At 47.7% G+C, this 140,937-nt stretch overlaps 3 protein-coding genes across 4 annotated transcripts in view; 1 reads left to right on the forward strand and 2 right to left on the reverse strand.

The window, feature by feature from the left end:
* Positions 1-2,658: 2,658 nt before the first annotated feature.
* Positions 2,659-16,423, reverse strand: SASH3 (SAM and SH3 domain containing 3). Of its 2 annotated transcripts, none has more exons than XM_077890398.1 (8): positions 16,153-16,423; positions 9,217-9,312; positions 8,401-8,547; positions 6,633-6,774; positions 5,347-5,495; positions 4,987-5,196; positions 4,682-4,832; positions 2,659-4,142 (listed from the first exon to the last, which is right to left on the reverse strand). In XM_077890398.1, the coding sequence occupies exons 1-8, from the start codon at positions 16,207-16,209 to the stop codon at positions 3,952-3,954; spliced, it is 1,143 nt and encodes a 380-aa protein (XP_077746524.1). In that variant the 5' UTR covers positions 16,210-16,423; the 3' UTR covers positions 2,659-3,951. The 2 variants fall into 2 exon arrangements, with proteins under 2 accessions (XP_077746524.1, XP_077746523.1); XM_077890397.1 differs by having other exon boundaries at positions 2,659-4,145; positions 16,153-16,422.
* Positions 16,424-26,075: 9,652 nt separating this feature from the next.
* Positions 26,076-53,904, reverse strand: XPNPEP2 (X-prolyl aminopeptidase 2). The gene is made up of 21 exons (XM_077887416.1): positions 53,616-53,904; positions 51,061-51,137; positions 49,450-49,560; positions 48,238-48,301; positions 47,193-47,297; positions 46,858-46,944; positions 45,786-45,932; positions 42,864-42,965; positions 42,082-42,163; positions 41,586-41,781; positions 40,768-40,857; positions 38,794-38,903; positions 37,958-38,035; positions 36,750-36,821; positions 34,475-34,535; positions 33,133-33,202; positions 32,528-32,632; positions 32,030-32,089; positions 31,475-31,551; positions 28,104-28,193; positions 26,076-27,491 (listed from the first exon to the last, which is right to left on the reverse strand). Exons 1-21 carry the CDS (start codon positions 53,662-53,664, stop codon positions 27,297-27,299), a joined length of 2,028 nt encoding a protein of 675 aa, XP_077743542.1. The 5' UTR covers positions 53,665-53,904; the 3' UTR covers positions 26,076-27,296.
* Positions 53,905-131,448: 77,544 nt separating this feature from the next.
* Positions 131,449-140,937, forward strand: part of APLN (apelin) — a 9,772-nt gene continuing 283 nt past the window's right edge. The window contains exons 1-3 of the mRNA XM_077887413.1: positions 131,449-131,836; positions 137,832-138,003; positions 138,665-140,937. The exon at positions 138,665-140,937 is cut by the window's right edge and continues 283 nt beyond it. Of these exons, the coding sequence (XP_077743539.1) occupies positions 131,770-131,836; positions 137,832-137,998 (234 nt within the window). The 5' untranslated portion in view covers positions 131,449-131,769 and the 3' untranslated portion in view covers positions 137,999-138,003; positions 138,665-140,937. The remainder of the gene's footprint in view (positions 131,837-137,831; positions 138,004-138,664) is intronic.

The following is a 140,937-nucleotide window of genomic DNA, read 5'->3' on the forward strand; positions in this document are numbered from 1 at the left end:
TGAAGTCATGTAATTACTAAGTGGAGGAGCCAGAATTTGAAGACATTTTAGTTTAACTCCAAAGCCTTTGCCCTTGGTCACTACACGAAGTAGGGATTCAAGCTGAGATGGGCCTTGAAGGGAATGAAACAGAGGGAGGAAGGTGTTGTGGATTTAGGGGTTCTGACACGTTATCATTCATTATGCATTGATTTTGTGCTGGACACTCTGCTAAGCATTTTATGTACACTAGTTCACTCAATCTTTGTAACAACAGCATGGGGCTAGTACTACTGTCTCCACCTTATTGATTTGGAAAGTGAGGATCGAGGAGGTTAAGTGACTTGTCCAGGGTGACCCAGCTAAGGGACCAAGCCAGGACTTGAACTCGGGTTAGCCCTGACTCTTAACTTCTAGGCTTTGCCTGTCCACTTGCTATCCCCAGGCCCTAGAGGGGCCTAAGGTCAGAGGAAGAGCCCAATGCCCTCTTGGACTAGCCCACTTCCACCCTTCCAAGGGGAGCTAGAGGCTATAGCCACCTGGGCCTCTGACATAGACTAGGAGTGGGGATAGAGGGTCTCCAGCTGGGAAGACTCAGCCTCTTGAACTGCAGGCCTCGATTTGCGGGGCCTAATGGATAATACGATGAGGTCCCTATTGGCATCTTCTAGAAGTCTATGGGCTGGAGAAAAGGTTCCAGCAGCCCTGCCTGGAGGAGGAGCTTCAGGCCACGGGCTAAAGCCCTACCTGACACTACACTTCTCATCCCTCAGGCCCTGGCCTATAGAGTATATTTCCTTGTTGCCTCTCCTCACCTGCCCCTCCCAAAATCCTGTGGTCATTGGAGTCTTTGCACGACTACCTACTTCCAGCCTATATCCAGCCTATAAACCCAAATGGGGCCAATAGCCCTGAGACACTTCCCACTCTCCTCCCTAGGATGGGTGGGTGGGAGTTCAAATCATTTCTCAGTCTGATTTTGCTTTTTCTGGTATTTCCCTTTTCTCAGCTTAGACCTAATAGATAGATATTACCCAGGGATTTTGAATGGGTTGGGAATCTCCTCTGATGAGGTCCCCTTGCTGTGTGTGGGTTTTAAGTACCATGGGCATTATTCATCCCCCACTCCCCACCTTCCCAGAAGCCTGTGCCAAAAGACAGCAGGATAATGACTTGGCTACTGCCTCAAGTTGGAGGCCAGAGGTCTGGGTTTTTATTTTTTCAAAAGTTAAAATGTTGTTCTTTTTAAAATAGACATAAAAATAATAGATACTTTTGAAATTCAAACAAAAGAAAAGAAGAATATAGAAGGTGAACACCTCTCCCTCACTCCTCCACCCCACCCTACTTGTCTCACTGGTAACCATTTGGTGCAGATCTTTCCAGTCTTTATTCTTTTGTATGTTTGCCTTTTCTTAGATAAAAATGGAATCACCCTATAAATAATGTTTTAGTATTTGTTTTTCCCCCATGATATAGCACAGACTTCTTTTACAGTAAGAATGTTTGTACATTATTTGTATAATTTTAAACTTTTTAATTAAACAATAAAAAACCATGAAGATCTTCCCTGTATCATTAAATATTTTTCTACATCATGATTAATGATGCACAGTATTGTGTGAATGAAATATAATGTATCTAACTAACTCCCCATTTGTGTTGTTTCCAATTTCTTACTCTCAGAGACAAAGCTGTTGTGAGAATCCTTGTCCATATATCTGATATATCTGCATGCACTTATGAGACTCTTTCTGGGGATCAAATCCAAGGAGGGGAATGGCTGGGTCAAAGGGTGTCAAAGGTGCATTACGGGGGGTCAGATTGCCCTCCAAAGGGCAGGGGCTTCTGAAAGCTTGTTGGGCTCCCTGCACAACTTCTTCAACCTGACTGAGCTGCAGGTTCCTCCTCTGTAAAATGGGAAGATGATGGTATGTACCTTGGGGCTGGGGGTACTGTGAAGATGATCTGAGAGAATAAATGCAAAATGCTTGGTTTTGGGCAGTAAGTGATATCATTGGAGTCGTGAGGCTGTTTGGGCCTCTCCTCATTTCTTTGGTTAGGATACTGCTTGCCATTTAGTGGCTGTGGGTAGCAGGAGCAAAGCCTGAAAGCAGAGTGGCCCTGTCCTCACTCTGGGGGCAGCTCTCAATCCAGTTTGCCCTCCCTAATGCCGTTAATGGCAGCAGAAACAAAGGAAGCCCGGGGTCTCCATCTCTGTCCTACCTTCCTGGAGATAGTGCAGCTTCAGTGGGCACAGGTGGGGCCTGAGAAGAGGTGGCCCCAGAGGGAAGGCCCTGCGAAATCCAAACCTCTCCTATTTGGACCTGGACGGCTCCTAGTTCCGGCCCTTCCTCACTGAGGGGTCCTCAAGGCTCTTGATAAATAATCATTCTAGGAAGACGGACATAGTTACCCCCCCCCCCCACTCTCAGACCCCAGCAAGGCCTATGGCCCAGGAGCCTGTACTCTGAGGAGAGCTGGTTAGTGGGAAGAGCAGAGATAGCGCTTCTTACTGGAGCTTTCAGTCCGCAGGATCAAGGGCAGTGAGCATCTTCAGGGAAGGGACAGATGGCCCTGAAAGGACAATGGAGGTCATTTTGCCAAGTCCAGCTTCGAAGGATACTGGTCTGAACCTTCTCCAACCCTCTCCCTATAGGAAAGACAACTGGAGACTAATTAGTTCCACCTATGTTTATTGCTGCCAACTTAGCCCCCTCCAACCCGTCATATTTACACCAAGCCCTTCCCCTAAGCTAGCTTTTACCAAATTTCCTCAGAGTAGGTCCAAGGCTGTGTTCACTAAGCAGGCAGTCCTAGATGTAGTGGGCACTGTTCCTGGGTTACTCTGTGAATTCAGGGCACAGTCTGGGTACTGAGGTCACCAGAGGCCCCCACTGACAGGTATACTTCCCCCTCCTTCTGGAGTTCAGGGTACATCAAAACCTTTTGCAAAGCAAAGTTGGGGTAGTGGACTCCCCAGTGTCAAGCTTTGTGCTTTCTTTGCTTGTAAGAAGCCGTATAGGTGGCCAAGTCTGAGTTCAGACTTGCGTGTGACTTCCGGGGTGCAGTTCTGTCCTTGGAAGTCAGGTCTGGCGATCTGCCATCAGCCTTCAGAGGAAGTGTCATTGGCCAGGGCTGGGAGTGGAAGGAGAGGGTGCATGTTGTATGAGGTCTGGGCATTGTTTTCAGCCAGGGGAAGTTGCAGCTTGGCTTGAGTTATGTGGGGAGGTACAGAATGAATAAGCGGGAGGAGCCATTTCATTTGGGAGCCCAAAGCCCCTTCAGCTCCCCCAGTAAACCCCACTGGCGTCCTGGGCTACAGGTAACAGAAGAGCAGACACTTAATGTCACAGAATGTCTAAGCTGGCCACACCATCGGCAATATCCATTCTAATTCTCACCAGTTAGTGGCCAAGCCTTTCAGAAAGTTAAGGAGAAGGAATGAGGGAAAGGTACATGCATGTGGCTTTTTCCAAGCCTTGGTTGGGGAAGTCGGTATCTACCCTATCTACCCGTGATCAGTTTGGGGCCTCTAAAAGGGCCAGCTTCCCCAGGGTTCTGAAATCGACCTGAAACACTGGGCCCCTGTTTCAGCAGCGGTGTGACAAGGGAAAGTGGTGTGGGGGTGAGGGGGGCTTGGGGGCCTGGGTGGTGAGGGACATGGGTAGGGTGGCCCCTCAGTGTCCCACTCGCTGTGGCTGGGAGCAGGTGGTGCTTGGACGTTCTGTGCTATCCGTAACTGGTGGAGGGAGGGTGCTGGGCAGGTGGGATGTGCCCTTGGGTGACTCCTCATCCACTACGGCTGAGCCTACAGGGCCCTGGCCGGCCCCTGCAGCCCTGGGCACTCCCAGAGGAGCAGGGCTGGGCTCGGCACCAGTCCACCAGGGTCTGGGCCACCGTGGGAGGCCGGGCCCGTCCCTGCAGTCTCTGCTTCTGGGGCCCAGCCTCGGCCATGCCACCACCTCCGCCTCAAGGCGCCCCGGCCAGGGAGAGGCCGTGCAGCTGCTCCTCAGCGCCCGCCAGCTCCGCCTCATCACGTCCGCTCTCTGAGCCCTCGAAGCAGCCAGAGTCTCGAGGAATGTCCACCTTGGGTTCAGACACGGTGTTTGCCAGCGGCTCCTGGCTGCTTTCGGTGCCCTCTTCCGCTTCCTCGCTGCCGGCTGCTGGGGGAAAGGAAGGAGATGGAATATTGGGGTGGGGAGGCTTGGGCCTTAGCTAAGAGGGGGTTCAGAAGCCCAGGGAGCCCCTGTGGGAGGATGGGGGGGACCCTGGGAAGTCCCCTGTGGGCAGTCTCTCCCTCTGGGCTCCCTCCTTCCCTGCCCTTCTCACTCTTTCTGGCTTAGAACAGAGTGGGAGTGGTTTCCAAGCGGCAACCCAGGCAGGAGCTCAGCCTTTTTCAGCCCCTAGCTGGGAGCCCAGAAACCTGCGCTTGATTCCTGGCCATGCTATAGCTCCAACTTTGAGGCCTTGAGGACATGCCTTACCTTTTCTGGCCTTAAGTCTCCCCCTTTGATCCCAAAGGGAGTTGGACCTGATCATCCCTTAAGGCCCCTCTGTGGGTAAACTGCCTGAGACTGGAGTTCAAGCGCGGAAGTGCCTTCCCGCTGCAGAGGGGTGCTGGGGCTGAGAGTGGTCAGGGGGCAGGCCTCCCCCCCAGTACCTGCAGGCACCCCCACATCCTCCTCCTGAGCCCACTCACTGTCGTAGTCCAACAGCAGCTCGGCGGCCGTGAGCAGCTTGGCTCGATGCTGTGGGTCTGTGATGTTCAGCTCATTGAGGTGCGTTTCTCGAAGCTCTTTGAAGTCCTCTAGAGTCTGGTAGCCATTGAGCAGCAGGGTGGACGTGTGCTCCTGCGGGCAGAGGTGGACCACCAGGGTGTGGCCACTCGCCAGCCACCCCTGCATTGGGATCCCTCCCTTCCCACACAGCTGACCATGCCCCGGCCTCTAGCCCCAGGCCAAATGCGCCTCCCTTGCTGAGACGGGCCCAGGTCCCAGCTCAAACCTCCAGGCCTATGCGCTCCAGCAGCTCGTGCAGAGTCTTTGGCTTGGGCCTCTTGCCCTTGCTTTGTCGGCGGCTGGGGCGGGCGGGCCCCGCGGCCTCCTCTGGCAGCACATCCACATAGATGAACTTGAAAGATCCCAGCCTGCCATTGAGCAGGCCCAGCCACGTGCCCACGGGTGGCTTTTCAATGATCTGGATCACATCTCCTTTCTGTGGGAGGACAGGAACACAGAGTGGAGGAGGGTAGAGGAGAAGTGTATTTCCTTGGCTTCTGCCGACATCGTCCTACTCTGGTGCAATACAGCCTCCTCTGTGGGCACAGCCTGCCATGCTCGGGAGAGGCCTAGATGCCAACCTTACCTGCAGTTTCAGCGAGTCATGGTCATAGGGGCTGGGAGTGAAGTCGGTGTGGACTCGTGCCCTGCCACAGAAGGGTCCTGTGTACTGGGGGGCAGGTGGTTCCTCTCCGAAGCTGCCAGAGCCTGGGCTGGGGCTGCAAAGCTCACTGCCTGCAGGAGATGGGGCAGAGAGGAGGGTCACCTTTGTCCCAAGACAGCTGGGGCAGTACCCAGGAGGTACCTTCCAAGGGCTGTGGCTAGAAATCCCAAGGCCACCCTGCAGGAGCACAGCTTCATCTGTGGAGCCTCAGACATGAAAATTGTTGACCACAGCAGGAGGAATGGGACTAAAGAATGAGCACATTGGGAAAACCTCTAGAGACTGGTTCAACATCCCAATGAACAGATAAGGAAAACAGAAGCCAGCCAGGCCAACTGAGAGCCCAAGACCTCTCACCTTATAATTGGTCTCAACTCCAGGTCTTCTGACTCCCACTCCAGTGCTCCTAGAAGCCACCTTCCACCCGGGAAAATACACCCTAAACTAATATTTTACTTTCTGTACTTACTAAGACTCAGTGTCTAGTTACAACATCATATGGAAATTCAGATGGTCTCTTTCTCTCTGGGAAGGGCGGGATGAAGGGTCTTGTAAGTGGCTTTCAGGAGGGAGGGGCTGGGAGGTGTATGTGGAGCCAGTGAAAGAGCACAGAAGTTATAACTAGCCTGAAGAGTGAGAAGGGCAGTTCCTCCGTGGGTCTGTAGCTCAGAGCCTGCAGCCCCTCCTGCCCAACCCCACAGACACCTAGAAGATGCCAAATCATGCCCCAAGACCAGTGAACCAAAGGATGCAGTCTAAGAGACTGTCTTCCCAGCTGGAGACCCTCTATCCCCATCCCCAGCCTGGGATGTCAGAGGCCTAGGTGGCTGTAGCCTCTAGCTCCCCTTGGAAGGGTGGGGATGGGCTAGTCCAAGAAGGCAATGGGGCTCTTCCTCTCCCTTGGGCCCCTCCAGGGCCTGGGGACAGCAAGTGGCAGCTCCTGTAGGGTAGACCTATGTTCAAGACTGAGTCATCTTGGGCAAGTGAAAACCTCCCTGAGCCTCAGTTTTCACCTCAATAAAGTGGGGATAGTAGCGTTGGTACCATGCAGTTGTAAAAATGTAACATGACAAGGGCTGGGCAAGTTCCCAGAAGGCAAACTGTAAAGGTTCATTTCTCTTACCTCCCTCCCAGACCGCCACATGCATGGCCTTAACCCAGTCCTCTTCTCCCGACTTAGCAGATGTCCCCTTCTGTCTCCTACTCACCTGTGGATGCCTGACGGCTAAGTGCTGGGAGCTCATGCTCCTCCTGCTCAGAAAAGGCCAGTGCCATCTTCTCAGGGCTGGGGCTGTCCAGGCTGCAGTCTGGAGATGTCGGGGAGGCGGAGCCCTCCTCCAGAGTGTCTCCCTGCAGGGGAGGGGAGGCAAGGAGCCCTGAGCAGCCCTGGCTGGGATGCCCATGGGGCAGCGCCGGGCACAGAAGAAATGGACCTGAGCTCTCCAGAGGACTGGGGTCTGGCTTGAGCACTCCCCCATCCCGCTCTGCCACTTAGAGGCTGCACCACACTCTCTGAGCCCATGTTCCTGCTTCTGTGAAGTGGGAATGACCGTCCTCACCCCACTGACCTCATGCAATGGGGATGCTGGTGAATGTGCTCTGTCAGCATAAGGTGGTGATGTCCACACATTGGACTTAGGCTGGACTGGGGCAGAGTCCCACACACAGGGGGCACTGGCCAGGAACTACTTTCTGCCCTGCTTCTCTGGGCCAGCCAGGCATGCTTGCCCACTCATTTCATCCTCACGGCCATACTTGAAAGTAAGTGCTGCGATAATTCCAAGTTTAAAGAGGAGAAGTCATGGAGAAACGTTCCCAAGGCTGCACAGGAACCCACTACTGAGCTGGCCTGACTCCAGAGCTCCTCCGCCTCACCAGCCCTCAGGGCGGTGGCAACCCTTTCACAAGTGGCTCTCTAGGAATCAAAGCCCGGATGCCAATTCCTGTGTTGTAAATACTCCCCACCGCTGCTGACATCCAGCTACCGCGGTGAGGTCACTGACCCACCAGCACCCCTCTGTGGGCTGATTCTACCACACAGAGGCCGTAGATGCTAATAACCACAAGAGCACAGAGATCAGTGAACCATAGTCTAAGAATTGGGAAATCATGAGTTTGGAAGATGGACCGTAGTCTCTTTATTTTTAACATAATTTCTTTCATTCTAAGTTTATAGAATTTAATTTTCAGTAATGGTGGTTTCATGTAATGAAACCCTGTAATGGCAGGGTTTCACACCTGCCTCACAAAATTCCTGAAAATTTGACCAATTGCTGTCCTGAGCTGGTATGGCACACCACCACCTGGGAACCTTCTGGAAGAGCCCCGAGCACAGGCCACTCACTGTGTGTTCCACCCTTTCTCCTTGGGCCCCAGCCAACCTTCTCTATTTTTTCTCACAGGGGCCACTCTTCCAATCCAGTCTTCCCAATCCCAGAGGCTAGTTCCAAGCAAAACTTTGAGGTGAATGAATTCGCATCAGGCAATCCCATATCCTTTTCAGTGACTCCCCTTTCAGGCCTGTCTTCTTAGGAAGCTTCTGCTATGTAGACTTTCATCCCCCTTCAGACCCCCTCGTGCTCCCTTGGGAAGTGCCTCACTGCCAGTCCGTGGCTGAGTGAGCTCTCTTCCCATAGGACCTTCCTTGTCTCTCTTTTTAAAAAGATTTTATTTATTTATTCATGAGAGACACAGAGAGAGGAGAGAAGCAGAGAGACAGGCCGAGGGATAAGCAGGCTCTCCATGGGGAGCCTGATGTGGGACTCCATCCCAGGACCCTGGGATCATTCCCTGAGCCAAAGGCAGATGTTCAACCACTGAGCCACCCAGTTGTCCTGGGATCTTCCTTCTCATATGGAATCAGGCCCTCAAGCACAGTACCTGAGGTATGGCCAGCAAGGTGGCTGTGCTCACACCCTGCCAGAGCACTGTCTGTCCCCTCCCATTCCCTCCCCTCCCCTGCACTGCAAGCCTCACCATCTCTTCTGACAGGGCCTTCACCATCATCTTGCCCATCTTCCTGTTCATGGTTCGGGAGATCACGGCCCTCCACTTTTTCCCCAGCTTTTTGCCACTCTTCCCAGCATCTTCTGTGGTAGGGACACTTGAGTCGTCTTCTGGAATCTGTGACAACAAAGGAGGAGGTCCAGGATTTAGGGGCAGAAGGAGGCCTTCAGGTCCTGGTAGAGAATGTAGGGTGGGAATGAGAGGCCCTCCCATCCCTTCCCTCCTAGCCCCCACCCTGTCCCATACTCAGCCCTATTAATTTATAATTATTTTGACAATTACAGTTGACCCTCAAACGACTTGGGGTTGAAGGTGCCAACTCTCCCCGCTGCTGTGCACAGATGAAAATCCATGTATAACATTTGACTCCCCGAAAACTAAACTATTAATAGCCTACTGTTGACCAGAAGGCTTACCAATGACATAAACAGTGGATTAACACGTATTTTGTATGTATGTGTACTATATACTGTATTCTTATAATAAAGTAAGCAAGAGAAAAGGAAACATTATTAAGAAAATTGTAAAGAGGACAAAATACATCTATGGTCCTGCACTGTATTTATTGAAAAAAAAATCCAACTGTAAGTGGACCCATGCTGTTCAAACCCGGATTGTTCAAGGGGTCAACTGTAACTTGTAATTGCAAAGAATGTGGAGGAGTTCTTGGGGCCCAAATTTGGGAGGGTTGGCCTTCTGTAAGCAGGCTTTCCTGAATCCACAAATCTCCTCTTCCCCCCACCCAGGGCCAGCAGCCAGATCCCCCTGGGAGGCTCTGCAACTCACATTATCATCCAGATTAAACTCCTTCTCGCTCACCACGGGGGAGCTGGGTTTGGATTTGGCAAAATCCTTGAAGCTGCTGGAGCGCTGAAGTGAGAGCTGGAAGAAGCAGATGTGCTGCCGTCAGTGATGCTCGGTGGAATAAAGAGCAGGGACAATGTCACTCAGCGCCACAGGTGCCCTGAGGACCCAGGGCTAATGAGGTGAAGCATCAAAGTTGTGCTTGGAGCCACCTGGCTTCCTGCTCTTCTTCAGCCAAGAGTAGACTCTGATGTGGGCCCCAGAGCAAGCCCGACTCAGGAGCCTCCAAGCCCAGCCAGGCCTCAGACAAAGCCCACATTTCCACCAGCACCTGCAATCTGCTCCCCAGAATTCTGGAGGCAGTGAGTCAGAGCAAAAGCATAGCTCCCACTAGAGGTGTCCCCTCATCGCGACAATAGCATCACCTTTATTTACATAACAGAGCAAACCTTCCCCAACACCACAGCCTCCTCTTTGCCCTGGATCTGTGGCAAGCATGGTGTCCCTGTCACCGTAAGGGTGGTGAATGCATCGAGGTCTCCAGCTTGGTGAACCTGTGTCTCCAGAAGAACAAGGCAATCCCCCCCCCGCCAGGAGTCAGTAAGACCTGGCATTATGCTTTCTGGAAACTTTCAGTCAAGGCTTATTAAGGGAAGATGCCAACAGATTTGGGACGTGACCGATTGGGGCTAATTTAGTAAAAGAAAGTTGCTGTTGGGATCTCTGGGTGGCGCAGCGGTTTGGCGCCTGCCTTTGGCCCGGGGCGCGATCCTGGAGACCCGGGATCGAATCCCACGTCAGGCTCCCGGTACATGGAGCCTGCTTCTCCCTCTGCCTGTGTCTCTGCCTCTCTCTCTCTCTCTCTGTGACTATCATAAATAAAAAAATAAAAAAAAAAAAAAAGAAAGTTGCTGTTTTTTCTTCCTTCACTTCGGCTTTTAACCTTAGCCACTAACACGATGAGCTGACTTACTGTTGCTGTGCTGCGCCAGTGTTTGGACTTTTAAAGCCAGCTGATTGTTTGCACTGAAGAGACTATTTTCAAGAAATGAGCTTTCTTAACTGTATATGCGTGCAAATGGCAAGATAGCAGCCAGAAGCCAGGGCTGAGCAGGTAAGGAGTCAGGCTTTACATACAAGAAGTGAAGGCTGAGCCTGAATCAAGATCAACAGTCAAGACCAGAGATACATACAGGAACCAGGGTTCACAGATGGCCAGACAGATAGAGCGGGATAGACTGCAGACACCAGAGATAAGGGCTTGAGGAACCGAAGCCCCAAACCCACACAAAGCTGAAAGTTTCACATCCTCTTTCCTATGAAAGGGGGGGGTCCACTGACAACCCCCCAGGGCAGGGGCAATATCACCTGCCCCCCCCCACAACTGGCCCAAATTCCTGGGGCCTCCGGTGGTAGGGGGAGACTCTTGGGGACTTTTGTTCTCTTGGTGGGTCTTGACCAAAGCAAGCCAGCTCTCAGGGTCAGGGGCCACACCTCCCTAGAGGTGGCGGCAAGTTAGGGGACCAGAAACTGGGTCAGCGGTCAGGCCAAGCAGACACTACCACCAGGAGGGCCTCCTGGATGAGGCACCTACAGCCTCAGTCAGAAAGCCTCTTCTGGGCTATGCTGGGGAGTTGGGTAAGGGGGGCGTGAGTGGACATGGCGGGGGAGCATGACCGTGGGGCGACTGCTCTGGTTCCCATGCATCTCCTCCATCGTCTTTCCTTGGCTTTCCCCACCCACTATTCTTTCCTCTTTTTCTCCCTTTCTTTCCTCTTCTCTCCTCCACCTTTTGTTTATTTCCTCTTCTTGAATGGCTAGGATGCAGCTGCCTGGATAACTTCCTCCTCTTATTGCCTGGAAAAGAGGGAACAGAGAGAGGGTGGGCACCAGGCTGGCCAGAGCCCAGGGACGGCAGGCCGGGCTGCTATTTATAGACCGATGGGACCTATTATGGCCTTCCTTGCACCACCCCCTCCACTTGGTCTGCAGACGAGGAGGCTGAGAGTCGCCCCAGAAGCCCCAGGGACTGGCAAGCATGCAAGAGGGCAGGCCCAGGGCCAGAAGTGGACTTTGTTGGGGAGAGTAAACTCACCACCAGACTGCAGTTCTTTCCTCTTCCTGTCATTAATCTGCAGGCTGGGGGTCCAGAGGAGGACCTTTGGCCCCCCGGGGACCTGACGTCCGGGCCCTTGTGTCCCAGCTTCAGCTCAAAGCGGGAGGAGACAACCCCAAAGGGCCATAGGTGGTGCTGGGACTTGGACCCTGCTGGCCTCTCCTTAGCGGGATGTGGAAAGGACTAGATATGTGCTTCAGGTGGCCAAGGGAGGGGTTGGCCAGGGTGGCCTTTTGCCCCGCCTACCTCCAACCTCAGGGGCAATCACAAATATCCTAAATGCTTTTTGGTGGTCTTGAAATGATCCCCAACCCATCTTCGAGTTGAAATCCTTGAGACTCCTTGGATTTTCCACCTGGCTTCCCTTTGGGGTGAGGCCTTCTTGGGGGTCCAGGGCAGGAGGTAGTACCATACACTGTTGGCCCCTCTTCCATATCCAAGGGGAGTACGTGGGCCTCTCAGAAACAGCTACTTTCCTGGCATCAGACATTGGTGAGTTCAACTCTGGGATGTGTGACAAATCATTTAACCTCCCTGACCCTCAGAGTCTGTCAGCTGGCAGTCACATCTTGATTCTGCCATTGACCAGCTGTTTAAAGTGGAGAGAGTTCCTCAACTTCTCTGGGCTTCCATTTCCTCATGGGTAAAATGAAGACAAGAACGCCTACTTCACTGATTGCTGTGAGGATAGAAGGCTCTACTGCAACCCCGTAGCGAATGTCTGTGTGTGCTCAGCCTTTTTTCCGACCCCCTCCAGACTCTTGCCCAGGGTGTGCCCTACCTGGAACACTCCATCCTTCTCTGTCACCCCTAGTTTCTCCCTTCCTTCAAAATCCAATGGAACTGGAAGCAGCCCACATGCCCATCAATGGTAGAATGGATACAGGAGTTGTAGAGTCATCGAAGGGAGTAGTGGCTAGCAGTGAGCTTAGTACAGCTCTCACTAATGATATGGATGAATCTCAAAGATACACTGTTGAGCAGAAGGAGCCAGCCACCAGAGTACATTATACAGTTACTCATATAAAAAGTTCAAAACCTGGCAAAACTAAGCTATGCCTTTGGAAGTTAGGATAGTGGTTACTCTTAGGGAAAGGGAGTATGTAGTGACCGATAGGAGCATGAGAGAAGCTTCTGGAGTGTCAGAAGTGCTTTTTTTTTTTAAGTAAGCTCTATGCCCAACATGGGGCTTGAACTCACAACCTGAGATCAAGAGCTGCATCCTCTACTGACTGAGCCAGCCAGGCAGCCCGAAAGTGCTTTGTTGCTTGATTTGGGTGCTGCCTATGAAGGAATGTTCACCTTACAGAAATTCATTGAGTGGAACACTTATAATTTATGCACTTCTTTGGATGGATATTATACATCAATAGAAAGGCTTTTCAAATCCAGTTTCGAGGGTGCTGCCCTCTGTAGGAAGCCTCCCCTGATTACCCCCTCAGAGCCTCACACTGCCCCCATTAGCATCTTCGTCCCCTGCTTCCTAAGCAAACTTGGCTCTCACCAGGTGTCTCTGCAACTAGCCTCTCTGTTCCTTCAGCATACCACTCACCCAGCACCCTCTAGGCTCCAGGCACTGGCCTGTGCATGTGTGGGTGGGAATCCAGTAAGAAAGGAGTGAAGCACCTCCCATGTGCCCTGCACCCTGCCAACCACTTTGCGTGTGCTGGCTTACCTCAGCTTCACCACAGCCCCAACTTATATCCTTGCTGCCCAGCTGAGGAGACCAAGACTCAGAAATGAAGTGTCCTAGGCAGAGTTACACAGCGGGCAGGAGCAAGAGCAGGGCTTTGAACCCAGATCTGGGACTCTGAAACCCTGTGTGTGTGTTGCTGTGCTCAGAGCTCATCAAAGTGCCTCCTGGTAAAGAAATGGATTGAGCATAATGGAAACTGTGGGTGGTGTTTGAAGAGAGGCTCCAGGGGAGCAAGTGAGAGCGTGGAGGAGGAAGGGCTCCAGAAGGCTTCATGGAGGAGGCATGTTTAAGCTGGGCCATGCAGGGGAGCCAGGATTTCTCCAGGAGGAGCTGGGAATGTTTAAACAAGAATGAGTTAGAAACACTCTGAGCATAGTCGGCATGGTGGGAGGTGGAGCAGAAAAAGCCATGGAAGATTCCTTGCCAGCCATGCCAAGAAACTTGGGCACTAGCCTGCGGGCAACGAGAAGCCACTGGAAATACAACGCATTTGCGGGTGGGGGTGTCATGTAGAGGTGTGCTTTCCTACTGATGCTCATCAGATTCTCCTAGTACTTCTGGGATCAGTGGGGTGACAGGAGGGTAGAGGGAGAAGGGGTCAAGCCTCTGGAGACTGACAAAGCTTGGCTTGGATTCCTGCTCTGCCACCTACTAGCTGTGTGAACTTGGGTAAGTCACTTCACCTCTCTGGGACTTGGGCATAAACCAGACATAACGACAATACCTGCCCCCGCTTTACAAGGTCCTCCTGAGGAGTCAACGAGCTAAGATATGCGTAGAGTGCATGGCACCTGGCGCCCGATGAGTCCTCCCTTAGTGCAGGCTCTCGGTGCTTTTAAGTCTGGTTTCCTCCACTTTAGGGCCAGGACTGAGACTTGGCCTTTGCAGTGTGCTCCCCGCGCCCGCCCTTGCCTACAGCACCCTCTCATATGCAGATGCCCACACGTGACAGCGTGCTCTCACATTGATTGTTCCAGGCCATCTACACAACCTCCTGAGCCCAGCCAGTCAAGAGCTATCCTCCTTTTCCAAGATGAAGGAGGAACCAAGGCCCAAAGGAGGTCAATGAACTGTCCAAGGTCCTACAGCTAGAACCTGTGGGATTTGAACACCCCCCTACACACACCCGCTTCATGCCCCCTGCCCAGCACATTGTCTTCTGGCGGGCTTGGGAGGAGGAGGAGGGGCAGGAGACAGAAAGAGGCCTCACTTGCCTTTGTGCTTTCCCCTCCACCACATCCCCTCAGCCACTGAGAAGAAGGGACGTGCCTGAGGTCACAGTGCTGGAGCTGGGCTGCTGTCCTTGGGCCTGGGGAAGATGCTCTCTCTACTTCTGGAAGCTTGGCTTTTCTTAGCACCTTTCCACAGTATTGGGGCTCGGAGAGTGGCTCTTAAGGCTGGTCAGGCTGATAGGGGTGGGGCAGGGCTTGCCTGGATGATTTTCCCTAGAGGGACATGGACCTCTGAGTGCCACACTGGCCTTGCTTCTCCTGGGGGGAACCTGAGGGGAGAATTCCAGAAGCCTCACCACCAAATACAGAATCTGGATAATGAGAGTCAGGGAAGGAAATGGGGACCTCCAGCTTCTGGGTGCCCTTGGGCATCTCCGTCCTAGGTGGCACAGGGTCCCCTTGTCAAAGTGTCAGCTCTTTCTCAAGCTCTTTCCTCCAGCTCAGCTCCCCTGTGGTTTGGGGCTCAGCACTGTCTATAGCAGCCTCTGTTTCCCACCCCCATCATGCCAGAGAGCAAGGGGAAGTGGGGCCTGCTCACCGAGGAGTGGCAGCCAGTGGCAAGTCTGTTGGGACTAGCGCCAAGTGGCGCTTGGATGCGGATGACGGAGCCTGTGTGAAGATTCATGAATGTTTACCCTCCTCTGCCCACCTCCACTGCAACTTTAGAGAAGCATCTGGGGTGGGGAGAGTACAGCCGGAAGTGACAGCCACCCCAGGACCTGAGAGGGCGCAGGATGCACACACCAGTGCCCTGCGGCTCAGCCTTTGAGCTGGCTCGATCTCCACTTGGGAGCTGCTCCCCTGACAAGGGGGCTCCCCCATAGGGCACCTGGGCTGAGCTCCAGGGAAAACAGCAGGACATAGTGAGGGACTGGAAAGACCCCGAGTGTGGGCCTGGGGCTAGGCCTGGGTTTCCTGGACTTGGTTCAAGCCTGCCTGGGGATGGTCCTAGGATCCTGTTGGATGTGTGGAATGTATTTTTTGATTGCCTGGGAGAGACCCATAATCAAATAAAAGAATAAGTCTAGAAATCCTCAAATCCAACTAGAGAAACCTAGATCTGGCAGTCTTCAATAAATCTTCTGGTTTGGCCTCTGCCCTCTGCTCCAGGACAGCTGCTTTTCCTCTTGGCCTTTAGAATCCCTCCACTGAATCTGTCCTCCTCAGCCCTCACTCTTCCTTTCCATCTCACCAGCTTTATTTCTCATTTTTCACAAGTAACTTCTCCTTGCCTGGACAGAACCTGCATGCCCCCTGCATCCCACTGTTTTTTCGGAGACCCGTTTCTTGAGTCTAGAAATCACAAGGGGCCCCCTCTCCAGGTTGTCCACCTCTCCCATGGGCCTGGGGTGCTGCAACAGAGCGGAAGCAAGTGGGCAGAGTCTGGCCGTGGCCAGAGGGCTGGGGCCCCAGGAGCATCATGGCGCCTATCTGGGTGGCCTAGCAGGGCCCCTTGAGCGAGATGGCTCCTGAGAGGCGGTGCTTGAGCAGAAGCAGTGGCAGGACCAGCGCAAGGGAGACAGAATGAAATAGTCCTATGATGCAACTTGAGAAGTGTATTTTGTGATTCTTGAATTCTAGTCTAGGATTCTAGCTCCTGATTTTAGGTCTCTGTACCATCATTGTAGGGTTGAATTCTGTAACTCTAGACTTCTAAGTGTCTATAACCCTGATTCTCTAGATTTTGAAAGTCTCTTCTATACTTTTGTTACTATGGTAACCTTGGGGACCCTAACCCATTGCCCTTGGGAGAATGCCCTTGCCTACAGACTCAACACTCCCCCTTTGGCTCTTCCCACTTCTGAGAGTCCTGGAGGGAATGGGTTGAGAGAGCAGAGGGAAGGGGAAAGTGAGTTTCCCGAGATGCTCCTCACCTTTCTCTTCTGAGTGGGCTCCTTCTCACTGGCGTTGGAGGGTTTGCGGCGCAACATGGTCCTTTACTCTGGTGACACTCCGTCCTTGCAATCCTAAATGTTGAGATGCCAAGTCCTCTTGCTCAGCCTCGCAAGCACCGTCCAGGGGGCACGGCATGGACCGAGCCTCTGGCTGCCACTCTGAGTGCTGCAGAGGCAGCCTCAGGGGTACAGGCCATGGACACCCAGCGGCAGCAAGCATACAGGAAGCCCTGCCACGTGACGTGCTCTTACGGCAATCGCAGCCCCTGCCGGCCCCTAGGGAGGAAGGAAGTCCTAGCTTCAGTCTCCAGAGATTCTGATACAGATGGCTCTTAGGTTGAACAAGCAGAGAAAAGTCCCTACCCTGATGTCTCATGTCAATCAGCACCAGTCCTTCTCATCTCCCTGGAGGTGACCAATCCACTTGACATAATATGGCCTATTCAAGCCTCTTATCTTGCTGACCAGAATCCAGAAGCCAGAAGTTGGGCTATCTCTCTCTGCCTGTTGGACCAATGCTCCTGGTCACCTGACATTGCTAAGTTGTCACTACCACCACTACCACCCCTATAGCCATGACCCTACAGTCATCCCCATTGTCACCAGCATACCTACAGTGAACACCCTTGGCCGTCACCCCCACAGTCATCTCCATTGCAACTAGCACCCTCACCATCGTCAGCCTCATGGCTGTCACCCTCATGGGCATTCCAGCCAGTCACAATGATCTGACCCCCACAATGATCTGACCCCTCCAACCATCATCCTTACAATCATTACTCTTGTAGCCACCACGATACGTCCGTAGGGGTCACTGTGGCAGTCATCCCCACTTCTATCACCACCACTTGCTAGAGCAGCCACTCCTGCAGCCAACACCCCTCAGCCATCCGCCTCTATATACCCCCTCTGCTGTCACTGTCATGGCCATCTCCCTACAGGTACCATCCCCACTTACACCACCTATAGCCATCCTGGCCAGACAGTCAAGCCTGGGGTCAAAACCCCTTGGCTCTCCCCTCCCCGTATATTTATCATCACAACAGCCATCGCCATGAAAAAGACATTCTTTCACAAGCAGTTTCATACCATCAGCAATGTCCCAGGCAAGAGGCATTTCTTCAATGTGTGTGTGGTTTAGAATGTTCACTCCATGGGTTACCTGTGGCAGATATTTTAATAACTTCAATGATTTTCTTCTTATTACAGAAGCTATTCATGTTCTTCACATGTAATTGAGTGAATACAAATACACAAAAAGAAGAAAACTTTAAAATTCTCCATAATGATCTTCCATACTATTTGGATAAATATATTTTTCTGTTTTTGAGCATTTAACTACCTCTCTGTCTCTGTCTCTATTTTACAGATATCATACTGCACAGAAAGCAGATCTGTTGTTTGAAGGGATGGGAAGCAGAGGGAGAGTTCAGAAAGGGCACAAGGATCCTTTTGGGGGTGATAGGTTCACTATCTTGGTTGTGGTGATGGTTTCATGCGTGTATACATACGCCAAAACAAATCACACATTTAAAAAATGTGCAGTTTATTGCAGGTTGATTATACCCAAACAGAGCCATTTGTAAAGTTTTAAAAATGAAAAAATTAAACACCCAAACTGTGTTGGTATCTGCTTGTCATACTGAACACAGTATCACTGAGATTTTCTCACCCTATAAAATATTCAATTATGCCATTCATAATGGGTGCCCAGCAGCCCATGGTCTGAACCTACCATGATTATTTCAGTAGGCCCCCACCCATGAGCTCCGCTTGGCTTCATTTTTCTTTTTAACTCTTCGTGGTATATGCTTAAGGTAAATATTCACAGCCACAATTTTTTCCTTTGGATAGACTTCTGCAGGGGGACACTGGGGTATAAGGTGTGCATCTTTTTAAGGCTTTCCATGGTGCGGGGCTTGTGAAATCCTGGGCTGGCCCTCCCCTGTTCCCAAGATGTTCTTGTGACTTCCTCCCCGCTGTGCCCCAGCCTGCCCCACGCCCTTTGACCATCCAGCCATCGAGGGTGAGCTCAGGGAAGCCACAGTCCTTCTCCCCCAAGCTGAAACCATACTTCCTTGGCTCCGTCCTCAGCCTGCCAGGCCGACTCTCAACTAGATCCTGCAGTCCAGCTCGCCCCCCGCCCCCCCCCACGGGCGGCCCAGGAAGGAGCCCCCCCTGCGGGGTAGAGGGAATAGGTGGGGGCAGGGGCGGTGATCCCGCGGGGCGCGGGGCGGGCTAGGGCCGCAGGGGCTCAGGGAGGGCACCCCGGGGCTTGGGCGGCGGGAGCGGTCAGAGCCGGAGGCCCCCCCCAGAACCTTCCGGGCCTGCACCACGACGGCGGCGGCTTGTCCCCCAACCGGCGTGCAGGATGTGCCCCGCTTCCTGTTTGCTCAGCACGGCCGCTAGCCGAGCTCACACACTAACCGCAGAGCCTTCAAAGGCAGCCAGCTAACAGGGTGCTGGGTGGCTGCCTCCCTGGGCCTGGGAAAAGGCGGCAGGGGTGGAGAGGAACCTCTAGCGAAGCAGAGAGGTGACGAACTCCCCAGGACAGAAGGGAGCAAGTGTGTTCAGCGCTGACCTTTTCAGATGTGCCTCCTCTGGCAGCAGCTACCCCCACCCCCTCTAGGGGCCCAGGGCTCCTCCATCTGGACTCCCCTTCCCACAACTTATCCCCCAGTAGATTGCCCTGGCCCCAGTCCCCTGAGGTCAGTCTCCAGCTGGTTAATGGGCCCTAAACACCTTTTAAACAGGTTTCCCTTCTGGGCAATACATTAACATTTTATAGATTACTTTCCAGGTACACAGAGCCCTCAGCTAAAGAAGTGATCCAGATCAGTAGTGCAGTGAACAAGGCAGCCTCAAACTCGATAATGGGCTGGCAGAAAGGACAGGCACTTTGAAGACATGCAAAATAAATAGTTGTCAAAATCCCTTGCACCTGGGAGCTTAGGGCTAGGTGGGGGGGCAAGCTTACATTTGCTCAGCACTTGTTCTTTGCCAAGCACTACGTTAATCCCAATACAACCCTCTGAGGTTAGCAGTTTAAATTGGGATTATTGTTGCAAAGATGTGCTCAGTATAAGTATGGGGCAGGAAAGCCTTGATTTGGCAGCAATATTAAAGGATGTGTGTGTTTTGGGGTGGGAGGGTCCACAGAGAGTGCGATCCATCTGAACCCTCAGAGAGTAGGTAACAGGATTGCTAAAGACACAAAGGTTATTGTAGGCTGCATTCACATAGAGCAGCTCCCTACCTGCACCCCTGAACAGATTCTGATTTGGTAGAAGATCATGGGTGGCGTGTTTGATGCATTTGGCACCCAGATATGTGTGTAAATGTCCCTTACTCTCTGAATGGGTACAATTCTAGTTTGACAGAATAAGAGTTTGGGTATTGAAGGATATCTATATTTGGATAAACCTCCCAAATGATTCTTATTCTCACCTCTCCCAACCACACACACACACACACACACACACACAAACACACACACCTAGTGGAAAATAATACTCTGTGTCAGGCAGTAGGAGTGAAGAGAAAGTGGAAGGCATCGGGAAGTCTGATTCCATGCATAAAAGCTGAATAGCTAATGCCGTTTAAGTGTGTTTGTGAGATCTATAGGAAGCCCCGTCAACCTGGGGAGTACCCAACCCCTGTAATATTTGGCTTAGAGGGTTGGGGTGGGGAAGCAAGTTGATTTTTAACAGCTGTCATGTAGAGGAAGGGTTGTATTCTGGGTGGCCAGGAATGATGGGAAACAGAGAAATGGAAGGTTTGGGTTCCTTCTGAGGAAGACATTTTCAATACTTATTGATATGTTTTGAGAGAGAGCAGAGAGCAGAGAGCGAATGGGAGAGGAAGAGGGAGGGGGAGAGGCAGAGCGACAGAGAGAGAGAATGTTAGGCAGGCTCTACCCCCAGTGTGGAGCCACACACCGGCTCGACTTCACAACCCCCAGATCATGACCTGAGCCAATATCAAGAGTTGGAGGCTTAACAGACTGAGCCACCCAGGTGCCCAGACATTCTCAATATTTAGATGGTACTAGTTCAGCCCTGGGTAGGTAGTAGAGCTTCTTGTCTCTGGATATGTTCAAGCAGAGACCACACAGTCGCTTGGAAATACTCGGGCATTTCCAAGACCTTGGAAAGGCCAGCCCACGAGCAGAGTTCATGATAGTAATCTTAGGCAGGGAGGGTGAGAAGAGTAAAAGCACAGGTAGGGGAAGGGCAGAGGAGGGGATGAGCCTGGGCAGGAAGCATCCATTCCTCAGGCACACGGACATACATGCAGAGCTTGCAGCTCTAGGAGCATTGAGGAGTCCCTGGCAGCAGGGGCTGATGGGAGAGAAAGTCATCTCTGAATCTCTGAACTCCTGATAAGGTCTCGGTTTAAAAACAAAGAACACCTGCAGGCAGCTGTGGCAATGACCGCAAAGAAGAGGCTGGGCTTTGGTGCTCAGATAAAAACACAGGCACTACTCACTGCAGGGCCTTTCTATGGGATACTAGGAGGGACCAGACTGTTCTGCCTAGGACTGTGTCCAAAGTTTACAAGGACTAAGGTCGCTGAGCAGTCTAGGGGACAATTGTCTAGGGAAGAGGAAGGAGCAGAAGTCACCGCTCAGAAGTGGGGTCAGGTAGAACTGGATTCAAATCACAATATATCACTTACAGGCTGCGTGACCTTGGGCGAGTGACCTTGGGCAAGGCGCTCTTATGGAGACAGTGATAAGGTGGGCCTTGTTTGGGGAGTGTGTGTGTGTGTGTGTGTGTGTGCATGTGTGTATGTGTAACCAGAGTTACCCAGATGACGGGTATAGGGAGAATACTGTCAGTTCAGTGCACAGTTCATGCAAAATGCTCGGTACCTGGTGGGGGACTGTATCACTTCACTTCAGGCCCCACCCACAGTTTCTCCTCTTGCCATGGCACCTGCTTTGACACTTCATCTGGACCCCACCTGAATCTCTGCTAGGTGACTCTGGCCCCTATTCCATGTGCCTCTACCTTGTCAAGGGCAGGGTCCCTCAGGCCAAGCCACTGTAGAACACAGAAGGTATGACAAGCGAGGGAATCCAGAACTCCTTGGGACCCCTGGGAGGGAAATGAGCTTTCCAGCTTCATGGCCTTGCCAAGGACCACTGGGGTTTTCTCAACCAGCCATCCTTCCGACTCGAGCTGCTCACTCAGTTCCTGTTTCACAAAGAAACGAGGAAGTGAGGAGGTGGGCCGGCCAGGGGCAAGGGCTGGCAGGGCATGGTCCGGAGCGCCTCCCACTCCTAGCTCCCAGTGCCTAGGACTGACGGAGGGCCCAGAATGGACTCGGGGAAGGCAGTTGCTATTGATTCTTTCAAATTTCCATATGTTTTTGGGAACCAGAAGCACTCAACCACTGATTTGAGGAAGTGCACAGTGAGTTGGTAAAATTCACTGCTGACGTGGTTTAGCTGGGTGAAGGCGGCCAGCTCCACCCCTTCCGTGGTCCCAGCTCAGGAACTCGAGCCAGCTGGCTGGCAAATGAGGTGAAGTGACTGGCTTAGTTATTATTTTAAAAGTGAACCACTGAGACTGTGTATATATATAAGTATGTATGTATGTATGACCTCACCGAGGCTCTTTCCTATTCCAAAAAGGATTTATAGCATCACAAAATGTAGCTCAAACCATCATCACCACTGTTATCACCGCTGTGTGACCTGAAACAGGTCTCTTTTGGCTTCAGTTTTCTCCTTAGAGGCAGTAGGGAGTGACAGAAGAACATACTGAAAGCAAGAGATGAGCCAGCAGAATTGAGTCAGGATGCTGGGAATTTCATCCCTGCTGTGGCCACAGTTGGCTGTGTGACCTTGGGCAAGTCCTTCTCTCTCTGGGCTGCTGTTGCATTTCCCTATCTGTACATCAAAGGGATGAAACCCGCCTTTTCTTTTCTTTTTTTTTTCCAAGACTTTATTTATTTATTTATGAGAGACACGGAGAGAGAGAGGCAGAGACACAGGCAGAGGGAGAAGCAGGCTTCCTGTGGGGAGCTCGATGAGGGACTGGATCCCAGAATCCTGGATCACGCCCTGAGCCAAAGACAAACACTCAACCACTGAACCACTCAGGCATCCCAAAACACGCTTTTTCTTAGTCTTTGTTTTCTTTTTCCCCCCCACAAGAAAATGTAAAGTTTATTTCAAGAGTACTTATTATATTTCACTTACTTAAAGGCTAGGGGGATAAGTACCCTTTTCTCATAAAATCACACATCATGGGATTTCTACTGTTAAAAGTTACAAAACTCACCGGCCACACACCATTTGAGGACATGGTGATCTCTTATTATTTATAAGGCATAACTATAACAATAATTATGGTTTTTTACACTAATATGCCAAATCCATCTTACTCTTCTGCCATTTTGCTTGAGATAAAGGAACCCAAATACTTCTTTTTTTATATATATTTTTATTGGAGTTCAATTTGCCAACATATAGCATAACACCCAGTGCTTATCCCATCAAGTGCCTCCTCAGTGCCCGTTACCCGGTCACCCCCATCCTGCCGCCTGCTCCCCCCTTCCACTACCCCTTGTTCGTTTCCCAGAGTTAGGAGTCTTTCTAACTAGGAGTTTTGTCACCCTCTCTAACTTTTCCCACTCATTTTCCCTCCTTTTCCCCTATAATCCCTTTCACTATTTCTTATATTCTCCATATGAGTGAAACCATATAATGATTGTCCTCCGATTGACTGCTTCACTCAGCATAATACCCTCCAGTTCTATCCACATTAAGGCAAATGGTGGGTATTCGTCCTTTCTAATGGCTGAATAATATTCCATTGTGTATGTGTAAATGTATGTGTGTGTGTATATATATATAAAACATCTTCTTTATCCATTCGTCTTTCGATGGACACCGAGGCTCCTTCCACAGTTGGGCTATTGTGGACATTGCTGCTAGAAACATCGGGGTGCAGGTGTCCTGGCGTTTCACTGCATCTGTATCTTTGGGGCAAATCCCCAGCAGTGCAATTGCTGGGTTGTAGGGCAGGTCTATTTTTAACTCTTTGAGGAACCTCCACACAGTTTTCCAGAGTGGCTGCACCAGTTCACATTCCCACCAACAGTGCAAGAGGGTTCCCCTATCTCCACATCCTCTCCAACATTTGTTGTTTCTGGTCTTGTTAATTTTCCCCATTCTCACTGGTGTGAGGTGGCATCTCATTGTGGTTTTGATTTGTATTTCCCTGATGGCAGGTGATGCAGAGCATTTTCTCATGTGCGTGTTGGCCATGTCTATGTTTTCTTTGGTGAAATGTCTGTTCATGTCTTCTGCCCATTTCATGATTGGATTGTTTGCTTGTGCTGAGTTTAATATGTTCTTTATAGATCTTGGAAACTAGCCCTTTATCTGATACGTCATTTGCAAATATCTTCTCCCATTCTGTAGGTTGTTTCTTAGTTTTGTTGACTGTTGCTTTTGCTGTGTAGAAGCTTTTTATCTTGATTAAGTCCCAATAGTTCAGTTTTGCTTTTGTTTCCCTTGCCTTCACAGATGTATCTTGCAGGAAGTTGCTTTGGTCATGGAGCTCCTAGTCCAGACTGGCTATGGAATTTGTAGGACCTGGTACAAGGTGAAAACGCAGGACGTCTTGTTCAAAAATTCAAAAGAAATTTCAAGATGGTGATAGCGGAAAACAGGGCTCTTCCGTTTTCTTTTAAGATTTTATTTATTTATTTATTTATTTATTTATTTATTTATTTGAGACAGCAAGTGAGCACGAGTTGGGGGAGGAGCGGTGTTGGGGGCAGAGGGGGAGGGAGAAGCAGACTCCCTGATGAGCAGGGAGCCTGAGGATGTGGGACTCAATCCCTGGGCCCTGAGATCATGACCTGAGCCAAAGGCAGCCCCCCCAGGTGCCCCTGGACAGGGCTCTTCTAAGCACAAGGCCTTAAGTGACTACACAGGTCAATCCCCCAGAAGTTGGCTTTGCAACAATTTCCAACACAATTTTATAGGAAGCCCACGCAGGCTGCTTTTGGCTGGGGCTCTGTTTTCTGTGGCTGTCCTTGTAGCATGTCTAAGGCACTTTAGGCTCTCAGAAGCTGGAAAAACACAAATTAGATACTTGGTCAAAAGCCTGTCTGGTTTTGATGATTTATGTATAAAATTTGGATCCTGTTTTTTTTTCCTTACCTACCTCCAAAGGTGAGGCAAGAGTTGAACTCATGCTGAGCAAAGAATATCATTATCATCTCCTGTCTGCGTGGCTTCCTGTCTCAGAGTGCTGTCATATCCGGATCTTATAAGCCTCTCTCACCTCTACCATAACCTCATATGGAAGGTGGTATAGGTAGTTTACAGAAGAGATGACTGAAGACCAGAGAGGTGAAGGGGCTTTTCTGAGGGGGGCATTTATTTATCTTCAATTCCCAATGATGTCTCAAGTGCTCCTGTGGGCATTAGCCTTGCTGTATGCGTCCTGAATGTGTCCCTGCCTGGTGCCGAGGGAAGCCCTCCCAGCAGGCTGCTCAGTGTGCTGGCCATCTGGGGTCCAGGGAGGGAGGAGCTGGGGTGGCAGCAGCCCCCTCTGCCGTCGTGCTTCTGATGCCAGGGCTCCTAACCTCATGACGGTGAATTGGAAGGGGTGGTTAAGGGGAGAGATGTCACAGAATGCTGAGTTTTGCACTGAAGGGAGGAAAGGGGAGTACGTGAGCTACCCTGGGCTGAGAGCATGTGAGTGGGTCCCTGGGCCACCTGCTGTCTATGGCCCGCCTGAAGCCCAGGAGCGGGTATCAGGGATCAAAGGGAAAGATCTGGGTGGGCAGGCCCTGGGGAGGCAGGATGGTATGCAGAACAACAGTTGGGTCTGAATCCCAACTCACCGGCTGTGTGGTCCTGGCTGAGCCTCAGTTTTCTGAGGCATGTGAATGCCATATCACCTGGCCTTTTCTGAGAGAGTGGGTTCTGGAGTCATTTGACTGGTGTGAGTCCTGCTTTTATCATTTTCTTGCAGAGTGACCTGGAACGAGTTGGTTAATCTCTATGAGCCTTACTCATTTTCTTCACTTGTAAAATGGGAACAGTAAAAGTACCTTCTCAGAGGTTGTGGAGATTGAGTGGGAAAATACAATAATGTATTGGACACTTAACGATGTATTAAGAGGATAGATCTCATGTTTACTGTTCTTATCACAATAAAATTTAAAAAGAATTTAAAGTGCGTATACAGCACTGTGTCTCGTATAAACGAAACACTCAGTGAATGGTAGCATTGATGATGATCATGATCATGGTGGTGATAACTTTAATTTTTATTATTAGTAACTGTCTTTGTGTGGTGACCAGTGGGAGAGTAAATGAATCAGCAAGTTGAGGCCCACTGTTGGGTGCTGTAGGGTCTCAGTGAGGATGGCTCCCAGATGGGACCTTTGGATATAAGCATCCATGGTGATAACAGTCACAGGTCACCCTCACTCAGCAAACTAGGCCTAGTGGCCCCAGGTGGGGGCCTCCTCTGCCTGGCACCTTTACCCGGCACTCAGCCCTGGATACTTGATTCTCTCCTCCCCCTGATGGTGCCCAGTGGAGCATGGGTGCTGCATCCAACTTTCCTGGACTACATCTGACAAGTCTCACAGCATGAGGCCCCCTTCCAGCCTCTCCAGAAGGCTGAGACTTTTAGCATGGGAGGTGGTTGGCTGGGCGTGGCATGCATGCTAATGAGTGTTCACACACGTATGTGCACGCATGCTCACACACACATTCTCAAGCACATGCTCTCCAGCTGAGCTTCTTGGAGCCTCACATCCCTCCCCCAACCTCATCCCCCCCCCTTCCTCCCCCACCACAAAAGCCACAGGTAACAGCAGTCCCCAGCAATACAGAAGACGCAATGCAAAACCCAGAGGCAGGCTTCGTTGCCATGCTGTTTTAAGCATCTAGCAGGATGTGAGCCCAGGTGGCTAACGGCAGGGCTGACCAAAGAAAACTCTCCCTCCCTCCCCTCTGCCCTGCCCCCAACAGCAGGCTCAGTGACTTTGGGAAGGGCTGGGAGGTATGCTAAAGGATTTTACATGGTGCTCCACCAGGTCCCAACCAAATACTGTGTGTCCTTGGAGACGTCCCACCCATCTGGAGCTCAGTCTTCCTGGAAAATGGGGAAAGTCTTTCTGGAAAATGGGGAAAGCAGACTCACACAGGTTCAGCCAGCCCACACAGGTTCAAGACCATCCAAGGATGCTGGAGGATTTGACAGCCTTGTCACTGTTAGCTGCATTTTGGATACTTAAAAGAGTTCCGCATGTGCTGGCAAGTCAGGGATAGTGACTGGGCCCTGCTGCTGAGGTTGTTATCAACTTTGGGTAGGGTCATGTTCCAGAATCCTCCCCATACTCCCTCCTACCCCATGGCCAAATTGTTATGGTTTCACTCCCTGTCCTGTCAATTGGCATGGAGCCCACCCAGGGTTTAGAAGTGATGAGCTCACATGTAGGGCAGGTTGCTGTCCATGCCCCTTGTCTGGCTGGCCTTCCTGGTGGCAGTATGCAACTAGAAGACTCAGCCACCTTCCCTTCCTCTCCCTCTCCAGTCACAGCAAGGAGCCTAAAGGCAGCCCTTGCTCTTTCAGCCTGTGGACTGCAGCCAGGAGGGCACTGGAGGGCCAAGGGCAGGTTGGGATGGTCAGAAGCAGCTTCAAGGGTGTGGAAAGACCAGCAAGTCGGGAGCCGGTAGGGGTAGGAATAGCTCTGACTATATCCAGCAGGTGGCGATAGGGTGGGGCTCTTCAAGGCCATGGAGTCCCTGAGAGTAGGGTACTGCCTTAGATTGGTTTTGCGTGGGGGTGGTGGTAAGACCCTCTGCTAGGTTATAGGTTGGGCTTACTGGGCTCACAGGAGGAAAGCAACTAGCCGGCTCTCCTATCCCAGGGCTGGGGGTCGGGAGCCCAGGGTGAGGTGTACAAGCCTGGAGGGGGCTTGCCTGGGGCCAAGAAGCCCTGTGTCCCTGGGGCTTAGTTCCGGAAAAGGAGGCTGAAGGCAGTGGTTTCCTGGGCAATGGGCTGGTGGGGGCTCTTGGGGCGTGAGTGGTGCTGGCTGAGGGTTGCTGAGCTAGAGGTTTGGCCAGCCAGTCTGAGCCTCTAGACACTCCAGCCGAGGATGATAAGAGAGGAGACCACCAACAGAGGAGCCAAAGAGGTAGTGCGCAGGGCCCTGGCAGACAGGGGCTCCGTGTGTCGCTGCAACCACTGGAACTCCTCCTGCAGCTGGCGCCGCTGCAGCTCTGGGCCCACCTTCTCGCGGATGGTCTGGTAATAGTGGTTCAGGTACTGGAGCTGCAAAGGGAAGGAGGGGTGAGGGCCTCCCCAGGCCGAGCTGCCAAGAGATGAGGTCTTGGTGCCAGCCAGTCCTGCCCTATGGTTCTTCGGCTGCCCACCCTGGCCCAGGTGCCCACAGGGAGTGCACAGATCACCATGGGTCACCAGCCGTCGTCAGGTCACAGGCATTCTCTGGGGCTTTTCAGAGGCAATTCACCACAGTGGCTGTTTAGTGTCACAGTGACCCTCGTGGTGTGGGTGTGGGTGGGAGTGACTTTCAGGCCCAGGAATGAAAGTTGGGCAAGCATTATTAATTCCATTTTACAGAAGAAGGGACCAAGGCTTATTTTAGGACTTGAGGAGGCAGAGTCCAGAGATTCAGTCTCAGATTCCCCAGGAGTTCACCACCTGGCAGGTTGGTATGACCAGAGAGTTCTAGAAGCTTTGGGGTCTCTGGTGGGTAGAGGAGGGATGACTCAGTGTGTGCCAACAGTGTGGATCCTCCCAGGGGAGGAGAAGTGGCAGAAAGTCTTGGGGTAGAGGGAGCAGAGGCAAGAGAGGTGCAGGGTTGGGAAGAAGGCAGTCAGGAGCTTATGGGCTGAAAGACGGCCAGTGCTGAATGTCACTTACGTGCTCGGGAGACAGCAGGCTGATATCAATGAGGTTCCGGTCATAGGGCACCAAAGACACCACTTCAAAGGTCAGGTAGGACCCTGGATACTGGGGTGCCACAGGGGAGGTGGCAAAGCAGGAGACTGAGTGAGTAGAACATGCTTGGCTGAAGGGAAGGAGGGAGTGCTCCACTCAGAAGCCATGGGCACAGGGAACTGACCCTTGTCAAGCCTGAGACTCCAGGTAGGTCTGAACCTACCATCCCCTCATCCACCTCCCCCCACCCGGGTCTGCCACTCAGCACCTCACCTCTGGTGCTTTTTAGGCTTGTCTATCTCTAAGTGTGTGCGTGTATAGCACCACAGGGGTTTGTTAAATACAGAGATTACAGGGTCCACCCCCCCAGACCACTGGAATGACAACCTTCTAGTACAGGCCTGGGGACCTACATTTAAAAGATAAGTTATTAGGTTTTCATATCCATTTAACCTATGTCCTTATCTATTTCTCTCTCTCTATCCAAACTGCTTTGTGTCTGTCAACTGATGTATCTATAGAGAGAAGTATAAAGAAGAATAGGCCATAATTCCCATTTCCCAGAGATCCCTTGCATGTTTGTGCTTTGAAAGTTCAAACTACAAAAAGATACCCAATAAAAATGGCAAGTCTCCTCCCTGCCCGGTTTCCTTCCTGAAAACATTTAAGACATATGTGGTAATTAACCATTAATTAACTGTTTCAATCCACACAAAACGGATCCTACCACATGCTTTTCTGCACCTTCTCTACACCCTGTTAATAGTAAATGTAGGAGAGCGCTGCATATTAGCACAGGGATAGCTACCTCACTCTTTTTTCTTTAGGATTTTATTTATGTATTCATGAGAGACGCAGAGAGAGAGAGAGGCAGAGACATAGGCAGAAGGAAAAGCAGGTTCCCTGTGGGGAGCCCAATGCGGGACTCGATCCCAGGACTCCAGGATCATACCCTGAGTCGAAGGCAGAGGCTCAACGGCTCAACCGCAGAGCCACCCAGGCGTCCCTACTTCACTCTTTTTTTTTTTTTTTCACTCTTTTTTTTTAAGGGCTGCGTAAGGGCCCATAGTATGCAGATGATGATTTATTTCATCAGTGGTGGATACTTAAGCTGTTTCCACTTCATTTTTTACTATGACCATCGGTGCTACAATCCACATCAATGTATCTTGATGGGACCTTCTGGGACTAGATCCAGAAGACACATATCTGGCAGAGGGATTGTTGGGACGAAAGGTGCAGGCATTTTAAATAGATATTTTGATGGATGTTGTCAAATTGCCCTCTAGAAAGATTGTATCAATTTGTACTTCCTCCAGCAGTACGGTGAGAGGGTGAGAGGGCCCGTTTCCTCATAGATTCACCAGTCTTGGGTATCATCAAAATCTCTCATTGTTTGCCAATCAGGTGAAACATGGTCATCTATTGTTGACTTGATTTGTGTTTCTTTAAGAATAAAGTCGAGCATCTTTGCATGCTTATGGGTCACTTGTATTGATCTTAGTGAGTTGCCTCTTCATGTCCTTTGCCTGTTTCTAATTCTGTTTTCCCTGCTTTTGTCTTACTGATTTGTAAAAAGCTCATGGTAAAAGAAGGAAATGCATGTTTTCCCTGTTGTGCATGCTCTATTTGTCATACATCTTTTGACTTTGTTTGTGGTATAGCTTCCATGTAAACATTTTTTAAAAAAGATTTTACTGGGGATCCCTGGGTGGCTCAGCGGTTTGGCGCCTGCCTTTGGCCCAGGACGCGATCCTGGAGTCCCGGGATCGAGTCCCACATCGGGCTCCCGGCATGGAGCCTGCTTCTCCCTCCTCCTGTGTCTCTGCGCCTCTCTGTCTCTCTCTCTATGTCTATCATAAATAAATAAATAAATCTTTAAAAAAAAAGATTTTACTTTATTTATTTGAGAGAAAGAGAGCCTGCGCACATGAGTGGAGGAGGGAGCAGCAGAGGGAGAGGGAGAAGCAGACTCCCCGCTGAGCAGGGAACCCCACGAAGGACTCCATCTCAGGACCCCGGGATCATGACCTGAGCTGAAGGCAGACGCTTAACTGACTGAGCCACCCAGGCGCCCTTCTATATAGACAGTTTCGCATTTAATTTATTAATCTTTTTCTTCACGGCTTCTGGGGTTTGGATAGAAAGGCCCATTTCCACCCTGCGATTATAAATGAATTAATATAGATTTTCTTCCAGATCTTTGATGGTTTTACCTTTAAATCTTGATCTATTTAGAATTTTATTTTGGGGTACCAGTCAGGTTCTTCACTTTATTTATTTATTTTTCACTTTAGTAACCCCCCCCCCAACGATTGGCCATTTGTTCCCCCTGCCCATTTATTAATCTTTCTTGTCTTCACTGTTTTGAAACACCAACTTTATTATGAATTAAATTCCCATTTTGTTTATAGAAATTGGGGAGGTGCCTGGGTGGCTCAGTTGGCTAAGCATCCAACTCTTGATTTGGGCTCAGGTCACGATCTCAGGGCTGTGGGATCAAGCCCTGCATCAGGCTCCACCTTCAGTGTGGAGCCTGGATAGGATTCTCTTTTTTCCTCTCCCTCTGCCCCTCTGTCACCTCTTAAAAAAAGAAATTAGAGGATGTATTTCTGGATTAGCTATTCTGTTCCACTGTTATATCCGTCTCTCCCATCTCTAGTGCCATACTGTTTTTGTTACAGCAGCTTCAAAGTGTGGGGTGATATCTGAAAAGGCTAGTTTCCCTTATTGATCTTCTTTTGCAGAGTTTTCATAACTACCTAGCTATTTTTGCATGCTTATTTTTGCAAGTAAACTTTGCCATCATTTTGTGAAATTACAAAAGCATCCATTTAGCACTGAAATTGAGGTTGTCTTGAATTTACAGATTAATTTTGGGAGAAATGACATCTCCATAATATTGAGGTGTCTCTTCCAGAGAGCACCATTTACTTAAATCTTCTTTATACCCCTCTGTAGCAATTTTCTCCACATAAGTCTTTTAAAGTTTATATGCAGATATTTTATCCTGTTGGTTGCTAATATAGGGCATCTTTATATCTAACAAGCTCTTCTGGTGATTACTCTGCACCTTGAGAACCAATGACTTAGGGCAGGGATACTGATTCATTTGGTCTAGAGTGGGACCTGGGCATTGGCATTAAAACCAAAAAGCTCTTCCGCTGATGCTGATATTATAATGTACAAACAGGTTTGAAAAACTCTGAGTTATGGGGTTTTTCTGGAGTGGAGGAAACTCCAAATAAATTCATGTCCATCAATAAAATGCCTCTTTCCTTTGACCTTCCAAAGTCACTGCCATGCAGTCACTGCCATGTCTACAGCTCTAGCCTGTCTCAGAAGCACTTTACCTTGGTCTTTGCTTCTACCACGACAGCCACATCTTCAATACGTATCCCAAATTCTCCATCCTGATAGTAGCCAGGTTCTAAGAGACACAGAGATGTTGGTGGTATTAAGCAGGAGGGAGATTCAAGCCCGTGTTTCCTGTACCAATCGAGGAGTGGCTGGAGGACCCAGCTGCCTGGCTGCCCCTGGCTCAGGCAGGCCCACCACGGACCACGCGGAGGTAACTTGCTAGGCCTTGTAGCCCAGCAGGGAAGACTTAAGAGCTTACTTCAATTGTCGAGGCACTCCCATCTCCTGGTGTGCTACTGTCCTGTTACCCCAGCATTTGACTGGAGACTCCAGAGTTTGGACTGCCAGGAACCAACTCCCAAGGGCAAAATAAGGTGTTTGAGCTGAAGGGTTTTAGGGTTTGGGTGGGACAATGTGCTTGGGGCTGGGAGTGCTGGACCCCAGAGGGGTCTATGCTTGGCAAGCTCCCTGAAGGCTGGTGCTCCCTAGACTGCAGTTCTGGGCCAGTCTTAGGGTGGAGAGGGGGTAGAAGAACCCAAGAGCCGTACCAATGGAAGTGAACATGCCCTTGGCCATGGGGATGTTGCCAGACTGGAATCCCACTGGCCCTGGAAAAGGAGATGTAAGCATGGTATCAATTCTCCCATACTCACCAGCTTGGAAACTAGCAGGCTCTGGGGAGGACCAGATAACTGGGGAACCCTAGGGCATCTCTAGCAGCACTTGTCCACCACATCATTGTCTACCTGGGGCTGCTATGGGGACCAGACTGGCTCTGCTTTTTATTTCTCTGCCATCTATGCCAGCTAGCCCCTAGGCCTTGACCTGCCACTCCTATCTGAGGCCCTCCTGGATACCAAGCAGGCAGCAGGAAGGGCCAGTTGCTACCATTTCTCACTTACCCTGTGGAGCATCACCTCCTACCAGCTGGATAACCCTGGGTGAGTCACTGCATCTTTGTGGGTCTTAGTCATTACCATACCTGTGAAATGTTCTACGTCCTTCATGGGGGGGGGGACCCAGAGAAGCGTAGAAGAGACACCTACACTCGTGCACACACAGGAAGTTGCCAATGCCATGGCCTGTTCCATGACCATAATTAAGCCCAACATCCCACAAAGCTCTTCGGGCAAATATCTCCATCATTCGCCCTGGAAGAGAGATGGCCCCAGTCAGTTGGCTGAACCCTAGACTATCTGCTTTGCCCTTTCCTGCTCTCTTGTCCCAGAGCTAACTACCAAGATGGTACTTTTGGAGAATCACTCCTGGGAGGCAGTTTAGCATGTGCTTTTTCCAGCACATCCTACATTGTACCTAATTACCTGGACTGATGACTCTACTAGAGTTTCTCCCCATCTATCAAGAAATCTGCTTCCTCTAAGAATCCTTCCATGACTGTTGTAACCCACAGTGACCTCTCCCTCCCCTCTGAGGAGGCCATATGCCTGGGTTCAAGACGTGGCTCTCCCAACAACAACCCTCTGTGTGACCTTAGACAAGTTACTTTCACTCTCTGGGCTGGATTTTCTCATCTATACAATGGATGCAATGATAATAAAATTCCTGCCATGCTAGCCTTCCCAGGTGGCAGTCTGGGTCCAGTGAAATCAGGGTGTGAGTCTCTGGGTCCAGCCTGGTTTCCAAAACCCACCTGATGTACTAGCAGGAAAGACGAGTCTGGACAGATCGATATTTCCTATCAACACGCGGGTGTATGCCTCCTGATGAGGAGAGAGAGAGGTAACGTGGTGCGTAAGAGGAGAATCCTGGGAGTTTCCAGCTATGTGTGGGCCTAGGCCTACGGGGGGGCTGTGTTGGGGGAGGTGCAGGCTCACGTGTGGTCACCCCGGTTCTGGAAAATAGCCAGAGGCAGCTGAGGGGAACCCATCAAAAAGCTGGAGCTTGGTCCATATGATTCTCTTTGGCTGGTTCCCAAGGGACGCTTATAAATGGTGGTGGACTGAGAGCCAAACTCCCCAAGCTAGAATCCTGACTTGGCCGCTCACAAACTCTGAGACCTTGGGCAAGTTTCCTTATTTGTAACAGAATGATCACAGTACCAGCTCATGAGGTTGTTGAGAGGAGTTAGGTAGACTCATGGCATACAAGGTGCTTCAAATAGAGTAAATGTTCAAATACGGGTCAGAGCTATTATCACTATTATGATTACCCTTTGGTTTGCTTAAGGCCTTATGTTTGGGTTGGGGCTTCATAATCTGGCAGGTCAGCCTTGCTTGGCTGGGCTGGTTTACCTTGTGGATAAGGGGAGGGAAGTGGGCTGCCAGTGACCTCTTTGCTCCTTGGGGCAATGTGATAAATCCCTTTCACCACACACACACACACACACACACACACACACACACACACACAGGCTTGTCATCTTGTGTACAACAGCCTGGGGCAGTGGACGCAACCCACTAAACTGTGAGCTCCTTGAGGCCTGGCCAGCTCTGGTTTTTTTCTCTCTTGCCAGCACCATGTCTGAGCCACAGTCTGCTTGCTGAATGCACGAATGTGGCCCCCTGTTCCCCACCCACCCAAAGGTCCCCGGGGCACATAGAGGATGTCCCAGCCTCTGCTCCAGGTGGGCCAGCCCTCACTGCTTTCTGAAAACCTCCAGCCTCTTTCTACCTCCACCTCTGAGACTGCCTGTGCTATTTCTCAGTGCCTGGAATGCCTTTTCCCCCTCCTTTCTGCTGCGTACAGGGCTAGGCACACAGACAGCACTAAGTAAATATTTGTTCACTGATTTACTGAAATGGAATGATGATGAACTGGGGCTGAGGCCCTGCTGGTGGCTTGAACTATCTATGGGTAAGTAGCTAGGAGCCCTGGGTTTTCTGGTTCTAACTTGCTGTGTGACCCCGGGCAAACTACTTAACCTCTCTGGGCCTCAGTTTCAGCCTCTGTAAAATGAAGGGCTCTTGCTGGAGTGATTGCTTGGATGTCCCTTGGGGAAAGGTGGGTAGGGGAATTCTGGGTCCAATGCTTACCTTTTGGAAAGCCGAGGGGGTCCCCCAGTGGACTGTTCTGGTGATGTCTGTGGTTCCATCCCTGCAGAGAAGGAAAAATCAACATATATAGCTCTGCTGAACACTTGAGGGTAGGGATTGTGGTCCTGTGCTTCCCATGTGTTTTCCACTGCGGTTCAAGTGGCAGGAGTGGAGTTGGGGGGAGGTGAGTTAGGGATAAAGGAAGAACACAGATGCCATTCTCAAGCTCCCATCTTCAGCATCTGTGCATAAAGGGACTCTGCACAGCTATTAAGTTCAAAATTGCTATGTTGTCTGAAAATCCTGATCTGCAACATACATAATCTGCCCCCAAACCTATTTTGGCCATTTTATAAAGCAGAGTTTCTTGGGTCAGTCTGGCTTTATTTATTTATTTTTTTAAAGATTTTGTTTATTCATGAGAGACACAGAGAGAGGCAGAGACATAGGCAGAGGGAGAAGCAGGCTTCATGCAGGGAGCCTGATGTGGGACTCAATCTTGGGACAAGGGATCATGCCCTGAGCCAAAGACAGACCCTCAACTGCTGAGTGTCAGTCTGGCTTTCAAAGGAATCTTTCTTCTAGGCTTTCAGAGAGGCAGGAGGGAGGGGAAGTCCCATTTTTACCAGCGGAGAAACTGAGGTTCAGAGAGATCATTATATTCTTTCTTACACATTCACACGGTTATTTACCATTTCTAGAACACTCCTGCAGCTCCCTGGGAAGGGTAGCAGAGCAGGCCGCGTTATCCTTATTTCCCAGATGAGGCAATCGAGGCCATGAGCCATCTCCTTTCCTGAACCTCAGTGAAGCCAGGCCTGGAACAAATGCTGACTCTCTACACAGTCCTCTCCTTGTAAACATGGATCTGATCCAAGGACTTGCTTAGAGTCCCAGGGAACTGAAGCCAGAAACCAAAAAGTCTGACTTTCAACCACCAGCGGCAGCTGTGCCCTCAGATGGCCCCTGTGGCCACCACCAGGGAAGGGGAGGGGAAATATGGCCCCAGGGCCCTGGGGATTCCTCCTTGGGAGCAGGTCACAAGGCGTGGCAGACTTCTTTAGAAGGAGAGAAGAGGAAGTGAGGTGACCAGTTCCCCAGCCTCACCCTGATCTGAGCATGCCCCAATCCAGCAACGCCCCACAAATCCACTTCCTCTTTGCACGTTGGCCGTCTCAAGTACATAGTACATGCAATGCCAAGCTGGTGACGCTGTGCTCAGAACAAGAGCCATTCTCATTAGCACATTCACCATTTCCACAGGATAGAGAATGGGAATCAGTTTGAAATGACTCCTTGGTCCTCCATCAGTTCAGTACACTCCTTCCTCCCTGCACCAACCCTGTCCAAGCTTTCCATAATCCACTTGCTTCCTAGATGAGAAAGGGGAAAATAATCTATTGGTTCATCTTATCTCAACTTCTGTGTGAATGATTGGTCACACTTTTGGGAAAACTGGGGTTAGTCTATTTTGCATGGTTGTTCTGTCTGGGTGTTCAGGTTGTTCATTGTACAAGGGTGACACATCTAAAGTTGGGTCCCAGGCACTTTATGGTTATATACGAATTTCAATGAGAGCACACAGGTGGATATACAGATTGTGGAATGCTGGAGCAGGGGGACAGGGTCCTCCTACGTAGTTCTGCATGGTCATGTGCACACTCAGAAGAGCACTCACACATATCTACTCGCACACACATACCCATGCTGATAAGTGTGCCCTGTTTCCTGTGCTCCAGGCATTCCCTGAAATTGCTCTTCTTACCTGCCTGCTGCTCTTGGAGGCCTAATCTCACCCCCCCCCCACTCCAGCCAGACATGGTTACCTCATCTGTGCAGTGTGGGGAGAAGTGACTGAGGAGAATGCATGCTGCTGGTGGCATGGGGCCTGTGTCTGGGGTGTGCACAAGTAGGTGAGAATATGGGTGCGGTGTTTGTGCAGCCAGGCAGGGCTGCTAAGCATGGCTGTTCAGACTGTGTCATAATATGCTGGCTTCAAAAACATTTTACTTGAGCAAGGAGAGATGTTTTCTGATTCTCACAGAGGTGCTGCGTGGGCAGCCCCACTGTTTTGGCTTGTGTGTGTTTCCCACTGTGCAGGGGTCCCCAAGTGTGAAGATGGGAATGATGCTCAGGCTCATTCAATCATTCAATCCAGGGCTCTCCTTTTTCTCAGAGGACTCACACTTGGGAAGGGAAAGCTGCAGCCGGCTCTTGGGGGGCCTTGGGTGCCTAAGCTGAGGTAGTTGGCCAGGGCAGTGTGGGGAATACATACCAGTATTGCCCCCCGGAATCCAGCAGGTACATCTCATCTGAAGACAGCTTCCGGTGCTGCTCCTTGGTCGGACTAGGAAAGGGAGAACCACTGAGAAGTGAGCAGCCTAAGCCTGCACTGGGCAGGGTGGGGGTCCTGAGTGGAAGCAGGGGCACCCCCTCACCCCTTACTTCCCCACGGGCCCTGGGGGAGTGTTTGATGGATGCCACTAATGTCCTCAGTGCACATCTGTTGATCTGGTACCTCACCAATTAAGGTCCTGGTCCCCAGGAAAGAGCCCAGAATGCGGGAGCCTAGAGAGCCTCGGAGAGCATCCAGTGCCGCCATCTCCTTCTACACAAGGGACACAGGCCTGCAGAGTCTCAGGGGCTTGCAGGAGGCCATGTGGCTAAAGCTGAGAAGGAGCTGGGACTGGACCCAGATGCTTAGCCCCATTCTCTCTGTTTCTCTCTTTCTCTCTCTCTTCCTCTAACTTTCTGCAGCCTCTGGGAGCAGAGGGCCCTAAGAAGCCAAGACACAGGACGGGGTGGGGGTGGGGGTCCTCGAGGGTGGGGCTGGAGAGCAAGAATTGGTAGGGCCAAGGAGTTCCTCCCCTGTTACTCTCTAGTGGAGGAGAAGGGGCTGGGCCAAGGCAGCTGCAGGCTTGGGAGACTCCAGGGAGGGAATTCTAGGATAGAGCAGACTGGCCCATGGAGGGCATCTGATCTCTTCCTGCTGTGCCCGTGCCAGGCTAAGGCATTCTGGTCTGCTTGGGCCCCCAAATTCCATGAGGCAGTCCTGCAGGTGTCTGTTTTCTATGGAGCTAAACATCTGGTTAGCCTGCCTCTGGGCCCACCTTCGTTGGCTCAGGCTGAGTAAACAGGCCTTTTTGCCTGTGTATTTGAGAGCTTTAAGAATTAGCTAATATAAATAACTCACAGGAAGCCAAGGAAAAGCATTCAGCAGCAGCCCTAACTCCCTTCCAGATCCCTCAGCACTGTGTGCTCACAAAGTCTCAGTCTTTTGTGGTGAACAACCGTTTGGCCTTTCAATTTCAAGAAGACTCTGGGTCTCTGACTGAGCTCCGCTGCCCACCCGGAGCCTCCACAATACCCATGGCCTCAAACCGTAAATGTGGACCTGGGTCCCAGAGCACTCCGTCCTTCACACCGCCCCCCAGCCCCCCAGGATCCCACCGCACAAGCTCTAGAAAATTGCTTCTGAAGTACCTGTAGTGAGCCAAGGCAGCATTCAGGCCACTAGCAGAGATGGTTTCGAAACTGGGTCCAGAGGAGAAGTTTTCCTCTCTGCAAAGTACACGGCGGGAATGGTCAACAGACGGGTTCAGAAACTAGGCTGGGCCCAGGGTATCTGATCAGGGCAAATGATGCATGGCTGCCTCTTCCTCAGCCAGACTCCATTTGGCTCTCCTAGCCCCACCTCCTGGCACCATCTTCCCAGGCTCCAGTCTGTCAGCTACAGAGCATTCACGGTCAGACAAGGAGGGATTGTAGGCATTAATTATTCCCCCTCCACCTCCATTTTACAGATGGGACAATCAAGGCCCGTTGTCCCACAGTGAGTTTGTGGTAAAGCAAGAATGAAGAAGAAACCTAGCTCCTTATGTCTGAAAGCTTCCCCAGCCCCAGAGCAGCATCCTGCACCTCAAACCTACAGTTTGCTTACAGCCTGGGCCAAGCATGCCCTTAGGGGACTTCACTCCCCAACTGGATATTTTCAAGTGGTCCAGGAGCCCCACCTGGCCTGACCCAGCCTCCACCCTCCCTAGCCTTACTCCTGGGGTCTGGGGGAGAGGGTCTGTGCCCGAAGCAGACACTAGGGGGCAACTGATGGGTGGTGGCCCTTCAAGTTGTCCCGCTTTAAGCTGGGCCTGGGGACTGTCATCAAACAGGCCCTGCCCAGCTCAACTCCTTGTTCCAGAGAGGCCCCCAAATACAAGGAGTGCCTGACTTCCCCCCGAAGTAAGGAGACCAAGTCTTCCTCCTTGCCCCCGCCCCCCACACTTAAAGATAGTCCGTCCGGAAGGTCGGAGGTGGTTCTTCACCCGCGGAACTTGTCCAGCAGCTCTGCCCCTGAGAACTCATCCACCGTGCCTTTGGGCACATTCTTCTCCAGCCAGACCAGGTAACGGATCACAGCCACGGCGTCCCGCACCTGGGGCAGCAAGCAGAGAAGCCGGCTGACAAGTGCTCGCAGCCGGGGCTCTGGGAGCAGGAGATCAGGTGGCTGCCCTGGGAGCTGAGCTCTACACACGTGAGGCTTTCCCTGACTATTTGATAATATTAAAGGATTTTTGTTAAAATTTATATATGATCATAGTGTGGTTATGTTTTGAAAAGAGTTCTTATCTTTCAGAGATACTTACTGAAGTGCTATCATTTAGAGATACTAGTGTTGACAGAAGAAACTGTATGATATCTGGGATTTGCTTTAAAACCAGCCAGTGGGGATGCTTGGGTGGCTCAGTGGTTGAGCTTCCGCCTTTGGCTCAGGACGCGATCCCAGGGTCCTGGGATCCAGTTCCACATCAGGCTCCCAGCAGGGAGCCTGCTTCTCCCTCTGCCTGTGTCTCTGCATCTCTCTCGAATAAATAAAATCTTTAAATAAATAAATAAATAAATAAATAAATAAATAAATAAGCCACCATGAAATAGGCAATATGGATGGACCTTGAGGGCATTATTCTGCCTCCCTCTCTCTGTCTCTTGTGAATAGATAAATAAAATCATCTAAAAAAATAATAAATAAAACCAGCCAGTGGCAGAGGGTAGGAGTGCGTAGGCAAGGAATGCAGTGTAGTAAACTAAATGGCCACAAGCTGCAAAGTGTTGAAGCCAAGGGAGGGTGGCTGGCGGTTATCATGCTATTTTCTCTATTTTTGTATATGCTTAAAATTTTCTCTAAGAAAAAGTTTTGTAAAATTAGGCGATTTCTTCTCATTTGAACAGAAATATCCAAAAGCCATCCTCTTGCCCTGGTGGGGAAATCAGGATAGCTAACACTTAATTTAACATTTGGGAATGTGCCAGGCAGTGATCAAAGATCTATCTATCTATCTACCTATGATTCAGTATAATTATATTTATTATATGTTATTGATATAATTATATAATTCTGTTTATATGTGTATAATCATTTATTTATTTTTATAATTTATTTATTTATTTTTTATTTTTTTATTGGAGTTCAATTTGCCAACATATAGCATAACACCCAGTGCTCATCCCATCAAGTACCCCCTCAGTGCCAGTCACCCAGTCACCCCCATCCCCCGCCCACCTCCCTTTCCACCACCCCTTGTTCATTTCCCAGAGTTAGGAGTCTCTCATGTTCTGTCTCCCTCTCTGATATTTCCCACTCATTTTCTCTCCTTTCCCCTTTATTTCCTTTCACTATTTTTTATATTCCCCAAATGAATGAGACCATATAATGTTTGTCCTTCTCTGATTGACTTATTTCACTCAGTATAATACCCTCATATATTTATATAATTTATATACTCACTATACATTTATATAAGTCCACATTTCTATTTATATGTCTATACTTATTATATGTATGTGAATGTATATATGTACACATATTTATATCTGATTATAAATTATATATTATAATTAAAATGTTAATTACATTTTACTTGTATAATTTATATATATTATCTATTATATAACATATATGTTAATTTGTCTATTTAATCCTCACCACAACCCTATGCTGTAGATTTTTGTTATGATATTCATTTCGCAGATGAAGTAACTGATGCCCAGAGAGGTAAAGTAACTAGCCAGGAGGTGGGTAGATGAGCTGGGATTTGAACTCAGACCTCTAGCCTCAGGGCCCAGGCTCTAGACCACAGTACCAGGCTTGGAATAAGGGAGTGAAGCACAGGTGGGTGTCCAGGAGCCTGGTGTCCACTTTTATGTTTCATTGAGCTTCTTCAGGTTTGTTGGCAGGGTCTCCTTCCTAACTCATCAGGCAAGGAGTTCCCAAAAGGCTGGACTGCCTGCCTGTGACTTACGTGGCTGGCCCTGAGGAGGGCCTGCTCCTTGCTGTTTTTCACTGCCTTGGTCACCATCACTGGGGAGTAGGTATCTTCTATGAGTTTCTCCTGTCATGGGCAGAGAGGAAGAGATCTGGGAGCATCTCCAGAGTACAGTGGGGTTTGGAAAGGTTTGGCAGGAAAGCCCAGCTAAGGGGAGACTTGCCATTCCCTAGATTGCCAGTAACTTTTCTTTCCTGTGCTTTCTGGCTCCCTAGGTCTCTCCCAGTCTTCTGTGTCCAGCTTAACCTTCCCTCCCTGCCTCCCTGCCCCTGGATCCTGGTAGCGCTCTGGGATGGATCAGAGCCTAGCCTCTGCTAGTCAATGGGCTATTCTAACAATGCGAGTTTTGTGCATGTGTATCACAACAAATACACATTTACTGAGTGCCTGCTGTGTGCCAGACACTGGGCTTTACATGTACTATCTCCTCTAATATCTTTGGAGCAACTCCTCTGAGGTCAGGACTCTTATGACCATTTTACAGATGAGGAAACAGAGGTCCAGACTGGCTAAGTCACTCGTCCAAGGTCATTACATAGTTCAGGACAGAACCAGGATTCAGTCTCAGGTTTGGTGACCTCAAAGCCTCTGCTCTACCAGGCTGTACTCCGTCTAGTCTCCTCGGTAATCTTTCTGTGGATAGACATCTGCTCCCTCTCTTTCCATCCGTTCCCAGGGAGCCCTAGCAAGGGGACTGAGCAACTTCCTCAATGGCTGGGAGGCTGTGGCCCCACTTTAGGTTGAGAATTATCAGGGCTGGAGTGGGAGACAGGGGGTGAGCTCAGCAAACCGACCAGAGGTATCACTTCATAGAGCCCATATGTAGTATAGCTGGTCCCGATCCAGATCTTCACGTCTCCAGAGGCATAGGTCTGGACACTGCCACGGACTTGGCTGTAATTTTCAATTTGCACACACATGGAGCCCGAGCAGCTGGAGTTCAGGTACTTCAGGGTCTCGGAGTCAAGGCAACTCTTGTTTACAAATAGCCTGCATGAGGAGGGAGGACCAGGAAGGTCCTGAGGGACAAGACAACGCGAAGGACAAGAGTCCTTTTGTTCCTGGAGGTCAGAGGAACCGCACCAAGATGCCAAGCAGACCAAATTTGGAGTAGGTGGGAATTCAGGTCAAGGGGTCAGGAATAGCTGACTGGAGGCTTCCTAGAGGATCCTGTTGGGGCAGGCAGCAGGCTCTTGGGAAGGCTGCACATTAGAGCAGGGTAGGTGGGGTGGCAGGAGAGGGGTGGCAATTGGAAGAAGTCCCAGAGAGCAAGCCAAGGAAAAGCCGTACCTGATGGAGGAGTCTGTAAGCAGTGTGTAGGAATAGAAGAAGGGGTTATAAGGGATGTCACTGCCTCGAAGGTTGAAGAGCCCTGGGAAAGAAAATTGATGGAGACTTTTTGAGGCTGATCTGCCTGAGGCAAGTATATGTCACACCTTTGTCTCACAGTTTGCTTTGCCCACCCCCTCTCCCTCCCACCAAAGATTCCCAGCATTCTGCCTGCACATCTGCCTTGAAATGTTTCTCAGGTTTTATTTTTTTTGGGGGGGGGGCAGCGTCTTTGAGGCACTGATGAGAGCTGTGGACCCTTTGTCCCAGAAAAACGAAGATATCCAGCCAGCAATCAGCATAGTTTCGGTGGATTCCCAGTGGAATCTGAAGCTCAGAAACGGGGTCAGGTAAGAAGCCCTGAGCCACATTGAGATAGAATCGGGCTGCACTGGGTGCCAAAGCCGGGAGAATATGGATGCCCTGGCTGGGTGGCCAGGCTGATGGCAGGTGTTAGCTGGGCCTCTTTCTCTTTGTGAGAGAGCCTTTGCCTCTGTGCTCAGCCCATTCCTCTGATGGCCTGTGGGCTGGCTCCAGCTGGCTCTGGGCCTCCTGGTTTTCTTCTTCAGCAGACATGATCTCCTGCCCCCTTATTCTCCTAGTTCCCACAGGTCATGGCCATGGAATTCACGGACCCCATGGTTATATGGTGATTGAGGGGAGGAGTCCTGTGCTGCAGGGCCATGAGGCTTGGGGATTGGGGATACTCAAGTGCCCACCCGTGTCCACAAGTCCATACTCACAGGCTGTCTCATCGAGTGCCGACAGAAGGACGGCTGTTGGGCCCTTGCGATGCTTCTGCATCTGGCTGCGGATGTCAGATACCTTCTCCTTCCAGGTGCTCCCTAGAAGTAAAGGAGCCCAAAGAAAGCATAAGTGACAGACTTTCCCTCTGGCACTCTGTTCCTGATAGTGCTCCCTGGGGGCAATCGTTTTCCATTTCTTTCAAAGCAATAGAAAACTTTCTCCAAACAAACTCTGACTGTGTAGCACGACTCTTTGAACCTACTGTCTGGGTTCAAATTCTGTCCCTGCTATTACTAGTTGTGTGACCTTGGACAAATTACTTAACCCCTCTGTGTCTTATTTGGCATACCTATAAAATGAGGATGGATTATCATAAGAGTATCTATGTCTATAGGGTTGTTATGGGGATCAAATGAATTACTCTTTGTAATGCACATAGGATGGTGTCTTGGTGTATGGTAAGTCTGCTGTAACTTTCTGATCAATAAATAGGTGTGCAGAACACAGCTCCAAGAGAGCAGCCTTAGTCGAAGGGCAAAGGGTTGGTCATGTTCAAGCCTCTTTTTTTGAAATAACCTGGTGCCTAATTAACCACAGGTCCTTGAACATTGTCTTAATCCTTATTTAACCCATTTTACAGATATTGAGACTTCAGGGAGGAAAAGTGACCTGTGTAGGATTTCACAGCTAGTGAAGTGTAGAGCTGAGATTTCTACCCAGGTCTGTTTGATCACACAGCTCACCCTCTTACTTGATATGGACCCTGGACTATCTTGCTAACATGTCAGTCCACAGACTTGTCCTTAAACTCTGTGCCTCAGAGCTGTCCTTCCCAGGATGCTTGTACCTTGGCTCTAGTTTTCATCTTTTATCCCTACTCTCTGTAATGCACATGAGGAGTCTGTCCCTAGGCACGGCTCAGAATTTGCTGGCAGAAGGTACTAAACATTAAGGATCCCGGTTGGGCTCAGAGATTAGGCATGAGTAACTTAATGCTATTTAAAAAAACTTCATGCAAACAGGTAAAAACTATCCAACAAGAGCCAGAGATTTGGGTATGATACTGTTTAAGGATTATTTTATTTTATTGTAGTAAAATATACATACCATAAACTGTATCATTTTAATCACTTTAAAATGCACAATTCAGTAGCTTTAAGAACATTCACATGATTGTGCAACCACTACCACTATCTAACTCCAGAACTAATTCCAGAACATTCTTATCATCCCATAAGGAAACTCTGTAGTCATAAGGCAGCCATTCCCCATTCCCCTCAGACCCTTGGAAACCATTAGTCAGCTTTCTGTCTCCATCTCTATGGATTTGCCTCTACTGGATATTTCATACAAATGGTACCATGCACTATGGGGCCTTTTCTGGCTTCTTTCTTTTTTTTTAATTTTTATTTATTTATGATAGTCACAGAGAGAGAGAGAGAGGCAGAGACACAGGCAGAGGGAGAAGCAGGCTCCATGCACCGGGAGCCCGACGTGGGATTCGATCCTGGGTCTCCAGGATCGCGCCCTGGGCCAAAGGCAGGCGCTAAACCGCTGTGCCACCCAGGGATCCATCTGGCTTCTTTCACTTAGAATTATGTTATCAAGTTTTATGAACGTGATACATTTGCATGACAACAAGCAAAGGCAAATTTAAATTGTCTGATGCATACAGATATCTTTGATTAACTTTGCACAGTCTTCTCTTTGCCCTTTGCCCCCTTTAAAGACTATCTGTTGCTGGAGAGAATGTCTCTCTTGTCTCTGTAAGCTTAGGGACTCAAGAAGTCTTCTTGGACTTCCAATCCCAGTTTTGGCTCTTTCTTGAAGACTAGCCATCAATAAAGGCTCAGCATTCCATCACTTGTGGGCCATAAGGAATCCCACGTGAATTCTCCCTTGGTCCCTGGAAGCTTTCCCTTCTCTATCTCCTCTCCCTCCCAACATAACTGTGCCCTTCTTTATCTGAGAGGGATGTGTTTTATTTATGATGGCAGAGTCCTGGATAGCAAGTTTCCTTAAAAACTTTTTTGAGATGCCAAATGATTCTACGAGCTATATCAGAATGGATAAAGAAAATTGGGCACGATTTTAGCTTGTTTCATCAGCCTTGCTATTTTGAAATTCCCCTCTTGCTTTCTTGACTCCTTTTCAAACAAGAAATGTGCATGGACCTGCGTGCGGAGACGGGCCTCTTGGATTGCCCAATATTCTTAGGAATCCACATCCATTGGCTCTTTCAGAAATCCTAGGGAGGTAGGGGTGGTGGTGGCCAAGACAGTGATTCATCATCAGTAGCCTGGTCCAGTCAGGATTTTAGATACTACTTACCAGAATTGTAGAGAATGCTGTTCTTTTATGACATTTTTAGATGGTATCGATGACATCAATGAACATTATCGGTGTTAGAATTTTGGGTGGGGGGGTCAGTTAACTTTCTTTTGTGGTCTGGCCAAAATCTGAACCCTAATTTGTACCATGGACTGACCTTGAATTTAGTTATATACTTCCTTTGTCACCTGACCCCAGTCATACCACAGGAGGGCCAGAAGTCAACAACCAGACAGACAATTCATATCATGTTTTTTCCTTCTCTTCAAAGGGGTAGGGTTCTTTTTTTTCTTTTCATCTTGCTCTGACTCCTTTGTTTCCTCTCTTCCTGTTCCCTCTTGCTTCAAATCCTAACACTACTTATTCCAGCATTTTCTAAATACGGTCTGAGGACCTTTGATTCAGGCTCTTTGAGATGAGGGGCCCCAGACATCTGCTTTTTAAATAAGCATCCCAGACTATTTGGGTGCACAGGAAGGTTTGAGAACCATTGCTCTGGTAATTCCCAGGACAAAATTTTCAGCCAAAGGAGCAGCAGTGGGGACCTGTGTACCTTCAAGCTGGGAAGAACGAGCTCAGGGAATCACCTGTGAATGCCTCCTTCAGGGCATAAATGGGCTGGCTTGGAAACAGAGGCTTCTCTGACCCCCATGCCAGGTCCACAAGATTGTCTGTGATGGACACCAGTTGTATGTTAGAGTTTTTGAGGGCCGTGTAATAACTCTTCCAGGAACCTGCAGAGACAGGAAGCCGTCACTTGTACCCTGCCTGTTTACACCTCCGCAAACACTGTGACTCAGGCAGAATTAGTCCTTGTCTCCTTGCCTCCCACTGTATTCCTGCAGCTTCTGCTGCCCAGAGCAGGTCCAAGCAGTCTGGTCCTCCTGGGGTATGTCCTCTCAGCCTCCTCTTTCTGCTTTTGAAGCCTGATTGCCCCGGGGCCCACCCAACACTGCCCATGGCCAACTGGCTAGGCTTATCTTTTTAATTGCCAGTGGCCAGGGGGCCCTCTTCTCAGGACTCTCCATTTTAAATGAGTATCAATACCATATCCCGAAGGAATGGTGATGTTCATGCCATTGGAAAGGCTGGTAAAGAAGCCAGTTCTGGGGGGGGGTGGGTGTCGTTTTTTGGTTCATGTTCATGAAGACTCCACCCTTAGGGGCAGGCTGGCCAGCTGGCTGGGGCCCCAGAGCTCAGGGAGCTGTATTCTTGGCAGGGGTAGGGGGACTATGCTTCTTTGCTCAGAAACCCACTGGTCTCCTTTGACCTTCCAAGCTGCCTTCTAGAAGAGGGCTACCAAATGATTCTACAGCCACAACTGGCAAAGAGCCCCAGAGTATAGAAGCTGGTTCTGGGTTCAAGAACATCCTGGTCTATTGTCTGCTAGATCTTAATTATTCCCTGAGTCTTCTAGGTTGGCTCTCTGTACTCATGACTTTTTTTTTTTAAATCTGCATTCATTTTTTAAAATATATCTTCATTTCACAATCCATGAATCAATCTTTGTTGCAAAATATCCTGCAACTACAACTTCAGACACGCTATCTTTAGGGTCATCCTGCCTCTCCTTCTACCAAGGTATGCTTCTTTACATCCCAGAGGGGCTGAGTCACCCTCATGGGTGTGAACAAATACAGGAATGAGGGAATAACATACCAATGGAGAAGAGAAAGGGGTCGAAACCCACATGCCCTCCAGCGGGAACCTCAGCGAGGAGCCAGGTGACTATGGAAGTTATGTCAACTGAGAGGGAGACAAGAAGGAATGCGGAGTCACCTCTAGGGCCAGCACCAGGCCCTACAGTCAGACTTCTGTCTGTGACAGTCCCATCTTATCTGTCCTCCTTGATGTTAGCTTCAAAGTTTAGGGACAGCTTCAGATTTTCAGAGTCCCCCACAGAGGCCCACCATGGCTTTGCATGCATACTCTTACCTGTGCCTTCTAGAACCTAGTCCAGGCTTCAGAGCTTGGGGGATGTGCGCCCCTTTTACCTTCTTTATGCAACTCCCAGTTGCAGTCCATTTGTCGCTCAGCCTGGGTCCAGTAGCGACTGTCGGTCCAGAGACCTGCTTTCCCCATGCTCACTACTGCTGTGCCTGGGACAGAACAGAGAAACTTGGAGGCATGGATGAAGGTGAGGAAGGTGGCCTTAGGGGTTGCATAGGTGAGATGGTGCTGACTCTGAGGATGTCCCAAGGGGCCTTTGGAAAGAACTGCTCTCCTTCACTGCAAGGGAGTGAGGTGGGAGACATTAAGGAGAGCATTGAGGGAAGCCAGCGTGGGCATCTCTGCTTTGTGTTGAGGGCCTCTCCTAAGGAGGGACAAATGGAGTTCACTTCTGGCAGTCAATGCTGCAGGTAGGCTCTCTCAGGAAAGATGGTGTGGTAGCCATCTAGACTATAGCATCAAGACTCAGTGGCCGATAGGGACATGAAACCAGGAGCTTAGCTGAAGACGCAGAGAAGCCAAACCCAGTGATTGTGGCCAGAATGGGTAAGGCAAGGGAGCTTGGAGCCCAGGAAAGGAATGTTTAAGGACCAGTGAGGGAAGCTTGGATTTCACTCAAGGGCCAAGATCAGGGTGTGAGGCCTCTTCAGAAACAGAGATCCCATAAAGGGCCTCTATTTGGTGTCTCATTTGGCTCACTGAGGTGACATCTGAGAAAGGACCAGCTAAGTAAAACTTGGTCCCCAAGTGAGAGCATGTGAAGGGAATTAGTGGGCCCCCAGTTGCTAGATGTGGAAGTAGCAGCTGTTCCGGAATTGAGGCCCAGAGTGTGCTAAGCTAGGCCTGGCTGCCGCAGGGGCCACAAGCACAGCAACAAAGCCAGGAGGGCCATCCGCCTCAGGCAGAAGTGTGACTGATGGGCTATGATGTGTGCCCTGGTGACCCTTTTCAGAGTAGTAGAGGGGAAGCAGAGCCTCTGGACACTAGGTCCTAGGGTCCTGGCTTCAGAGAACTGGCCATATCAGAGCCTCTGTGACCATGTCTGGGTCTCCCAACAGAAGCAATAAAGAGCTGGGTAATGGCTCTCACCTGCAGACCCTGTAAAGCCTGTGATCCACGCACGCCTCTTGTCACGTTTGCCGATGTACTCACTCTAGGAAATCAATGGCACCATCGTTAGCTTTTTTTCATGGAGTTAGACATTCCTCTCCTCACAGAAGACCCCGCACTGCATCCTGGTTCTTTCTGTCTGGATGGATTCGACCAGTCCTACAAGTCCAGGCACACTGGGCACCTCTTCCAGGAAGTCCTCTATCACACCCCCAGATCTCAGGATCTCCCCTTCCTTTTGGACAACTGGATTTCTTGGAGTCTAAATCCTATAGTCCAGCACTGGGCAGAACAGTCAGAGAATCTTATCTCCCTGGCCAGAATGTAAACTCCGTGCAGTCTAGGATCATGTCTTTGGGTCCTTCTGGGTTCTTTCCTCCAGTTGTCCTGCCTCTCTCCAGGCTAGTACAGTACACTGGATACATCATAAATAATTTCTGCAGAGGGCTTCCCACATTATTGTATTTTGATCATAATAATCCCTTGAGGCAGATCTCAATATTTCCATTTAGCAGAAGAGAAAACTGAGTCTCAGAGAAGTTGAGGCACTTACTCAAAGTGGGAAAACAAATTCAAGCAATCTTATTAATACTGAAAATCCCCTCTCTTCCAAACTGGCTAGTACTGGAAAGGTGGATGGGATGGAGGTGGAACCAGTGGTGGGGAAAGGGTGGGCTGGGTGGGTAGGGGTGCTACTTTGGGAAAAGCAGTTCTTATTCAGACCATCTTGTTTCTTATCTGCTCCCCTCCCCCAATCTACACCCCAAACTCGTGTAGCCCGGGCCTCTGGATCATTCCAGTGCTCCACCAACCAGGTTAAGGGAAGGTTACAATGCTTCCAGTCCAATTCCTAGCCCACACTTTAACCTCAAAGGGCCAGAGTACTCTAAACTTTCATTATGGATCTGCCATCTAGGAATTGATCAAAATCGATTCTGAACTTGTTGATAGTTTCATTGCCTGAAGTCAAGGAGATCTAGTAGTGTCTTCTCTCCTAATGTAAAGGAATACATTCTCTCAGCTGCCCTAAAACTCCCATGTCCAAGCCTCTTACTTCCTTCCCTTTGCCTTTTGAATCCGTTGTCTGCCTTCATTTTCTGAGCCTTAATGGCCTCTGGTTTGTGGCTTGTCCCCATTGATGGTTGACCCAGGACAGCAGAGGGCAAGGGTGGGGGAGGAGCTGTCCCTCACCATGTGGGCATCCGTTTCGGGGATGATGTAGGCAGAAAGACTCTGGTTGTGCATCTGCTGGCGAAGGGCCGTGAGCTGCGCTGTGGTATTGACCGCAGTAACTGGAAGGTACTGACAGATGACAGGAAGACACCAAGACACACACAGAGACACACACTACTTAGAGAGAATGGTGCCTGGGTCCCAGCGTCCAATGGTACCACTGGTCTCTCCTTAGGCAGGTGTTATAGGGCAGGTAGGCTGGGTCAGCCTGGAGAGGAATGGGGTGGGGGGTGTTGGCAGCTGATGTCACAGGTTAGTCTACATTAAGGTGTCTGGGCCGAGCAGAGATGGAGGCATTGAAGAACTTGGAGAGGAATTCCTTGTGGCAATATGCAATCTGAGTCTGGGATGGGGGCATGGGTGAGAACTGCAGGGATCTGAGCCCTGGCACTGGGCCAGGCTAGAGGGACGGTCTTTCTCTGGATACCTTGGAGTCAGGGTTGCCAACTTAGCTAATCAAAATACAGAATATAAAAAAAAATTCAGAATATCCATCTGTCACATCTGAATTTCAGATAAGCAACATATAATGTTTTAGTATAAGTATATCCCATGCACTATTTGGGGCATACTTATACTAAAACATATATTTATTATTTGAAATTCAGATGTAACTGGGTGCCCTGTATTTCATCTGGCAATCTTACCTTGGGGACTTTTTCAAGTTTCCATTCACTGGTCCCAAATGGCAGAGGAGAGTGAATAAGTAGCCCCAGCATTGTCCAGAAAGATCCCCCTCTAAGCCAGACATTTCTTAAAAGGCTGCCTTATCTTTAAAACAAACTGTGTGGGGTTTTTGTTTCGTTTTACCTTCTATTCAATGATATAACCATGTTTGTTTTCATATAAAAACAACGTGGATTGCCCACCCACCTGCCTGCCCCAGTGGTCTCATAAAGTTGACATTGCAAGCAGATGCACCCCATTGGCCCTAAGCCTTAGTGAACTGCAAGCAGGCCACAAGGTTTCACCTCTGGCCTGCCCCTGCCCGAGGAAGCTCTTTCTGATTGTGGAAAGAATCTACTAGTCTCCAGCTAGGAAGCTGCCGCCTATCTTTCAGCTCCAATATGCTGGGCCTTCTTCCTAGTCACACCCTAGGGCTCCCTTTTGTCCTTTCCATACTTTTTTTCGTGGCTTTTCTAGCCCTCTGTCTTATTTCCTTCTCTCTTCTGTGCCTCCCTCCGCTTTGTTCCTTTAGAACTTTTGTTTTCTTTCCTCCCATCCTCCTCCTTGCCTCTCCCTAGCCTCAGCCAAAGGCTAGTTAGAGGCCTCCACCCTCTTTGGTGCCCTCCCCCTTCCCTGGGGCTGCCCAGGCCGGAAGTAGATAACCTGCTGTGGGAATGGGGGGGGGCGGTGTGGTGGGGGGAGTGGGAGGGAGGGAGGGATGGGGGGTTGGGTGTCAGACACCTGAGAATGTGCTGCCCGCCTGGAGGGATGTTAATCAGAAACAGGGGCCCCAGAGTCCGGAAGTCAGGAGAAAGCCTGGTTAGAGGGAGAGACTAACGACTGAGCCATTGGGGGATGGGGAGGAGATCGGAGCTGGGGGGCGGGGCCGGGGTGGGTCCTTACCGGAGGGCTGATGGAACAGTTTCTCACATCCTCTCCTGTCAGGTTCACTGCTTTTGGGTGGCCCCAGGCACCCAAAGCTAGAAACCGGGGAGAAAAATCCAGGGTCACTTGGAGACCAGTGAGCTCCTAGAGAGCACAGGGACGTGTTTCCCCAAATCGCCCTCCCTGTCCCCTATCGGGCCTCCATCCTTTGAAACAAGCAGCGCTGTCCAACTCTATTTGAGGATAAAAATAATCACATTTCATAGGAAATTAGGTGGAATGGGATGGCACCCTGGGTCACAATCAAAGAAACCTGTTTCATCGACAAGTGATTGCCACTTTTGCAAGGGTTTTATTGCTCATTAAATCAATTTTCCCTTCTAATCTAATTGGGTCTTTTCAGGGTTTACCGAACCGTTGTGTGTAAATTAAATTTTTGTAATCAAATTTTCTTTGAAATGCTCTAGAGGATCTCGCTAAATAATCACCCCACCTTCATTTTACCCTTCTATAAATCTAATTTTATATATATTGGGTTTACTTAAATTCAAGGCCCACTTGTACCATTTATTACAATCCAAATCTCTGGCTGTCAGTCCAGGCCCATTTTAAATACATAAAACAAATCAATCCCAATCTGACACCGTCGCCTGGTGGGGAAAGGTAGCTTAGCATTTAAAGGTCTTCTACTATGTACCAGACACTGAGTTCAGTAATTTATCTATAGTATCTTATTCTATACTTGCAACAAACCTGTGAGGTGGGTATTACCATTTATTTTCCCTTTTTTAAGCTTTTATTTATTTATTTGACAGAGAGAGAGAACACAAGCAAAGAAAACAGCAGGCAGAGGGAGAGGGAGAAGTAGGCTCTCTGCTGATCAGGGAGGCTCTGTCCCAGGACCCTGGGATAATGACCTGATTGGAAGGCAGACAATTAACCAGTTAACCGACTGAACCACCCAGGCACCCCTACCCTCTATTTTCTCTAAGGGAGGAAGCTGAAGCCCAGATAGGTTTAGTAACTCATCCAAGTTTTGCCACAGTGAGTCAGTGGTAAAGCAGAGATTTGAACCCGGGCCATCAGAGTACAAAAAGTCAACCACGGAAGGGTGGTGCCCTAGAAAGGAGAGAGCATATGAAGACTTAGTTTCCAATTTGGGCTCTGCCGCAAATTTGGTGTGCCCTAAGGAGAGTCACCCAATATTCACAGGGCAAGCATTTCCTAAATACCTACTGTGTGCCAGACACTGGGCTAGTCCTCCAGCCTCTGGGCCTTCAAAGCCTAAAAAGCCTGTGGTCACTGATAGTCCTTTCCTCCAGCCCCTGCCTTTAGGGGAGATCTCAGAGAGTAATGGGGGCCTGGGCATGGGGAGACACTATGCTTTTACCTTCTGAGTGGGTTGAGCTACAGATAGGAGGGTGGCTGGGCATCTAACACTAGAAATGCCCTGCCTGGCTCTCTTGGTCTCATAAACTCAAGGGGGGAGATGAGACCCATACTGTTGAAATAAGAAAATGATCCCATTTCTGTAGGAACAGATAGTTGGCAAAACAGTGATGCTAAGGTGCCAACGTAAGAAGCAAGACTCAGCCAACCTGTGTCCCTCTGGACATCCAGATTGCTGCTCTCTGAGGCCAGGACCATGGCTCCCAAGGGCAGGCTCTGCAGCTGAATCTCTCTGTGTTCCCTGGCCCAGAGCCTGGCACCGGGGAGGTGCTCAGGAATGGGGTGCTGCCTGAATGAGCGGAGGAAGAAGGGAAGGGAGGCCTCTCTGAGGCTGGAGGTGGAGTGGGGGTCGGGGGGCATCGAGCTGGGAGTCTAGTTGTGACCAAAGAGGCAAACAGCACCATAGGAGTGACAGGGACCGAACTTTAGCTAGGCTCCTCTGAGCCTCTTCTTTACTTGGACTTGACTTTGTTTATGTCCTTCGGTGTCCATCCTGTCCTTACTGGGCAAGGCGTCAGCCAGTCCTCAGTAAGAATCTTGCTAAGCCAGTTTAGAGACCATCCCCCCACCCTTAATACCTGATCACCTTTGCTATCTGATCACATTCCTCATTCTTCACCTTCAATAGCTGTTCACCCTGGCCTGCCTTCAGCGAGAATCCTCAGCAAGAACCCCCACCCCTGCTGTCTTCTCTTGGTAATATTCCATCCACTGTCCCCCTCCCCACCCCCCTACCCCAGTTCACTGATTGGGAGTCCTCAGTCATCTTTGCTGTGTTTAGAGTTGAGCTCGATCTTTTTCCCCTATTGCAATGCCCTTATTGCAATAGTTTTGCATAAAGTCTTCCTCACTCTCCACAAGTGCCAGAATCATCTTTTCTTTAACAGGTAGAAATGGAAAGGTACCAAGCCAGACTTGACCTGAGTCTGGAGGGCCCCCAAGGACTGGCCCTGGGATTCTTCTTTCTCAAGACAGAGAGGAGGACCAAGAAAAAAAGGGACAACCTGGGCCCCAGCCCTTACTCCAACCCTTTCTGAGCCCAGAGGGGAGAGGCCAGAGCTGCTCTCCAGCTGGACCTGCCCTCCCGGTGGCGGTGTGGGAGGGAGGGACCAGGATGCACATACCACAGAGGAAGACAAGCCAGGGGCAGCAGCCCCAGCGAGCCCAGGCCATGGGGTCTCCAGATGCTGGTGCTGGGTGGATGGAAGGGACGGGGGAGAAGGAGGAAGGGCTCTTTCCCTGCCCTCTTCCTCCAGGCCTTCCCAGGGCAGGAGCAGCCAGGAGGCTGGGGCCGGCGATGGGGAGGAGGCGTCCGGCCAGATGGATGGAGAGTCCCCCTCTGGTCTCTTGTATCTGAGGGCTCCGGGAGTCAAGAGTCCAGGTGGGTGGGGAAGTGTGGGCTCTCCCGAGCCCGCCCCGTGCAGAGTCCAAAGATCTCCAGGGCAGAGGAGCAGCAGCTGGTCTCAATCAGCCTGCTCCTCCCTGCCCCCCTCTTCGGCAGTCTGCCTCAGCAGCCATTCTGATTTCTGTCCCCCTCCTTCCAGCAAGCTGTTTCCCATTAGCTCCCCACCCTAGGCTCTGGCTCAGAGATGAATGTTGATCCTTCCTCCTCCTTTGAGCTGGCCTGTCTCAGAAAAAGCCAGTGTCCTCTGTCCCTCATGTTTAGGAAGCCCCACTGTGCCCCTAAGGGAAGTTGGTTACAGCCAGGGAGCAACGTTCTGCAGTTGGGGTAAGTCCTCACGGTGGAGCCTGCTGGGCAAGAGTGCTGCCAGCCACCAGCAGAGAGGAGGACCACCTTTCTCTTGTGGTGGCTGGGACGGCGGAGTCCCACTCAGCTGTTGGAGCCATTCCTGTGTCAGAGGGAATGAAGGTCCTGTTTGGAGGGTTTGGGGGAATGCCACTGAAGAGGGAAGAAGACTCAAAAGGGCAGTTTGGGGGCACCTAGAACACTGGGGAACTGGACATGCCCTTTCTGCCATAGCTTCTAGAACGAGGCTTTGGTTCCCCTGAAATATGGATCACTCTGAAGCAGCACGAGTCCCTTCAGGGGAAGCGAGAGTACAGAGCCAGCCTTGTCTCCACGGCCCCAGCATCTTCGGGCAGCTGGCTGCATCAGTGCCTCTAGAATGCTTGGCCAGAAAGCAATACGTCCGCGAGACAAACTGACCCAGTAGACAGCTACTTACCTAGTCTAGAGGGCCCCAGAAGTAAACCACCCGCTCCTTTTCGACTTGTTTTTAATGTATTTACACTCTGCTTCCATCCACCACCAGTTTAAGTTGAAGGTGGCTTTCAAATAACCCATCCAAATACAATAAAAGAGACCCGTTTGGAAGAGGGAAAGAGGGTCTTTACGGGACTCCTGCCAGAAGGGGAATTTTTATTTTTTTAAAGATTTTATTTATTTACTCATGAGGGAGAGAGAGAGAGAGAGAGAGAGAGAGAGGCAGAGGGAGAAACATGCTCCCTGCGGGGCAATCCCAGGACCCCGGGATCACAACCTGAGGCAAAGGCAGATGCTCAACCACTGAGCCATCAAGGCGCCCCAGGAGGGGAATTTAAACGAGTGAGGAGGTTCTGTGAACTCCACCTCCAGGCATAAAGGCAGATGGCAGAGCCCACAGCCTCAGAGGACAGACCAGGGACAAGGACCATGAGGACCCTGTGTGGTTCTGGGACTGCTGACGCTCCTGCTGTCTTTTTCCTGTTCCGCACCCCCCCACACATGCCCGCCCCTGTTCCAGGACTGGAAATGATGTGATTCCCAGAGACCAGAGGATTGGGGGGAATGTCCCTGCAAAGGCCCTTTCCTCCCCTGTGCACCGTCCTGAGGGCAAGCAGGGAGACTTGATGGGGCCGTGCAGAGGAGGGACCCCATGAGACAGCCTTTTAGGACAAACAGCCCTGCCTTTAGCAGTGGAGCCAGATTGCTGGAGTTTCGGTCCCAGCTCTGTCACCCACTGACTGCGTGGTCTCAGGCAAGTGGCTTCACTGCTTTGAGCTCACAGTTTCCTCACCTGTGAAATGCAGGGATAATAGGACTAACTTCTCAGCAATGAGATGAGGATTAAATGAGTGAATGTTTGTGAAGCTCTCAGAATGTGCAGGCCATAAGGAGTAAATGCTATGTCAGTGTTTGTGAAGGTGAGTACATCACCACAGCTAAAACCGGTGTCGTCTGTACCTTGTTCTCTCTGCCCCTGGCAGCCAGCACTGCTGAAATGGCAGTTAATATTATAGCAAAGATCAGCTGGGCTGAAGTGCCAACCCTGGAAGCAAATAAACCAAGCAGGTACCCCTCCCCCATCCTCTGGACTCTGCCCAGGGATGGTCTTGGAGGATACCAAAGCCACGCACGGTCCTCAGCCCTGCAGTTCTGTCCCTGGGGTCCCTGTCATGGTCCTGGTGGCAATGATGACCTCACCTGCTTTCACTCTCAGCTTGTCTCCTTATCTCGAAAGCAATGTCTTTACTCATCACTTTAGGGTACTTGAACCCAAGTTGGCATAAGGCCTGGGAAGAAATGATTGAGGGAGGGTGGGGAAGGTGAAGGGCCAGGAGTCCTTGTATGGAGTAGTATAGAAGAACCCTAAGTTGGTTGCTGGAGCCTTGCTGCGCAGCCTGCACTGGCAGCCTGAGTCGCTTTGTCTCACCCCGAGTCCTGGGCCTGGCTGAAAGGCCAAGTTCTGAAGCCGGGATGTCCCAAGATACTACAGAGGATGCAACCTTGAGGATGCCACCTCTTCTTGGCCACATTTTCTCCATTCATCAGAGTCTAGTTCAAAAGTCACCGCATCCACCACACCCTGACTTCCACCCCAAATTCCTCCCTCTATAGTGAGGGCTCCCATAACATTTTGTTTGAGCCTCTTTAAAAAGCTTTGTGTTGAGGTGCCTGGGTGGCTCAGTTGGTTGAACATCTGTCTTTCGTTCAGGTCATGGTGTTATGGTCCTGGGATCGAGCCCTGTGTTGAGCTCCATGCTCAACGGGGAACCTGCTTCTCCCTCTCCCTCTCCCTCTGCCCCTGCCTCTGCCCCACTCATGCTTGCTCTCTCTCTCTCTCTCTCTCTCAAATAAATAAAAGCTTTAAAAAAGATCCAAACACTTGTATTAACCCTTTGCTTTCTTGATTCTCTCCTCCCACGTCACACATCCCTAAGGGGCAGAAGCTTGCTTTTAAGAATTACTGCACATAATTCCAGCATCCAGGACAGAATCCAGTGGAGAGTGAGATCAATACAAGTTTGGTGAGTTGGTGCTGAATAAACCCCAACGATGTGTGGTCTAGCCTCCCATCCCGAACCTGATAGGAATGCCATTGACAGAGGTGATTCTCTAGCCCCCAGAAGGCTGCCATGGTGTTGTTGGGTGGCCCTTCTCTCCCATATGGCCTGTTTTGACAGAAAGCCAGCTCTGCTCATGTTGTGTGTATGCGCGTGCAGATGGGTAAATTTGGGGGTGGTCACAGCAGTGGAGGCAAGAGTCAGATTTCTGAGGTTGGTCTTGATTGTGAAGAGACCAAGAATCTCACCCCCCCACCAGCCCGCCCTTTGGCAGGACGGGTGATTATCTCCTCAGAGTGAGCGGCGGGCCTCCCTTGGCTACTGATGAGTAGAGGCAGCAGGCAGCTCCTTTCCTACAGGAGGCTCCTTCTCCTCAGGGAAGAAGATGGTGCTTGCAGACTGGGAACTTTGTTAACAGGACAAGGTGCACCCGGCTGGAGCCCTCTGTGAGCTTGGTTCAGTTCTGTGGGCACAGACTGAGTCAGATCCTGAGCCTGAGCCAAGGGCTAAACTCAGGCAGCCCCATGACAATGACAATGACAATGACAATGACAATTTGTCATTTTCAATGACAAACCTGTGCTACCTCCTCAGAGGCCTCAGGCCACAGGCGGATAGAGTCCCACTGTGGCTTACCAAGGTTCCAGTCGGTTCCACTGAAGCTTCTATTTGGTGGTCCTCGGGCACACTCCCAACCATCTGTCTTCTTTGGTAGCCTGCTCCCTTTTTACTTCTCCGTCAGCTTATGCATCTCTCCTCCCTTTGTCCACTCCAACCACACTGGCCTTCTGTCACTCTCGCTTACTCATCACGCCGGAGCTAGCCACAGGGCCTTTGCTTGTTCTTTCTTCTCCACCTGGAATGCCCTTCCTTCCTCTCTTGCCCCGTGAACTCCTTCTTCTTCCAGTCCCACCTCCAGGGTCACTTCGTCTGGGAAGCTTGCCTGACCCCTTGCAAGCTTGAGTCACTCTATTAGTCCACTTACTTTGGACCACACCAAAAGCAGCATATTGGGCTTTGTCATTGCTTGGGATTGCCATCCACTGATATATTGAACTCCAACTTCCCATTCTTGGGCCATATCCTCTTAACCTTCTTCTTTCGATAGTTCTCTCTCCCTAACTCCTATTATGCCTTTTTTTTTTTTACCTCACCAAAATTTCCCGTCACTGATCTTATGCTCTTCCTCTCTATCAGCATTCCCAGTCTCACTTCCCTCTCTATTTGGTCCAGGTAACATAACCCATCACCCCAACTTCCCTATTATTAGCACATTTAACTTTTCTGTACCTTTGTCCTCCAGCTACATCCATCCTGCCAATTTCTGTCTTCAAGTAAAGCACATTCCTACCTCAGGGTCTTTGCACACATGATTCCCACTAATAGGAATGCTCTTGTTCCAGATAGCAACATGGCTCACTTTACTTCATTCAGACCTCTATTCAAACGTCACCTCTACAGAAAGACTATCCCTGATGTTATGTGAACTGTGCCTCTGTCATTCTTTATCGTCTCATTCTGCTTTGTGTACCTTCGGAGCATTTACCTGATAATACATTATTATCTATTTGCCTATTTTTGTCCATATCTCTCAGTAGTATGCAAGCTCCATGAAAATAGGGACTCTGTTTGTTTTGTTCACTGCTGTATTGCAGAGCCTAGAAAGCTGCCTGGCACTTTAGGCACTTGTAACTATTTGTTGAATGAATGGGTAAGCCCCAGGGCATTTGAACTCTCTGTCTTCCTCACAGGAGAAAAGTATCATACCTCTGTGGATTGGAGTCACTCCAAATTCATGATGCCCAATGTCAGCAGGCCTCTTGATAATACTTGGCAATCTCTTTACTTGTCCTGGGTCAGCTCCCTTTTCTGCTGCCCTTGTAGACAATTCCAGGCTTTTACCCTGGTCCTCAGACCCCTAACCTGCCTGCATTCCATGACCGATGGACCTCCTACTTGTTTCTGACTTGGCTTTATTTCAAACAAGTGCACTGAAAACCTTTGCGCACAGAGGAAGATTTCTCTAGGATGCACATCTAGAAGTACAAAGTGTGCACTTCTCATTTCAGTAGATTCTGCCAAACTGCTATCTAAGAAAAGCTATTCTAACTCATACTAACATGGTATGAATAACTATTTCCACAAACTAATCAACACAGATATCATCAATTTTTAAGACTCTTTTCCAACTTGATGGGTGAAAATTGGTCTCTTCTTGTCTTTTTTGTATATGTGCTGCCGAAGCGAGCACTCCTGTTGTCTTTTTTGTATTTACCCTATTGTTACTAAAGGTTGACTACATTACTATATATTTTATTTACCTTTTATTTTTTCATCTCTGAATACCTGTTCCTTTCCTTAGCCCATTTTCCTGTTGGGTTATTTGTCTTTCTTATTGATTTAAAAAGATCTTTATATATTTTACACATTCCTCCATTATACATTTGACATATTATAACAAATATTTATATACCACGAATATATTCTCCCTTTTATCTTTGTCATAAATAAATAAATTTTAATAAATAATAAAATTTATTAATTTATGTAGTAAAAAATCTATCAAGATATTATTTTATAATTTCTAGGATTTGTGACCTACTTGAAAAGGAAATATTGGGATCCCTGGGTGGCGCAGCAGTTTAGCGCCTCCTTTGGCCCAGGGCACGATCCTGGAGACCCGAGATCGAATTCCACGTCGGGCTCCCGGTGCATGGAGCTTGCTTCTCCCTCAGCCTATGTCTCTGCCTCTCTCTCTCACTGTGTGCCTATCATAAATAAATAAAATAAAAAATAAGTTTAAAAAAAAGAAAAGGAAATATTATCCACATTTTCTTATAGAATTTTTGATTTGTGAGTATGTGTGTGAAAGAGAGGGAGAGAGAGAGAGAATATGTGTTTAGCTCATTATTTCATCTGAAATTTATATTTGGATATGGTAAGAGATACAGATCCAACAGTATAATGGACTTCTTTTTTTTTATTTTTAAAATTTTTTGGATTTTTTAATTTTTAAAAAAGATTTTATTTACTTATTCATGAGAGACACAGAGAGAGGCAGAGACAGGAGAAGCAGGCTCCCTGCAAGTCCCAATATGGGACTTGATCCCAGGACTCCGGGATCATGCACTGAGCTGAAGGCAGATGCTCAACTGCTGAGCAACCCAGGGTTTCTTTTTTAAATTTGGACAACTAATTGTCCCAACATCACTTATTGACTTGTATAGCTTTCCTCATTGATTTGCAATGCCTACATGGGGCTGTTCTAGACCCTGTTTTATTTAATGGATCTGTTTGTGGCAACATCACACTGTTTTAATTATTATAGTCTATGTTTTGTTTTGAGAGTTGGTAGTGCAAGCCTTCCTCCCCCTTTACGAATACTTCTTTGTTGGGGCACCTTGGTGGTTCAGCCAGTTGAGCATGCAACTCTTGGTTTTGGCTCGAGTCATGGTCTCAGGGTCCTGTGCTGAGCACGGAACCTGCTGAAAGATTCTCTTTCTCTTCCCTCTCCCCCCTCCCGCTCTCTCTCTCTAAAAATAAGGAGGGGGGGCCTCTAGTCATGCTCTAGAAATAAACAAATGGTAAAACAAAAGCAAAAACCAATGAAACAAAAACCCAAATACTTCTTTGTCATAATTGCAGTTTCTTCTTCAGCTCCTCAAGTTCTACAAAATGCTGTTCTTGATGCAAGTTGAGATTGCATTAAATATATGAATTAATCTGGAGAGAATGTCTATCTTTATAAGACTGGGTCTTTTTTTTTTCAGGAACATATCATATCTCTTCATTGATTCAGATATTTTATGCCCTTCTGTCAAACTTTCTATCCTGATCCTCACTCACTGTGGCCTGATTTCAGCCCCTATGACTCCACCGCAGGTGCTCTTGTTAGGATCAGCAACGACCTTTGAGGTGTTTTCCCTTTGAGAATGGGGGGCTATGTCTACTCCCTTTGAAGCTGGGTGGCTTTTTGTGACTGTTTTGACCAATAACATATGGTGAAAGTGACACCATGTGGCTTCTGAGGCTAGATCAGAAAAGTCGGTACAGTTCCTACCTTCCTTGCTGAAATACCCCTTTAAAAAAATTGAGGTGAAATTTACGTGATATAAAATCAACCATTTTAAAATGAGCAATTCAGCGGCATTTAGTATATTCATAGTGTTGTGCAACCACCACCCGTGTCTAGTTACAAAAACATTTCTATCACTCTAAAATGAAACCTCATACTTGTTTCCTCCCCCTTCTTCCTGCCCCTGGCAGCTACTAATCAACCTTCTGTCTCTGTAGAATGACCTATTCTGGACATTTCATATAAATGGAATCATACACTATGTGACCTTTTGTGTCTGGCTTCTTTCACCTGGTGTGATGTCTTCAAGGTTCATCCATGTCTTAGCATGGATCAGTACTTCATTCTTTTTATGGCTGAATCATATGCGGTTATATGGATATATCACAATTTGTTCATCCATTCGTCAATTGATGGGAAATTTGGGCTGTTTCTACCTTTTGGCCATTGTGAAGAGTGCTGCTATGAACATTCATGTATGAGTTTTTGTTTTAACACCTGTTTTCAATTCTTTGGAATATATACCTAGAAGTGGAATTGGTGGGTTGTAGGGTAATTCTGTGTTTAACTTTTCGAAGAATCACCAAACTATTTTCCACACCAGTTTACATTCGTACCAACAAAGTACAAGGGCTTCAATTTCTCCATGGCCTTGCCAATGCTTATTATTTTCCTTTTTTAAAAACAATAGCCATATAATAGGTATGAAGTGGTACTTTGTGGTTATGATTTGCATTTTCCTTTTTTAAAAAAGATTTTATTTTTTTATTTATTCATGAGAGACACCTAGAGAGGCAGAGACATAGGCAGAGGGAGAAGTAGGCTCCCTGTGGGGAGCCCAATGCAGGACACAATCCCAGGACCTGAGCCACCCAGGCACCCCTGATTTGCATTTTCCTAATGACTAATAATGGTGGGCATCTTTTCAAGTCCTTTTTGTCCATTTGTATATCTTCTTCGGAGAAATGTTTATTCAGCTCCCTTGCCCATTTTAAAATTGGTTTGATTGTTGATTTGTGAGAGTTATTTTTATATCCTAGACACTAGGCCCTTATCAAAGACATGGTTTGCAAATATTTTCTCCCATTCTGTAGGTTATCTTTTCACTTTCTTGATAATCCCCTTTGTTGAACAAAAGTTTATCATTTTGATGAAATCCAGTTTATCGACTTTTTTTCTTTTGTCACTTGGCTTTTGGAGTCATATATAAGAATCCTTTGCCAATTCCAAGGTTATGGAGGGTTCTTCTAAGGGTTTTATACTTTTTTCTCTTATATATAGGTCATTGGTTCATTTTGAATTAATTTTTGTATAATGGCCTGAGCACTCTTGTGAGAAATCAATTGACCAAAAATTTAAGGTTTATTTCTGTGCTCTCTATTCTATTCCATTTGTTTTTCTGCCTGTCTTTATTCCAGTACCACACTATTTTGGTTACTGTAGCTTTGTAGTAAGTTTTGGAACCAGAAAGTGTGAATCCTACACCTTTATTTTTCTTTTTCAAGATTGTTTTGGGCATGAAGGCACCTTGTAATTTCACAAGAATTTGATGCTCAGCTTCGTCTCCACAAAAAAGGCCATTGGAATTTCAATAGGGATTACATTGAATTTTTAGCTCACTTTGAGCAATACTGCCATCTTCACAATGTTCAGTCTTCCAGTCCATGAGCAAGGGATGGCTTTCCAAGGTCTTTTTTAATTTGTTTCGGTAAGCAAAGTTTTGTACCTTTCAGTATATAAGACGACTTTCATTTCCTTAGTTATATTTATTGTTAGATATCTTATTCTTTTGCATGCTAGTATAAATGAATTTGTTTTCAGGCTCCATGCAGGGAGCCCGACGCAGGACTTGATCCCAGGTCTCCAGGACCACACCCTGAGCCGAAGGCAGGCGCTAAACCTCTGAGCCACCCAGGGATGCCCCAAAATGGTCCTTTAGAGAACCAAAGAACTGGAGCTCCAGTGGCTTGTTTGTTGTTGGTGTATGGAAACATAAGATCCTCACTTTCAAACCTTTGGCAGCCATGTAAGCAGTCCGCCTACCCGGAGACCTCCAGGCTACTAAGAAAGCTCAAAGTAGCCCATTTGAGAGGTGTTTTGGAGAGCCCCTGAGACCATATGAAGAGAGAGAGAGAGAGATGTTCAGGCAGCTCCCAGCTGTGCCAGCCACCTCCCTCCCCATAGTGTTTGAGCTTCAGCCACTCTGATTGCCACTCCATGAGAAACTCTGAGCCAGATTGCCTAGTCCACCAAATTCCTAACCCATAGAAATCATGAGAGATGATAGGATAATACACTGATTTTTGTTGTTTGAAGCCCCTAAGTTTTAAGGTGACATTTTTTTTTTACTACATAGCAATAGAACAGTCTTTGAATGACAAAATCTAAAGGACCATTTTGGGGGATCCCTGGGTGATTCAGTGGTTTAGCGCCTGCCTTCAGCCCAGGGCATGGTCTTGGGGACCCGGGGTTAAGTCCCGCGTCGGGCTCCCTGCATGGAGCCTGCTTCTCCCTCTGCTTGTGTCTCTGCCTCTGTGTGTGTGTGTGTGTGTGTGTGTGTGTGTGTGATGAATAGATAAATAAAATATAAAAAAATAAAGGACCATTTTGAGGGCACTGACCCTTCTGTTGTAGTTAATCTGGTAGAACTGTTTCCTCCTTGAAACTTTCTCTTTCACTGACTTCCTTGACAGTCGTTCCTGGTTTTCTTCCTCTCTCCATGGCTGCTGCTTCTTAGTCTTCGACCCACACTCCTTTTATTCTACCTTCTCCTTAAATATTAATGATCTGGCTTTGGCCCTCTTTCTTTCTCTTGCATCTCACTTTCCCTGGAAAATCTCCCATCTACAAGGCGATGCCAGCCCGGACCTCTTTCCTGAGCTCTCAACTCATAAAACCAATTGCTGACTGACCATGTCCACCTGGATATCTCACCCCCACCATGGCCAAAAGATATCTCTCATCTTTTCATTTCTGCCACAGCCCATCACGTTCCTCATCCAATCACCTCCAGTGTTCTATCTCAGTGATTGGCATTCCTATCCATGCAGTTGTCCAAGCCAGAATCCTGAGAGTTATTTCTGACTCTTCTCTCTCTTCTGCCTTCACATGCAATCGATCACCATATTTTGTCATATCCACCTCCTAAGTACATCTGAAGATCATGATGGGTATCTTCCACATCCGTATTCTCTCCTAATCAATGCAAATGCACACACAGTTTTTCCTATTCAGACGCATTGTATCCAAGCCACAGCTGGTGCGGTCCGTGAGTTTGGAGCTGTTGGCTTCACTGAAGAAGTTGAGCTGCTAGAGCCATCCAGCTCTCTCTAACTCCAGAGTCTGTGTTCTTCATCACTGGCCATGGTGTGGGGGCAGGTTTCGTAAGCAGAGAATGGAGGCAGACAAACCAGCCAGGGTCTGTGACAACTATCACATCTCTGCCACTCATTAGCTCTGTGACCTCAGGCAAGACATTCACTTTTCTGAGTCTCAGTTCATCTGGAAAGTGGAGTTAATAATAATTTCCTTTACTTGTAAGGTCGTTGCTAGGATTCAGTAAGATAATGCACGTGCAATACTTAGTATAGTGCCCTGAACACAGCAATTGCTCAATAAATGATTGCGGAATGTTGAAGAAGGAGACTTAGAATCTGGCTGGCTCCAGCAGCTCACCTTTGCTAAAGACAACAGCTCCACGCTCATGGACCACACCAGCTGTGGCTTCCGTATGTTAGATCTGAATATGGATGACTATGTGTGTATTTGTATTGATTAGGGGAGAGTGTGAGTGTTGCTGAAGACATCGCATTTTATTTCCAATGTCAGGGAGGCAGATAGGGGCTGGAGAAACTGGTAGGTGCTGGGAAGTGGCTGTGACCTAACTGGAGCCAGCATGTCTGGATCCAGACAGCAGAGGGCAGCAGAGGTTGATGTGATTGCTGTTCTCTGGGTTGGTGTGTGTGTGGGGGGGGGTGAGGTGGGGTGGGGAAGAGAAATCTACAAGATGAACTTGGGGTCCTAATTCCAAATGCAAGTTCGGCTGGGGAAGCTGTCCAGAGCAAGGAGTACTCTTGGGGCTTTCTCTCCCTTAGGGCCTGGGATGAGGTGATTAAGGAAGTTTGGAGGCTTGGGGAGAGCAGAAAGGCTAGAATTTAGGGATGATAGCTGAGTGAGTTGCGATATTTAGAAAGTATATCTAGGAAAACACATCTGTCCTAGCCTTATGTATGTTTGGGCCTTCTCTCTTTTCTCAGAGTCCCAATGATCTTTCTAAGGGCAGGGTTATCAACTGGGGACCCTAAAGGGTGGACATATACCCTTATGTATGTTCGATGATGAATTTGTAGTACAGGTAAGGGACATGTCCCTAAGGTACGAATGCAAAAGGCCTCAGGTTCATGAGGACTCCAAGGCCGAGGGAAGGAGAAATGACTTGCCTAAAGTCACATAGTTAGGATTCAAAGTAAAAGTCAACACTTACTGAAACCTTCTGGGTACTGCTGAACACATTATATACAATACCCCACTTAGCCCTCACAATAACCTTATGAGGCAGAATTGGATGTTGTATCATAACATTTTACGAATGAAGAAATGGCAGCTCAGAAAAGCTCAGCCACTTGTCCAAGGTGCACAAGGTTGTAAAACCAGCCTGACTCTAGTGCCTGCACTATTAACTGCTGTATTCTTTGCTACTAGCCTAGACCCAGGATTGGGTCTCCAGACTCACAAATCAGGGTTGATTTTCTGTATTTTTTAAAGATTTTTTTTATTCATGAGAAACACACAGAGAGAGGCAGAGACATAGGTGGAGGGAGAAACAGGCTACCTGCGGGGAACCTGATGCAGAACTCTATCTGGGACCCCAGGATCATGACCTGAGCCAAAGTATATGTGCTGCCGAAGTGAGCACACGACCTGAGCCAAAGGCAGACACTCAACCACTGAGCCACCAAGGCACCGTGTTTGTTTGTTTTTTTATTAGTCTACATTGTGTTGGATGGAAAAACAGTGTCAGTAAACCAAATCCTGGTTCCAAATTAAATATAATAGCAAGGCAATTTGCTACTTTAAATGGATTTTCAGTTAATTCTTTTGTAAGGTAAATACCTCCATTTAAAAAAAGGAACCTCCTCTCAACCATAATTTACCTGCTTTGTGATGTTCCAATATTGTGTGAACCATCTGGGGGTGTGTGGTTGGTGAGCTTCCTACAGAGCATTCATGCCTATGTGTTCTGTGCTAGGGGTCATCTTTTCCCAGCCTGCTCTGGCTCTTTTCTGGGCTGCCCTCCTACATACACCATACTGTCAGTGTGGGGCCAGGGACAATGAAAGAAAGTTAAGGCAATGAGATTTGGGGGGGGGCAATCTTCTATCTCGTTTTCCTGTACTATTGCTTTTGTTGACCAAACAACCATTCTTTTTATTTAATGTTTGTCCGCATGGAGGCATGAGTGAATACATTTATTTACTTAGCACTTTTTGAGCACCTACTATGTGCCAAACACTATGCTAAATCCTGGTGGACACAGAGATGAATGAGGTATGCACAGTTCCTGGCTTCAGGGAATTTTGAGTCTAGAAGGAAATCATTGCCTCTTGAATGCCACTTCGGGCAATCTCCCATCTTCTCCATCCCCTTTGCCTTAGCTTGAGCTCTCACTATCTGTCTCTTCCTTGAGTCACTGTGGCTGGTCTGCCAGTCTCTGCCTCCTCCCAACTCCTCCCCCAGCCTGCACATAGCAGACAGCAACAGACAGACTCCACCTTTGAAAACATCCCTTTCAACATGTCACATCCTTCCCCTGCTCAACCTGCTCAAAATCCTTCAATGACTCTCCATTTCCTGTCAAACGAGGTCCAAATTCCTTCACCATCTGGCTAGCGTCAAGCAATTCTATGAGCCCATCCTGCACTATCTTCCCCTCTCTACCCTTATTTCCTACCTGTCCTTCTGTTCTAGTAGGAAAGGTCTTTTCACTGTTCCTATACACTGCCATCTCCTTCCTAATTTGTCCTTGAGTTCTATCTTCTCGAATCCTATCTGTCCTTCAGAATACCATCTCCTACTGGAAGCTTTCCAGTAGACTGCCTCCTTCCTCCGCTCTTCCTTCCCTGTGATTGTGGGCCCAAATCCTGGCTGGTGTGAGGATCAAACAAGATGCCATCATGGGCAAATGCTTTGTATCACATGATGTAAGGTTGTCTTCATATCAGTTTTCATGTCTACCATTTGGTACCATATCTATCACTACTATTTCTGTCAGATAGTGGAGATCAATGGTTTACAGACATTAAATTCTCAGAACATTCTATGGAATAGATAATATCTAATATTAGGTCCATTATTTAGATGAGGAACTGAGGCTGAGAAGTTAGATATCTGGCCCAAGATCACACCTGTAGATAGGTCCATCTGAGGAGTCTGTGCTCTTTCAGGAGATGGTCCATCAGACTGAGCTTTGCTGAATCTCAATTCTGCTTTTGTTTTTTTTAACTCCCTGTAGTTCACCTCTATCTGACCTTTGAGGTTTTTTTACACTTGATTTTTCAAAGTTCTATTGCTATTTCTCCCGGTCATGACCTTATGTTCTTATTTTATCATTATTTTATTGTTGTAAGCCACTAGCAAGCTTTTGGGAAACAAGGTGAAGAAATTAAATACATGCAAGTAAAATGCACTTCTCCTATCTTCCCTCCCAGGGTCCAAGACAGAAGTGGGTGCCACGCTGGGCAAGCATCACCTAACCCTGAGCTCTGTGAGGCCTTGAGGAAAAGGCAATCCAAGTCAGCAGGCAAAAGCCAGTTCCTTCTGTGTGATAAAAGGGCACAGAGTCTGTGCCAGGTCCTCTAGCAAAATGTCAAACTGTGGTATGGACTCTATTTCCTTCCATGGTTTTATTTTTATTTTTAAGGAGCCATCAGGTGGTAATGGATGATTCATGCTTTACTTACTCTTCTTGTTTATTTCCCTTCCGCGACCTTCAGATTTTTTTCCCCTTAATGTTTGTTCCGGGTTTTGACAAAACACTAAGGTACTAGACTTGCCTTGATAACTTTTTTTTCCCTAATGTCTTCTTGGGGAAAAACATGAAAGGAAGTGACAGTATTTCAAAACCATCTTTTATTCCATCAGTGGACAGATTGCACCTGCTACATCTAGGATCGTTCTCCGATCGTTTCCTTTTTCAGTAAAACCTCATTAGAAGACACTCCATGAGTACCATGAGGAGGCTTAGGCCTTACCTGGCACTACTTTGCCCACTCTTGGCGGAAAGAGCCATCTGAATAAATAGACTCCATATACTGTATTTCCATACCCCAGGCAGCAAATTTTGTCACTCCTTTGGAAGTACCATTTGCATACAAATGATTGATGCTGGGGATTCTTTTTTTTTCATTAAGGTAAGTCTCGATTAGGCTACAATTTGTTAGCCTACTTGGAGTAACTGTGAATTATTCAAAGCAATAAAGTTTCATTTCTTTACAAGTAACCTATGATACAAATGGCTTACTAATTTGAAGGGCTACCTCCATTAGTTTGAGTAAGTGAGCTTAGACTACATTCAATAACAATTTATTGATTTCTTTCATCATTCAAATCACCCTTCCTAGGCAAGAATTCTTTTTAACAGCCCCGGCACTCTAGAAAACTAGAATAGTGGGCTCTCCCTCAGAGACAAAAATGTGGTGTCCACTCACCTGTCCTTGAATTGGGACCTTAGTCTTAGGGCTTCCTAAGACTGATACATCTGATACATCCACATGCTTGTAGTCTGTCCTCTGTGGCCAAAAGACATGGGCTGAAGGTTCATGGTCAGTATATGACTGGGTTGGAGGATTGCTTCTGTGTGATACAGCCCAAGTTGCTTTCTCTCTCAAGGTTTGAGTTACCTCATCCTGCAATCATGTACTCAGCCTGTGAAGAAGATTCAGGACAAAGGCCAGGGTCAGAACTAAGAACTAAGTGAAGGGGCTTTCCTTTTCTAATCCTAACTGCCTTGCCTGCTCATAGGTAGCCACTCTATGCCCTACCCACTGAGCTAAAGGCACAAGACACTTGACAACTAGAAAAGACTAGAATTCTAGGATGAAGACATTGAGGAAGGTGGGGAAAGATACTGGATAATTCGTATTCCCTGCCTAGTACTTCTACATTTTCTGTAAAGTGTGGAAAGAAGGAGAAGCTTGCTTCCACAGTCACTGGTGTGGCAAGGAATTCTTGGATTCTGAATACATATTTGAAATGGGGGTCTTTCTTTGCTGTGAATTTCTCTCTGGGAGACTCTGGTCATGGCATGCTGCTGATTATGTTTCAGTGAAGTGTCTCTTCTTTGCCTATATGAAGGGTGGGGAGGAAAGGAGATGGGCTGGACTCCTTGGCCATGTTTGAGTTACCAAACGACAATAGAATTCCTGCTTAGAATGCTAGGGAAATGGGTTTCTCTGATCTCCTGGGAGGAATTGTAATCACACGTTTTGAAAAGCCTGGGGAATCTGTAACTGAAGGCTGTCTTTCATTTTGGACAGGAAGAGACAGACACGGAGGGTGAGAGTGATAAGTGTGAGGGCGTGAAGCACCACTTCCCCCTGCAGGATGCTGGAGCTGGTCTACAGAAGAGGAGGTGGTGGTGGTGATGGGAGAATCTACCCTATTTGACCTAAATGCTGGCAACCACCCTGTGAGGTCATTACCATTATTATCCTTGCTTTGCAGGTCAGGAAACTGAGGCACAGAGAGAAAGAGAGGTCACATGACTAGTGAATTGAAGAGCTGCAATGTGAACCCCAGATTGTCTGACTGCAGAGCCTCCATTTATGGTTATTTGGAAATACACTTGTGGAGAGATGGAGAAGAAGAGATGGAGGGGGGTATGGTAATACAGCACCTCAAGGGCCCTGGGGTGGCTTTGATGCCAAGAGGTAGCATAGTGTCGTAGTTAAGGGCATACTTCAGAGGTCCAACAGTGTAAGTCAGCAGTCTGGGTTCAAATTCCAGATCTACCACTTCCTTATTGTGTGACCTTGTGCCACTTACCTGACCTCTCCATGCCCCAGTTTCTTCATCCGTGGAATAGGGAAATTGGGGTAATCACAGTACCCACTTCATAGGGCTCTTGTGAAGATTGAATGAATCAATGCCAGAGAATGTTTGTTTGTTTATTTATTTATTTATTTATTTATTTATTTATTTATTTATTTATTTTCAGAGAATGTTTAGATACCACTTGACCCTCAGTGAATGCTACCTACTTTTTTCACATCTAATGTAGCAAGGAAATGCATAAGCAGTAGGTCCACGGTTGGCTGGGAGCTCTTTAACCTCAGCTCCTCCCTAAAACCTGCTTGAGGGTCCCCGTGAGACATCGAGGCCATGCACAAGGCGGAGAGCACACAGTGAGTACTTGATTCCAAATGCATTATTACATTAGCCCCATGAAACTAACCCTAGGATAGTCCTCATTCTCCTGTTGCCTAGGATCTGAGAGGTCAGACAGTAAATGAGTGGGTCATTGGCAAGGGATGGGGAACACCTTTTACTATGCAAGGAATTCCACTTTTAACCAAGTGATCTCAGGTCCTGCTGACAGTGAAGAGGGAAAGAGGCCATGGCCTCAGATATCACTGGGCCCAGGTCTAGAGCCTCAAGAATCCAAGCCCTACAAGGTGGTACGGCTGATGGGGAAGAATTCAGCCTCCAGAGCCAGACCCACCTGGGTTCAGTTCCAGCTCTAGCATATATCGTGTGACCTTGGGCAAGCCATTTTGTCTCTCTGTGCCTTGGTTTCCCCACATGGGAAATGGAGGTCCTATCTGGACCTTCCTCAACAGTGATATTGTCAGGACCAAGTGCGTGAACACCTGTAGAGAGCTTCAAGTAGCACCCAGCACGTAGGATGATTATTGTTGATTTATTTCCAGAGAAACCAGGAAGATGAATGAAAAATGAAGGAAAACCGTGGCTCTCCTTCCCACCCTCTCCCCTTCCCCAGTGGCTGGAAGACACTCCTGTCCAAATGGGAAATTGAAGCTAAAATAGCACAATAAAGGAAAGGAAGCGCGGGAGCAGATGGGCTCCCACTCGCTGTCCTGAGGAATGTGCTGACTGTTCAGGAACAGGCCTTTGGCGGTCACTTAACACAATCACGAAGCAAAAGGAAATGATCAAGTCTGTCATCAGGGTCAGTGCCAACTTATTTAAGAAAGTGGCAAGGCTGAAAAGGAGGATGTGGGGAATTGGAGGCCCCATACATTCCTGGAGCCAGTTCACAAAACCCCTGGGGCCGTAATGCAAGGTGAATGTGGCTGAAGAAGCCCCCTATCCATATGTCCTTCCCACGTCCCCAGGTGAGCAGCCTTGACCAGAGGCGGGGACTGGGGCCTCTGAGCCAGGTACCATAAGAGAATTGGTGTGGCTTGCATGGGGTGGGTCCAGTCGGGGCTCTGGTCCATTTGTTCTGGCAAACTTGTATCAAGGGCCCTCTCTGTCAGGCAGTGGGCTAGGAGCCATGGGGAATGCTGGGAAGAATGGTACAGATAAAGTCCTTGCCCTGAAGAATTCAGAAAGCATTGAAACACTGAGGGGTCAAATTGCTAGTCCTTTCACAGGGAGTTTACATGGAAAAAAGAGAATGTCTTGGAAGGATAATGCTTAACATGAAATAACCTCTACTGGTGGATTTAGCTGGGGTGTTGTTTTGTGGAGGATAGAGGGACTGTGACAGACTGTAAATTCGTTAAAGGAAAGGCTTTTGCCTCCATCTATCCCTTGACCAGTCACTAGCATGGCTTTATAGCTAAAGAGACTTATAGGCAGGACATGTAGAATTAGATCCAACCAGCTTTGACTGAGTGCTTACTCTGTGCCAGGCACAGTGCCAGGTGCTCTCCCATGCTTGAATACCATAGAAAATGCATCTGAGGTAGATTAATGTAAATATCGAATGATACGGCCTAAATCATCAAAAGTCCTGTAGGTGTAATATGGCCCAGTGGTTCTCACAGTGTGGTCTCTGGACAGGTAACATCAACGTCACCTGGGAACTTTTTAGAAATGCAAATTCTCAGCTGCATCCCTTAGGCACGAAATCAGAAATCCCCATAATCTGTGGTTTAACGAGCCCTCCAGGGGATGCTGGTGCATGCACAAGACAACACTGCTGCTCTAACCTGGTGATCTTTAAAACCCTTTAAGATGAAATCAGAGAGGGAGGCAAACCATAAGAGACTCTTAAGTCTGGGAAACAAACTGAGGGTTGCCAGAGGGGAAGTGGGTGGCGGGATGGGGTACCTGGGTGATGGGCATTAAGGAGGGCACACGCTGTTATAAGCAATGGGTGTGATACCCCAACTGATGAATCACTGAACTCTACCTCTGAAACTAATAAAACACTATGTGTCAATTAATTGAATTTAGTTTTTTAAAAAACCCTTTAGCCCAGGGATCTGAGGTGAAGATTCTGGGGAAACTCCTGTGGAGGGGAAGGGGCTCAAGCAGTTCTATTTTCATCTGCCTTTCATGCTGAGCTACCACATCAGATTTTGTTTCAAGAAAGTGCTCCCAAACTGAAAAAGTTTGAAAAGTCTAACTTCACTCTACCCATCCTGCCCCATCCCCTATACAGATGGAGACACTGAAGCCCACAAAGGGAAAGGCTCCCGGAAGCAAGGATGGGACTAGAACTCAGGCCTCTAACTGTTGGCCCAGGACACTTTGAGGCATCTCTGGCATCCCCCACATGAGAGAGGAAACAGGAAGTCAAGCCTTGAGCTATATTTTATTAAGATCCTGGGGGTAGTCTGCTTCTCTTTCTAGTTATGCCAGCAAAGGCCAGAGGTTTCTAAGGTTCTTGGAGGTAGTCCTGGTTTCCTCCCTCCTCCTGTGGCCCAAGGCTTGTCGTCCCAGATCATCTCCCAGCCAGCCTGACTTCCCCCACCAACCACCAACATTCATTCCAAGGTGGAACAACATGGGGATCTGCCTGAACTCCCAGCCTCTGCCTCCGTTCCCCAGCCTGGCATCTCATGCTCACCTCATGCCTGAGGCTCTGCCCAAGTCTCTAATGCCTTGGTCTCCATTCTCCACCCAACTCCACCCCAGGAAATGCTCTGTCATTGCCATCACATCAGGAACTGGGATCATTGCAAGCCTCTCTTGGAGGGGGTGGGTGGGTATCATTGCATCCTCCTCCCTCCCCAGCCCCCACCACTGCCAAGCCTATGGTCCCAGCAGGCGGCTCACGAGGCTTGGCAAGTGAGCAGGGGAGATGTTGGCGGGATTGAGGTCTATACCGCCTGCTGCCGATTTTGCCCAAGGCCCGAAGTCTCAGCTGGTTGGACTTCCCCGACTGCTGCCTATGCTTTTTCAGATGCCGGTATCACCTTTGACTTCAGACTTGAGCTGCTGCCAACCTCTTGTGTGTGTTTTTCCCTAAGGCAACAGCACTTGGTCATCTCCATGTGGAGGGGAAAATACAGTGGCTTCTGTGGGTGCCAAATGATAGCAATGAGGCTAGGGCAGGAGTCTCCAGAGGCTGAGCGTACGTGAACAAAGTCAAGGCAACTGTGGTGTGGAGTGTGAGTCAGCTGCTTGGCTCTTCACCTAGAGAGAGAGAGAGAGGAGAGGGAGACAGGGAGAGAGACAGGAAGACAGGAGAGAGACAGGGAGACAAGGAGAGAGACGGGGAGATAGGAAGACAGAGAGAGAGAGACAGAGAGAGAGAGTGCACGTGCACACATGGTGGAGGAGATGGATTCTGGAGGACAGAGAAAATGATAAGAAATTGGAAACATGGCCACTGAAAGGCTAACATTTGCAGGCCAAGCCAGCTCATCTCCCCTGAAGAAGAGCATTTGAAACCCTAGCCAGGCACCCCCCCCCGCCCCCGCAGTCTGACATCTTGGCTTCTGTGCACCGACAAAGCAGGAATTTCACAGCTGATGGAAGCGAGCAGTGTCAGGGAAATAGCCCGGGCCTCTGGAGTCAAATGCATGGACATTCAACACTGGGCTCAGTCACTTGTTAGATAATCAAACGTGTGCCAGGAACTTCACCTTGAACCCTGATTTTCTCACCTCCAAAAAAGGAATGGTAATATTGGATTGAACCACATGAAAATGTTATTTTGTAAGTTAAGAAGGTTGAATATTGGCAATTTGATATTAGTTCAACTCAATAGCTCCCTTTCTCCCAGGAGTCTTGTGCAGATTAAATGAGATAATATAAAAAAGTGTCAGCACCTGATATGTAACAAGGACCCATTAAAGGACAGTGAGGATGATGGTGATGACAGTGGGTATCTAATGAATGCTGGCCATCTCCCAAATACAGGTCCTGGACAACCTGACATAAACATCCCTGACATAATCTGAGCGGTAAAAATGGACCCTTGACCAAATACTCCTCCTCTCTGGACTGGATCAGCTCTTAAAATTTCTTGCTTATAGGTCACTCTTTGTGGCAAAGACACTCTCCAACAAAACCTCCCATTAAAGAGTTCCAAAAAGGAACAGATTCAATCATTAGCTCATTGATCCACTCATTCATTCAGCAGTTTGTATTGAATCTACTGAGTGAGAGGCACTGTGCTAGGTGCTAAATTGAGGAAGATATGGTTCCACCCTGGAGGAATTTGCTATTTGGTATGGGACAAACCCCAAGAAGTGTACTGAAAGTCCATTGTTGACAAGTATCATAGTCATCAAAACTGTGTCCTAAGACTCATTGGGGTACTGGGGAGGGATCATCCAGCTCTGGGGGTTAAGGAAGGCTACACAGAAAAAAGTGACATGCCAGATGGACCTTGAAAGAATTCCTTGGATGGAGAAGGTGTGGCTCTAGAAGGACATTTCAGGCAGGGGAAATTTAATGTGTATATGCACAAGATTGCAAAGGAGAGTGATTTGGATTGGTTCAAAGTTCAGTGATAGGGAATGGTTTGAAGTTCAGTGTGTCTGGAGCACGGGACAGAAAAAGGAGCATCAGGAGCTGAGGCTGATGGTGTAGGTCAAGATTGAGTTATGAAGTGCATTGTATGCCAACCTGAAGGGCTTGGGTGTGATCCTATAGGGAAATGAGAACTGACAGATAAAGGTTTCCCAGAGTATCCAGACAAAAAACCACCTGATTTTATCTGAAGTCGGTCCTGAGATAGAGTTTTTTTTTTTTTATTGTTAGTAATTATTCTCAGCTTTATTGAGGTATAATTTATATACAATAAAAATGCACCCAGGGGCGCCTGGGTGGCTCAGTCAGGCGTCTGCCTTTGGCTTGGGTTATGATCCTGGAGTTCCAGGTTCAAGCCCCATGTTGGACTCTCTGCTAGGTGGGGAGTCTACTTCTCCCTCTCCCTCTCTCTCTGCCTCTTCTCTCACTCTTGCTCACTCTTTCTCTCAAACAGATGGATAAAATTTTTAAAAGAAAAAAGTGCACCCATTGTAACTGTATAATTCAATGAGTTTTGACAAATACATATACTTATGGAATCAGTATCACCTTAGGCCTGGGTAAATGGAGCTCCTGCCCTGTGGCCTGCATCTTGTGATAGTGGTGGTGGTGGTGGTAGTTGGTATCCTGTGCTTTGTAACACCTTCCTCAAAATTTTCAAAGTTCCCTTTTAGTTCTTGGGAGCAGACAGGGCCAACTGCCCATAGTACAGAATGGGTCCCAGGTTGATATGGGACATGATTCATGTTTCTTCCCTTCAAGGCACTCTTTGAGCTTCTAGACTCTTCCTCCACCCTCCTTGGGGCCCATCAGGTGTTCCAAATAACTCCAGGACCCTTACCTATGGGACTCTTGGTTGGTACCTAGTTCTAAGAGGGCAGTGTGGCAAGTGGATTGCTCCACTAGCTAATGCAGTATTTCTTTGACACAGTTGCATGAAATTGGGTCACGAGAATGATACTGACACAGTGATTTTGGATGATTCAAATAGTGCCTGTAAGCAGGGGCCACATAAAATGCAGTTTCCCAGGTTCTGAGCCCTATGAGTGGCTGGATATGTTAAGACCACCCATGCAATCAAGATTTATACCATGTTCGTCATGGCAAAAGGTTACCTTGAAGAGTCTTGCAACCAATTTTACTCCCACTCCCCACCATTGACTACTATCATCTTTCTATCTTTCACTATTAGGTTAGTTTTACGTATTTTAGAATTTCAAATAAGTGGAATGGTACAGTATGTAGCCTTTTGTATCTGGTTTCTTTCAATTAGCATAAAACATGAGATTCTCCATTTTGTTAGCAGATTTTTTGTTATTGACTGTCCATTTTACTTATATACCATGGTATTTGTTGCATATTGCTACAAATTATAATGTATATTGATATACCATTGTATTAATATACCATTAGTCCATTATATAGATACACCACAATTTGTTTATTTATTCACCCATTGCTGGACACTGGGGCCATTTCTAGTGTGAGGCTTTCATAAATAAAGCTGCTCTGAATATTTATGTGTGAAGCTTTTTGTGGGCATATGCTTTAATTTCTCTTGGGTAAAAATACCTAGGATTGGAATTACTGGGCCAAAACTTTGGCTTATATTTACTTTCATGAGAAACTAGCCAGATTTCCACAATGTTTGCACCAATTTATACTCTGATCAGCAATGTAAGAGAGTTCCTATTGCTTCATATCTACTTGGTATTGTTATTTTTATTTTTTTGGTATTGTTATTTTTAAAGGCTTCAGCTTCATTCTTGTGGGTGTGTACTAGTATCTCATGATGGTTTTAATATGCATGTTACTGACAACTAATGATGCTAAGCATCTTTTCATGTGTTTAGTGGCAATTTGTATGTCATCCCTTGTGAAATTCTTTGGGTATAATTTACAGACAATAAAATATGCCCATTGAAAGTGTGAAATTCAGTGAGTTTGGTCTTTTCAAAGTACCAGCTTTTGGTTTCACTGATTCTCTCTCTTTTGCTATTTCATTGATTTCTGCTCTTACCTTTATTATTCCCTTTTTTCTACTTACTTTGGCCTTAGTTTGCTTTTTTTTTCTAGCTTCTTAAATTTGAAGCTGAGTCCATTGATCTGAAACCATTGTTTTCTAATAGATATTGAGTGCTATAAGCTTCCCCTTAACTACTGTTTTAGAGGCATCCCACAAATATCTATATCTTGTTTCCGTTTTCTTTCATTTAAATATACTTTCCAATTCCTTTTTATTTTTTATTTTTAAAAATATGTTATCTATTTATTCATGAGAGACACAGAGAGAGAGAAAGAGAGGCAGAGGGAGAAGCAGGCTCCATGCAGGGAGCCCAACGTGGGACTCGATCCTGGGTCTCCAGGATCACGCCCTGGACTGAAGGCGGCGCTAAACTGCTGAGCTACCCGGGCTGCCCTCCAATTCCTTTTTAAAAAGATTGTATTTATTCATCTGAGAGAGAGAGAACACGCGAGCATGAGTGGGAGGAGGGGCAGAGGGAGAAGCAGACCTCCCACTGAGCAGGGAGCCAGATGTAGAGCTCAATGACCTGGGATCATGACCTGAGCCAAAGGCAGATGCTTAACTGACTGAGCCACCCAGGCACCACTTTCTAATTCCCTTTTGATTTATTCTTTGACCTGTGGATTCTTTAGAAGTGTGTCATTTCATTTCTAAATATTTAAGGATTCTCCAACATCTTTTTGTTGTTGATTTCTAATTTAATTCTGTTGAGGTCAGAAAACATATTTTCTATGATTTCAGTCCTTTAAAATTTACTAAGCTTCACTTTTTAAAAAAATATTTATTTATTCATGAGACAGAGAGGGGGGGGGGCAGAGACGCAGGCAGAGGGAGAAGCAGGCTCCATGCAGGGAGCCTGACATGGGACTTGATCCTGGGTCCCCAGGATCACGCCCTGAACTGAAGGTGGCACTAAACCACTGAGCTACCCGGGCTGCCCACTAAGCCTCGCTTTATGGCCCAGCATATGGTCTCTCTTGGTGAATATTCCATGTGTGCTTAAGAAGATTTCAGCAGATGTTGGGTATAATGTTCTATTCATGTCAATTAGATCAACTTGATTGACAGTGTTGTTCAAGTCTCCTATGTCTTATTGATTTTCTGTTTACTTGTTTCATCAGTTACTGGGAGAGGACTGTTGAACTCTTCAACTATAATTGTGACTTTGTCTATTTCTTCTTTTAGTTCTGTCAGTTTTGGCTTTATGTATTTTGGAGCTTGTTTTTAGGTACATACACATTTAAGATTGTTATATTGTTCTGAAGAAGTGACTCTTTTATCATTATAAATGCCCTTACTCTTGGTAATAATCTGTGTCTTGAAGCTTACTTTTTTTTGAAGCTTACTTTAAAATTAATATAACCATCCCTGGTATATCTTTTTTTTAGTTTATTTATTTTGAGTAATCTCTGTCTCCAACATGGTGCTTGAACCCATGACCTTGAGATCAAGAGTCACACGTTTTTCCAACTGGCCAGCCTGGCGCCCCTTGCCCTGGGATATCTTTATCCATCATTTTAGTTTTAAACTACCTGTGTCCTTATACTTAAAAGATATTTCTTATAGATAGCAAAAAAAATATTTGAAGCTAATTTTGTTTCTCATACATTAGGATAATCTATTACTTTTAATTGTACTGCTTAGAGTACATTTACGTTTAATGTAGTTATTGATATTGGGTTTATATCATTCATTTCTCTATTTGTTTTCTATTCTTCCCATCTATAACTTCACCAATTTTCCTTTTTCTTCCCTCTTTTGGATTATTTCCTTTAGAAACTTTATTTTGAAATAATGTTAGATTTACAGAAGAGTTACAAAGATGGTACAGAGTGTTCCCATATACTTTTTATCTAATTTTATTTAATGTTAACATCTTACACAAATGTGGCATATTTATCAAAACTAAGAAATTCACATTGTTATAATATAACTAGATTATATGGAAAAGCCCAGTGGCTCAGCAGTTTAGTGCTGCCTTCAGCCCACCGAGTGATCCTGGAGTCCCGGGATCGAGTCCCACATGAGACTCCCTGCATGGGGCCTGCTTCTCCCTCTGCCTATGTCTCTCATGAATAAATAAAATAAAATCTTAAAAAAAAACTAGATTATAGACTTCATTTGGATTTTCCCATTAATGCCTTTTTCTGTTCCAGGGTCTCATCCAGGATACGACATTTCAATTAGTCATCATGTCTCCTTAGATTTCCCCTAGCTGAGACAGCTTCTCAGGCTTTTCTGGTTTTTGACAACCTGGACAGTCTTGAGGAATACTAGTCGGTATTTGTAGAATGTCCCAATTTATGTTTGTATGGTGTTTTCTCTTGATTAGTCTGTGGTTGTGGATTTTGTGGATGGATACCACTGAGGTGATGTGTCCTTGTTACCCCATCATATCAGGGGGTATGTGACATCAACATGTCTTACTGGTGATGTTAACCTTGATTGCTTGGTCGAGGTGGTGTCTGTCAGATCTCTCCACTGTAAACTCCTGTTTTTCCCTTTTCAAATTATATTTGTTATGTGCAAGTCACTAAATTCAGTCCACACTCAATGGGAGAGGAATTAAGCTCCACCTCCTAATGGGACAAGTATCGGGATAATTGAAATCTTTTAATATTCTATCTTCAACATCAGTTGTTTAGCTATAGCTAGTTATTATTATTATTATTTTTTGCAGTTGCTCTCAGGTTTTAAAAAGCCTTTTTTTTTAACATATCACAATCTACCTTCAAATACAATTATTTGACTTCATATATAAGAAACTTAAAACAACATACTTTGATTTTGTTCCTGTCATTTGTGATATTGTTGTAATACATTTTGCTTCTACATATATCATAAACCCTCAAATATATTGGTGTTATTTTTGCTTTAAATAGTCTTTTACATTTTTTGAAATAATTTATTATGGTGAAATTCACAGAACATAAAATTACCCATTTTAAAGTGAATGATTCAGTGACATCTAGTACTCAATTGTTGTTGGTTTTTTTTTCTTTTCAGATTTTATTTTAAGTAAGTTCTACACCCAATGTGGCACTCAAACTCACAACCTCGAGATCAAGAGTCATGAACTCCACTAAGTGAGCCAGCCAGGCACCCCATTAGTCAATTACCTTTTTTTTTAAATTTTTTTTTTATTTATTTATGATAGTCACAGAGAGAGAGAGAGAGAGAGAGAGGCAGAGACACAGGCAGAGGGAGAAGCAGGCTCCATGCACCGGGAGCCCGACGTGGGATTCGATCCCGAGTCTCCAGGATCGCACCCCGCGCCAAAGGCAGGCGCCAAACCGCTGCGCCACCCAGGGATCCCTATAGAAAAATTTTAAAATGGAAAAGTAGTTTTTTAGTATTTACCCACATGTTTACCATTTCTGGTGTCTATCATTGCTTTTTGTACATTCTGAGTTTCCATCTAGGATCATTCTCCTCCAACTTGAAGAACTTCCTTTAAATTTCTTGTAGCATAGGTCTTTGATTACCTTAAAGACATCGCTCTGTTTTCTTCTGGTTTGCAACATTTTGGTTGAGAAGTCCATGATAATTTTTCTCTTGGCACCCTCATATATAATGTATCTTTTTTCTAGGGCTGGTGTTAGTGTTTTCTCTATCTGTGGTTTTTGGCAACTTTCTCCTGATGTGCCTCAGTTTAGTTTTCTTCATTTTTACCCTTTTTGAGATTTGTTGAGATTCTTGGATCTGTAATTAGTAGTTTTCATCAGATCTGTCAAAATTTTAGCCATTATTTATTCAAATATTCTTTTCTGCTTCCAACTCCTCCTGGAACTCTAATGATACATATGTTTATACTGTGTGATATTGAATCACAGGTCACTGAGGCTCTGTTAATTTTTTTAAATAACAGTTTTATTGAGATATAATTCACATGCCATACAATTTGCCCATTTAATGAGCACGATTCAACAGCTTTTAGTATATTCATAGATATGTGCAACCATCATCACAGTCAATTCTAGAATATTTTCATCACCTCCAAAGAAAGCCCCCCCTTTAGTTATTGCCCCATCCTTAAGCAACCATTAATCTACCTTCCGTCTCTATAGTTTTGCCTATTCTGGAAATTTCACATAAGTGGAATCATAGATTCTGGTCTTCTGTGTCTGGCTTCTTTCACTTAGCATAATATTTCCAGGTTCATCCATGGGGTAGCACACGTTAGTGCTTCATTACTTTTTATGGACAACTAATATTCCATTGTATGGGTGTACTGATCTTTGCTTACCCATTTATTTTGTTTACTTTTTATCGGCCTTTTTTTTTTTCCTCTGTGAGCCATTTTGAATAACTTCTTTTGCTATTTTTTCTAATTCACTGACCTTTCCTCTAGCATTGCCTAATCTGCTGTTATGCCCATCTTTGAATTGCTGATTTCAAATATTATATTTTCCACCTCTAAAAATTCTATTTGATGTATATATACCTAGGTATATATAGTACCTCTCTATATTCCCATTTTCCTTTAAATCTCTCAGCATATTTATAATATTTATAATAGCTGTTTTAAAAGTCCTTGTTTGTTGGGCAGCCCAGGTGGCTCAGCGGTTTAGCGCCGCCTTTAGCCCAGGGCCTGATCCTGGAGACCTGGGATCGAGTCCCACGTCAGGCTCCCTGCATGGAGCCCGCTTCTCCCTCTGCGCCTCTCTCTCTCTGTATCTCTCATGATTAAATTAAAAAATCTTTTAAGGGCAGCCCCGGTGGCGCAGCGGTTTAGCGCCGCCGGCAGCCCAGGGCGTGATCCTGGACACCCTGGATCTAGTCCCACGTCAGGCTCTCTGCATGGAGCCTGCTTCTCCCTCTGCCTGTGTCTCTGCCTCTCTCTCTCTCTCTCTCTCTCTCTCTGCATCTCTATGAATAAATAAATAAAATCTTTTAAAAAATAAAATCCTTTTTTGTTAATTTATCATCTCTGCCATTTCTTGCTGTTACTATTGACTAATTTCTCCCCTTCCCTGTTTATAGGAAGCACATTTTCTTGTTTCCTTATATGTCTAATAATTTTTTATTGAATCCTAGATATTGTGATGCTTCATTGTCGAGTGTCCTTTAATTATGTTCTGGATGACAGTTTTACTTGCATTTCACCAGGAGCCTTTCCAGACTTTTAAGGTTCATTAGAACGGGTCTAGAGTAGCATTTATTCTAGGGCTGGTTTACCCCTACTGCTAAGATATGACTTTTCTCAGGGCTTCTACTGAATTCCCTGGGTTTTCTTTTTTCTTTCTGTTTTAAAAAAATATTTTATTTATTTGTAAGAGAGAGAGAGAGCAAGAGTGGAGGGGGAAGGGGCAGAGGGAAAAGGACAAGCAGACTCCCTGTTGAGCAGGAATCCTGATGTCCCAGACTCTGGGACCATGGCCTGAGCCAAAGGCAGACATTTAACAGACTGAGCCACCCAGGTGCCCCTGCCTTGGGTTTTCATAAAGTTTCTCTGGATCTTAAGAAACTAAAGGTCTCCCAAACCTGTGAGAGCTTTGGGAACTTTAGCTTACTGTTTTTTGGTAGTTCTTGCCTGTTTTGTGGAGTTTCTCCCTACATATATACAGCCTAGTATTCAGCAATCCTATCAAGAGGATCCCTATGTGGATTTCTGGAATTCTTTTTCTGTGTTGCTCCCTCTTTTCCAGAACTCTGCCCTGCAAATACCAGATACCTAGGTCCCCTAAACTCCAATGTCTTTCTCTTTTTTTTAATTAAAATATTTTTTTATTGGCAATGTCTTTCTCTTTAACTCAGGGAGAACACTATGCTTTTGTGGAGTCTCCCGGTGTCATACCATGGTCTGGAAAGTGCCTCAGGCAAAATCTAAGAGCTATCATAAACTTCATCTCATTTGTTCCTCTTTTCTCATGGATCACAGTCCTGCACTGACTGTTGGTCAATGTCTAAAAACTTCATATATATCTTTCATATATTTTGTTCAGTTTTCCAGGTTTTTTTGGTGGCAGGAGACAAAGTCTGATACAATTTACTCTAACGTGGTTGGAAGCAGAAGTCACAGTAAAGATTTTTCAAGCAGGGGAGAGACATGATCATATTTGTTTTTAAGGAAAAGCTGATGGCCACCTGGTGATTCCTTGGATGCACAAGAGGTAAATACTGAGGCAGAAAAATAAATTTTAAAAAGGTTATTTAAGTTGTTTCTGAATGAGCTGATAATGGTCTTAACTAAAAGAGAGGCAGTGGGACTAGAGAGATGTGAAAACATTTGAAAGCTATTTAGGAGGTGAGATTGATGAGACTTGATAGATCAGATGTGGGTAGTGGGTGACGTAAAGGGCAGAATTCAGGATGACCCCCCCAGTTTTCTGACTTGAACTACTAAAAGGATACTAGTGCCATTCACTAAGACTGGAGCAGGAGATTTTTTTTTCTTTTCTGGAGGGATGTGTTGCTTATTTGATGGATGGGTGGAGTGGAGATGGTGAGTTCAGTTGTGGACATGTAGAATTTGAGGTGCCTATGAACTACCCAAGTGAAGAGGGTATCAGATACGTAGATCTGGGATTCAGAGAGGAGATGGGGACTGGAGAAATAAATTTGGAGTTTATGACATATATATGATAACTGTGCCATGGGAATGGGTGAGACTGTCCAGGGAGAGGATGTCTAAAGAGAGGAGAAGGTGGTTCAGGACAGAGTCAATGGCCACAATGGGCTAGATGCTAGTCTAGGGAAGTTGTGTCTAGGGAAGTGGTGATGGGAGAGAAAATAGGATAGAGTAAGAGCCTTGTTGGTCTTCATCCATGGAGAATAAGTGCCAAGAGGGCCTGATGAGGAGGCACAGATCCTTGGGATAGGAGGACAAGTTGCTGGAAGAGAAGTGGTGGGGCCCCAGGACACATTCTCCTGCCTTCACTCTTCTTTTGACTCCTGCCTGCCCTCCTTGCCTCACCTCCAGGCACAGCCATTAACATTATTACAAAGAAAAGGAAAGCTAGAACAAACAAAGACATAATCAAAATGGAAATAGTTTCGAAACCCTAAAGCAGCAGAAAACCTCAACTGTTATTTTGTAGGCAACAGCAGCAGTTGCCACTCTGTCTCTGCCAGGCTAGCATTGTGAACTTGGCTCCGTGTCCTGCAGCTGGGCCCTGTGGACTGGCCATGCTCCAACCAGCCCACACATCTTCACCCCCACCTCTGGTGCTGGGAACCGTGCCAGGGCCTCCCCAGGCAGCCAACCATGTGGCCAGGCCCAGGGAGCAGAGTAGGAAGACTCCAGAGAAACTGGGATAGACAGAGAGAAGCAGGAAGGGGCCAAGGCTGGAGAGTGGCGGTAGGGATGCCTGGAGCCCAGTCCCATGTGCCCACCTTCAGGGTCCTCCCTGACTATTCTTGCCCAAATTCACTCCTGCTTCTCAGAACTAGGGAACTGACAATGGTGTCACCTTGCAGATCTTACTCAGATTCATCCTTTGTGGCCTATTGTTCTCCATTTGGATGCTGTCTTTCTCCCCAGCGGGCTGGGGGCTCCCCAAGGCCAGGGATCTGTGGCAATTACTATTGCTCGACTTCTCGACAGTCTACCCACCTTGGGAAAATGCCCTGGGGCAGGTCAAAGGAGAGCCTTCTTGGTCAGCTTGACTGTCAATTTTGCTGTCAACTAAGATATGTGGCCTGCTGACTGATTTTGATGTACTGCAGAGTTCTGTTTTAATGGTGAATTTCCCGGGGCATGGACAATAGCCATGGGGGAATCTGGTTCCCCCAAAGTTAATTTGCTCTCAACTTCTTAAGGACACAGCTCTTGGGTAAAGTGAGGTACATCTGGATTTCTTTTATGAATTCAAATGAAAAAATATTTTGACATGTTGGGAGTGAGTTTTCCAAGACTTCTACTTAAGGAAATTGGAGGCCTTTCAGCTGAGAGGGAGAGCTGGTACAGGTTCTCCTCAGCAGGGCATAGCTAGCTGTGTGAGTGCTGGAATCCCTTCTAGGCCATCAGAAAGGAGCCCATGCTCATCCTCCTTCCCCAGATTTGGGAAAACAGTGCTCTCTTGCTGGCAGGTCCTAGGCTTTCTGGGCTGCGGGGGGCGGGGGGGGGCTATGTATCTATTAGGCTACTTGTCCCCACCGACATAATCTTTCCTTGTGTCAGTGTGGGCCCTCTGAGAGGCAGATGTCAAGATGTGGTTAAAGGTGCAAGTGATTTATAAGGGGGAACGCCTGTGAAGGGTATAGGGCAGAAGCAGGGGTAGGCAGGGAAAGCTTTCCTACCACCGTGTGGGACTACACTTGAGACAAGAGAGGGGCAAGGAAGGAGTCCTGGGTAGGATGAGTCTCTGACTGCAGCACAGTTCTGAGGAAAGTCTTGGCCAGATTGATGGGAAATCCCTGAGCAAGTTTTGCCTGTCAGAGGAGTCCCATGTTGCAGGAACAGGCTGAGACTGGTGTCCCTGGTAGACTTAACCATTGGCTAGGAATAGCCTCTGGGGAAGCATGGCCTTGTGTGAACACCACCACGGATACAGAAGCAGAGCGGCTGGGGCTGTCAGTGAATTCAGCTCCTTGTGACAGACTCTCAGAAAGCAATTTGAGCTGTGCATCTTCATGCCCACTATATCAGCCTCGGAGCCTCCAGAGATCTCTACCTTGCCCCCTTGCCCCCTTGCCTGGGACCAGTCCTCACTGGTTTGTTCCCAAGGCAATTGTTTCTTCCCTTTCAGCCAAACTCCAGGCCAGACAATCTGCCTGGGCCTCCTCAAGCTCCAAAGTAGCCCCCAGACCCCCACCTTGCTGGAGTGTCTGCTTAGAGCAGGTAAGTTGTGGGGACAACTGAGGAGAGACTGTGGGCTTTGATCCACCCACCCCTCAGGTGGTCAGTGCAGGTGGCAGAGATGTTAACAATACCACCCCCACCCCTCAAGGAAGGCTTCTGCTTCTTTTCTTGCTGTTCTGCTTTGTTTGCTCAGAGGTGGGCCTACAAATTAACTCCTCCTCCCCTTGGCCTTCAAGGAAATGCCAAGTCTGGTTTCTTGTAGATGTATGAGTGAATGGCTCCCTGTGAACTCTCAGCTGACCTGTGCTGCTTGTGGTGGGGAAAAGGGTGAAGGAATGGGGTGATGGGTAGTGGGTCACTGAGCAGGGCCAGTGGAGCCACCTTCAGTCAGGATCCTGAGAGAAAACATTCCCTCCAAAGGGTAGCCACTCTGCTCATTTGGCTGTTAATGAGCCAACTACCAGGTCTGTTTTGCTACAGACCTGGCACTAGGTGCCTCTAGGACCTAGTCTAAAGCCTGGGACACAGTGGGTGTCCAATACCTGTTGGTTGAACAAATGCCCTGCCCCCACCCCCAGTGATCCCCTTTGCCCTCCACTGGAATGTCGTGTTCATGACGGCTGGAGCTTTGTTATGTGTACTGCAATGTGCTAGCTCAGAGCCTAGTACATAAGCACTCAACAAAGAGTATCTGATGGGTGCATAAAGATGAGGAAAGGGTAGGCCCTGCCCATAAGAGCTCCCAGCCTGATGGTGAGACACAGCCCCTGAAGCAGTAGACGGGGAGCCAGGATTTACTCTGAAATAGTGAGACATAAGGACCCATTTAAAAGAAGTTATAAGCAAGAATGTAGCTGGCAGCAGCTGATTGGAGAAGATTTTGCCACTGAAGGGGACATTGGAATAAATGGGGTGACAAGAGCTGGCTGAAGCCACTTGCTCCACATTTCATTTCCAGGCTTCTTATTCATGGGGAATACATGTTCTGACCCAACAGTCTGGACACATGGTCTGATTAAGGACCTGCATATTGGAAAGTAGGACTGGCCTGGGAAATCCAATAGGACACTCCCTAGCCTCATGCTGGAACTGCTCTTGGTAAGCGACAGCCCAGATGGAGGCCAAGTCTCTCTTCCCAGGGGCTGGGCCAAGTTCTTAAGCAGTGGGTCTTATCAGCAGGCCTACCTCAGGCTCTCTTGTTGGAGGCTGGCATAACCCGTGTGCGTTGAACAAGGAGAAAGGCTTCATGAGCTATAAGGGGGCAGCAACAGGGGCACCTGGGTCGCTCAGTTGGTTGAGTGTCTGACTCTTGATTTCAGCTAAGGTTATGGTCTCAAGGTTGTGAGCTCAAGCCCCATGTTAGGTTCACAGTGGGTGTGAAGCCTGCCTGAGATTCTCTCTCTCTCTCTCTCTCTCTCTCTCTCCCCTCCGTCCCTCCCTCTGCTTACTTGCAAAATAAAGGAAGGAAGGAAGGAAGGAAGGAAGGAAGGAAGGAAGGAAGGAAGGAAGGAAGAAAGAAGAAGAAGAAGAAAGAAAGAAAGAAAGAAAGAAAGAAAGAAAGAAAGAAAGAAAGAAAGAAAAAGAAAGAAAGAGGAGCAACATACTTTCTGCACCCAGCTCAGCCCAGGCACCCTCCACAGGATCATCCTCACTGTGGCATCACACCCCTCCAGGTCTTTGAGTCTTGATCCAACATCTTATCCAAGAAAACATCCTATCCATTGATCCATTGCCTTTGCATTCCTAGCTGTTGTTGTGACCAGCTCGGGACTACAAGTATCCAGAGGGAAGTTTCCAAGGCTCTATCATTTTGGGGGGAAGATTATTCTGTGCAACTTCAGATTCATTGAGGGCTTATAAATGGGAGAGAATGAAGCAATGAGCCAGTGTCATTCCCACGAGACATCTTTAGGTTGTTTTTCTAACACTGGGGCTGGCTTTGGCCTGAGACTTCCTCATAGTCCATCTGAAGCAGGCAGGCAGACGAAAGTTGGAACCTCAGGTTAAGTCCAGGGTTAGGGTTCACTTAGGGCTTAGTCCAGGCCTAGGGCTAGAATGAAAGAAAGTGGTCCACACCGGGATAGAATCCACAGTCTTGGTCCTCATGGGGGCCACGTCAACCAAAGTTAATAAGCCCAAACATTTAGATATTGTCTGTTACTCACAAATGACACACTAGGACTTGCTTAATGAATGTTTCAGAAGAAGCTCAAAGTTCAAAATTCAAGTTCTAGCTAAAGGTCTGCAGAAGTTATGAGTGATGTAAGAGATTCAACTATGATTGGCCATGAATGTGGCAGTGGCAGTTCTTTCAGCAGCTGAGGCTTGGCAGAGAGCAATGTTCAGAGGGGGCAGCTTTCTTCAAGCTGAGGACGGAATGAACGGGTTGGTCAGGAGCCCCAGTGGGGACCAGCCATCAGGGGAAGAAGTATGAAAGGACACCATGGTGAGGGCTCTAGCAGCACCATCTTTGGTTTCCTCCATCTCTTCTTCTTGGCTGACCCTGTATACTAAGACTTGTGCTTATCACTTCACAAGCATTATCTTTCCTTCTTTTTTGTAGAGAGGAGGGGGATGGGCAGAGAGCCAGAGAATCTGAAGCAGACTCCATGCTGAGCACAGAGCCCATTGCGGGGCTGGGCTTCATGACCTTGAGATCATGACCTGAGTCGAAACCAAGAGTTGGACGTTTAACTGGCTGAGCCACCCAGGCGCCCCTTATAAGCATTCTCTTATTTTGTCCTCAGGACACTGTATGTGGAATGTCTGATATCATCCCATTTTACAGATGAAACTGAAGCTGAAGGAACTTAGAGAACTAGTCTCCAAGTTCAGAACAAGGCTGGGAGTGGGACCCAGGTCTGTCTGACTCGAGAGGCTTTATCACTGCCATCTTCTGCTGACTTTTCTTCCTGGGGTCTAGGCTTGTTGTGGGGCTCCCCAGGGGACAGGCGGGCCCCAGAGATCTTGGTATTTCTGATGCAAAACTATCCCAAGCACAAGTCACCCAAAATATCCTTCTTGCCCAGCATTCCTAAAGCTCTCCTCCCCCTGGAGCCCCTGGGTTATCCTGGGCCTCCTCAGAAGCCCTCAGGCCCACATGGGCAAGAGCCTGCTCCCTGTTGCATGTGCTATCTCTACAGACTTACACCCAAATAACTGGGGTGAGGCCACCTACCCCAAGCCTCTGCCACATCCGACCTTTCTGCCTCCCTGGGCCACACTGCTCACCACAGCTCTCCTGTCTCCTGATAGCTATGGGAGAATCTGGCGGTGTGCAGACGAGGTTAGCTGGCTCCTGTCCAGACCAAATTTCACTGGGTTATTTCCTCACTATACTCTAACCTCTCAGGCCCTCTGGAGACTCAATCTCAGTCTTGGCTGATTCTGAACAGTCCAGTTTTAGGTTGTCTGTGGATTTCGTTAGTGTTCTGTTTACTGCCATCCTACAAAGATTTAAATGAAGCTGCTCCTAGAGACTGAGCCTGGGGTTGGTGACTCTGGTTGGTCAGAGCTTGGTGTTAACGAAGCTAACTATGTGGGCCCAGGCAGCCGGCCCTGGAGATGGGGCATGTGCTGGACTGCCAGCTAGTCTGTGGCATCTGTGACCCCAGATTGTTTCAGAATAAGCCTGAATCCTACCCACAGCCCAGCTCTGGGGCCCCTCAACTACAGGGTGGCAGTGGGCGTGGAAAGTCACACTAATACACAAGACACAGCACTTGCAAAGACACTGGTTTAGAAGCTTGTCCCAGATGTTTCCTCCCTCTCTTGCCTGCTTGTTGTCCTAATCACAGGCTTTGATGCTGACCTGGGCCTTCCTGTGTTATAGAGATGGGGTAGTAATTGTATGTGGAAGGGTGCTGGTCCCGACCCCTCTCCCCATCCCTGCACTGGTCTCTGGCCCTGGCCACAGTGTCATGGTGTCTCTCTGGGCAGGAGTGGGAGGTCCTGCCAGGCCTCCACTGGGGCTCTCTTCTCTGGTCTTCCTCCTTATCCCAGCTGGACAACTCCAACCAGCCCCTAGAAGAATACAGATGGCTGACCTGTGGCATTTCTGGCTCCTCTGGTTGGGAAGGGTCACATCTGCCTCACTTCCAAGGTAGCACAGAAAGGTGGGACCCGAATATGGTGACTGTGTTGCCCTGTATGCCCAGATTTTTGCTCTAGTGGTGGAAATGGATGGGCTGGCATTGAGCTGGCACAAGCTATCCTGTGCTTATTTATAGGACCCTGAAGAGTAAAACCCATGGCTGTAAAAGAGTGGAAAGCACACGGGCTGAGTCTACGCTGGGTCCACACTGTTGTCTTCATTAGCCTGGACTTCTCCCCTAACCAATCAAAGGGACCTTGGGTTCTTGGGTGTTCTATTTCTTTTGCAGGCTTTGCAAGCATGTAAACTATGCCTTCTATTCTGTTCATGATTTTTTTTTTAAGATGAGATGTTATTTTTGAGTGTGAGAAGAGTGCACTGAATTGGGGGCGAGTTGTGACTGTAGGTTGTAGATACAGACAACAAGCAAGATCTACAAGGATGGCAGTATGAGTTCTATGTGGTGTGATGAGATCATGACCTGAGCTCAAACCAGGAGTCGGACACTCAACAAACTGAGCCACCTAGGTGTACCTGTTCATGATTTTTCTATTATCATTTTCCTCTGCCTCCTTCCACAGCACAGAGGAGGGGTTGTGTATCAGGGAAACACAAGCAGAAGCTGAAGGCTACCCCACCAAGGGCTGGTGGGTCAGCCTCATCCCTCTGCTCATCTGTGATGCTAGGCTGCTGCATTACACAATTCTGGTGGGGGTGGGGGGCGTCACCTATGTGCAACATGATGTTTGTATCTCTCCTGCAGTTCATATGTAACAACTCTCACCCTCAGTGTAATGATATTTGGAGATGGGGCCTTCGAGAGGTGATTAGGTCATGAGGGTGGATCCATCATGATGGGATTAGCGCCCTTAGAAGGGACCAGAGAGACTTTGTTTCTTGTCTCTCTCCCTCTGCTCTCTGCCACGTGTTGAGTAAGTGAGAAGGCCTGAACTGCCACCACCTTGATCTTGGATTTCCCAGATCCAGAAGTCTAGGAAATGTTTGTTACTCCCAGGCCACAGTCTTTTTGTCCTGGCAGCCTGAACTAAGACAATGGAGATCCTTAACCCAGTGGGCTTTGCAGCTGCCAAAACTATGGCTGGTCCTGGTTTTGAAAATGGGCCCCTCTGGAGTTTAGGTTTTCAACCGGAGCCTGAGAAAGGAGGTGGCAGCAGAGCACTGGTCTTCATTATAGACTCTTCTCTAATATACCATTTGGTAAAATGTCTCTTAGAACCTCCTGGTCTGTCACTGTTAGCAAAGCCCACAGGCTGGTCATGCTTCCCAGCTCCCTTTCTTTCTTTTTTTTTTTTCCAGCTCCCTTTCTACCAGGCATGACTATCTGTTGGAGCTAAAGATCCTGTTTTCAGTTTGATTTGCATTCTGTGAGATTTGACATTTCCTGGAGGAGCTACTGCTCTAGGCTCAGCCCCATGACACTACGGGGTACAGGGGTAAGCCTTGGTTCCTGTCCTCGAGGGCTTGTAGTTGAGGTGGAGAGCTAGGTAGGAGGCACAGAGGCCACTTAAGTCCAGTGTAAGGGGCACTGAAAGAACTCAGGGCTAGGAGCTCAGAAGGGGAGGTAAGTACTGTTGCTTGGGCGTGAGGGGAGAAAGGGAGCTCAGGGAAGCTATTATGGGCCCAAGATGTGTGTTCTCCCCAAATTCATAGTTTGAAGTTATAACCCCTCAGATGGATGGTATTAGGAAGTAAAGCCTTTGGGAGGTGATGAGTTCACAAGAATGAGATGATTCGCATCCTTACAAGAAGAGACAAGAGAGAGCTTGCTTCCTGTCTCGCCCTCCTCTCTTCTACGTAAGGAGGCCACAGGAAGAGGGCTATGTGCAAGCCAGGGACGGAGTCTTTAACCTCAGATGGTGCCTTGACCTCATATTTCCAGCCTCCAGAACTATGAGGAATGAAGTTTGTTGTTTAAGCCATGCAGCCTCTGGTATTCTGTTATAGTGGCCTGAATTAAGGATGGAGATTCTCACAGAGGAGTTGATTCCTGGTTTGAAGGGTCAACAGTTTTCCAGATGGATAAAATGAGGCCGGTGATGCCAGCTGATGGAATAGCACAAGCAAAGGGGCAAGTGCAAAGTAAGTGGGTGGGTTTGGGGACCTACATCTGTTTCAGCACGGCTGTTTGACATTGGCCTCCCAGTGCTCTGCACGGCGCTCAGCAGATGTTGGGTGAATGAGTGCACTTCCTTGATCCTGAGGTATCGGATGCATCTGTAGTTCTGGCCCCTGCTAGACTGCAGGCTGGTGGGGGGGGGGTGTATGTGAGTGAGGAGTGAATGCGCAGGGTGACACAGAGAATTGAGCAATGAAGTGGGCTAGAACCCTGGTCTCCTGACTCCAGCCCAGTGCTCTTTTCACACTATCTACTTTGCTCTCAACCCACATCTATCTCTTTGTTCTCTGGAACCCCTTAAGCACTTTCCATCAGAGTCTCCCATTCTCCCACTGTTCTTCAGTTCTCTTGTACATGAATTCTTTCCAGTGTGTTCCACTTGTCTCTGTAACTGGACTGTCTGCTCCTTAAGGCAGAGTGGGGCCTCTTCTTTTCCACCTTCTCTGCAGTGAGTGATCAAGGGTGCAAAAAAAGAGAAATGAGCCACAGTTGAAAAAATGCAGAAAAGCTCACATTTCTCACCCCACAGTCTCTCTTTTCCTTCTTCTCCAAGAACTTATTGGCTCATTTTCCAAGGGCTGGCTTACCCAGACTCAGGGGTTCAAAGCCTGTCAGCGTTCACACCTATGGCCCTGTCCATGTGATGTGCAGGGAATTCAATGCGGTAAAGAATCTCCACCATACCTACTCTTGGGGAGCTCACTGCCTGAAAATGGAAGAAACATGGCCTCAAACATACAGGAGGGTTGATTTCTCTTACTTTGCAAGTGTGTTCTTAAAATGTGCATAGGCATTTGTATTTGATACACTGTGAAAAATCACTGGTTGAGGAAATTCTATGGTGATAATTGTTAAATTAACGATGGTAAACCACTGAATATATATTTCATTTCTCCATGGCATCTTCTCCATGGCTTATTAGAGTCTGGACCTATTATTCATTTACCAATTATCTAAAAAAACGAATCTATCCCAGTGAGTACCAACACAGAGGAGAGTAAACAGACATTAACTTATAAAAGGGAATAAATGTATGTTACTTGCAGTAACTTATTTTTCAAAATGGAGAGTCACACCCAGGGATGCCTGGGTGGCTTAGTGGTTGAGCATCTACCTTCGGCTCAAGGCGTGATCTTGGTCTGGGAATCGAGTCCAGCATCAGGCTCCCTGCAAGGATTCTCCCTCTATGTCTCTGCCTCCCTCTCTGTGTCTCTCATGAATAAATAAATAAAATCTTTAAAAAAAGAAGAGTCATATCCTAATGACCCATTGGATTATATACTAAGACCTAGAAGTTGCGTGCAAATAAAAGTGATTGTTCTCACTGTGCTCATCTGACAGACTGGTATAGGAGTGTACTTTACATTTAGATTTAAGTCTCATTGGGGCCCACTCCTAGTTTCACCTATGGAATCCACAGAGCACAGTGAATCAGAGAGACTGTATTTGGATCCCACTTCTGCCACTTACTGAGTGACCTTGAGCAAGCAACAGAGCTTTTCTGGCCTTCAGTTTCCTTGGCTATAAAATGAAGACAATCATAGCAACTAGCTTGCAGTATTGTGGTGTTCATGAAATGTGACACTGAATGTCAAGGGCAGGGATTGATTGGATTAGGTACGGGTAGGGGCTGCGAGAGAGGGAAGTATTCCCTTCCTTTTTTTAAAAAAATAATAAATTTATTTTTTATTGGTGTTCAATTTGGCAACATACAGAATAACACCCAGTGCTCATCCCGTCAAGTGCCCCCCTCAGTGCCTGTAACCCATTCACCCCCACCCCCTGCCCTCCTCCCCTTCCACCACCCGTAGTTCGTTTCCCAGAGTTAGGAGTCTTTATGTTCTGTCTCCCTTTCTGATATCTCCCACACATTTCTTCTCCCTTCCCTTCTATTCCCTTTCACTATCATTTATATTCCCCAAATGAATATTGCCATCAGGGAAATACAAATCAAAACCACAATGGGATACCACCTCACACCAGTGAGAATGGGGAAAATTAACAAGGCAGGAAACCACAAATGTTGGAGAGGATGTGGAGAAAGGGGAACCCTCCTGCATTGTTGGTGGGAATGTGAACTGGTGCAGGCACTCTGGAAAACTGTGTGGAGGTTCCTCAAAGAGTTAAAAATAGATCTGCCCTACGACCCAGCAATTGCACTGCTGGGGATTTACCCCAAAGATACAGATGCAGTGAAACGCCGGGACTCCTGCACCCCGATGTTTATAGCAGCAATGGCCACAATAGCCAAACTGTGGAAGGAGCCTCGGTGTCCATGGAAAGATGAATGGATAAAGAAGATGTGGTTTATGTATACAATGGAATATTACTCAGCCATTAGAAACGACAAATACCCACCATTTGCTTCAATGTGGATGGAACGGGAGGGTATTATGCTGAGTGAAGTAAGTCAATTGGGACAAACAGTATATGTTCCCTTCCTAAGGTGACTCTGAAGCGTAATTCCACTCCCTCGGGGGTGAGTTCTCCCCACCACACACCCATCAGGTAAAGGCTTTTATCCATGCAAAAGCAAGGTCCAGGAGGGGAGGCAAGACACACGGCAGTTTCGACAGGCCACAGACAGATTCTTCCATGGCACCCTTCTGGGCAAGATGTCCCCTGGGGCTGGATGACAGTTATAATCTTAACTGTGAGAGGTCGCTTGGGTAGCTCATGAACTCAAAATAGAACGGTAGAGACACAAATGACATGCAAACCTGGAAGGCTTCTGAAGCAGATGATGAGGATCTCGCCTTCCCCCGTGGCCTAGCTGAGGTCACCTGCAGCTGCGGGAGAAGGCTGTTTCCAGCGTGGCCGTGCACCCTATCTCAGTGCCTGGCAGCTTCTCCACAGCTTGGAAGGCTTTCTCTAGTGCCTGGGGAGCTTGCCCGGTGGACGTGGGAACCTGACCCCCAGGGCAACCCAGAGAAGGGATCCACTGGAAAGATGCCCCAGACATCTGTTTTTAAAGCACTTTCTTTCGCCTATATCCATGTTATTCAAAGCGTGGAGGAACGGTGAGGGCATCACCTGGGAGCTTGTGAGAAATGCAGACCTATCCCCAGGCTGGCAGAACAGGAATCTGTGTTTCAACAAGATCCCCAGGTGGTTCGTGTACACTTTACTGTTTGAGAAGCCCTTGCTCCCACGTTATCTTCCTGGGCTCTCACAAAGGGGTTATGAGAAAGTATTGCTACCTGTAGCAGGTTGGATGGTGTGTCCCCAACCCCAACTCCTGTCTACCCAGAACTTCAGAACGTAGCCTTATTTGGACATAGGATCCTTGCAGATGTAATTGGCTAAAATGAAGTCATAGTGGAGCAGGGTGGGCCCTAAATTCAGTGACTGATATCCTTCTAAAAAGAGGAGAGGACACATGGATACACACACATAGGAGAAGACCACACGGTAGAGGTTGTGGTTATGCCACCGTAAGCTAGAAGAGGCAAGGAAGGACCCTCCACTAGAGCCTCTGGGGCTGGTGTGCCCGGCTGACACCTTGGCTTTGGATTTTGAGCCTCCAAATCCATAAGAGAATAAATTTTTGTTGTTTCCAGCCACCCAGGTTGTGATATTATTCCATTACAGTGGCCCCAAGAAACAAATAAACTGTTATTTCCAAGTTCCCGGCCACAAAAGCGGTAAAGCCAGAACTTGACCCAGGCAGCTTTTGTTGCTGATCAACACCCTACAGGTGTGTGTGTGTGTGTGTGTGTGTGTGTGTGTGTGTGTGTGTGTGTGTGCCAGTCCCGGGGGGGTCTCTGGCAGCATTTCCGACCCCTGTGTGTAGCCCTGCCATGCTCCATGTTGTTATCCAGGACTCAGAGGCAGACACAGGAGCTCCTTGTTCAGGGGAACAGCTGACGTGGGGCTGAGAGAGCTGGTTAACATGGTGGCTGGCTGGCTGGGGACTGAGGAAGAGTCTGGTTAGAACGAGGACTCCAGGGACGCCTGGGTGCTCAGAGGTTGAGCATCTGCCTTTGGCTCAGGGTGTGATCCTGGGGTCCTGGGATGGAGTCCCGCATCAGGCTCCCTGCAGGAAGCCTGCTTCTCCCTCTGCCTATGTCTCTGCTTCTCTCTGTGTGTCTCTCATGAATAAATAAATATCTTAACAAAAAAAAAGAAAAAGAACGAAGGGATCCCTGGTTGGCTTAGCGGTTGAGCGCCTGCCTTTGGCCCAGGGCACGATCCTAGAGTCCCGGGATCGAGTTCCACATCAGGCTCCCGGCATGGAGCCTGCTTCTCCCTCCTCCTGTGTCTCTGCCTCTCTCTCTCTCTCTGTCTATCATAAAGAAACAAACAAACAAACAAACAAACAAACAAATCTTTAAAAAAGAAAAAGAACGAAGACCCAATGCCAGACAATGGAACCCCACAGGGAGGAGAGGAAAGTTCACTATTTAGGTGACAAGGAGGAACCAGACAGAGGATGGGGAAAGCTGGTTTGACAGATGTTCTGATGGAAACAAATATTGGGGCATGCAGGTGGGCGGTCTGTGTGGCCCCAAGTTCAGCTGAAGCTGAAAGTGTGCTGCATGTGGTTAGTGATAAAGGAACACAGATTCCAGCTGCATTACTAGAAATGAGATGACTGCCCCCCCCATAAGAAGGGACAGCAGATTCAGCTTCTATTTTGTGATGCTCTCATCACCTGGAGGACTAGGTCATGGCAGGAGCACTATGTTTTTAAAGAGGATTGCAAACTAGAGAGAGTTTTGGGGGTGATCAGAATGATGAAGATTCTGAAATAAAACGGCGATAAATGCCGTCATTTACTGGGTGTTTCTGACGTGCCAGATGCTGGCAAGGCAAGGTAAGACATTGTCCCTACCTTTGGGAAGCTTATAGCCTGTTGGGTTATTTTTATTTTGAAGAGTTTATTTATTTACTCATGAGAGGCAGAGATATAGGAAGAGGGAGAAGCAGGTTCCATGCAGAGAGCTCGATGCGGGACTCAATCCCAGGACTCTGGGATCAGGCCCTGAGCCAAAGACAGACACTCAACTGCTGAGCCACCTAGGCATCCCAATGTATTTGTTTTAAAACCCAGAAATGCTGTGGAGGTGTGCAATGTGCTCTGAGGGCACTTGCCTGGAGAACCTGACTCAGACCAGGGATCAGGACAGGCTGCCTGGAGGAAATGGCATTTTCATCTCTGAACCAATTTATGAAGGCTAACTAAATTTTACTCAGGGGACCACGGCACTTTTCAAACAAACAGGGCACATGTGAAGACCATATTAAAAAAGGTTGTATTAAGAGATGTGGTTTGGTTAGATAAGGGTCTTGGAAACAACTTTGGCTGCATCGTAAGGAACGGATAGGAGCAAGGCAAGAGTGGGTATGGGCAGACCATTCAGGAGGGCGTCTTAGCTATCCTGTGCTAGTTTCCTGTTGCCGTTCTAACAAAACACCACAAACTTCGTGGCTTAAAACAACACAGAAGTGTCCTCTTACAGTTCTAGAGATCAGAAGTCCAAAACGGGTCTCACTGGGCTAAAACTAAGCCCTGTCAGCAGGGCTGTGTTCCTTCTGGAGGCTCTAGGGGAGAATCCATTTCCTCGCCTACTCCGGCTTCTAGAGGCTGCCCACATTCCTCGGCTCATGATGCCTTTCAATCTTCAAATCCAGCAGTGGCTGATTGAAACTTTCTCATGTCTCGTCAGCTCTGAATCTGACCCTCCTGCCTCCTCCCTCTTTCACCTATAAGGTCATGATTCTATTGAGGCCACCTGCACGAACTGGGCCAATTTCCTAATCTCCTTCTTTTAAAGTCAGCTGATTGAGTAACCATGATACCCCCTTGCCATGTAACCTAACACATTCACAGGTTTTGGGGATGAGGATGTGGACGTCTTTGGGGGGCCATTATTCTGCCAACCATACATCCTGATTTACATACATCACCTAATTTACTCCCACATCCTCCCTCCCCTCTAAGTTGGTACTGTTAGGCCCTTTATACAGACAGGATGCTGAGGCTCTGGGAAGTTGCAGAATCCAGAGTCAGACTCCAGGATCCAGAGTCAGACTCCAGGCCACCTGACTGCAGATCCTGTGGTCCTAGCTCCTGCCCCATGCTGCCTCTCCATGTGCTATGAAGATGATGTGCAGGGCAGGGGAGCCGACTTCTAGTGTGTGATGGGCTGCATATGACTGTCTCACAGGGCCAAGTTCTGGGTGACTCCAGAAGACAGAACCAGGTCAATAGTCACAAGGAAGCAATTTCCAATTTCTAACAACTCAAATGTTAGAGCCAGAAGGGATCCGAGAAATCATCTAGTCCATTTGCTTCTAAGGAAACCAAGGCCCAGGGAGGGGAAATAACCCACCCAAGGCTACACAGCTCATCAGAAACCTTACACAGAAATTTCCATTATAGTTGGTATGGGCTGCAGTATTAAGTGAGGGGTTCCTCATCACTGGAAGAGGCAGGTCATCTCAAGTGTATTGAGGGTAAGTTTTTATTAACCACAAAATGTAAACGTTTGTGAATGATTTACTTGTGATAATAAGTTAGAGCAGTTCCTCTTACAATAGTATCACTCCCACCCATTTGTCCTCTGGTGTAAGGTTTTTATAAAAATTGAGTTTATTAAGGAATGATTTACATACATAAAAATTCATCCTTTCACACGTACAGTTCAATAAGTTTTAACACATGCACAGTCATGTAACTACCACCATCACATTCAAGATAGGAAAAATTTCCACCACCTCAAAAAATTCAAAAAGATCTCTGTGCCTCTCCTTTCTTGTTTATTTTCAAATAATTATAGATCTACAAGTTGCAAAAACACTACAGAGAGGTCCCATACGCCCTTCACACAGCTGTCCCTGATGATAACATCTCAAATAACTATAGCACAATATCAAGTTCAGCCACGTTCAGGGACATTGGTGCAATACCAGTAGCTGGATTAGAGATTTTACATGAGGTTTTTCTATGCCCTCCTGTGTGTATGCATGCTCGTGTGGATTGTTCTATGCGATTTTATCACGTGTATAGTTTTGCATGACCACCACTCTAAAAGAGCTCCCTGGTGCAACTCCTTCAGAAAAGTTGCCATCCCTAACCCCTGGTGACCACTAATCTGTTTCTGTGTCTCTTTTTCATATGCTTTATTGTTGAATTGCATTTTTTTTAAGATTTTATTTTTAGGTAATCTCCACACCCAATGTGGGGCTTGAACTCATGACCCTGAGACCAAGTCACGTGCTCTACCAATTGAACTGGCTAGGTGTCCTGAAACTGCATTTTTAAATTCCAGAATAAATTGATGATTAAATTCACAATGGAAAAATCCAAATTATTCAGGTACTTTAGAAGGATTACTTGAGCTTCTTTTCTCATCCTGGTCCCTTTTCTGAAGGTAATCACTGTTAAGGGTTTTGGGGCATCCTAAGATTTTGTCTATGCACTTGCCTACTGTGATAGTTAATTGTATATGTCAGCCTGACCAGGCCATAGGGTGCCCAGATTAAACATCATATCTGGGTGTGTTCGTAAGGACGGTTCCAGATGAGATTGGTATTTGAATTAGTGGGCTCAGCAAAGTACACTACCCTCCTCAATGTGGGTCAGTATCATCCAATCTATTGAGACCCTGAATAATATAAAAAGTGGGGAAAGAGCCAATTTGTTCCCTTTCTGCCTGCTTGCTTGAGCTGGGACTCGGTCTTCTCCTGCCCTAGGACTGGGACTTAGACCATCAGTGGGCTCCCCTGGCTGTCTGGCCTTTGGACTCAGACTGGAATTATACTACTGGCTCTCTTGGGTCTCCAGCTTGCAGATGGCAGATTGTGGAACTTCTCCGCCTCCATAATTGTGTGAGCCAATTCCTCAGAATAAATCGTTGTATCTCTCTATCTATCTCTATTTTCTGTTGGTTCAATTTCTCTGGAGAACTCTAACACATATATATAATACATACATTACATGTATATGAACCTGCTTGTAAAAATAGATGGTTGCAGGGCCCCTGAGTGGTGTGGTTGGTTGAGTGTCTGATTTCAGCTCGTGTCATGATCTTGGGGTGCTGGGATTAGCCCCATATCAGGCTCCATGCTCAGCTTGGAGTCTGCTTCTCTCTCTCCCTGTTCCTCCTCACCACTCACTCTGTCTCTCTCTCTCTCAAATAAATTTTAAAAATCTTATGAATATAGTTGCATGTAACATATATATTGCATCATACATATTATTCCACAGCTTTTTTTCTCCACTTAACTATACGTCATAAGTAGTTTCCTGTATCCACACATTTATGCCTACTACATATAAAAAAATCTCTGCATAACATTCCATACTATGGCTGTTCTATAATTTATTTAACAGATTCCCCGCTTATAGGTATTTAGGCGGTATTTAAGTTTTCCCGTTACAAACAATGCTGTGACAACCAGTCTGTGTGCATTTTCACACGTTTCATAAATTGGGAATAGTGGGATGCTTTCTGGAGTGGGAGGAAGAGAGATGAAGGTTCAGCTGGCACAGAATTGCCCCACACCTTGGAGTTGGCGGTGGGGCCCCAAGTGAATATCATCTGGGAAGTTTGTTTTGAAGACTGACAACTGCTCTGCTTGAAGATTTTGTTAGTGCCTTTTAGCTCCAAGGGTTTGAGATTCTCTGATTCAGCCAAGGTCACATCACATGACCAGAACTGCCTCTCTGGTCTGCTAACTCATGGGCCCATGCTCTGCTTCAGCCAGCTCTCTCAGGTCCCATAAAGTGAAGGAGCCTGGGAGGGGGAGGTGCCCTTTCATTTGGGGGAAACTGTGTATTGTTTTTGATGAAGGCTGTTCTGAATTAATGCTTTCCAGCTCCAGAGACCACATGCCACCCCTGTACAATAGATATGATGAAGCCAAGAAATAATCAAACTCTTCTCTAGGAGCAATGATGAGCCCATTGTTTTCTAAGGGAATGAAGGCTCAGAGAGGGCAAGGAATTCACCTAAGGCCACACAGCTAATTAGTAGCTTCACTTTCTAACTAAGGGGTAAATGCGGCACCTTCTTCCAGACGTGGCATGCTCCACGGGTGTGTAAATAGGCTGGGAGGTTTTGGTGCAGGACAGGTGAAATCATTAGCTCTGTAGTGAGCCCTTTGCTCAGTCTCAGCTTCTGCCCAGGATAAGCCCATCAGAGACTGGGGAATGGTTATATGGACCACCACATGTGTCTAGGGAAGGGATGTTGACCAATACTGGTTCCATAACCATTCAACCACCAACTTACTCGATTCTTAGAGTCTCCATGCTGGTGATGAAAGGAATAGTAGGGATCCCTGGGTGGCGCAGCGGTTTGGTGACTGCCTTTGGCCCAGGGCGCGATCCTGGAGACCCGGGATCGAATCCCACATCGGGCTCCCGGTGCATGGAGCCTGCTTCTCCCTCTGCCTGTGTCTCTGCCTCTCTGTCTCTCTCTGTGTGTGTGTGTGTGTGTGACTGTCATAAATAAATAAAAAATTAAAAAGAAACTTTAAAAAAATGAAAGGAATAGTAGCTGAGAGAAGAATCAAATACAAGAATCATGAGCATTTACAAGCATTTTCTGTTCTCAGAGGACCTTCCCATCTTTTTTTCTGCTCATCACAAAGTAGGAAGGGCACGCTCTAGGCTTAATATTGTATAAATGAGGAAACAGGCCCACTGAGAGACCGAGGAGTTTGAGTTCATGTGTGCATCAGATTGGCCAGAATGTTGGTGGAGGGACCCTGGTTCCCTGATTCCCAGCCAAAGGCTTTTGCCAACACACTTTATTGCCACTCCTCCTCAGACTGCCAGGCCTTGTGATCAGTATCCGGTGTGCTCCTGTGCCCACCTCGGAAGAGACACTGCACTATGTTCACCTCTCCATCGGCCCTTTTATGTCCAAAGACCATGTGAATCTGACAGTCTGTGACCCTGGGAGAATAAGAAGGACAGTTCAGCCAACAGAATCCAGATGCTTAGGGCCCAGATGTGGAAACTCACAGCCATTGGTCAGATTGGCCCAAAGCATCTCTTTGGCCTATTAAACAGGCAAATGTCTGTAGCCTTGAAAGGGTGAAACTGCAGCCTGTGATGCTCAAGAAAGTCTTTAGGTAAAAAACAAGACAGCAGAAGGCTTATCTGAAGGGACTGGAGGAGCCCTGATGGCTGAAGCAGAAGGTTCATGTGAGGGAAAAGTGGGAAGTAAGATTAAGGCAGCAGGTACTATTCTTCCAAGATGGCCGCAACAATATCTCTCATCCCACAGACACTTCTTCCAATGTGATTTTGACCCATTGAGATACAGGGGCCGTGGTCCTTCCCCTCAAAGCTGGGTAGGCTCATGATTATGGCAGAAAGGAGGCTAAGTGACTCCGGAGGCCAGGTCATAAAAGGGGCTCAAGCTTCCACCTTGTTTGTCAAAACACTCACTCCTGAAGCCTTGAGCCACTGTGTGACTCATGGGGCTGTTGCCATGCTGGGAGGAAGCCCAAACTCACTCCCATGGAGAGATCAGAGGAAGAGGCTTGGAGACTTCATGGAGAGAGATGCCTGGCTGCTCCCAGCTGCTCCAGCCCCATTCTCCCCACCCGCTACTCTTCCAGCTCCACTCACTCTCCTATCACAGTCTTATGAGAGACCCTGAGCCTGAACCACCCAGGTGAGCTCCTCCCCCGTTCCTGATCCACGGAAACCATGAGACTAATAAAATGAATACTATCGTTTTAAGTTGCTAAGTTTCGGCTTTGTGACAAATGAGGCTGATGAAAGCAGAGTACTGTTGTGCAAAGAACACTGGCTTGGGGGTCAGGAGAGCTGAGTTCTTGGGTCCGGCCCTGCCAATAACTGGCTGTGGGGCCTTGGGCAGGAAACTTGTCTCTGAGAACCGATTTCATTATTTGTAAAAACAACATATTAGGATGAAATGATTCAGAAAGACCTTCCTAGTTTTAAAAATTCCTTTGAGGTCATATGCTTCAGAGAGGTTAGAACTTATCCTTCAACAAAGAGAGAATTGAGTGGAAGACATGCTGAGAGAAGGTTCTGGAGAGAAGAACGCATGCATGAAGACAGAGCTGGGGAATCCTTCCTCTTGTTCAGCCAAGTGTAAGATGAACACTGAGGGGATGAGAAGCCCCAAGGAGTTACCTGACAAGAGGAAGAGACAAGAGGAAGAGACAGTAGGGGGAGGTGAGCAAGTCAGAGGCAGGCAGTCTACTGGCCAGGGTCAGAGCCCAAAGCAGCAAAGTATCAAACAGTCCTCTCCCATTTGGAGAAAGGGTCCCTCTGGCTCCTTCCACCTCAGACCCATCTACCTCCATCTACCTGAAGGACCAGCTATTTATTAGATCTCTGCTTTATCTTCCCTGATGGGATATTTCATGCTCTCCTCTCTTAGGAACAAACCCACAAGGCTCTCCACTTTGCTCAAATGGAACTGAGATTAGATTCACCTTGTGCCCACTGCTCAGATGTCAGGTCCTCGACCCATAACCACCACAGGTATCTGAGTGCAGGGGAAGAGCCAGGCCAAATGCTTTCCGTGACTTCCTTTGGGCCCGGTCTTTCAGGGACACCTGACCCCATGCCCTGTTTGAGTCTTCAGCTGTGGGGAATTGGGGTTATAAGATACTCCTACAGCAATGGTATCTCCAGGCTGCCATTTCTAGAAGACAGAGGTAGTCCTAGCTCTTGGCTTGGGATGGTCTCTTAGGAAAACAATGGGCAGGCTGGTGCCAGTGGGGATGGGCTAGGTTTGCTTCTTAGCAACAAAGGGAGCATTTGAGTAGAAAAGAAGCCTACAGGCCCTCTGGGACTGTTTCAGTTGGTTATTTCTCTCTGCTCCTACACAACTTCAGGCAGCTCAGAGTCTTGGACTCCCTTTGCCTGTAGCCTGTGGCTGGAGCCACCCCTGGAGTGAAAGGGGGCTGTGTTTCTGCAGTCCTCTAGTGGAGGAGTTGGCCTCTTCTACACCAACCTGGGCAAAGGCTCACACGCTATGCAGAGAGTTGCAAAAACGTGAAGGCTGCAGCCCAAGGGGAATAGGAATACGGTGTTGGGAGGGCTGAGCCATTTGAAATGGGATCTGCTGTCGGGCCAGGATGGAATACTGTCTTCTCTGGGAGGAGGTCAAGGACACAGCTGAAGCCTATTTACAGCTCCCTTCCTCCTGTGTCCCTGTGATAATAGCTCCTTCCTATTGAACCCTCGGTAAGTGCCAGGCACTGTTCTCAACCTTTCCCATGGATTATCTCATTTAATCCTTCCCAACAGTTCAGTGAGGTAGGTCTATTATTATCCCTATTTTAGAGATTAAATATTAATAATTTTTTGAAACCCCAAGGCACATAGAGTTTAAGTAAGCTAGTAAGTGGCTCAACCAGGATTATGAATCCGGACAGTTTGGCTCAAGAGGACAATGACCTAACCATGAGGCTTACTACCTGTCACCCCATAGCCCAGCTACCTTGACTCAGCCTCTGGGACTGCCTTCTGAAATGTCCCTTCAATCCTGGCCCTCTTGGGGCCTATGTCCTGCTTTGAATATGGTAATAGCCACCACCTTACCTCGTGCTCAGTATGCACCAGGATTGTGCTAAATACCTCATGTGGCTTATTTAGTAAGCCCAGTGGAATAGGTATCATTGCTCTCTCCATTCTACAACTGCGGAAGCTGGGGCTCCAGAAGATTTCATAACATGTTCAAGGTCAAGCTACTAAGTAGCAGAACCAGGATTTAAATCTGAACCAGAGTCTGTCTGATTCCAAAGCTCTAGAAAGGCATTTTACTCATCATTCATTCATTCATTCATTCAACCAACCAAAATTTTCTAGACCATCTGTCATGTGGCTAGCACTGTGCTCAGCACAGGTGGATATGCAGTGATAATGTTTCTGAATTTCTGACTCCATCTCTCTAGCTTAGACTACTCTCTAGAACTGCAGGCTCCTGAATCCAACTATCTGTTTGACACTACTGTCTCAGGCAAACATGTTCAAAACAGAACTCTTGACACTTCCTCCAGAGTCACTTCCTTGGTTCTGCAAATGGCATCGCCATCCACACAGCTGCTCTGACCGGGGCTTGAAAAGCTTGAGGCTGTCTTTGAATCCACACTTTCCCCTCATGCCCTACATCCAATCTATCAGCCTGTCTGCTTGACTTTATCTCTGAACACATTCTAAACCTTTTCACTTTTGTCCATCCCCTGCTTCCCATCCTATGTGTTCTTTCCAAGAGAAGCCAGCACGATCTGACAATATGAACCATCCTATGTCCTTTCCCCTGCTTCAATCACTCCAATGGACCCCTGGGTGCTCCTAACTCAGCTTCTATAAAGAAGCTTCTAGAAAGACTATAGAAGTAGTCACTCTCTTCTCTCTGCATGGCTCTTATTACTAAAGAATACTTTCTTTTTTTATTTTCCTACTCACCTGTGTCCCCCACCCACTAGAATAAAAAGCTCCATGAGAGCAAGGAGCTGACTTCTCTTATTTGTCATTATCTTCTCAGCACCTAAAACAGCGCCTGGCACATAGCAGGTGCTCAGTAAGTAAAGCAGCATTGGTGGATAAAGTTGGTGGACAGCAGGGGGTGGGTACACAGAGCAGTATATGGTCCTTGGTCAATGACAAGGGAATAGTCTGGAAGCAGCAGAAGGAAGTAAAGAACATGCTGACCCCTCCCTGAGCCTGGGGCCACAGAAGGAGGTGTGAGGCCTCCAAGTTTCCACTCAGCTTTCCTGAGCTTTGCGCCTCATCTGGAAATGGGAGTAATGCTACTATCACCTAGCCGCATTGCTTGAGGTAGGGGGAACTCTGTTCAAATCCTCCCACTTCCCCTCTGTCCTCATCTGCTACTCCTTTTCTGCTCATTCCTCTCCTCCAGCCCCATAGGCCTCCTCTGTGTTCCGGCCTCAGGGTCTTGGCAAAGCTGTTCTCTGTGCCCAGAATGATACCTCCAAATATCTGCAAAGGCTCACCCCTCACTTGCTTCAGGTCTGGTCTCAAATGTCCACCTCCTCCGTAAGACCTTCCATGGTCACCCCACTTGACACTGCACCTACCTTTACCGAGAGGTGCCCCCTCTCCCCCTTCTCTGCTTGGCTTTTCTCCAAAGCATTTCCCACAAGCTGGCATACCGTGTCTATTACCAGTTTGCTCTCTATAGCCATGTGTCCTCCCCAGTAGATTGTAAGCTTTGTGAGAGCTGGGAATTCAGCTCTCTTATTCACTGCCATCCCCACAGCTCCCAGAATAGTGCCTGGTACAGGGCAGGCACTCAGTAAATCTTTACTGAATGAAGTGCCCGCATGATACCTGGCATATAAAAAGAGTTTGGTAAGTGGTAGGTGTTATTATGAATAACTTTCTCTCTTTCTCTCCCTCTGGCCCCCGTTCCAGCAGCTGGACCATAGCACTGAGCCCTGCACTTGACATGTGCAGTCAACAAGTGTGGAAAGAGGAAACTTGCTGGAAATGGAAAGTCCTCTACCTGTCACAAGAGAAAACCAAGTGTCACAGATCTAAGAGTGTAGAGGAGAGAAGGCAGGATGGAAGCTCCACCCCTGCCCCTCAACAATGAGAGCTCCAGTGAGGGCAGTTGAAGCAAAGGGCAATTCCCACAGATGTGGGTCCTTAACCTGGGTCCCTGGTCTTCTTTTTTTGGTGGGGGGGAGTCCCTGGTCTTCTAAAGGGTCTGTGGCTAGAATTCAGAGAATTCATGAACTTAGATAGGGAAAATTGCTTGTTTATGTCTTCTCTATTTTTAACTACATTTTAGTGCTTCCTTCAATCATGAATGTCAGCAACAACCCACCAGAATACTAGAGGACCTGTGACTTGGCCCCCAACAGAAATCACACATATTTTGAAGTAGATCTCTTTAAATATCAATATGTTCATCACTATTTGGAAAACTTAGAAGACTTACTGTTATATTTTTTCAAGTTTTATTTATTTAAGTAATCTCTACACCCAACACAAGGCTCAAACTTACAACCCCGAGATCAAGAGTCGTATGCTCTTCTGACTGAGCTGGTCAGGCACCCCACTGCTAGATCTTTTGTTTCATGTGTTAATAATGGGCTTATATATTACAAATTTTTAAAAATATGTTGATAGCTGTATCTGAGCCTAATTGGTTTTCATTATAATCCTTTATGTTTTATTTTATACATTCTGAGAAGGGACCTAGGGGCTTCACCAGACTGCTAAGAAGCCCCTGGCACATAAAACAAGGCCACAAGCCCCATGTTGCAGTACATACAGTCTGGTTGCAATTGGTGCCAGCTCTCCTGGGTGACTTCTTCCAAGGGGAGCCCACACATGTACATGTTTGAGCCTAAGTCTGCCAGAGCAGACCTTTTCTAGTCACTCTTGGATGGGGGCACCTCCCTCCCCAATGGTCTCTCACCTTCTAACACTATGATGTGTTCATGAATTGGTTTGTCAAGTGAGCAGTAGGACCGGTGGGATCAGAACAGGCAGTGGGGTCTCAAGCTCCTTCCTGAACGTCCCTACCAGCCAAACCGGACAGCTCCTGGTTCCCTGGTTGTGCCACCCATATCCCACCTTCCTAGTTTTACATTTCCTCTGCCATTCCTTCTGGCCAGAAGGCTGGTTCAGCTCCAGTCCTGGCCCGAAGATCATGTTCCTCAAACGTCAGATCTTCCAGCTGACCAGGCTAAAGTCATGTTTTTACACTCCAAGACCCATTATTCTGCAACCTCATCTGCATACTTGTTCCGACACTTGAGCTGATCCACAGTTGTTTCTTGAAGCAATGCATTGGCCCTGCTCCCAAGCAGTTCAGCAGCTTGGGGTGGGTGGTGGCCTTCTGTCTAGGCATGATGAAAGGCAGGCGTGTCCATTTTGAAAACAAAATCTCAGCGCCTCTACCTGTGTTACCATTCTTGGTACCCAGCACACCCAGATCCAAATTTTAGTCTGCAGCACAGAAGCCTCCCCTCTGCATACTCACTGAAGAGCTCAGCCTTGACACCCTCACACACACCCAAGGCCTGTTGGGTGCATGGCTCTTAACCCCAGATCAGTAAAACTGAACCTCAGGGTTGGAACCCAAGCATGGGCATATTTTTTAAAGTTCCCTGGGGATTTTAATTTTCTGAGAACCTGTGATCTACATTGATACTTCCCTACCTTTTGAGCTTCATCTTGCCCCATGACCACCCTGGCTGCATTCTGGCCACACTGCCCTACTGTCCGTCTCTCTGCCTAGAACATCCCCCCTTCCTTCCAACCCATCCCCTTTCACCTCCTAGTGACAATTCATCCTTCAGATTGCAGGTAATTAATTGCCATTTTCCTGCCCTTACTCTCCCCGTGTACACATTAAATCAGATTCTTTCCTTCCTAGCACTCATTCAATTGTACATCTGCATTTATTTTGGCCATTATTTGATTACTGTCCATATACACCAGTAGACTGTCAGCTCCATGTCAATCTTATTCACTGCTGAATCCTTAGTAGCTAGCACAGTGCCCAGCACAATATAATGCCTTGATAAGTATTTGATGATTGAATGAATGTGAGGTAAAACGAAGTATTTGAAACTATATGGACCAAATATGTTCATTGATCACAAACTAAATTCCTAATCTTTGTCATAATCCTACAGTATTGAATCAATGTACCTGGCTACAGTGTATGTCCCTCCTCACAGCTGCTTGGTGAGTGATTCTCAATCCTGGCTGCCCATAAAAATCACTGGAAAAGCTTACTTTAAAAAAAGAGCCCAGGGGCGTTTGGGTGGCTCAGCTGGTGAAGCATCTGCCTTCGGCTCAGGTCCTGACCCCCCCACCCCCCGTCTCAGGAGGGGGGGTGTCCTGCTAGCCGGGTGCCTGCTTCTCCCTCCCTCTTTCCCTCTCTCAAATAAATAAATAAACAAAATCTTAAAAAAAAAAAAAAGCCCAGTCTTACCCCAGACCAATTAAATTGAAATATTTGGGGGAGGGGGGCCGGCCTAATTAGTTCCCTCCCCCAGCTTTATTGCAGTACCATTGACAAATAAAAATTATATATACTTAGGTTGCACAACATGGTGTTTTTAAAGGTGTACACTGATGATTTGATATAGGTATATATTGTGAAATGATAACACAGTTAACATACCCATCACCTCACACAGGCATCTTTTTTTGTAGTGAGAACATGTAAGATTTATGCTCTCAGTGTAGTGTTTCAAGCTCTCCAGGTGATTTGAATACGCAGCTACAGTGAAGAGCAATGATCTACCCCTTGCTCCTCCAAGTGTGGTCCCGGCAGCAGCTGTGTCCCTTGGGAGCTCCTGAAGCATGCAGAATGTCAGAACCTACCTAGATCTTTTAAATCAGAATCTGTATTTTAACAAAGACCCCGCGTGACTCATCCAAGTAACAATGTTCGAAAAGCACCGCCAAGGCCAAGGAATCAGGCGGGAAAGTGTGAACTTGGGTTGTGCTCCCAACTTCCAGCAAAGTGTGCGGCTGCAGAAGTAGGAGCAAACCTCCATTCCTCCTCTCTTTCACACTTCCTACCATTCGGCGCTTTCCCTCCCAGCCTGCTGGGTCAACATCCTAGTGTAGATACTGTGAGTAAGGTCTTAGCATGGACAGAAACGGTGTCCTGAACAGCGATGGCCAAGCAGAGGTCTCCATGTCGGCGGGAAAGCTGGGACCAGCAGGAGATGTTTGCTAGGAGCCCTTTCTGACGAGTGGGAACAATAGAATAAAGAACCAGCCCTCGCGGTCCTGTCACGTCCCTGCACCCAGCGAACAGCAGGGCTGGGCCTAGCGATGATCGCTGGCATTGCAAGCACTGAGCTGGCACGGAGGGACCAGGGACCGTTCGCCGACACGCGCCTCCCAGCAAGGGTCTCCACAAGCCCCGCCCCCGCCCCCAATCCGTCCAGCTCCCCCCCAACCCCGCCCCGCGGGAACAGATGTGTTCCAATTCTGTTACTGGTTGGTTTCTGAAGGTCGACCCTGTTTCGATCGGGAGCCTGGAGCCTTCGGGCGGAGCCGGAACTCCCTCCTCCCAACCCCGAGCGCGGGCGGTGGGTGCGGGGGGAGGCTGGGATGCACAGTGCCCTGGTCCCCCCGCGCGGCGCGTGCTGCCGGAGGGCGGATCCTGCGGCGCCCCCCCCCCTCGCCACCCCAGAGGACGGCTGCTGGGCCCCGCGCGCGGGCGGGCGCTGCACTGCCCCCCTGGGGCGGCCGGAGGCCGTCGCTTCCCGGGCGGCTGGCACGGCCCTGCGCCACCGCTGCCGCCTGTCTGTCCGGCTTCCCCGCCAGGAAATGTCTTCTTACTGGAAAGGCAGCCGCTGTCTGCTGCAGCGGGTAACTGAGTCTGAAACCAAGTCGACAAGCTCCGGGCGACAGAAAACTTTGTGTTCGTCATGGGGGTGACGGTTGTTGTTCTCTCTGAACAAAGCCACCTGTCAGGTCCCAGCTCGTAAGTGAGCACACCCCCCAACCCGGGAGGAAGGTGGGGGTGGAAGGAAGCATTTTCCTGGGTGAGGCTGACACATCGCTGGAGCTGCCAGCTCGCAGCGCCCAGGACGCTGCCCCTCCGGAGCCAGCTGTTTGCTGTGTAACTGAGAGCCGAGTCCTCTGAGGACACTCGGGCTGTTGGGTAAACACTCTTCTTGCTCCTGCAGCTGGGTGTGGATCGCAGCCACCTTTGACTGGGGAAGCAAGGGCACCCAGCTGTTGCCCAGCCAAAGAGCCAACCTGTCTCCCTCCGAAAGCCCCAGACTCAAAGTCCTTTCCTAAAGGACACAGAGCTTCTGAGAAAAGCATAAGCTGGTCCCTCCAGGGGGAAATTGTTAGGTATATATACATGTACGGGTATGTAAAATCTTGTGCCTGGATGCTCAGCCCTGGCTCTGGGGCCTATGCCCATCCACCTCCATGCTGGCAGTGGATCCCAGGCCCAGGCATAGTCTCCACAGAAAAATTGGGTCCTGCATGAGCTCATGTCCATCCTCCGCCTTCTTTCTCCTGCTTCCTTAATCTTCCTCATTCTTCTCTTGTTGTCACTAGCTTTCTTACTTCATCTTCTCTCCCCATTCATTCCAGCCCTTCCTCTTCTGTTTCATTCTTTCTCATTCATTCAAAAATGCATTGATTGTGTATTAAGCAGCATAGTAGCCAGCCCAGCTGCCATAACAAAATACCATGGTCTTGGGGACTTAAACAATGGAAATTTATTTTATCATAGTCTGGATGCTGGAAGTCCAAGATCAGGGTGCCAGCATGGTCAGATTCTGCTGAGCCTCCTTTCCTGGCTTGCCAGTTTCCCACTATGTTCTCACATATTTTTTCCTCTTATGAGGACACAGTCCTAAGGGTTTAGGGCCCATCCATATAACATCATTTAACCTTACTTACTTTCTAAAGGTCCTTCTTCAGATACAGTCACATTGGGAGTTAGAGATTCATCATATGAATTTGCGGGAGGGACACAATTTCCCCCCAGCAAGCACCTGCAGGGATTACTAGATTCCTAGGGGGAATCTAGCCAGGGGGTGGGGAGACAGACAGCAACCTAAACAGATGTGATGAGCCCTGCTAACAAAGTGTGAACAGACATAAGAGACTCCTAACTCTGGGAAATGAACAAGGGGTAGTGGAAGGGGAGGCGGGCAGGAGGATGGGGAGACTGAGTGATGGGCATTGAGGGGGGCACTTGACGGGATGAGCACTGGGTGTTTTACTATATGTTGGCAAATCGAACTTCAATAAAAAATATATTAAAAAAGAAACATCAACAATATAAAAAAAAGTGTGAACAGAACACAGTAGGGGAACAGAGGAGCAGGAGTGAATCCATGCCTCAAGGAGCACTCAACGGAAGAGGCGCCTTTTGAGCTGGCTCTTGAAGGATGAGAAGGAGTTTTCTAGACAATGAAAAGAGAAACTATATTTCAGGCAAGGAGGATAGCACTTGTGAAATGAGGAGTAGCAGGGCATGCTGGAGGTGCAAGTCGGGGCCTCCCTATAATAGTCATGGCCTACTGTAGGGCAGAAAAAGTGGAAGTGGAAAGGAAGAACAGAACGCAGGAGCCATTGGCAAAACCAAATGGACTGAATGGTGCGGTGATGATGGGGTAGGAGTGGAGGGTGACCCTCGGATTTTAAGCTGGGGTACTGGCACCATTCACCGGCACCTATTAAAGGAGGAGTAGATAGATCCAAGGTGGGAGTAAGCAGAAATGGTGAATGTGAAGTATCTCTAGGACAGCCTGAGGAGATCTGCTGCGTGCTGGGGGTGAAAAAGGGATGGGGTAAACTCTATGTAGTAGGTTCATGAGCATGTGTAAGGATGCTCTGATGCTGGGGAGAGAACTGTATGAAATGATTAGAGTGAACATCGCTCAGAATTCACACAGGGCTGAGAATAGTGCCAGTTCCCAGTCAGCTGAAACTGGAGCATTGGGTAGAGGACACAGGAGGGTCTTGCCTCAGTATCGGGGAATAATTAGCCCCAGACCGAGCCTCACTCTGATTTCATCTAACACAGCTTAACAGCAATACCCAAAGGGATCAAACAATTTCCCAGAAACTTAATTAAGTCCCAGAACAAAGTTCAAGAATATTTATAGCAGGCTTTCTCAACCTCAGAACAACTGACATTTTGAGCTTGATAATTCTTTGTTGTAGGGGCTGTCCTGAACATTGCAGAATATTTCCCATCATACCTGGCCTCTACTCACTGGATACCAACAGCACCCTCCAGTTGTAACGACCAAGAACATTTCCAGACAAAAAAAATCATGCTGATAAGGGAATACAGGCATATAAATAACCCAACAAGGTAGAATTCATGTCTGGCATCCAAAAAAATTTATTTGGCATGGATGGAGCTGGTAGCTATGGGCCACAAGGACTAGATAAATCAGTTAATTGAAATCTAAACCGAAACTGGCCTAGATATGAGAATTAGTAAACAAGAATATTAAAACAGTTATTATAACTGTATTCCATATGCTCAAAATTAAGTGGAGACAGGGATCCCTGGGTGGCACAGCAGTTTGGCACCTGCCTTTGGCCCGGGGTGTGATCCTGGAGACCCCGGATCGAGTCCCACATCGGGCTCCTGGTGCATGGAGCCTGCTTCTCCCTCTGCCTGTGTCTCTGCCTCTCTCTCTCTCTGTGACTATCATAAATAAATAAAAAAAATTAAAAAAAATTAAGTGGAGACAATGGAAGATATTTTGAAATACCTGAATCAAACTATAAAGGTGAAAACTCCAACATGTGGGGTGGAAAGTACCTTCAGTGGGATTAATAACAGATTAGACACTGCAGAAAAAACACTAGTGAACTTGAATGCTTAGCAATGGAAATGATTCAAAATGAAACACACACAGAAAAGAGAATGAAAAGAAATAAACAGAGCATCACTGAGCTGTAGGAAAAATCCAAGTAGCCTAATATAAATATAATTGGAGTCCCTGAAAAAGAGACAGGTGGGAAGAAATGTTTGAAGAAATGATACCTCCCACATTTCCAAATTTGGTACAAATCTGAAATCCAGAGATCCAAGGAACTCAGCAAAGTCCAAGTGCAAGAAACATGAATAAAACTACATCAAGGCACATCATAATCAGATTGCTCAAAACCAGTCTTAAAGAGAATATTTTTAACAGCAGTTGAGAAAAAAAGACATGTTATGTACAGAGAAACAAAAATAAGATTTCTTATTGTAAACAGTGCAAGTGAGAAGACAGTGGAGCAAAATGTTTAAAGTACTGAAAGAAGAAAATCATCAACCAGGGATTTTTTTTAACATCTTATTTATTCATTTGAGACAGACAGATGCCGAGAGCACATGAGCAGGGGGAGGGGCAGAGGCAGAGGGAGAAGTAGATCCCTGCTAAACAGGCACCTGGATCCCAGGACCTGAGATCATGACCTGAGCTGAAGGCATCTAGATGCTTAACCATCTGAGCCACCCAGGCACCCCTCAACCAGGGATTCTATAACAAGCAAATATATCTTTCAAAAAGGAAGACCAAGGGTGCCTGGTTGGTGCTCAGTGGGTTAAGTACCTGACTCTTGATCTTAACGCAGGTCTTGATCTCAGGGTTGGGAGTTCAAACCCCCATCGTGGAGCCTACTTAAAAAAAGGAAGGCCAAATAAAAACACTTCAGTCATACAAAAGCTGAGAGAATTCATCACAAGCAGACCCACACTACAAGGAATGGAAGGAAGATGATAACAGATGAAAACAGATTTCTGCAAAGGAAGAACACTAAAAATCATAACTACATGGGTAAATACATAAGATTTATAAAAATTATTTAAATACTTTTGATAGTGGACTGCTTAAGTGAAAATAATGTGTGCAGTCTAGAACATATATAAATATAAAATGCATGACGACAATAGCACCAAAGTTGGGAAGGGAGAAAAGAGCATATGCTATTGTAAAGTCTTTATAGTATATGTGATCTGGTATATCACTTTAAAGCTACGTACTATAAATCTGAAAGTAACCACTGCAATAACAAAACAAAGAGTTACTGCTGATAAACCAAAAAAATGAGACAAAATGGAATTTAAAAAATTCAGTTAGTCCCAAAGAAGAGAAAAGGAAACAAAGAACAGATGGAGTAAATAGAAACAAATGACAAAATGATAGATTTAAACCTAACTATATCAGATTGGATATGAAAGCAAGCACCAATTCTATGCTGCCTACAAGTAAAGTATTTTAACTATAAAGTTAAAAATGCATTAAAAAAGTAGGGGCGCCTGGGTGGCACAGGTGTCTGACTCTTGGTTTCAGCTCAGGTCATGATCTCAGGGCCCTTATCTCAGCTTCAGGAGATGGAGCCCTGTGTATGGCTCTGTGCTCAACAGAGGGTCTGCTTAAGACTCTCTTTCTCCCTCTGTCCCTCCCCACCCCTGAACACTCTCTCTCGCTAAAATAAATAAATAAAATCTTAAAAAAATATGTTGTAAAAGTATGAAAAATATATGCCATGTCAAAGCTAATAAAAAGAGATGTGGAACAGCTATATTAATATGAGATGAAGTACATTTTAAAGCAAAAATCATTACCAGAGATAAAGAAGATTCTTTCATAGTGAAAAAGGGCTCAATTCGACAAGAGGATATAAGAATCCTAAATGTGTATGCCTTTAATAACAGAGCTTCAAAATACATGAAGCAAAAGCTGAGAGAACCTCAAGAAGAAACAGAAAAGTCCACAATTGTAATTGGAGATTTCAACACTCATCTCCCCATAATTGATAGGCAGAATAAGTGGGCAGAAAATCAGCAAGGAGAGGAAGCTATGAACAACACTATCAACCAACTTGACCTAATTGACATTTATAGAACACTCCACTCAATGAGAGCAGAATATACATTCTTTCCAAGAGCATAAAGCACATTTACTAAGACTGGCAGGCCATATTCTAGGGCATAAAACAAGTCTCTAAACTTTTAAAAGAGTACAAGTCACACAAAGTATATTCTCTGACTACAATGAATTTAATCCAGAAACCAATAAGAGAAAAATCTCTGGAAATTTCCTAAATATCTGGAAAATAAATACGCCTCTAAATAATCTATGGGGCAAAGAGAAAATAAAAAAGAAATTTAGAAAGTATTTTGAAATGGATGAAAATTAAAAGACAATATAACAGAATTTGTGGGATGCCACTAAGTGCCTGTATTAGAAAAGAAGAAAGGGGGACGCCTGGGTAGCTCAGTGGTTGAGCACCTGCCTTTGGCTCAGGTCGTGATCCTGGAGTCCTGGGACTGAGTCCCACATCGGGCTCCCCGCAGGGAGCTTGCTTCTCCCTCTGCCTATGTTTCTGCCTCTCTCTCTGTGCCTCTCATGAATAAATAAAATCTTTAAAAAGAAATGAAAGGTCTCAAAATCAATGATTTTCAGCTTCTACCATAAAAGGCTAGATAAAGATGAACAAATTAAACCCACAGGGAAATACAAATCAAAACCACAATGAGATACCACCTCACACCAGTGAGAATGGGGAAAATTAACAAGGCAGGAAACCACAAATGTTGGAGAGGATGCGGAGAAAAGGGAACCCTCATACACTGTTGGTGGGAATGTGAACTGGTGCAGCCACTCTGGAAAACTGTGTGGAGGTTCCTCAAACAGTTAAAAATATACCTGCCCTACGACCCAGCAATTGCACTGTTGGGGATTTACCCCAAAGATACAAATGCAATGAAACGCCGGGACACCTGCACCCCGATGTTTATAGCAGCAATGGCCACGATAGCCAAACTGTGGAAGGAGCCTCGGTGTCCAACGAAAGATGAATGGATAAAGAAGATGTGGTTTATGTATACAATGGAATATTACTCAGCTATTAGAAATGACAAATACCCACCATTTGCTTCAACGTGGATGGAACTGGAGGGTATTATGCTGAGTGAAGTAAGTCAGTCGGAGAAGGACAAACATTATATGTTCTCATTCATTTGGGGAATATAAATAATAGTGAAAGGGAATATAAGAGAAGGGAGAAGAAATGTGTGGGAAATATCAGAAAGGGAGACAGAACGTAAAGACTGCTAACTCTGGGAAACGAACTAAGGGTGGTAGAAGGGGAGGAGGGCGGGGGGTGGGAGTGAATGGGTGACGGGCACTGGGGGTTATTCTGTATGTTAGTAAATTGAACACCAATAAAAAATAAATTAAAAAAAATTAAACCCAAAGTAAGTAGAAGAAAGGAAACAATAAAGATCAGAGCAGAAATCAAGGAACTAGACAAGGAATAAACAATAGAGAAAATAAATGAAGCCAAAAGCTGGTTCTTTGAGAATATCAAAAAAATTGATAAATCTCTAGCCCGGGAACATTAGGAAAAGAAGAAAGAAGACACAAATTACTAATATGAGAAATGACAGAGGTGATAGAACTACAGATTCTACAGATATTAAAAGGATACTAAGGGAATATTATGAACAACTTTCTAACACTAAACTTGACAACTTAGATGAAATGGACAGACTTCTTGAAAGACATAAAATACAAAAGCTCACTCAAGAAGAAATAGGTACTATGAATAGCCCTCTATTAAGTAAATTGGATTTATAGTTAACCACCTTACTACAAAGATAACTTCAAGGCCAGTTGACTTCACTGTTGAATTCAATTAAACATTTAAAGAAATAATACCAATTCTATACAAAGTCTTCCAGAAACTTGAGAAGGATGGAATACTTCTTCATTAATTCTGTTTGCTCTCAGCATTACCCAGATAACAAAACCAGAAAAACTCATAACAAGAAAACTACAGATTAGTGTCTCTCATAGACACAAAATTTTAATAAATCAAATCTAACAGTATATTAAAAGACTACATCCATGATCAAATGGGGTTTATCCCGAAGACAAAGTTGATTTACCATTAGAAAATCAAGCAATAATAAAAAAAAGAAAATCAAGCAATGTAATTCACCATATTAATAAATTAAAAAAGAAAACCACCACATGATTATCTCAATAGATTCAGAACAAGGATTTCATAAAATCCAGCATCCATTCCTAAGGGAAAACCTCAGCAAGCTAGAAATAGAAAGAAACATTCTCATCTTGATGAAGGGTATTATGAAAAACTTACAGGTAACATAACATTTAATGGTCAATTACTGAATTCTTTCCCCCTAAAATCAGGAGCAAGACAAGGATGTCTGCCCTTATTTAACATTTTACTGGAAGATCTAGCCAGTGAAGAAAGTCAAGAAAATGAAACAAAAGGCATCTAGATAGAAGAGGAAGAAGTAAAACCAACTTCATTTGCAGATAACACGATCATCTATATAGAAAATCTAATGGAGCCTACAAGAAATCTACTAGAACAAATAAGTGACTTTAGCAAGGCTTCAGAATACAAGATCAATACATGTAAATCAATTTTATTTATATATACTAGGAACAAACTATTAGAAACTGAAATTTTAAAACAATGCTATTTATAGTTCAATGAGGAAAAGAATAGTATCTTCAACAAATGGTGCTGGGACAAATGATAGCCACATGCAAAAAAATGAAGTTAGTCTCCTTTCTTAAATCATATATAAAATGAACTCAAAATAGACCATGGACCTAAATGCAAGAAGTAACACTATAAAATTCTTAGAAGGAAACATAGGTATAAATCTGTGTGACCTTGGATTAGACAATTGTTTCTTAGATATGATACCAAAGGCAAAGGCAACCAAAGAAAATATAGATAAATTTGGACTTCATCAAAATTAAAAACTTTTGGGGCACGTGGGTGGCTCAGTGATTGAGCATTTGCCTTTGGCTCAGATCATGATCCTGGGGTCCTGGGATCGAGTCCCGCAACAGGCTCCCTGCATGGAGCCTGCTTCTCCCTCTGCCTATGTCTCTGCCTCTCTCTCTGTGTCTTTCATGAATAAATAACATCTAAAGATAAAAATTAAAAACTTTTGTGCATCAAAGGACATTAGCAAGACAGTGAAAAGACAATGCACAGAATGGAAGAAGATATTTGCAAATCATATGTCTGTTAAGGGTTCTACTATCCTTCAATATATAAAGAATTCTTATAACCTAATGAAAAGACAAATAACACAAGTGAAAAATGGGCAAAGGCTCTGAATAGACATTCCTCCATAGAAAATATACAAATGGTCAACCAGCACATGAAACATGATTAGTCATGAGGGAAATGCAAATCAAAACCACAATGAGATAGCACTTCACACCTACTACAATGGCTATAATAAAAACAAAAATGGAAAATAAGTGTTTGGGGGAGGATGTGGAGAGATTAGAACCCTCCTACATTCATGGTGGGAATGTAAAATGGTGCAGCTGCTATAAAAAACACTTTAGCAGTTCCTTACAACATTTATCATTCAGTTACCATATGATCCAACAATTCCATTCCTCAGATTATACATCCCAGGAGAATTAAAAACACTTTCACAGAAAAATTTGTACATAAAGCTCATAGCAGTATTTATAATAGTTCAAAAGTAGTAATAACTCAAATGCCCATCAACTGATGAATGGATAAACAAATCTAGTATATCCACATGATGAATGGATAAACGAATGTAGTGTATGGATTACATTTGGATGGAATATTATTCAGCCATAAAAATGAAGAAAGTACTGAAACATGCTGCTACATGGATGAACCTTGAAATATTATGCTAAGTGAAAGAAGTTGCTTATAGAAGGTCACATGTTATAGGATTCCATTTATATAAAATATACAGGAAAGGCAAATCCATGTAGATATAAAGTAGATTAGTGGTTGCTAGGGGGTAGAAGAAGAGGTGAATTAGAACTGACTGCTTATAGATATGGAGTTTCTTTTGGAAGTGATGGAAATGTTCTATAATTAGATAGTGGTGATGGTTGCACAACTTGGTATACTAATAGCCACTAAGTTGTACACATTAAAATGGTGAATTTTTTAAAAATATAAGCTCTATGCCCAATGTGGGGTTTGAATTCATGACCCCAAGATCAAGAATCACATGCTCAACCGACAGAGCCAGCCAGGTGCCCCTAAAATGGTGAAATTTATGCTATATAAACTATATCTCAATTTTTTAAATGGGCTAAGGATTTGAATGGATATTTCTGCAAAAAAAGATATATAAAAGGTCAACAAGCACATTAAAAGATGCTCAATATCAGTAATCATTAAGAAAATACAAATCAAAACCACAATATCACTTCACATCGCTAGGATGGCTAAAATTAAAAAGACAGACGATAACACGTGTTGTTGAGATGTGGAAAAATAGGAACCTCATATGTTGCTTGTGGGATTGTAAAATGGTACAGCTGATTTGGAAAATAGTTTGGTGGTTCCTCAAAAGGTTAAACATAGAAGTGCCTGGGTGGTGCAGTTGGTTAAGCATGGGACTCTTGGTTTCTCAAGTCATGATCTCAGGGTTGTGAGCTTGAACCCTGCCTGGAGCTCTGCATTGGGCTCCACTCTCAGTGCAGAGTCTGCTTAAGACTCTCTCCCTCTCTTGGGACACCTGGGTGGCTCAGCAGTTGAACAGCTGCCTTTGGCTCAGGGCATAGCCCTAGGGTCCGGGGATCAGGGATGGAGTCCCGCATCCAGTTCCCTGTGAGGAGCCTGTTTCTCCCTCTGCCTATGTCTCTGCCTCTCTCTCTGTGTCTCTCATGAATAAACAAATAGAATCTTTAAAAAAAATCCTCTCATTTTTCCCCTCCTCCAATCAAGTACTCTCTTTCTCTCCCTCTTTCTCAAATAAATAAATCTTTTTAAAAAAAGGTTAAACATAGAGTTACCATATGACTCAGGTAAATACTTATAGGCATATCCCCAAGAGAACTGAAGACATACATATACATAAAAATGTGTATGAGTGTTCAAAGTAGCATTTTTTGCAATGGCCAAAAATTATAAACAACCTACTGATGCATATGACACTATTAATACATACAACAATGTGAATGAATCTCAAAGTAATTTTGCCAAGTGAAAGAAGCCAGCAAAAAAGAAAAAAATGGCTATTGTGTTATTCTATTTATATAAAATTCTAGAAGATACAAGCTATATAGTAATAGAAAGTACATCAGTAGTTGCCTGTGGATTGGGAACTGGGGAGTGGATGGAGAGATTACAAAGGGTCAAGAGGAAATTATAGGGAATGCTGGAACCTTGATGGTGGTGATGGTTTCACGGAGGTGTGTCTATGTCCAAATTATATATGAGCAAATTATACACTTTTTGGACGTGGCATGCAAAGTGTGCAGGTTACTGTACATCAATTATACCTCAATAAAGCTATAAACAAAAAAGGAGCAGGTCTTTGAACAGATGAGTTGCAAGGTCCTTCCCAGTTCCAGTTCTATGACATCTATTAGAGGGAATTATCTCAAAGCTCTGGATCATAATAGTGCTTTGTATTAGAATGCCCAAACCACTGAGACCAAACTGGGGATTTTGCTTGGATTATTCAGAGACATGCCTTTGTTCTTTACCTTTCTGTCTTGGTGAGCCTCCAAGCCCAGTGGAGCAACAGAGCAGGGAAGCGCACTGGCAAGCCAGTGAGAAGACATCCAGGTCAGAGAAGGAAACTGGGGAAATGACAGCCTAATGAACTCCGCTCTTTCCAATTTCTTTAAGTTTATGATTCAGAGGATTGGCTCGCCATGGACATTCCAGACCAGTGAGGTATCTCAGGTCCTTGAATGCATAGACATCCCAAGGGAGAAAACAATGGAAGACAAGATGGAAATGAGAAATGGCCTTTTTAGGTCTCTTGACCCAAATGCAAGGAGCTAAGAGAATATGCAGGAAGAGGTGGAAGTGTCCCTTCCCTGCAGGAAAGGAGATTATGACTTGATGGGGTCTGGGGAAATCAAATGTAAGAAACTAGAGACCTGGAATGTCAAACCTCCAGGGATGCCTTATAGATGGACGTGCTAGAGGAGCAGAAGGAAGGGGGTGATCCTCTCCATGTCCCCTCCGCCTCCCGCCCTGTTAGCAGTGAAAGCCAAGAAGGCAAGGAAGGAAAAGAATGAAAAGCTAAGGGACACACTTCAAAGTCATTTGTCAGCTGGGCAGTTACTTAGGTAAGCCAGCCCTACGGCTGAGAGATTACCCCGTGGGGAGCACTGGTGAAGAAAGACCTGGCCCAGGAGGCTGTTGCCTCCTCCTCAGCCTGAACCCAGAGCAGATGCTTGAAAGGAAGAAAATCAAAACCCTAAAGGCCCAGGGTGACTCCAGGCAAGGTTTATGCCAGAGAAGAGGAGTGGCATTTTCTTTTGATCCTAGGAGGTGATAAGGTATGAGCTTCAAGTTCGGAGCAGTGGAATTGAGTGTTCTTGTAATTTTATCCTACACAACAAAGCCACAGAAAACCCTTCTGATTCAGAGCCATGTGGATGCCAAGTAGCATACCTTACCCCACCCTCGTTTCTCCTGCTGCACCTACCCTGTGCAGTGCGCCTCCCCAGCCCACCCCAAACTGGCTACATCAGCCAATAGCATGACAATTTTTTAAGTTAGCGAGGCATCTTCTGGTTTCTAAAGCCCCTTCTCCATTATTTCATTTTGATTCTTATCCAACCCCATGAAATAGGCATTGTTTTTCTCATTTTTTTTAGGAGAGGAACTTGAGGGATCAGAACACAGATATTGAGACTAATTCACTCATTCATCCACTCATATATTCATTCAAATAATGACCGAACACCTACTATGCATCAGACTCTGATTAAATGCTGAAGACATAGCGATGAAACCAGATAGGCACAGTCCTTGCCCTTGTGGGGCTCAGTCTAGTTAAGCTGGGGAAGGGGTAGCGAGACGTTTATGCAACACAGATCTAATTACACACTATGAGAAATGCTATTATAGGGGACTCTCAATCAGTCTGGAGGCCAGAGAAAGCATGACTTGAGGAGCAGTGATTTGGCCTTCAAGCTGAGCTTCTGGATGATGGGTGTTAGCTATGAGATAATAGGATGGGAGAGAGAGTTTTCTAAGAGGAGAGGAGAGCCCTGGGAAGGCACTATGACAGGAAGGGACATGGCATTACAGACAAAAACAGGGGGAGAAGTGAGAGAGGAGTTTGGCAAGGCAGGCAGGGGCCTTGCAGACCATGGCCAAGAATTGGATCTTGATCCTCAGAGCCATGGGGGTCCACAAAAAGTTTTCAAGCAATGCAAGACCAGCATGACCATTCTGGTTGCTGTGGACAATGTGTGAGAAGTGACAAAGACTGCATGAGGACAGGGCAGCAGAAACCTAAATGAGTATACAGACTCGAGAGATATTTAGAGGTAAAACTGACAGAAAGTTCATACTCTTTCGATTCCAACGTGCCAAGAATGTGAATGGAAGTAGTGGGGCCTAGTCGGTTGAGTGCTGGCACCCCCAAAAGATATGTCCATGTCTGAACCCCTGGAACCTGTGAATGTCATGTTTTTTGAAAAAGGTCTTTGCAGATGTAACTAAGTTAAGGATCTCAAAAGGAGATTAGGGCGTTATCCAGGTGGGCCCTAAATTTATTTATTTTTAAATATTTTATTTATTTGAGAGAGAGAGTGTGCATGCATGCACACATGGGGAGGAGGAGGGGGAAGGGGGAGGGGCAGAGGCAGAGGGAGAAGCAGATTCCCTGCTGAACAGGGAGCCCCAGGGCTCAATCCCAGGACCCTGGGATCAGGACTTGAGCCAAAGGCAGATGCTTAACCAACTGAGCCACCCAGGTACCCCCAAGTGGGCCCTAAATTTAATGACAAGTGTCTTTATAAGTGAGGCAAAGGGAGATCACAAAGAAGAGGAGAAGGTAATGGGAAGATGATGCAGCCCCAAGCCAAGGAAGCATGGAGGCATCAGAAGCTGAAGAAAGCAAGGAAAGATTCTCCCCGCAGAGACTTCTTGATCAGACTTCTGGCCTCCAGGACTGAGAGTACATTTCTGTTGTTTTAAGGCCCATGATTTCTGTTAATCTATTACAGCAGTCTTGGGAAACTAATACATGAGATTTTTCTGTAAAATGACTACTTTTCTTTTTCTTCCTCCCCCACCCTGAAATGTTATTATTGTTTTTTTGTTTGTTTGTTTGTTTGTTTATGAGAGACACGCACAGAGAGGCAGAGACAGGCAAAGGGAGAAGCAGGCTCCACGCAGGGAGCCTGATGCGGGACTTGATCCCAGAACCCCAGGATCACACCTTGGGCCGAAGGCAGACGCTCAACTGCTGAGCCACCCAGGTGTTCCAAAATGTTACTTTTTAAAGGTCGGTACACTATTGTACTTTCTTTATGTATTCAGGAAATTTATGAAATTTATGAAAGGCAAAAAAGAGAGAAGCTGAGAAAGTCTAAGCCTATGACTAGGGTTAGGATCCATGTGATGATTGGTACCAATCTCTGATCACTTTAGGGGTATAAGCCTGGATTTGGGATGGGGCAAAACTGACCCAGATTACCCCTCTGACTTTAACCTCATTATTTCAGAGCTCTAAGCCCATAAACCAAACCAGCATAGACTCAACATCTAGTCTCCAACAGTCTTTGCTCTGGCTCAGTACACAAAGGTACCAGATTTGAGATCAGATAACATCAGTCCAGATAAAACTACCTGGCAAAGTAAGAGAGAGGTCCGATGGCCCACTCGGCCTTGGAGATAAACCTGCTCATTCAGGAGTGGCTATCCTAGGGCCACTCACAAGGACCTTACTGCCTGAGGAAGGAATTTGCATGCTTCCCCTGGGAGACTAGGGTATTTATAGACCCTAGAGGGGAGGAAGGATGGAGGCCCCTGGGAGACGTCATAGAGGATGTGCAGAGGAAATGAAGCTGTTCTGAAAGACCAGCAGGAGGAACAGGGACCTGTGTGGCTCTGGGACAGGCCAAAGGATCAGAAGGACCTGAGCAGGAGGCAAGGAAAAGGCTGTGACTGTGGGGCTGGGATGGCAGCAGGAGCAGAGCGGTAGTTCTTCACCTTTTTGGGAGGGTCTCTATTAGGACTCATTCTGCTAGTAAACAGTGATCCCTTTGAAGACATTTGAAAGACATGGCTGATTATCTAAATTCCATTGCCATAATATTTTTCAGGAACATGATTATTATGTTGAATGAGGTCTGTGTGCAGAATATATGTAGTTTGCAAAGAAGTTGGAAGAAACATGTAAGTGGAATAAGCATTTCTGGGACATTGGAGCCCCTTAGGGAGTGGCCGAAAGGTGCCATCATGGAGGGTTTTAGCAAGCAGTGGGGCTCAGATATAGTGAGAAATACTGGAGACGTAAACAGAAGTAGTGCAGTTATGTTGCCACATGGCTACTTCTCTCATTTTTGCAAAAGTGATAACTTATAATGGTTAGTATTTGACTGTGTGCTTGGGAAAAGGGCAAGAGTGAGAGACAGGATGTCCGTCTATGGGCAGAGTTAGGATCTGTTGGTGATCAGGATTAGGAGGCACTGGACACCAAGGTGAGAGGGGAATCACGCAGCTAGATGAAGAAGAAATCTTGGCAAAGTTCAACAACTCCCAACAACCAGGCTTTTTCCTCCGAATGGCTGTGAAAGTCTTTTGAGTCATAGACTAGGTTCCAGGCTAGGTTCTGTATAATTAATGTCATGCTCTCTGATCAAAATGGTCAGAGCCACCCCCACAGTGGGTAAGCTCATAACTGAATACGTCTTAAGCATCTATCTGCTCGATGGCAAGCATTGTGTTGGTTGCTCTAGTGGATATAGATGAGTTAGAAAGCTCAACTCTGGCCAATAGAATTCAAAAGACAAATGCTTAGTAACAAGACAGTGAAAATTCCTGTTCTCTGCCTGTGCTTAACCAAGCAAAGATCATTTGTCATGGAGCTAGTTGGTGAGGAAATCAAGTAGTAGCTAGCCTCTTCTGCTGCTTTTCAAGTTCCCGCTAAGAACCTCTAGAGACGGGCAGCTTTGGGGCTCTTTTGAAATACTTTTTACTGTTGCTGTTATGAACTTCTTGGCTCATTAATTTAGCTTAAGTCTTAGGGAACAAACTGGAAGAGTGATATTTAAAACACACAGTATTATGAGTGTTCTGGAAGGGCTGGGTTGTGGAATGAGGGTTCCTTTGCCTAACTACAGAGTCCTGAGTGTCTTCACAGCCCGTGGGGGGGGGGGGGCACTGCTCAGCCAGTGAGCCAGAGCTCTCCGCTGGGAAGGCATGGAGGGAAAAGTAGGAGAAGGGAGTTACTTAGACCTAGATCCTCATCCTGACTTAGCCATGAGCTTTCTGGTAACCTTGGGCAAGTCACTATTCCCTTGTGGGCCTCAGTTTCCCCATCTACATAACGAGGGAGTCAGGGCTGTTTCTGTTATGAGATTTCTCTGATCACTGGCCAGGCTCATCATTCTCCAGATGCCCTCTCCCCACTATACTTTTTACATCACTCCAGTAAAAAGCACCACTACACAACTTGGGCTGGGTGACACTCACATATTTTGTTACTGCTGCTGTCAGTATTGCTCTAAGAACCCACTGGACAAGTTGTGATGATTTTGCCCAAATAAAAGTGTTCAAATCAGGACATGATATAGATCATAAACCCAGAGTGATTATTAACATGACTATGCAGTTCCTTTCTGCAATCAATGAACATTTATTAAGTATTTGCTTTGGAAACCAATACTGCTGGTGAGGACACAAAAATGAGTAAGACACAGTATTACTATTGCATAGTATTGGTAAGACATATACATAAATATCTATGAGAACATATAACATTTGTATAACGTTTGCCTCACTAGGAGACCCGAGCACTGTACCAAGTACTTTATAGGTGTAGATTTTTTTTAAAGATTTTATTTATTTATTCATGAGAGACACAGACAGAGAGAGGCAGAGACACAGGCAGAGGGAGAAGCAGGCTCCCTGCAGGGAACCCGATGTGGGACTCGATCCCAGGACTCCAGGACCATGCCCTGGGCCAAAGGCAGGCGCTAAACTGCTGAGCCATCTAGGGATGCCTATATGTATAGATTTATTTAATCCTTCCAGTAACGCAGGGAGCTAAGTATTAGCCCTTTCTTCAGATGAAGAACCTAAGACTAAGAAAGAGCAAATAATTTGCCCCAAGTTACTTATTTAGTAAGTGACAAAGCTGCCTTACTGCAGAACCCATATGCTTAACCATTACTGCTTCACTGCTTCCTCAATTCAAGACAGGATGAGTTCAGCCCTCTAAGTGCAAATAAAGTGAGCCTTCAAGAAGAGAACAGGACACTTGGAGAGCCCAATTCAGGAAGGTTAAGAAAAGCTTTCTTTCCAAAGTTTCTGGACCCACCTCAATAGCTTTCGCTGCTTGTTCTTTTGTTTCAAATTCCACAAAGGCAAATTCCTTTGGATCTCCAGTAGATTTATAATGTGGTATACTTACATAAACAATAGTGCCACATCCCCTAAATACTCTTTCAATCCAACTGTGATTAACGTCTTTGAGAAGTAATTCCTATGATAAATTAGAAGAAATATTAAATAGACACATACTCTTTCTCAAGGTCAATACATTTTTACTTGTAATATTTTTAAAAGATTTTATTTATTTATTCATTAGAGACACAGAGAAGCAGAGACATAGGCAGAGGGAGAAGCAGGCTCCCTGTGGGGAGCCCGATGCGGGACTCTATCCCAGGACTTCAGGATCATGACCTGAGTCAAAGGCAGATGCTCAACCACTGAGCCACCCAGGTGCCCCTGTAATATTTTTTAAGTGCAAATAAAGTGATATATGGGGCTAAAGATGTGAGAATTTGCTTTTCAAAGCTCAGTGAGGGAAGAGCCTTCAGTGAAGGCTTTTGAAGTTAGGCAGGCCTGAGAAAACCTCTGTTGCCTCATCTGTGAAATGGGGATGATAAGGAATAGGACTACTTCATAGGTATGAGGGTTAAATGAATTAGCACATGTAAAGCATTTAGAACAGTGCTTGACACATGGCACATGTTCAATAAATTTTAGCTATATCAGCAGCAGCAGCAGCATCTTTGGGGACAGGCAGAGAGGAATGGGCTGCAACAGGATCGCACTCTGTCTGTGGTTTCAGTGGCTGGACCCACAGGTTAAAAATTGGGTTGTAAGTTGCCAAAGGTAATCCCTTTTTGCATTGACTTTGAAACAGGGTGAGCTCTATTTAGAGCAGGTAAATGAAAGTCACTAGAGTATCTCCTGGCTCAAAAGGGCAAAGCTTGATAGTACCTTAGGATGGTACATTGTCTCCCAAAGGCCTCCATTAAAATGAATACCACACCCAGGAGGCAAAACCTCAAGCCACCATCACACATTAACTCCCTGAATCAAGTACATTCATCAGATTGGCTCCAGCAGAGATCGGTGCTTTTGGGGAATAAGACAGTGAGCAGTTGTGATGGCTACTAAAAAGACATGTGTGGATGGAGCAGAGCAAACACAGAGCCTTTCCTTCTGGATCAGTTTCAAGAGGCCAGAGGTGAGAGACCAGAGCCCTAAGTGGGAGGGGCATATCAGGAAGAAGAGAAAACTAACATTGAATTGAATAAGCAACTGTTATAGGCTAGGGACCACACTGCTGAATTCTTTACTTGCATTATCTCATTTAATCTTGCAAGCATAATAAGGTAGGTACTATTACTACCCTCATTTAACAGCTGAAGAAACGGAGTCTCAGAGAGGTTAGATAACTTTTCCAAGGCCACACAGTTAATGAATGGGATTGAGGAGGTGGAATTTGAATTTGGTTATTTGAAGTTCCAAAAGCTGAGCTCTTTCTAATATACCACAGTGAACAGAATGCTGGATGAGTCAACTGAACGGCATTAACTGGTGGTGGTGACATAGGATGCTAAGCAATGCTGAATAGCTTGTGCATAGCAGTGATGAGGGTGACAAGTCACAGAGGGGCTTCACATAGGTCAGTTATCTCATCTCCGTGGCCAGTAATACACTGAGTCCTACCCTTACCCCCAGGATTGCTCCTGACTTTGATTGGAACCTGAGTCTTGTCCCTGACAGCCAATCCTCATGTGCAACAATGCACTTCACACCTGTTTGCTGCCTCGGGGCAGGAGAGTGGGGGAGGTTTCATGTACCTCCTCCTCACTCCTGAAGAAATGCCTTAAAATGTTTATTTGCTGATATTAACTCAATATCATCTTCCTCTTCCTTGAACAAATGAACAAAGGCAGCAGAGAGCTATGCCAGCAGTTATTCCTTCAACAAGCAGTTTCCAAGTGCCAACTCTATGTGCTAGGCACTGTCTAGGTACTATTGTTCCGGTGACCTTAAAGTCTAGTGAGTGGAGACAGATATGAAAATCGGTCATTGAATATGACATTAAGAATATATGGGAGGGGGCACCTGGGTGGCTCTGTGGTTGAGTGTCTGCCTTTGGCTCAGGTCTTGATTTCTGGGTCCTCAGATGGAGTCCTGCATCAGGCTTCCCACAGGAAGTCTGCTTCTCCCTCTGCCTATGTCTCTGCCTCTCTCTCTGTGTCTCTCATGAATAAATAAATAAATAAATAAAATTTAAAAAAATATGAGAGCCCGTGGGGCTGTCAGAGTGAGCAATCAGAGTTGCATTCCTTGCCTCACATGCCTCAATACCAGAATGGGTATGCTGGTGGTGGACCCTCTCCACAGGCCCGCAAAGCAAGACATGCAAATATGAAAGTACTCCCAACTCATTTCAGGAGTAACTGCAGGTACTGCAGCCATATGAAAGGTATAGCCATAGCTGTGATGAAGAGGACAAAGTCTCTGTGGGCAAGAGTGGCCTGAAAAAGGAGGAAGATGAGATCTGGGACTGAAAAAATGGGTGCAATTTGGTTAAATGGAGAGAAGGATTAGATTAAAAGATGATTCCCCCTTGTGTTCAGCTCTTTAAATCTTGCTTTTAAATGCGTGCCTTCTATTTGCTGAGTGCTGCTTGCCTTGAACACTATTGTTTGCTTTTGTATTTTTTTTTCCCTTGAGCATTTTGAAGATTAGGTAAAGTGGGAAAAAAGATTACAGAAAAAGGAAGAATGAATGAGGTGCTTTAACCGAGCACTGTCTGATAGAGCTTTCTGCAATGATTGGAAGCTTCTATTCTGTGCTGTCCAATTCAGTAGCCACTGGCCACATGTTGCTAGTAAGCAACTGAAATGAGGCCAGTGTCATGGAGGCAATGACTTTTTCAATTTATTTTAAATGTTATCCATTATCTACTGTATTGGAAAGCACAGCTCTAACTGCTTAACCAATAGCCCATTACACACCCTAGTAAAGGTGCGATTAAATATAAACGCTTCTATTAATCTAGTTTTGGGGGCACTCATTTGGGGTTGCACAGACTTGATCAATCAGGGGCTGGAGGATCACGGTTCTTCAAAATGACCCTACAAGGGTTTATTCCCTATTTGCACTGTGCCTTCAGGTACTTTATCTCATTTAATCCCATTACAAACCTGAAGAGGGGAGGCTGGAGATGATCATCCTCATGAAATCCAGTAAGTAGGTGACACTAGTAAGGTCCTACAGCAGATAAGGGTGGAGACCAGAGGCCAGGTGGGTGTTTTTCCTCCTGATTGAAAGACTCTTTCCAGGGGAAAGGCACCAGGGGAAATGATGTCATATTACAAACGCCCACTGCTCACAGCATAGGCCTTATGGATGATGTGCTCTGCCTCACATGTCTCTGCCTTTTTCCTACTGTACTGTGGCTAATGGGGCCATAGACTATTAACATGAACCCTATTTTATTCCCTTCCTACTGCCTTGATTGAAGGAATCGGGATGTTTTTTTTCCCCGAAGTTCATTCATATATTCAAAATTGTGTATTGAGCATCAACCTCATCCCAGTCAGTGTTCTAGGTTTGGGGATACAGCTGTGAACAAAGCAGAGATCCCTTTCTTGTGGACCTGACAGTTTTGGTGGTAGGGGGAGGGGGTACGGACAATAAATAAATTGTGTATATATTGGATTATTTCAACATTTTAAAAAGATTTTAAATATACCAGCATCTCACATCTCTTATGGCACACATACACACTGTCCTGTTTGTGTGTGTGTATATGTGTGTGTGTGTGTGTAAATCTGGACCTGCACTTAAAGAATCTGCCTGGCTAGCTGAAATGTGGAAACACCTTTCGATGTAGTCTTTTAACATGTGTTGAGTGCCACCTATGTGCGGAGTCTGATACTGGGAACTTTGGAAAGATGCAGAAGAATGAGAAGACAAGGTCCTGTCTTAGGGGGTTCCCAGCCCAGTGAAAGAGGCAGTCCCTTCCTTTAGGAGCTCCCAGACTGTAAGAGCTGACAGTCTAGCTTGGGAAGGCAAACAACTTCAAGACCCTGTTACAAAGGGGAATCCCAAGTAGGGGCAAAATGAATCCAGCCTAGACTGTTCAGAGCTGGGTAAACTCTATCATGATGATGGGGAACAAGAAAGGGGCACCCTAGAAGCTGCTGCTTGTCCCAACGGCAAAGAGGAGGATCCGGGGGCAAGGGGGCAGCCTTTCCCGGATTACTGTTACCCTGGAGAGTCTTCTGGATGAGATGAGATTTGAGGTGCTATTGCAAGAATGAAGAACTGGGAGGCAGGATGGGGTGGGGTGGGCATTGCAGGTAGAAGATGCCTCCGGGGGCCCTGGGCAATTAAACAGTCTTGGGCATAAGCCTGGACAGTTAGCCCCAAGACAAACCCAGCTGAAGATGCAGAGGAGAAAGGAGGGCTAATGGGAGGAGGTGGATCTTGGCTGGGGAGGGGCAGAGGGAAGGAGCCTGGTCAGAGGTGGAGGGGATGAGTGGGGGCAGCCTGGGCTGAGTCCTCCCAGGAGTGCCCCTGTTCCTTGACAGCCATTAAGGAAGCGAGGTGAGAAAGAGTTAAGTGTGCCCCTCCACCGCCCCAAATGCTTCCTGTGTTTGAAATCCTTCAGGTCTCCTAAACCCTCTGGCCCCAGGCCAGGAGGGCATTGTCCTGGGAGCCGTTGTGGGTTGTCAGAACGGCCGTGTCGCCTTTGTTGTGTGGCCACCTCGAGGTTCCCTCTCGCTCCCTGGCTGAGGCTGCAGAATGCGTGCTGGGAGGGGGGCGGTGCGGGAGGCTCGCTCCCTCTCCCTCTTCCTGGCCCCCCCTCCAGCCCTCCCGATGACCACATGACCAAGTGGGCTCGTGGCCAAGCCACAAGCTACAAAATGCAGCCCCTGGAGTGAGCGGGGAGCATTCTCGCTGGCAGCCTGGGCCCTGGGCAGTTGGAAGCCGCCGCCGAGCAGCCAGCCTCCTGGAAAGAGCTCGCCTCTGTCCCCAGAGCCGCCAGCCGAGGCCAGCTTGGCGGCGCTGCCCCCGCGGCAGGAGAGGGAGGCTGCAGGAGAGGAGGCGGCGAGCGAGCGCGGCAGCTGGCCAGCCTGCGGCGCAGCCCCGGAGCCACGCGAGCTCCGCGCCCGCCCGCACGCACGCACGACCCGCGGCTCGCGCCTCTCCTCGCCTCGGGGCGCCCGGCCAGGGCTGCAGCGGCCGCCGAGGAGCAGCATGAATCTGCGGCGCTGCGTGCAGGCGCTCCTGCTGCTCTGGCTCTCTCTGACCGCGGCGTGTGGAGGTGAGTGCGTGCCCGGCCACTCGCCCGCGTGCCCCTCGCCGCGCTCCTGGACCACAGCCGACGCCCTCCCTTCCCTCCGCCCCCAACTCGCGCGCTCTCCGCCTCCCGGACCCGGGCACAAGCCGAGCAGGAGCAGCCACGCGCCAGCCGCGCCGGGCCGCAGACTGACGGGGCGCCTTGGGCCGGGACCGGCGGGGGAGAGGGAGGGGAGGGGCGGCTGTGGGGGGTTGTTGGCGGGGAGGGTGCTCCGCTCGGTCTCAGGCATCACCCGCCCGGTGCCTCGCCCCTCTCCGCGGCCCGAGAAGTCCGCGGAGCTGCCGGCCGCGGGTGTGCGCCCGGGCTCCCGCTCCCTGCACCCCACGTGGTGGCGGGTATGTGTGGGTGTGGGTAAGCTGGGGAGCATGTCCGGCTCCCCATGGATCAATCAGTGAGTGAAGGGAGCTGACCTGAGCCTGGTGGGCTGGCCTCCCGAGTTGAAGGTTTTCCGGCCCCTGGAGGCTAGGGGCTGCGCGCCGGGCCCGGGGTGCGGGCCACTCGGGATGATGTGCCAAGATGCAGACGTGACACTTGTTGCATAGGCAGGAGCGCGCGGCGGGGGCGGCGGCGTGGAGCCCCGCTGTTGCTCCTTTCAGCCTGCATGTGAGCAGAGGCAGGGCCTGGCCAAGCTGGTCTTCTCTTCCTCGCCCTAAGGTCCTATCTGCTCTGCTCTCCTGCTCCCACACAGGAGGCTCTCCCCACACACTCCGCGCCTCCCCAAGGACTCATTCTCCGATATCCTGGCTCTGGCTTTCACTCGGCCCCAGGCACAGGCGCCCCTCACCTTAGTCCCCTTGTCTCCAGGCACCAAACCAGGAAGCATGCGCCTGACTGGACACCTCCGTGCAATCCTGGGAGGGGAGACATTTCTCCCCCACCTGCCCACATCCCCCACCTGGCATACTTGGCACTAGTGCTCCCTTGCTCTCCCCAAACCTGGCCCCACGGATGCCCTGGCAGCCCCAGCCCAGGCTGCCTGTTCCCTGTGCAGTCAGTGTCTCCTAGGGCTGTCAGCTCCTACCTCGGGGTGCCACAGTCCTGTGATCTGGCTGTCACTGCTGCCTGCCTGACACACAGAAGGGGAAAGGCCACAACCAGGTGGACTAATGGCACTGCCAGGGCTGGAGTCACAGGAAGGTGGGAGCAGAGGGAAGGAGAAGGCAGGGCAGCAGGTTTCCTAGATGAAGAGCATGGGGCCCTACTTACTTCCAGACCCTCCAGAGCAGGACGGTGGCCTGCAGCCCAGGAGCCTCTGAGGGGCCTGGCGGGGCTCCACCTCTCTCTCTTTGCAGGCTGCCTCCTCTCTCTGCTCTTGCCTTTTGGCACTGCCCTCGCCCTGGGAGCACTGCCTGGCTTCTCAGGAATGTACATTGATTGGCTCTGGCCCCCCTTCCTTCAGCTAGCTATCCAGTGGTCTTCTTCAGGACCCAAGTGCTGGGTCAGCCTCTTCCTTGGTAAGAAGGGAGCAGGCTTTTCCTCAAAAACTCTTGTCAGGCAGGCAAAGAGAGAGCAAAAGATATGAATGAAGGACACCACATGGGCCTGCCCTCCAGGCACTTACCATCCAATGCAGTTGGCAAGACGAGACACCCACATGACACCACCACTGGCAAACAGTACAAAGTTGTACCTTCAGGGAAGAAAAAATGGGTACAGCGAAGGCATCCCAGAGGAAGCTGAGGCTTCCTGATCTGCATACTTGGTGGTCCCCCAGAGCCTATGTGGGGACCCTTTGGCAACTGACCACCACTAGGACCCTTTTGGGGGTCCAGCTGGTTAAGGGAACAGCCAGTTTCAAGGGAGGGAACACTGTGTTTGGCCCAGACCCCACTGCCTCTTGCTGTAAGTCACCCTTCTTCATTAGATCATCTAGCTTCGTGCCCTTATGTGGGTAAATCTGTTGCCTTCACATTTTGCTTCAGCCTGGCACTGGACACTTCCAAGGCTCTCACTGCTGTCTCCACCCCATGACATCTTTAGGAGCCAAGGAGGGACCCTTCTGTGCAGGTGGCCACCGGCCAAGAGTCCAGGTACTCATGTCCTGCTCCTCCTGCCTCCTATCCTGGGACCCCAGAACCACCTTGCCCTCAGCCCAGACTTGCATGCTTTCCCCAGCCAGAGTCTCCAGTCAAAGTCCCAGGCCCAGGGGCACCTGGGTGGCACAGTCGGTTGAGTGGTCGACTCTTGGTTTTTGCTCAGGTTGTGATCTCAGGGTCATGAGATCAAGCCCTCTCACCCCCTTATTGGGCTCTGTGCCCAGAAGGAAGTCTGCTTGAGATTCTTTCTCCTTCTTCCTCTGCCTCTCCTGCTCCTGCGCTCTCTCTCTCAAATAAATAGTTTTTAAAATAGTCCCAGACCTGAAAATCTTGCTTCCTCCACAATACACTATGTCCCAACTTGGAATGTCCCCCTCTCCCTTCACTGAACACACTCAAACTCCTCCACTGCCTCCTGACCTGGGATACACCTTGCTCTTCCGAGTCGGAGAGCTGCTGGGCCAGGGCCAAGTGTCCCTTGGTCTTTGTCTGAGCACCTCTCTCCCCTTCCTGCCCCCCTCTCTCCCCTTCCTTTTCCTCCGCCTTCTCCCCACCTCCTCAGCCATAGCTCCAAGCCTGCAGTCACAGTGCTAGTGTGAAGACAGCCTACTGTACCTCACCCTCTCAGGGAGGGGGCATCTCTCCTCCATCCCCAGTCCCTAAGTGCTAAGCACTCCTGTAACCTGAGTCAGGCCTCTGGGGCAAAAGACTAATGCATGTGAAGTGAATGGCCAGGCTGCCAGAATGTGGTGTGTCCAAGGGCAGCAGAGCTGGCATGGGAAGATAGCTCCGGCCAAGGGGGAGACAGCGGTGCTAAGCGGACCAAGGACGGGTGCCTCAGTTGGAGAGAGCTGCCATATCATACATAGAACAGTGGAGGGGGCATAGTCAGCGGGGTCCCTGCCACAGCACCCATGTGGGCTTTGAAAGCAGTCACAAGATAGACTGGACGGCAAGAGGAGAAACAGGTGCGTCATTCCTGGTGAGGCTGGCATGTTCCTGAAAAGTCACACACACCTCTTTGTGCATGGGCAGGCGGGGTTGGGAGTTTACACTGCACAACCATCAAACCCTGTCCACCCCTGGCTGTGGTGCTCCGTGGAGAGCTGCTGAGGCTTCCTTCAGGCTTCCTTCTGATGGTGCTTCAGAGAGCAGGGGCTCCAGGCCCTTTGGGCTTCAGATTCTTCCGGGGAGTTGCCCCAGCCTCCCTCTAAGTAGCAAATGAGTTAGAAGAGAATATTGAAGCATACTGAGAATGGCCCCTGTTTCTAGAGGGGAGATTCTTTGGGGCAGCCAGGACCTTTGCAGTGATGAGAATCAACAGCCTCTAAGTTGGACAGGATAAAGCCTGGGTTTCAGGTGTCAGCTTATCTCAGGGTGAACCAGACTCAGAATCCAAAGTAGGAGGAAACAGGTGGGTGATGGGATCATGGTGTGGGAGGAGCTACAGACTTCAGGCTACAAAGAAGACAGTGAGCCCCCCACCCGATGGGATGCAACGTGCCAGGGGCTTTCTGGGTGGCTGCTTTCTGGGGGTTGGCTGATTGTTCAGGAAGCTCAGGGGGGTTTTCTACAGGCTTGAAGTCTAGATGTCTCCCTGGCCAGAGTCTGAGCCACTCTCCCTGTTCTCCATCCTGGTTCTCGGCCTTCCCCCACTTAAGGCCTTTCAACCCTAGCCTTCCCTCCCTTACTGCCAGCAACACTCACAGTCCTAAGTACTGAATATTTTGAGGTAATGTCCTCCCCTACCCTCTTCTCCATGCCCACTCTACCCGTGGGGCTGTGCCTGTGCCATCGGCCCACCCTCACTCACCCCCAGTAGTAGAGGGCATGAACTGAAGAACCCAAGGCCCCTAGGGTCCTTCCCTGTGCCTGGCCACACCCTCAGCACAGTCCTTCCCACCCTGAGTATGACTCCTCATCAGCATCATTCCTACCCCCCTCAGTTGTCAGGGAGAGCCTTGAGGGGACCCCAAAACACAAGGCAGAAGCTGTAGCACCTGAGTTTGGGAGTGGGGTGGGGAGGCACTTAGTGAAGGCCCTTCCCTCCTCTCTCCTTCCCCAGTCCAGCCCTTTTGCAAATGGCTTTATGACAGACAGAAGTGGCCTCCTGCCCTACCTCCCCAAAGTGCGAATATAATTTGTGTTTTCATTGTCTCATTTGCGGTGATGGGTTTTAATTCTTATTAGGGGATGAGCTGACACATTAACCTACCCCAACCAGAAGCACGGAAGTGTGGCTGGCAAGCAGTGGGATCCTAATGGGCCTGTGACTTTTCTTGGGGAAGGTGGGTGGAGGACTAGAGTGTGCGCATGTGCACAGTGGGCTTGCGTGTCTGAGAGAGCAGCAGGCCCTGGGAGCCTGGGTGGGGAGGGCCCAAAGGACAAGCCTCGCCTGCTTTTGGCCCAAGAGGAGGATAAATGCCTGGAAATTGTGTGCAAACGGAGGAGGAATCACTAGAGCCAAGGAGCCAACAGAGGAACCAGAGCATGGGGATGCTGGAGACAGGAGGAGGGAAAGGAAGAGCAGCCAGGGGCATGACTGGGGGGCTAGCAGCCAACGGGTGGTTATATGGAAACTGTGAGCTAGTTGTGGGGATGCCTGGATGGATGGAAATGGGGCTTTAGGGGCAGGGATACAGCTGAAGGCGAATCCGGTGGTGTGGGAGGAGAGAGACTGGGATTTGTGATCACTGACCTCAGAAGCCATATTTCTGCAGGCCAGCCCTGGACTTGGCATTGCACAAGTTCCCTGCAAGTCCACCTTCTGCCCAACACCATCTCATCTGCCTGTTCTTCCTGCTTCCAGAGGCCAGGCGTGTTTCTGAAGTGCAAGCCCACCTTCCGTGGCTGTCCTGCAGCCTTTATGAGAGCCTCCCTCACTACACTCAAGAGCATCCAGCACCACTTGGATTCTCTTGTCAGGCCTTGGCCTGGCATTTGGAGGCTTCTACTCTAAGCCAGATGTGGACAGATGTAGAGCAGAGTCCCAGAGAGTAGAAGAGAACTGGAATTTAAATGGAAGGAATTTACATCAGACACAGGGTAGAAGTGTGATCTGGGGATGAAAGGAGACAGGCATTCGGTGGGGAAGTGCCAGTAACAGTAGCCTACACCCCTCCTGATGCACAGACTTGCTGCTTCAAGTGGCCGTCCACTCACTGGGTCACTCATTCATTCTGATAATATTTATTGGCCTCTAAATCTGGTCACAGGCTGAATAGAACCCAGCTTAAGGCTCACAGAACCAGAGATGACTCCCCACCCCAGCCATACCCACAGGGAGATGACAGGGAACAAGGGAGCCTTAGTGAGGCTGAAACACTGATGAGGTGCCCAGGGGTGAGGTAGGAGATCTCAAAGTGGGTCACCTGCCTATTGAAGGATGTCAGAGCACAATGACGTGGTGTTCTGGATTTGCTGTAAAATACTTCCACTAAGAAAAAAGAGAAAAGGGATAACTAATGCATATGTGACTCCATCTGGATAGCTGTTGAACCCGGGTGATGGGTATGTGGTGGTAGGGGATTCATTTCATTGTATGTGTGAAATGTTTGAAGTGCATCTGTGATAAGGGTGCCATGGGGAGTTCTTGCTTGCTGTGCCCTAACCAAGTACAGACATATGCTCCAGATTGTACCCCCCCAATGATGTTCTAAATGAAGAACACGTTTGTCCCTGCCAGAAACATGGTAGAACTGCCAAAAGGACATAAAGTCAGCTCCATAAATTACGAGATATGAGTAGTAGGTTTGGCCCAGGCCAGTGTAAAAATTGCAAACTGTTCACCAAGATGGAAGATAAAACCAAAGGGAAGCTTCAATGAGTACTACCTCGTGGAGACGTTGCCCCTACCGTGAGCCCGCAGCCCTCTGTCCGTTCGCATCAGCCTCCCTAGCTAACAGGCTTTCCTCTTCCTGCAGGGCCGCTGCTGCAGCCTTCTGACGGCAAGGCGCTGGAGGAAGGCAATATCCGCCACCTGGTGCAGCCCAGAGGCTCGAGAAACGGACCGGGGCCCTGGCAGGGCGGTCGGAAGAAATTTCGCCGTCAGCGGCCACGCCTCTCCCATAAGGGCCCCATGCCTTTCTGAAGCAGGTACTTGAGCCTCTCTCTAGTCAGTGGGCAGCGGAAGGAGCAGGGGAGGGAAAGCCCGGAAGTTGAGTGACCCTGCTGCTTATTGCTGGCCAGACACCTGCACCAAGCAGTTCTGGGCCGGCACACAGCATAGGGGCTTCCAGAGTGCCCATCTTACCCCTGCATTTTACAGATGTGGAGACCAAGGCCTGGAGAGGAGCTGGCCGCCTGGGGCCAATCTCCACCTGGGGTTGTGCAGGCTGGCCCACTTGGAGAGTTCTAGAAGTCCTGGGGGGCCTTGAGAGCTGGAGAGGGGGGCCTCAGGGTATCCGACCCATGTGCAGGGTGGATCTTTACCAAAGAGGGGAGAGGGAGGCAGAGAGCCTTGCAGGGGTGGTGGGTGGGCAGCAGGCAGAGAACAGAAAGAGAGTTGCCCAGAGCCATAGGAAAGAAAGAAAAAATGCAAGCAGTAGCAGAGAAAGACAGGCCTGCTTGCCCCTGTGGCCGGGCCTGCTGTCTCACCCCTCCAGCCTGGACAAGGTGGCATCAACTCCCGGGCCTTGGGCTTAGGTTCAGGGTTGTGGGGAGAGGGGAACAAAGGCTGTCTCCTTTCCTTGCCCGGCTGGTTCCTTTGACCTAGGACATGCCAGTGACTTCTCTCTTGTCATTTTTGTCTCTTTAGGATGGAAGGGGCCCCCGAGTCGCCGCCTCCTGCAACTCTGGCTACTCCATAGATTGGTTTGCTTCTCTGGAGCCCTCACTTCCACTCGCCTCTCTTGTCGCACCTGTCCTCGCTGCTGATGGTCCTAGCTCTTCTCACCCACCGGCTTCCCCAAAGGCACAGTCCTGCCTCGGCGATGATTCCCTTTGTCTCCCACGGATCCGTTCAGCCCCTCTTCCTGGCCCTTCACTGGACTGACTTTGGAGACCAGGCTTCCCCTTTCTCTGGTCCCCGCCTCTCTCCCATCCAGCAGCCCAAGCTCCGCCCATAACCCTTCCTGCCTCCTGTGTGCCTGGGAAGGGGGGGTGGTACTGTGGGGGTTGGGAGGCCACCGCCTTCTTCAATGGGCTCCTGCCAGTCCCAGGCTTTGGAGTCCCATTGGCCCCTCACCCAGAGGTGCCGGTTGGAAGGGCTGAGGCATTGCGACGCAGACGGGGTGCTTAGGGGGACATTGCAATGGGGCTCGGTCCTCTGGCAAAAGGGAGAGGGGAAAAGCTTTGGGGAGGAGGAAGACTAGCTGCTGTGGCCATTTCCCCGGGCCGTGTTTGGCTTAAGGAAGAAACAAAGGAGAGGGGCTGTGAAGTACCTTGTCACCTCTGTCACCTTTCTTTGTCTCCTAACACTGCCCCCCACCCCACCTCCCAACTCCCTCCCTCCCTTGCCCGCTAGTTCAAGCTCTCTCGCTCAGGAGCTAAAGCCAAGCAGGGGTGTTTTTTGCCAAGAATCACAGAATGTCAGAGCCAAAAGGAACCTTGGCGATCACTTTGCTCAGACCCCTTATGCAAACTCCTGCGAAAGCAGGCCTGGAGAGGGTCGGTGATCTATTCAGGGTCACAGCTGAGCCAGAATGAGGACCCAGGTCTCCCTGCTCCCACTTGATGATGTCCTCTTCCCTCTTGATGATATCTTTTCGCAACACATTAAGTGCCTTTCTTGGGGTTGGGGCGGGCGGGGCTGAGAAGGAGGGGCAGCCATGAACTGCCGGGTTGTGGGGGGGACCCAGCTGCTCCTGCCTCCCCAGTCTGCCCCTGCCTGTCCTTCCCCAACCTGAGTTGCAAAGGTCCGGTCACTGGCCAGCTGCCCCACCTGCTGCACTTCCAGAGCCTTGGTATTCTCATTGGGGCCACCCAGGTACTGAGGCTTTCATTCCAACCCCTACTGACACTGATTTCTGGGAGCCAGCAGGGAGCCTTAATTGGCCTTCCCTTTGCATTGACTGGACCTTCTTTCCCAGTGGCCTTTCCTCCGGGGAGGGAAGAAGGAAGGAAGGAAGGAAGGAGGGAAGGAAGGAAAGAAGGAAGGAAGGAAGGAAGGAAGGAAGGAAGGAAGGAAGGAAGGAAAAAAAGAGGGAGGAAGTATAGGTCTGAGCAGGTTGCCTTCTCAGAGACCTCCCAGGAGGGAGGAAAGGGGGACAAGAGCCTGATGGCCATCTATGTATGTGTGGGGACGGGGGAGTCAGGGCCCTCCGAGTCCCACAATAACCCCGACGTTGCCTAACTGCCTCTCCCCCTCACCTCTGCTGCTGCTAACGCTGCTGCTGCTGCTGCTACTGCTGCTGCTTCCAGGCCCACCCTGAGGAGCCAGCTGGGCACCTGCTTCCCCCACACCCCGTGGTCTGGATGTGGGGACTGGCCAGGGTCCAGAAAGCCTCTTCTGTCACTGATGCCCCCACCAGGGACTGGGCCTTCTTTCCCCTCCTCCTCTCTGCGTCTCCTGCCTCATCAGCTGCCAGGCCCCCTGGGGAAAGGGGGTAAGCTGGTAAAGTCCAGAGACACAGGGCAGAAGGGGGCAGTGGGGGGGAGCTGGGGGCCTGTCTTATTTAAAATGGTTGTGTATGATTCTTATACTAATTTATACAAAGATATTAAGGCCCTTTTCATTCAGAAATTGTCCCCTTCCCATAATTGTGTTCACTGTGTTTGTAAAGATTGTTCTGTGTAAATATGTCTTTATAATAAAGAGTTAAAAGCTGACAATTCACCCTTTCTCTTGGAGGTCATGTTCAGGAGGGGCATTCCTGTCCCCTGAGGCCCATGGTTGTCCCCATGCCCACATATTGCACTTGCACGGAGGTAAGTGCCTACATCCCAAATCGATTCCAGGTCAAATGGCCTCGAACCAATTTGCCACAAACTCGTAAAAGGAATCTCTGCACTTAATGACTGGTCCACATAACACTCAGCCTGCTTTTAAGTGTTTTGGTATCTGGGTGTCCTTCCCCGCCCCCCTTCAAT

This window comes from Canis aureus, chromosome X, assembly GCF_053574225.1.
Source record: "Canis aureus isolate CA01 chromosome X, VMU_Caureus_v.1.0, whole genome shotgun sequence".
Classification (NCBI taxonomy): domain Eukaryota; kingdom Metazoa; phylum Chordata; class Mammalia; order Carnivora; family Canidae; genus Canis; species Canis aureus.

Bases quoted from the DNA above. Each gene is read 5' to 3' on its own strand.
- SASH3 (XM_077890397.1), bottom strand. From the start codon at position 16,209: ATGTTGCGCCGCAAACCCTCCAACGCCAGTGAGAAGGAGCCCACTCAG. The intron at 8,548-9,216 runs GTGAGTTGCAGA...TTGTTGTCACAG, and splicing joins AGTTTAATCTGGATGATAAT to ATTCCAGAAGACGACTCAAG. The intron at 4,833-4,986 runs GTTTGAGCTGGG...CTCTGCCCGCAG, and splicing joins TGGAGCGCATAGGCCTGGAG to GAGCACACGTCCACCCTGCT.
- XPNPEP2 (XM_077887416.1), bottom strand. From the start codon at position 53,664: ATGGCCTGGGCTCGCTGGGGCTGCTGCCCCTGGCTTGTCTTCCTCTGT. The intron at 47,298-48,237 runs GTGAGAGCCATT...GTTCTGTCCCAG, and splicing joins AGGCTTTACAGGGTCTGCAG to GCACAGCAGTAGTGAGCATG. The intron at 32,090-32,527 runs GTAGGTGTCTCT...CTCCTTTTCCAG, and splicing joins CTTCCTGTGTGTGCACGAGT to GGCCAGTGGGATTCCAGTCT.